At 38.4% G+C, this 126,076-nt stretch overlaps 4 protein-coding genes and 5 long non-coding RNA genes across 12 annotated transcripts; 6 read left to right on the top strand and 3 right to left on the bottom strand.

Moving 5' to 3' along the window:
- Positions 1-5,439: 5,439 nt before the first annotated feature.
- Positions 5,440-20,256, top strand: LOC5573448 (zinc finger protein 569). The gene is made up of 5 exons (XM_021847968.1): positions 5,440-5,533; positions 5,604-5,762; positions 5,832-7,089; positions 17,563-18,824; positions 19,703-20,256. Exons 2-5 carry the CDS (start codon positions 5,634-5,636, stop codon positions 20,171-20,173), a joined length of 3,120 nt encoding a protein of 1,039 aa, XP_021703660.1. The 5' UTR covers positions 5,440-5,533; positions 5,604-5,633; the 3' UTR covers positions 20,174-20,256.
- A 10,356-nt stretch (positions 20,257-30,612) lies between these two features.
- Positions 30,613-74,715, bottom strand: LOC5573452 (ubiquitin carboxyl-terminal hydrolase 14). The gene is made up of 8 exons (XM_021847965.1): positions 74,402-74,715; positions 74,086-74,261; positions 73,922-74,026; positions 70,018-70,409; positions 69,800-69,956; positions 69,675-69,740; positions 37,971-38,265; positions 30,613-31,142 (listed from the first exon to the last, which is right to left on the bottom strand). The coding sequence occupies exons 1-8, from the start codon at positions 74,415-74,417 to the stop codon at positions 30,811-30,813; spliced, it is 1,539 nt and encodes a 512-aa protein (XP_021703657.1). The 5' UTR covers positions 74,418-74,715; the 3' UTR covers positions 30,613-30,810.
- On the bottom strand, positions 43,622-57,690 carry LOC110677152 (transcription factor YY2-like). 2 transcript variants are annotated; one of them, XM_021847967.1, is made up of 2 exons: positions 57,146-57,690; positions 43,622-45,588 (listed from the first exon to the last, which is right to left on the bottom strand). In XM_021847967.1, the coding sequence occupies exon 2, from the start codon at positions 45,540-45,542 to the stop codon at positions 44,289-44,291; it is 1,254 nt and encodes a 417-aa protein (XP_021703659.1). In that variant the 5' UTR covers positions 45,543-45,588; positions 57,146-57,690; the 3' UTR covers positions 43,622-44,288. The 2 variants fall into 2 exon arrangements, with proteins under 2 accessions (XP_021703659.1, XP_021703658.1); XM_021847966.1 differs by having other exon boundaries at positions 43,622-45,573; positions 57,146-57,687.
- Positions 63,768-64,474, top strand: LOC110677153. Its single transcript, XR_002500991.1, has 2 exons — positions 63,768-64,071; positions 64,135-64,474. It is a non-coding gene; the product is annotated as an uncharacterized LOC110677153 (long non-coding RNA).
- A 7,588-nt stretch (positions 74,716-82,303) lies between the features above and the next one.
- On the top strand, positions 82,304-82,772 carry LOC110676072. Of its 2 annotated transcripts, XR_002500047.1 has the most exons (3): positions 82,304-82,430; positions 82,493-82,581; positions 82,642-82,772. It is a non-coding gene; the product is annotated as an uncharacterized LOC110676072 (long non-coding RNA). The 2 variants fall into 2 exon arrangements; XR_002500046.1 differs by having other exon boundaries at positions 82,304-82,581.
- Positions 82,773-86,941: 4,169 nt separating this feature from the next.
- LOC110677150 lies at positions 86,942-99,650 on the bottom strand. The gene is made up of 2 exons (XR_002500989.1): positions 99,200-99,650; positions 86,942-87,144 (listed from the first exon to the last, which is right to left on the bottom strand). It is a non-coding gene; the product is annotated as an uncharacterized LOC110677150 (long non-coding RNA).
- Positions 99,651-103,139: 3,489 nt separating this feature from the next.
- Positions 103,140-118,325, top strand: LOC5573443 (FK506-binding protein 59). Of its 2 annotated transcripts, none has more exons than XM_001654563.2 (5): positions 103,140-103,307; positions 103,434-104,288; positions 117,303-117,397; positions 117,458-117,706; positions 117,922-118,325. In XM_001654563.2, exons 2-5 carry the CDS (start codon positions 103,439-103,441, stop codon positions 118,078-118,080), a joined length of 1,353 nt encoding a protein of 450 aa, XP_001654613.1. In that variant the 5' UTR covers positions 103,140-103,307; positions 103,434-103,438; the 3' UTR covers positions 118,081-118,325. The 2 variants fall into 2 exon arrangements, with proteins under 2 accessions (XP_001654613.1, XP_001654614.1); XM_001654564.2 differs by having other exon boundaries at positions 117,829-118,325.
- On the top strand, positions 115,897-116,375 carry LOC110677151. Its single transcript, XR_002500990.1, has 2 exons — positions 115,897-116,125; positions 116,183-116,375. It is a non-coding gene; the product is annotated as an uncharacterized LOC110677151 (long non-coding RNA).
- A 3,498-nt stretch (positions 118,326-121,823) lies between the features above and the next one.
- On the top strand, positions 121,824-122,649 carry LOC5573447. Its single transcript, XR_002500988.1, has 3 exons — positions 121,824-122,005; positions 122,084-122,333; positions 122,394-122,649. It is a non-coding gene; the product is annotated as an uncharacterized LOC5573447 (long non-coding RNA).
- Positions 122,650-126,076: the final 3,427 nt, after the last annotated feature.

The raw sequence follows: 126,076 nt of genomic DNA, 5'->3' as shown, positions 1-126,076 counted from the left end.
GGAGAGCATTTTTTCCCATTTCTCAGTTCGGAGAAGAGCATATCCAGACAGCTCTTCGTTGTCTCTTTGTAGCTCTTTACCCAAAAGGGCAAAGAGGAAAGCGAAATCATGCTCTTGCCTTGACTGAGAAACCAACCTCAGTTCATCCCAAAAGCTATGATGATTGTGTTTGCAGAGCATCGCAGTAAGCTAGAGCTGTCAAATGGAAGATGTGCGTTTGGCTAGAGCCAACATTTCTCTCCACTTTCTCAGCTACGGATTGTTCAACCAACATCTAATGCTGACTCATAATTGTTGTGAGCGTATGAGGTCGCTGCATCTATAAGATCAAGATGAGCAAAATAAAGCCTGTATGCAACCGTTACAACACGTTACACACAGAAATTGAAGCCGTCACAATTTTTTCAAATGTAAACAAAAACTTATTTCAAATTTCTGGATTAATAGCGTGGAGTTTCTTCGCTTATCCATTGTCAATCGATTAATTAGACTATGGGCAAGTATATCATACAACCAGTATCATGGACTTTGTCCCCAATCGATAATAAATGCCGAAGGTCCAAAATATATATTTTGAGGGGCCAAAATGTATTGGTTTGTCCAAAATAATGAAAAACAGTGCTTCACAATTCTATTATTTTCGGCCTATTTTGGATCCTACATGACCGTTTGGGCATTTTTATCTCGTAAAGGAAGTTTTTCTCTACATTGTAGCATGTTTTTTGACTTGATTACGCTGTGCAATTAATTAATTGGCTTGTTTAGGGATATCCAGTTTTTTATTTATTTATTTCGTCAATCAAATTGTAGACTACATGTTTGCTTAATACTATGTTGTATTATATCTAAGGGAATTAAAATATTGCCTAAGCTTCGTTCGCGACATGGTCAAATCAATTTCTGTGTAATGCTGGTTATAAAGAGACATCATTTGATTTATTGGGCCGAACTTGGCATAATTAGTTCGATGATTGTTTGATGCGAACAAATTCCGATTCCTCAACTGTCTGGCGGGCGTGTAGAAATTCAAACTAGATAAGAGATTGGTGGAATCAATACGATGCGATACTATATCATTGACAAATGAAATCATGGCTAATTCGCGACGCTCCTTTAAAGTTTGGATGTCAATAAGCATGCATCGAGCCTCGTATGATGGCAGTGGAAACGTTGTCCAGCCTAATTTGCGTAAGGCATATAAAAGAAATTGCTTCTGTACTGATTCGATTCTATCCTCATGTGTTTTCATATGTGGGGACCACACAATACTACAATATTCTAAAACTGATCTTACATAAGCAATGTACAAGGTTTTAATCGTATATGGATCCCGAAAATTGAAGCTAAAACGCTTAATAAAGCTTAACATACCCGGATAAAAACGTATCATTCAGTGAATGGAATAAACCATTAATGTACAATATAACGTATTGGATACAATACAGCGTATTGTAATTGAATGTCGAAGCAATATTATTCATGTTTGGATATACAATTTAAAAACAATATAATATATTGTAACAGAACATTGTATTGTTTTTAATTGGTTTTATACCTTACAATTTTGGTAAAATTCCTATATTCGCGTAAAACAACTGTTGCTTTTTTCTATGTAACTTTGCTGAAAGAAATAAACAAAACAAGTTCAAAAAGCAAGAAATGTTGGGTGTAAAATATTCAAAAAGTAAAAATAAGTAGTTTTTTAGAAGTCACTTGACATTAGCTGTAATGACGAATGCAACCATGATACAGTTTGTTGAATTGTTTTTGTATTGTACAACAATACACGAATTGCTTATCAAGACAATTCATGAACAATATATCGTATTGTATTTTCAAAATGTTTGTATGAGAAAATATCTATATTTGTATTGTTACGATACTTAACCACCCATACATTATATTGCAAAAATCTCATATACCATACAGTGAACTGTTCAAAACAATATATTATACTGTATTTGTATTGTCATTTTACAATATACTGTATTGTGTTTCCAATATATTGAATGGTACTGTTTCAATACGTTATATTGTTTTTGTATTGTATTTTTTATCCGGGTATTGGTTGCTTTGTGGACAATAGTATTATAATGGTCAGTAAATGTAAGTTTAGAATCTAATATAACACCTAAATCTCTAATCTTATCGCACCTTTGAACGTCTTGATTTTCTAAAAATACAGTAATCTGTGGTGTATTACGTTTTCTGCTATATGTGATTAGATTACATTTTTTGACGTTTAATTTAAGTAAGCTTTTACTACACCATTTATCAAATATACTTATTTCATTCAGATAAATGTCGCTCTCTTTTTTGCTATTGATTTCCATAAAAAGTTTCATATCGTCAGCATAAATAAGAATTTTAACATGTTTTATCACATATGAAATATCATTAACAAACAATATGAATAACAATGGGCCTAAATGTGAACCTTGGGGAACTCCTGATGTAACATGAACAGGTTTGGATAGTTTTCCCTCAAATCTTACTATTTGTTGGCGATCTGTTAAATACGATTCAATCCAGTTGAGGAGTTTCATTGCAATTCCCATTTTATTTAGCTTGAAAATCAACATAGGAATATCTAATCTGTCAAATGCTTTACTAAAGTCGGTGTAAAGTGATTCGACGTGGTTACCTCTATCCATTGCATTTAAAGTGTAATTAACAAATTCCAAAAGGTTCGTTGTAGTAGAACGACCTTTAAAGAAACCATGTTGTACATTCGTTATCCTATGTTTTATTTGGCTAAATACTTTTTTATTAATGATTGATTCAAATAGTTTTGGAATGGATGAAATAATAGCAATTCCACGATAATTTCGAATATCAGATTTTTTACCAGACTTGTAAATGGGTATAAAAAATGACCTTTTCCATTCTTTTGGAAATCTGCCCTTCTCAAGTGACATGTTGAACAGCCAAAATAATGGTGCTGTAAATTCATTGGCTAAGTTTTTCAGTAAAGCAGGTGGGATTCCGTCAGGCCCTGATCCTTTGGTGGAATCTAAATTCTTCAGTCCTGTTAAAATATCTTGTACCTGTATTTGACTAACGCCGACATCGGTTGTAAAATCAGGAAAACTTGAAAAGTGTTCAAAATCACGGTCATTATCCGAGAAGTTTGTATAAGTCTCTTGGAAAAAATCAGCAAAGAGATTGCAAATGTCATTTTGATTATCTGCTACTTTATTATCCAATGTCATTTTAGATGGAAAGTTGTTAGACTTCATCTTAGTTTTAACATAATTGAAGAAATTCCTAGGGCAAGATTTTAAATCATTTTCAATTTTTGTGTTGTACTCTTCAAGTGCAGTGGATATGGCCTAATTAAGTTGGTTGACAATATACAAATAATTTTCTAAACTTTCTTGAGTTTTTTGATGTCTGTAAATTTTATGAGCCTATTGCTTACGATTTTTCAAATTTTTTATTTGCTTATTAATCCAAACAGGATTTTTTGACCCATTCCTACGACGTCTCCGCAAGAGTGGAACTTCCATCTGAATAATTTCCGACAAAATTGAATAAAAACCCGTAACTGCATACTCCAAATCTTCCTGATTTTTCAAAACGGATTGCCAATCTATTCTATTCAATTTCTGTTTGATGCCGTTATAATTGGCATTTTTATAATCAAAGAAATTCTCAAAGTCATAGTAGTCGGAATTATGATAATTATGAACAAAGATTGAGTACTCGATCGCTGTATGAAACGCTTCATTTTTCCATAGTGGAGAAAGAGATTCGTTCACACAGAAATCTTCCATTATGTTTGAGAATAAGAAGTCCAAATAACAGTTTTGTCGGTTTTTCACATGATTGATTTGATTTAAACCTAAAAATGCAGCTCTTTCAAAAATAAGTTGTAATGATTCGTTTTCACCAACAACCGGCAGCAGAACATTTTCGTTTTCGGAATCACGAATAAAATCAGCATTACGCTGATTAAAGTCGCCATAGATATGCACTTTGATTTCTGGAGAAAACTGCGACAAAATTTCTTCAGCGGTTTGAAAGAAAATTTCATATGATAATTTGCAAGCATGGTCTGGCGGAAAATACACAGAAGCAAATATATGTTTTTCACCGGCGATATGTGCTTTAACCCATACGTGTTCAAACTCTTTATATTTTGATGAAACAATTAATTCTGAATTGAATTTCGAAGATATTGCAATGAGAACTCCCCCACCAGACATTCTTTGGGTAAGAACCAGATCGCGATCATCTCTAAATACATTAAAATCGTTACCAAAAACTTCTTCACTCTTAATTTTTTCGTTCCAACTAGTTTCAGTACCCAAAACAACCGAGAAGGATGAAGTTACTATTCTTTTATAAATTTCGTTCATTTTTGATGCACTCATATTATTACATATTCTGAATCTACGTTAAAAATAGAACTAGAATCCAAAGTTTCACAATTTTCCTAGACCTGGAAGTATTTTAAACACGTGGGAAATTAGTATGGAAATCACTTTTGAATCACCCCTCAGCAAATTTTACTTCGGGGCGAGCTGTCATTATGTAAATTGAAACGTCATTGAGTCGACGGATTGAAATCTGTTTTAATCATTTGTGATATCAAAATTAAGATATTGAAGCGCAATAAAATCTTGTTATACTTAGAAAAATGTGCTCTTTCCATCAAGCTACTCAAAACTGTGAATTTTTCATCACTAAACAACCCAATTGTGACAAACAACCAAAATCACTTCCTTAGGGGGTCCAAAATACGACTGTTACCCTATCACACCTCAAATATTTAATTTAAAATTTAAAATTTTTTTCGATTAATGCTTTCATTTACACATTTCAAGCGTGTGCTAGAATAAGAGCGTAAGTCGCATGATCGATTTCTCTTCATCAATCCTCTCTTCTGTGAATGAGGTGGCAAGATGCGGGTTTGTCAGCATTTTTTCACCTCAGGACGCAAGATTGCATCGCAGCCTAGCGTCCTGAAGTGAAAAAAGGCCAACAAACCCGCTTCGTGTCACCTTTATTTGCAGAAGAAGGGATCGATCGATCGATGAAGAGAAATCGATCATGCGACTTACGCCCTTATTCTAGCACATGCTTGATTTACAGTTTGACAGTTCCATGCGAAATGTGTGAAAATAGTTGAGCGTGCATGATGATGGGATGGAACAGTGATGCCACATACACAGATTTATCTGTAATTACACAGATTTTTTCCCGTTCTTGCCTACAGATATCTGTGATCACAGATTTTTTAGATAAAAAAGATTTATAAGATTTTAGGATATTTCACGAGTTTAGGACACGGTTATGGAAGATATAAAACTGGCATGCCTTTACTATGTTTAGTTTTTCTCAAAAAATTAAGTATTTTAATATTTTAGAAACTATTATGTACCTTTTAATTACTTTTAGAAGAATAAGTTAAAATAAGATTTTTTCAGCCGAAAACACAGATGAGAGTCGGAAAAAATGTGGCAACACTGGGATGGAATGACAGAAAATATAAACAACAACATTCGCGGAAGCCTCAACGATTTTTTGGGTTCGTTTTTACCAAAATTTAAAATTATTCTTATAATTTACTGTTTTAATATACTACAATTCAATTGCAGTGACGCAGGTGATTTTCAACCATATACGCCATGAATTGGCAACGCCCAAAAGTGTGCCGAATATGTCGTGCCCCGGACAACGACGACCTGATTTCGGTTCGATTGATCCAGGACAACATTACCATCGCCCGGATGGTGGAGGAGCTGACCGGCATCCAGGTACGTACCGCCAATTACCTTCAAGTTTTATGAACATGAGATGGCATTAAAGTGGTCGGTTCCTTGCAGGTAATGCTGGACAAGAACCTACCGCAGAACATTTGCCTCCGGTGCCTGGAACGGCTCCGGAATGCCCACCAGCTTCGCCAGCAGTGCATCGAGTCGGATCAGCTGCTGAGAGGGGAGCTGTACCCGGAAGGGAGCGTAAGAGAATTTCCGTGCAAGAGCGGATCCAATGATATGGTAAAGTTGGAAATCGAGGCTTTGGAGGAGGAGCTTGAACCGGAAGAAGGTTTGGAAGCAATGGCTGAGCGAGTGGATTTGGACATCATAGTTGAAGAGGCTGAAGAAGGATCGCCGGCGGAAGCAGTGGTGGAGCAAGAGGAAAGTAAATTAACGGCTGCTCAAGAGCTGATAGACATTCTGGCTCCAGAGGAGAGCACCGGGAAGAAACACGAGATGGTGTATTTGAATGACCTCGATGAGAAGGATTATGAAGTACTGTTAGAAAGGGATCATTACGATCATATCAAGTTTACAGCGGCCAGCTGTTGTGGTTGTTCCGAGCGGTTTGAGAACAGGGAAGATATGAAGGGGCATGAGATGAAGGCGGCGCTTCACGAATGCCCAATATGTTACGAGCGGTCCTCCAATTCGGATGCCATTTCGTTCCATCGAAACCGGATCGGTTCAGATCGTTACCATTGTCGCGAATGCGGCTTATTGTTGGACAACCGAGAACTATTGTTTCACCATCTGGAGACTATCCACACCATTGAGATTAATGCAGAAGAATCAAGTCAAGGTTACAATGAGGAAGATCTCGACGAAAGTATGGCAAAGGATCATGCTCCTTCGACAACTTTGGCCAATTTTAGCGAGAACCAGTACCGCCTATTAGTAACGGATAAGGATTACGATTTGATTGAATTCCTCTGGCTTCGATGCTGTGGTTGCGAGGAGCTATTCGAACGCAGGGAGGATTTTGAAGCCCATTCAAAGGAACGGCACTTCCCAGATCGAATAGAACGGGACGAACAGAACCCTTACGAATGCAGCATTTGCTTCCAACGCTTTTCCAAGAAGGCATTGCTGACGTTCCATCGGAATAAGCCCAATAAACGGCGGATAGTTTGCCGGGTTTGTGAAGGAATATTCAAAGGGGGAAGTGCCTGGCAGAAGCATATGGGCAAGTGCCATAAGATGTTCGTGGAAAAGGCTGATTTCGAAGATGGCCAGCCAGTGTCGTCTGTAGTTGAACAAATGGAAGTCGATGAATGCGATGTGGCAGAGGAGGACTGCAAGAGCGATGCTTATAGTATTGAAGGTAGTATTTACTTATTTATTTGACCTTTAACTTTGGAAGACGGAAACGCCTTTAAGTGATTTCTTAATGAAGTCTTTCTCATACGTGCATAACACTTCATCTTTTTAATACGTTATAACAATGCAGAACCATAACATTGTTCCACCTGCCCTTGGTTGTTTTTTTTTTGCAATGAACTCAACACTAAAGGGTGAACTCTCATTTCTTGAACTATGAACAAACATAAGCTCATGGGGGGGGAACATCATTTGGCATAACATCATTTCTCGCATAACTTATGATCTCGCACTAAAATCCATTGGTAACCATGTGTGTAGCTTGTTGTTTCTGAGCATTTTGAATGGATTTACACTTATTTAACAACTCTATGGTGAAGAAAGGATCATTCTCTACCTGCCAGTGGTATTGGTTTGGATGTTCATACATTCATTTGATCAGAAACAACGAGCTACACACGTGGTTACCAATGGCTTTTAGGGCGTTATCCCAGATTATGCGAGATTTGGTCGTTTGGTATAATCATTGGTAACTGAGTTAGTGCGCATCGTACCATCGTGCTGTGCGTACACAAATTATCTTTGCTCTTGGAAGTTTTTCTTTGAAAACTACCTAAAGCAATAAAACAGTACCGTCAAACGGGGTGACTTGCAACGGCGGGGTGACTTGCAACACATTGTAATTTATAACTAAATTTCACTATAAAACACAATTTTCAATAGAAAATTCGTTTTAAATCGGTGCTTCAATACGTGTGACTCACAATTCAAGTAGGGGCCACGATTAAAACTATTATTATAAATATGTTCATATAATAAACATAATTCTTTTAAATGTCTAGAAAACTGATACTTGATGGAGGTTTGAAATCGTGACCTGAAAACATGAGATAGATTTAATGTACAAAAGTAATACTCTACATGTTGTTTCTATAACTAATAAGTGATAATATGACGAACTTTATTTTACGAAATTGTAGCAACAACTTTTTAATAAAAATAATTTTTATACACATGTACCTATGCGGGGTGACTTGCAACACTTTATTTCTAAGCAATTTAGAGTTTTATAAAAGTTAAAAACTTTTGTGTTAGGTCTACTTTATAATCAAAAGAGTAATAATTCATCAATCAACTACAAACACTCGTTAAAAATATTGTTCAGTTAAGATATTGGACCTTGATGATTTAACGTCTATTTTCCCCATACAAAAATAGTTCAATTATTTTCTTACAAAAATGTATTCTAAATGTTCTTGTACTGGTTCGAATGCTTTAAATACATGAATAACAATACTTAACAAGTGTGACTAATGAAAAATATCAACATTTTGTAGGAAAAAACTAAATTAGCAGTGAGTGTTGCAAGTCACCCCGCACAAGGACATTTAAAAAATTTCACCTTTTTGATGACTTTTGATATGACAAAATAATTCGATTCAATTTTCTATCATCTCATTCTGTAGGCGAGCCGGCCATTCAAAGTTCTACAAGGAATTTAGATTTTTAGATTACGTTTAGATCATGGTTTGGTTGATTGAAGTTGAAAAGTGTTGCAAGTCACCCCGTTTGACGGTACTTGTCAGTGCTAAAATTAAAAACAGTTCTTTTCAGTACTATTTTTTCTACTATTGATCCCTTTACGGTCCTTGTTTGGACCCGTGCCTTCGATTTTTCGTTGAACCCGTTGGCGAAAGCTAGCGGTGGTAATCCTTCTTGGACACCGTCTTGGGAAAAAAACCTCTCGAAAGTCACGACTTCTTTCGTTTATTCACTAGGGTAGCTCAATAGTGGAGGTACTAAGCACGATTGAACTTCATCTAACCGCCTTAATTAATTTCTTATGGGATCCTCCACTATAGGAACACTTTACCGCAACTATTGATACAAGCAAGAAAAGTTTTAGCAATATTAGTGATATTCCATCAGTTTTAAAGCAATTTGAACGCTCTCTTCAGCTATTTCGTGTATCAACAAGCAAATACGTCAATTGGCAGTGTCGGTTCTGTGTCTAATGCAATGAAATCAGTGGAAACGGTACTACCGCAACTATAGAAACACCCACAACTAAGGGTACACTTACCCTAAACATGCTTGCAACTACAAAAAAAAAGGAAGGGTGAATCTCTGAATTCACAACTTCCTTCCAAAAAAGTGGGATTTAAAACTGTCACTAATTGTGGCAAGAATGGAAGAAAGGACGTTTCTCCGGAATGCGAACCTTCTTCCAAGGGTGAAATGGATAATGTTGATAATTGAATCGAAATAAGCTAGGAGCCAGACCCAATTCTTGGCACTTTTGATTCACTTCGGCAGTGGGGTTTTTTGAAAGCTACAAAGCTCATATTTGGCCACAATATGCGTCGTAGTGAAATGCTCCTTATTGCAAGGTTTCAAACAATTCGGCTGCGAAAAACCCCCCACCTACCAGTTCGATGCTCTAGACAAATTTTCCGAACAGCAAATCGAAGCAGTCTCTAGCCTAGCACGGTGTGCTGAAACACACATATTATCGATCTTGCATGAACCTCCGATCTTTTTTCACTAAAAGTTTGCCTTGGTAGTCAAAAAAAGCTTGCGGCATATTAAAAAATCTTTCATCGGCAAAAATTTGAAAAAAGTCGATTTTTTATTCTTGCTTCTTCTCCATATAAGGGTTCATAGGAGAATATTAGAGTTACACTAATTTTTATGAATTTTAACGGTTAACGACCAATTTGACGTATATTGAACACGAATGAATTATCAGATGTTTTAAATTGAGCATAATTTCCTACGCACACTCATACAATATGACCAGCCGATGGTAGTATGCCGTTTTATAACGACTTCACTTATTGACATAACCTTTTATAAATTTAGAATAAACACATTACAACTCATCAATGTAATCTAGGCCGGCCTAACCTTTTTGGTTTATTTTAACATAAATGGTTGATCCGTTTGCAACAATAATCCGACCAGAGAAATTATTACCTTTCATGAAAATACTAGTGAAGACGAGCAACTACCTTTTAACTCTAATATGTTGCTTATCTTGACAGATAGGCTTATTTCGTCTGCGACTTACAGACTTCTTCAATGTCGAGTGCTCGTCTTTTGGGCAGGCCTGATTTAATCCTTGTTCCCAATTCTACTGCATAATTGGAATCATTGGAAAATATTATTAAATATGAAGCGTTCTTAAGATAGTTGCAAGCCAATAAAATTAAACAATTACATACAGCCATAAACATAAACAGATATACAAATACATAAGGCACTGCTCTGTTTCAATTTCATACGGCATTTTTACTCCTTCTTACATTGTTGTTCACAATTATTTTGAAAGAGTGAAAGATAGAGGAAGATTTTTACGCAGAGCTCTATACGGTATGTCTACCTTTAAAACTAGAACTTATACAAATATTGAAAAATATCTTTACATATACAGAATATGAAAGGGTTTTATGCAGAAAAATTAGAATTTCAAAACAAAAAATCTCTAAATACCTTACATTTTATGTAAGTGTAACAATATAATGCGATATTTATAAAGTTTTTATTCAGAATTGTATTGAAATCTTGTAGCCGCTCGTTGTAAAGGTTTATAGAACCTCCAACCATTAACGTATGCTTAGTTCCATTCACCTATCTAAAACAAAATACTAAAATTTATGTCTTCATGTTCCACTCAATTCTCCAACCTCGATATTAGGAAAGTCATCCATTAAGGGAGGTACCGAGTTACAGAACACAAAACCAGTACATATACAATCGAAAGGACCACCCCGATGGTCATAATGCCATAAAATCTAAATTTCACTTTGGTTCTCAAACTCGAGATACGAAATATAAAGTAAGGGAGAGTTGATTATAATAGTTAATGAAATTGTTGAGTCTGTTTTTCAAAATGTGCCGTCCATGAGTGTGAGGTCGTAAACCAAAGTGCGGGATTACGTTGGATCGATTTGCTATCAACGCCGCATTATTCTTCATTTTATGACAAACGATCACGCTCTACTCTGCGCAATGCGAAATATAAGAGCAGATTATTGAACGCGCAAAACTTCATGATGGACCATATTAAGACTGTATAAGCTATTCACTGTAAATCATGTTAAATTTAATTATCTTTCAACACTTTTGCGTGTATGGTAGAAGCGCCGATTTTGGCCATACGCCAGTTGTAGCCATCATGTATTATACACCGTTTTACACAGCCAATCAGCATGTAACCTTTTGTGTTCAGTAGATCACATTGACATGATAGAGAAACATTCATTTATTCGTCAGAATTGATTCAAAACATAAGAAACACAATTCATTTCCCTTATAATTTGAACTCCCATACACCTTATTTAGCCAGGGTACTCCTAATTTGGCCACTCTCATAAGAAATTAATGAGTTTGGCCAATTTAGAAACCAAAACTAAATCTCTGAACGAAACTGGTTCGGGTAGGCTATATTTACCAACGAGATTTTCAAAGCGAAAAAAGTGGTTTTAATTCATGTCGAATAATATACATACATTATATGAATTGGAAGCCTGCATTTGACATATTTGTAGTAGAAATAGGGCTTCCAATATAATTTGTATTGACATTTTCTCTTAGACTGGCCAAAACCGGTGCTTTTACCGTACATGAATATGTAGCCTATGTGTATCCATTTCAGGGATTTCCTATTCTGATTGGAAAACTCTGCCGCATACGTCAATTAACAAGTACTGGTTTGATTCAGCTATTATGATCAACTCCTTAGGTATGGAAACATTATAGACACCTGATGGAAAAAACTTGCATAAACTCACAGTCTATGTCCAAGTTGGAAAGTTTTTCCAAAATGAAGAATACAAAGTGTTCGTATGAATAGCTAGCTATCCAGAAAAGAATAGTGATTTTTTATTAGATAAAATGCGGCATACCACCATGGGCTGGTCATATTATATGAGTGTGCGTAGAAAATTATGCTCAATTTAAAACATCTGATAATTCATTCGTGTTCAGTATACATCAAATTGGTCATTAACCGTTAAAAAATCATAAAAATTAGTGTAACTCTAATATTCTCCTATGAACCCTTATATGGAGAAAGGGCAAGAATACAAAAATCGACTTTTTTCAAATTTTTGCCGATGAAAGATTTTTTAATATGCCGCAAACTTTTTTTGACTACCAAGGCTAACTTTTAGTGAAAAAAGATCGGAGGTTCATGCAAGTTCGATAATATGTGTGTTTCAGCACACCGTGCCTAGGCTCTTTGATTCATGTGAGGAAGCAAAGAGTGCCGCCTACCGTGGTCAGTTGTTCTGAATTTGGGGGATTTAGGCAGGAGATTTTGAACTCCATTAGGGGAATCAAGGTTTCCTTCCAAATCGCAAAGAAAGGAGACAACAACATCCTACATTATGAAAGCTTTTGAATAAGCATGTCCTCTGCGGTCTGTGAAGACTACAAGAGGGACCCCATGGTGGAATTCCGATCTGACTAGGCTCAGGAAACAGCGTAGAAGGGGTTGGAACAGACACCGTTCAGCTGGATCAGAGTCGTTCAAGTTGGCTCGCAAAGCTTACAAGAAGGCTCTTCGTTCTGCTGAACGATCCAGTTGGAAAAACCTTTGTACAAATGTTTCCAGTTTTAGTAAAGTTAGTCGGCTGAACAAAATCCTTGCAAAATTTCCAAGATTTCCAAGCGAACGAAATTCGCTTACCTAATGGTGACTTCACTTCTTCTGACGAAGAAGTTCTAGACTGTTTATTCAATACACACTTCCCCGGTTGTGTGGACTTAACATCTACGGATGAACCAAATATCTTTTCATGTAGTTATGAGTCTCTGGCTTTGGCTCGCAGTATCGTAACTACTGAATCGATTCAATGGGCACTTAATAGTTTTGCTCCTTTCAAATCTCCAGAAGCGGATGGGATTTATCCTGTTCTGCTCCAGAAGGGATTTGAGTTTATCAAACATGTTTTGAAAAAGCTACTTGTAAGCAGTTTTGTTACCGGGTATATTCCAAGATCCTGACGTGATATTACTGTAAAGTTTATCCCAAAAGGGGGACGTGCGTCGTATGAGGAAGCGAAGAGATTTAGACCAGTCCGTCTGACCTCTTTTCTTCTGAAATGTCTGGAACGCATTATCGATCATCACATCCGTGATGTTTATTTGGCAAACATGCCTCTTCATGTGAATCAACATGCTTACCAATCTGGAAAGTCCACTGTGACTCTTTTACACAAAGTTGTATACGATATCGAGAAAGCATTCGCTCAGAAGCAATCCTGCTTGGGTGTTTTCTTGGATATTGAGGGTGCCTTTGATAACGTGTCTTTCGATGCCATATTGGGAGCCGCACGAAGCCATGGGCTACCTACAATGATTACCAATTGGATTCATCAAATGCTCAAAAACCGACATCTCTTCTCGACATTGCGTCAAGCAGCGATTCGAAAGCGAGTGTTTGCGGATGCCCTCAAGGGGAGTCTTATCACCACTTTTGTGGAATCTCGTATCAGATACGCTATTGAGGGAACTCAATAATTGCGGTTTTCCAACTTATGGATTTGCCGACGACTATCTAGCTCTGATAGTTGGTATGTGCATTAGCACCCTATTCGACCTAATGCAAAGTGCTCTTCAGGTAGTCGAGAGTTGGTGTCGCCAATATGGTCTTTAGGTTAATCCGAATAAAACATCTATTGTTCTCTTTATGGAAAGACGAAACCGCGTTGGAATTCGACCTCTACGTCTTTTTGGCACTGAGATTAATGTGACTGATTAGGTAAAGTATGTCGGAGTCATTCTAGATTCCAAACTTTCTTGGACATCTCACATTGATTTCAGAGTCAAAAAAGCTTGCATGGCCTTCGGTCAATGCCGGCGAACCTTTGGTGAAACCTGAGGCCTCAAACCCAAATATATCAAATGGATTTACACAACAGCTGTTCGACCAATATTGGCATATGGATGTCTTGTGTGGTGTCAAAAGGGCGAAGTAAGAACAATCCAATCAAAATTGGGCCATCTCCAAAGGATGTGCTTGATGCAGTGATGCCACATACACAGATTTATCTGTAATTACACAGATATTTTCCTGTTCTAGCCTACAGATATTTTGAATAAAAAAGATTTTTAAGATTTTAGGATATTTCACGAGTTTGGGACACGGTTTTGGAAGATATAAATCAGACATGCCTTAAATCTGTTTAGTTTTTCTCAAAAACTTAAGTATTTTAATATTTCAGAAACTATGATGTATCTTCAACATACTTTTAGAAGAATAAGTTCAAATTTAAAATGGTTGACATGTCAAAAACAGTCATCATACGTTTGCAAAAATTCTTTTTGATCTATAAAGCTAAGTATGCTGTTCCGCTCAAGAAAAGTAAAAATTTCTGCTCAAGAAATGGTCAAGTAATTTCCTACAGTGAGCTCCATTTGAATTGACATTTCTTTTCAACAGCGTACTGCGATCAAAGAAAAATGCTTTTCTTGAGCATTTCTTGCAAGAAATTTCCCACGCATCGAGATAGGCGATTACTTTTCTGTTGAAGTGCATACTTCGCTTAAAAAATTAAAAAAGATTTTTTCAGCCGAAAACACAGATGAGAGTCCGAAAAAATGTGGCAACACTGGCTTGATGGCGCTGTCTGATGCGTTTTCAACGACTCCCACAGCAGCGCTCTAGGTACTTTTCAACGTTGCGCCACAAGACATACATCTTAAACAAGATTCTTGATCTTACCGTTCATGAGTGTTGGATCTACTGGAGAAAAATCCAGTGAATCGTAGATCTACACACTTCGTTGTTTCCACTTTTGGTGAATTGGGACAACATTGTCCTTGCTCCAAGTGCTCTCACGATTGCTTGTCACTTTCCTTACAGGACACGGGAAGAGTGGACATCTGCCTATCTGGAAAGAAGTATATCAAACAATATAGTATGTTACACTGATGGCTCCCTTCTTGAAGGTAGAGCTGGTGCAGGAGTATATTCTCGTGAGCTAAGGCTGAATCAGTTTTACTCACTTGGTAGAAACTGCACCGTTTTTCAGGCGGAAATATTTGCTCTTATGTGTGGAGTGCAATCAGCACTTCAACAGCGCGTAATGGGTAAAGTCATATACTTCTGTTCAGATAGTCAGGCTGCTATAAAAGCTCTCGCTTCGGCCAACTCAAGGTCGAAGCTTGTTATCGCATGTCGAACTCAAATTGAGGAACTGAATTCAGTCAACTCTGTAAACCTTGTATGGGTACCTGGCCATTCTTCCATCGCTGGAAATGAATTGGCTGATGAGCTAGCTCGCGATGGAGCATCGCATGACTTCATTGGCCCTGAGCCGGCTATTCCAATTTCGAAGTGCTGGGTGAAGCTTCAGATAAACTCTTGGGCGGCAACTCAGCACAAGCAATATTGGAATAGTTTGGAGTCGTGTCGTCAAACAAAATTGTATATTACTGAGCCATCTCCAAAGGTGGCGAAGTATTTAACAAATCTGTCAAAGCAGAATTGCAGTCTCTTGGTCAGAGCGTTGACAGGCCACTGCCGACTCAACTATCACATGGCAAATATTCAGCGTGCTGACTCATTTGTGTGTGATAGTTGTGACTCCGATTATGGAACTTCGTATCACCTGATATGTAACTGTCCAGTTTTTGCGCAAATGCGATTCCAATTACTTGGTAAACACTTATTAAGTGAAACTGAATACAGAAGCCTGAATCTTCAGGACATCCTGTTATTCTTAACCCGCTGTGGTAATGAGCTATAGGCTCTCTTTACGCTCACGCGTTTTGCAGTGCCCTTTTTAGGGCGCTGTTCGAACCCATTGTGGTATGGAGCTACATGCTCTCATTTCGCTTATGCGATCTTCCCTCTTCAAGGGACCCACTCCTATTTCCTCCCATCTTTCCCTTCCCTTTCCTCTCCCATCGGGTAGATGATGAAATAGGCTCAAATATGGCGATGGCACAAATCTCCCAACTGGTGGGGAACGTGCCTTTGGAGCCGGCCTTCTGATACCTGATACCTGATGTTATTTGAACTTTATTTGTTATTTCTACCAAATTAAGTAGTGATGGAAAACAATTCCATCCCATAAGGTGGTTTTCTGCCATGCATATAAATAATAACAAAACATATTTATAATTTCGTCAATTAATGATTGTTTATGTGCTACATTTTAATTAACAACTTATAAATGATATATTTTGAACATGTTTAATTCCTCTTTACGCTTTTATTGAGGAATTTTCAGTTAATATTAAATGTGAGGTGACAAACTATTGAATAAAGGGTTTCTTCCTAAACCGTTACGTATTTTATGGTTGATCCCTTTTGTACATCAAATATGTACTTAAAATTAAAAATCTATGACTTATCAATCCTATTATTGTAATGGTTGACTTACTGATGTGGATTGACGCATGAAACTGGATGTGTCCCACTTGCCCCGCTTAGCGAGGTAACTGCGTCCATTGGCTCATTCTAAAACTTTCTTCCAAGGTTTTCACAATTTCGAAATTATTCGATTAGTTTTATGCACACATCAGCAAATATGTTGCCAAAACGTGATTGTGTTGTTGGATTTGAAAAATGTTGACATTTGAAAATTTTATTGAACAATTTGTTTGAACTATCGTTTTTTTCGTTCCCACTTGCCCCGCGGTACCTTATTGGAATAGTTTGAAGTCGTGTCGTCAATCAAAATTGTACATTACTGAGCCATCTCCAAGGGTAGTGGCGAAGTATTAACCAAATCTGTCAAAGCAGAATTGCAGTCTCTTGGTCAGAGTGCTTGACAGGCCACTGCCGACTCTACTATCACATGGCGAATATTTAGCATGCTGGCTTATTTGTTTGTGATAGTTGTGACTCAGATTATGGGACTTCGTATCACCTGACATGTAACTGTCCAGTTTTTGAGCAAATGCGATTCCAATTACTTGGTAAACATTTATTAAGTGAAACTGAATTCAGAAAATTATGTAATTCGTAACACTCTGTGGTAAGGGGCTACAGGCTCTCTTTACGCTCATGCGTTTTGCAGAGCCCTTTTTAGGGCGCTATTCGAACCCATTGTGGTATGGAGCTACATGCTGTCATTTCGCTTATGCGATCGTCCCTCTTCAAGGGACCCCACTCCTATTTCCTATCTTGCCATTCCCTTTCCTCTCCCATCGAGTAGATGGCTCAAATATGGCGATGGCACAAATCTCCCAACTGGTGGGGAACGTGCACTTGGAACAGGCCTTCCGATACCTGATACTTGGTGAGTTCGAAGAAATTTGAATCGTTACTATAACATTTACAACCTTTTATTTTGTACTGATCGCTACATCAATAGTTTTCTTGTTCTTACCCCCCAACAAGACCGTGCCTCCTAGGCCCCCACATTTGTAAATTCAACCCTGCAGCCCCAGAATATCTTGGATATGACTCAAGATTCTGATGTCTAATTTTGGGTTCAATTCCGTTCGATTCTCATTGCAGGTATTGAATACATCGAAGAATCGTTGACCGATTGTCAGGACGATCCCAGTGACGACGACGAAGAGCCGAAATCCAACGACGGTGACGACGACGACGACGAAGAGGAAAGCACTCATCCCAAGGACAGTAGTAAATACATATCTACCCGTCAGCGGAAGCAAATGGCCTTGATCCCTGGGAATTTCGTACGCGTAGTCGCACAGTACGATGGATATAACATTGTCGAGATAATCAAGGAACGTTGTTGCTCTTGTTTGAAATTCTTCGATTCTATTCAGGAGCTGAACGAACACACCAAAGAGCATCGAACGAAATCCTTAGATGAGGAATATCCTCAGAAGAAAAATTCTATAATTTATGAATGCGAATACTGCTTAAAGAAGTTCGATATTGCCATGATCTTCGTCGTCCATAAACGTATTCGCGAGCAGAAGCAATTCTACCAGTGTCGATTGTGCGATTTCGTGATCGAGTCTGAATCGCGGCTGAAGAACCACATGCTCTTCAACGACCAGCACGCGAAGTTCTACAATCTCATACGGGAGGATGTGAGCGATCGGTACGATGCCGTTACGTTACCCGGGTTCCGCTGCTGTGGTTGTGGGTCATATTTTGAAGACGAATCGGCACTGGTCGAGCATTCTAAGCGTGATCATCCACGAGACCCATCGAAAGACAGTGTCAAGCGCAAGCATGCTTGTTCGATTTGCGATAGACGTTTCTCCAATGTAGGAGAAGTGACCGCCCATCAACAAAAGCAAAGCTCCATGGTACGATACTACTGTAAGCTGTGCGACTTTGAATCTCCCAGTAACGCGCGAATGCTCAAACACCTCTACAGCTCGATCCACAACGAATCCCTGCCGGCCATCGAGGTGCAGCAAGTGGAAGTACGGTCTCGTAAGCTGGGCTCCGTTCGGTACTGTTGTTTCGAGGAATGCGCACTTCCCTTCCACAACTTCTCCCAGCTTCAGGAACACGTCCAGCAACACCACCAGGTCGAGCGGGAAGCAAACGAAGCGATGGCCGAAGCCGAAAGCGACGATACTACTGGTGCCGTTGGCCGCCGGTGGCAATGCGATTGCTGCGGGCGGGTGTTTCGAACCGGAGCCGTTCTCAAACAGCACCAGTTCGCGCATCGAGTGCCGAAGAGTTTCGTCTGCGCGGTTTGCGGTGTGGCGAAATCGAACAAGGCGGCCCTTACGGTGCACGAGATGAAGCACACCGGAGAGCGGCCGCATGGTTGTGAGTTGTGCGATAAGGTTAGTTTCCTATTATATAAATTAAAAAAAAAACATACTGTTTTACACTTCAACCTCTTTTCACAATCGATATTTATATTCAAATTTACGATTATTTTTAACAATTTAGACCAGTGGTGCTCAATCTGCAGCATATCGCGGGCCTAATCGCAGTTTGTCATAAGAGCCACGGGTCGCATGGAAAAATTTAAATGGTTCTGCGAAATTATATATGCACATGAATTTAACATTTTGAGCTTTTCCACTCAGTGTTTTCCAGTAGTGTTTCCAGCTAGGGTAAGTGTACCATTAATGGTGCACCTAAGGGAAAACTGCAAAAACATGGTGATAAAATCATGAAATATATGATTTTAACGTATCATTCGATAGATCTCAAATCCTTCTATCATTCAAATGTATAAAAATCAAGATTTATTTGAAATTTCCTTGCAAAAAGCCTTGCACCAATAATAAGAACACTGTTCCTTTAGTGGAGGTATGTTTTAAGAATGGTTCCTTTAGTGGCGCAATCCATTGATTTCTTATGGGACCCTCCACTATGGGTACTGATGCACCACAATAGGTGCAAAGGAGCAAAAATTTTAAGCAAAATAATTGTTTTCAATAGTTTTACGGTTAAATTTTATAAATATTATTCGATTACTTGCATCATTTTTACATCGCGCATAATAGAAAAATATCACATAATCATTTATTAGCGCGAAACATGCCAAAACACACTACCTCCACTATTGGAGCTACCTCCACTAAGGGACCGTTTGCCCTACATGACCATTGTAAGACAGTCACTTCAATTTTGATTGAAAATCAATATCCTTATTTTCAAATTGATGGACTGTTCATGTTATACCCTATTATATTTTACCTTTTATTTGCAGCGCTTCACGTCCAAGACCATCCTGAACTCGCACATGAAGTGCCACTTCCCCAAGCAGCACCAGTGCCCGGACTGTGGCGAGAAGTTTGCCCGGGGTGAGAATCTCAAACGGCACATCCGCCATCGCCACTCGGAGGCCACGTTCTGCTGCAGTTACTGTCCGCGGAAGTTGAAAACGCGCGAAGCGCAGATCCTTCACGAGCGATCGCACACCGGCGAGAAGCCATTCGACTGCCGAACGGATGGCTGCACTAAACGGTATGCGAGTATCACCGACCGGAGGCGGCACGAGATGGCCAGCCACACGGGCGAACGGCCCCATAAGTGTTCTTTCTGCGCGGCATCGTTTGTGCGGAAACGGCAGTTAACGATTCACGAGCGGAAACACACTGGAGAACGGCCGTTTGCGTGTGAACAGTGCGGGAAGGGTTTCATCGATGCGCCGCTGCTGAAAAAACATATTTGTTCATAGTAGGTATCTATGAGCAAGAGCACGCTGTAATGCACTAAATGTAGGTTTGAATAGGTCGAATAAAAAATATATAGAATTACAAATAGAGTCCAGTTTTTACTCCTCAGAAAAAAACGGCAAAATCGCCTCGTTGTACAAATCAAATGGGGTCTCTCCCTAGGTCACATTACGAATTTCTTTTGTATAAATTGCTTATAAAAAAGGACTTTTTATTTTATTTTAGTTTATTTTATTGATGTACAAGGGGTCAGGGGCCAAGTCTCCAGCATAAGTTTAAAAACTCACACCGTCCATAATACACCGGGGGGTTTTGGAGTTTGGGAAGTAGGCAACGCAACATCTTTGACCAGAAGGTTCTTTAAGTTTTGCTTCTACTCTTGACTTCCAATACACGTATGAATGATGCAAGGTCAAAAGAAAATGAATCAGTCATACATATAGCGGTAGTGAAGTGTTTTGCCTAAGGATATGGGAAAGGAGGGATTTTGGGTGGTGTTTTGTAAATAGCTCTGAGGAACAAGTTTGTTATTAGTTAAAAATTTAGTTAATCTGATTCATCTTGCAATCAGTAATAAGAATATTTACTAAAACATGATACTTAACTTTTCTCGGCCAATACGCTGCCATGTCTTTCCTCTCCAATGGATTTTTCCTCGTTGTAATGGCGGGTTAGATATGAAAACAAGGATAAAGAGAGAAGAAATGTTAGTGATTGTTACATGCTTTATTGCTGTATTGGCCTACGATGAAATCATAGAAAATTCGCTCTTTGGGTTCCCATGATAACAATCCCCATGCAGCTTACGAGAAACTCCATGGCAATGATCACTGTACGCCATGTGCGGCATTCAGGACATCTCAACAATACTGAGGACAAACAACAAAAAATGAATCCAGAAGAGCGAAAACCTCAATGTTTCAATGTAGGACAATTCAGCTTTAATGCATGTGAGAAGTTCTTGGTGATATTCTCACAACGGCCATTCAGAATGGTTCGACGGATGTAGATAAAAGATCATTATGATAAAATTTACGCGACGACATGTTAGTGAACTCAGAACGATTATTGTATTTGCAACTGTTAATTTCGTTAGTTAAATAGTTGAACTTAGGGTCGGTTATTGTATATAACTTTTAAGATAAGCAGGAGTAAAGCACGAACGCGAAGTAAAGACCTTCCATCCCATCTTCAAGTGCTCCCCACAAGCACAACACTTCATTCTGGCACTTTAGAACGTCCATGTTGTAACTTGTTCACACAAGAAATCTGCCTCGACCGAGTTGGCAGAACGCGCCCATACCCCTTTCTGAACCAAAGGACAGGGTAAATTGCTTATAAAAAAGGACTTTCATTTTCATTTTCATTTTGCAGCGTTTGGTGGGGCAATGAGAGCGCAAGTCAGTCCAAAGCCGGGGGCAGGGATAGGTAATGGCCGTAATAGTCTATGCGGACCACTTGAACACCATCGGAAATGATAGGAAGGGTTGGGGTAGGGTATAGGAAATTGGAGAAGACTTGACACAGTAATGCGATTAATGCTGCAAAATGTAAATGTGCTGAGAGCAATTTAATTTAAGTTTTGAAGTTTGGTTTGCTTTATTAAAATTTCAAACAATTGTACAAGTAAGAAAGAATGAGCTGATCGCTTTATATAAATTTAATAAACAACAAAGTAATAACAATATAAGAGTGATGCTAAGAACTGCTGATGGCACGATGCAACGCTTTAGGAGCTTTTGATAATGATTGAACATTACTATAAAGAACGCAATTCAATCGATGGTGACAACTGTACAAACTTTATCTGTTTTTATCACGTACAGATATAAAATTATAATTCAGTTCACTGTTTGGCGGTGCTGATTTGTATAAAAATATTTGATATTATTAAAATGAAATGTGTTACTTACTCATGATGGTCATACTTCCCTGACCAGAATTATTCTATTTTGAGCATCCTGTTCGAAGCTATTCTATCCAGTTATCCATTGACTGCTTACAATTCTGAAATTATTCTTATTGTGCATGCTCATGCATTATATTAGTAATGATCATAATCATGCTGTTGTAACTGTTTTCTTTTAGAAGTCCCGTGGGTAAAACTCGAAGTTGGTTGGGACAGCTTTAGCTGTAATTAATTTATTTTATAATTGCTGTATGTTTTTGGATAACAAGTTTACTTACAATTTTAACAGTTCCTCCGTACTAATCCTTTAGTTTTACAAATTTAGCTAGTAGTATGTGTTTGATGTGTCGTAACTAGATTTACAAATTCATATTAGGTAAGTAATAGGTTTTTATATATGTTCAGTTTTACACTTACATTTAGGTTCAAATTCACTCAACTTCAAATTGAATACTAGCTTTAAGAAATTTTAGAAATCAAGAAATTTCTTTTTAAATCTACCACTAAGATTGAATCTCTCACAAATCTGCAACGTAATCGATCGTGATGTTTTGCCCTTTCTGACAGGTTTCTGTTCTTTGACATTTCCTCTCGATATTCGTATGCGCCCTGTGATAATTTAGGTACGTACGCGCCGAGGGATCTTCGTCGTCACATCCCCCCACCCGTAAACCATCTTGTTCAGTTTCCGGTTTACCTCCTTTAACGACGTCGAGTAACGCCAACTTCACAATTGGTCTCCGAAGTACACCATTCACTGTCCGTACCAGTGCTTGTCGCACTCGCCCATCTTTACCTTGCATGACTTTCTCCACTATTCCTCTTATCCATTGATTCCGCACCGCGCCGTCAACGACCAACACAAGATCGCCTTCCGCAAGATCCTTTACTTCATCGAACCATTTTGATCTTCTCGATATCACCGGCAAGTATTCTTTGATCCACCTTCTCCATATCCCATCCGACAAATGTTGCGCTAATTTCCATCCGTTCCTCAACGACGATTGGTAATCCGTTGGCAGCACCGGCACCTGTTTCACTCCGCTTGAACTTCCTAACAGGAAGTGATTAGGAGTTAGAGACTCCTGGTCAGCCGCCTCCAATGGTATGTATGTCAGCGGCCGTGAATTGATCATTGCCTCCGCCTCTATGACCACGGTCTCCAAAACTTCATCGTCCGGTCGTCTCTGCGCTTCTAAAATGCCCTCGATAGCGACCTTGACTGATCGGACCATTCTCTCCCACGCTCCTCCCATATGAGGTGCTCCCGGTGGGTTGAACGACCAACGGGTTGTGGTGTTGGTGAATGTTGACGCTAAATGGTGAGTTAACTCTTCGATCTCCCGCTTCAACTGATTGCTTGCACCAACAAAGTTGGTGCCGTTGTCGCTAAAGATTTCTGCTGGTGCTCCACGCCGCGACACGAATCTTCTCACGGCCATCACGCATGATTCCTTGGACAAGCTATGTACAACTTCAAGATGTACCGCACGAATTGTCAAGCAAGTGAAAAGAGCTATCCACCGCTTGACATTGCTGCGCCCTACTTTCACCAGCACTGGTCCAAAATAGTCTACACCTACGAAGGTAAACGGCCGCACGTAGGGGCTCACTCTGACCTTCGGTAGCGGCGCCATAAGAGGCGAACTAGGTGACGCACGACGAATTTTACAAGCCATGCAGTCATTCGTCACTTTGTACGTTAGTGACCTAAGTCTCGAAATCTCGTAGAGCTGTCGCATCTCGTTGACAACCGTTTCGCGGTTGCGGTGTCGAAGACGACGGTGAAAGTAGTCGACGAGAAGAAGAGTAATTCGATGTTGGTGGGGTAGGATTACTGGATATTTGGTGCAATACGGTATCCAATCAGCATTTTCAAGGCGGCTTCGTTTTCGCATAACGCCAGTCTCATCCATGAACGGGCATTGCTTGTATATTTTGCTGGATTTTGAAAGCGCGCCATGAACATCATAAGGCCTCCCCTTCGTCTTCTTTACCTGCTGTAGTTCCGATGCAAAGCACTCGGCTTGTGCTTGAATCCACAACGATCTCTCGGCAGCCACCAACTCTTCGTGCGTCAAGGCTCCCAGTATACGCTCCTCGTTTCGTTGTGATCGTCGGATGTTTTCGATGAATCGATGTACGTATGTCATGGTACGATGTAGTTTCTCCCATTTACTGAACCTTTCGACATCCACCAGTGACGGTCTTAATTCCTCATGAAGGTTACACATCACCAGCTCTTCCTCCGTAGTGTCGATCTGATCATCTCTTCCTGGCCATGAGGCTTCCGGCTTTTTAAGAAACGCTGGTCCTCGAAACCATCGACTCTCTGATTTAACATCCGGTCCGGTTCCCCATTTGGTTGCGTCATCCGCTACATTTTCTTTTGTGGGTACTTTCCGCCACTCGTTGACATCCGTCATTGAGAGTATTTCACCTATCCTGAATCCCACATATTGATGGTACCGCCTCTGATCTGATCGAATCCAAGCGAGAACGGTATTTGAATCGGACCACAAAACACGTTTCATCACCGGGAGATTGTGCATGGCTATTACATTGTTGAGCAGACGTGATCCTAGAACTGCAGCCTGGAGCTCGAGCCGAGGAATCGTCAGCAGTTTTAGCGGTGCTACTTTCGATTTTGCTGCAACAAGGCTAACTTCAGGGCCTTCGGGTGTTTCAACTCTGAAATATACTGCACATGCGTACGCAGCCTGGCTTGCATCCACAAACACATGGACCTGCAACTTGGAATAGCTACTCTCTGTTGCTTCACTGAGGTAACACCGAGGTATTTGAAGTGTATTCAATTTTGGGATAAGTCCAATCCACTCCTTCCACTGCATCCAGATTTGGTCGGTGATCGGATCATCCCATCCTATGCCGGAAGCCCATATGTCCTGCATGATAGTACGGCCATGTATCAAAAAGAACGCAATCAGTCCCATCGGATCGAAGAAGCTCATGACTGTACGCAAGACTTCCCGTTTTGTTGGAATATGGGACTCCTCCAGAACGTGCAGTAGATTGTCTCGCAAAGCAACGGTGAATGTGAATATGTCACTGTTAGGCATCCACTTCATGCCCAGTACGGATTCGACTCGTTCGTGTTTATCCTCACCGATGTTCTTCTCTGCCTCAAGCGATTCGTCGCCGACTCGTGCGGCTATCGTCGGATCATTGGACAAAAAGTTTCGGATCTCAAAACCTCCTTCAGCGTGGATATTCTTCACCTGCCGTCCGATCTTCACCGCATCTTCGACGGTTCCAAAACTGTCCAGATAGTCATCAACGTAATGACGATGGATGATGGCTTCTGCTGCTCGCGGATACGACATTTCAAACTCCTTGGCATTCAAGTTCTTAATATATTGGGCGCTGCTCGGGGAACAAGCTGCTCCGAAGATGGCTACATCCATAACGTAGGTCACCGGCTCTGTTTCTGGATGATCCCTGAACAAGAATCTCTGGAACTGACGATCTTGAGGGCGGATGAAGAATCGGTGAAACATCTCCTTGATGTCTCCGGTTAAGGCATACCGATACAACCGAAACTTTGCAATGACTGATGGGAGAGATGTCAAGAAGTCTGGCCCTTTTAACAGAGCAGTATTCAGGGAAACTCCATCGACCTTGGCCGCCGCGTCCCAAATCATCCTCAGCTTGTTCGGTTTCTTCGGATTCAGGACTATACCCAGTGGCAAGTACCAGCACTGGTCAGCGTTTGTTGTGGATAACTCGTGATGAGTCGCCTTGTGTGCATATTGCTTTTCCTCATAATCTCGTACTTGCTGTCTAACACGTTCATACAACGTTAAATCTTGATTCAACCGCCTTTCCAGAGAACACATGCGTTTGAATGCCATACCATAGCTGTTCGGAAACTGTACATCATCTGTTTTCCACAGTAATCCCGTCTCAAAAGATTTGCCGATTCTCCTAGTAGTTGTTTGCAGCAACATTCTTGCCCGCTTATCCTCTTCAGATTCCAAGTGGGTTGTTGGAGGCATAACACCTATATTATCGAGGGTGATGTAGTCACGAACTAATTGATTAAGTTCTTGCTCTTGATCGGTCCATCCTCCAAAATGAAGCCCACATACGACGGTCGAGGTTGGTGCCGTCGCGCATCCGTAGATGCTCCATCCGATGCGGCTCTTTGCGGCTATCGGTTCTACCCACTTTCCTTCTCTAACTTTCAGCGGCACAGTGAGCTTCAAGTTGTCAAGACCAATCAAGAGCTTTGGCGACACCTTTTCGTAACTGCGTATTGGTAAGCCACGAAGATGTGCGTACCGACTACACATCTCCTCGTAATTAACCGTCTGTGACGGAAGCAGCAGACCACCTACTGTACGAGCGTTGGAGAGTTGATACTGTTTCGGCGAATCCTGTGCAGCTATGTATGCACTGATTCTTCTTGATTTTGGCTCACTGCGCTTAATGTTTCCGGTCCACTGCAAATTTAGCGGTTCCGTTGGTCCTGCCAACCCAAGCTGATCTGCCACGGAGTCTTCCAGCAGCGTGATCTTCGATCCTTCATCCACGAAGGCATAGACGTTCATCTTACAATTCTTTCCGTACAAAGTGACAGGAATAATCCTGAACAGGGGTCCCTCACTCACTAACGGCTCGCTCAAATGACTTGTTGACACTACCGCCGGAGCCACTGATGACGGAGAATGTAATAGCGGATGATGCTTCAGCCGGCAATCATTGACTCCGCATTCTTTCGCCGTTTTACACGGCCATTTGCCATGGAAATTTAAACACGATCGGCATACACCGCTTTGCTGCACCACGTTTAATCTTCCACTAACGTCCATCGATTTGAATCGGCTGCATTCCGCCACCCGATGTCCTTCCACTTTGCAAAATGTGCATGGTTTCTTCGAGGTCCGGGCACCCAAACTGCTGTTATCTGATTCACTTTCAAGGGCCACCGCAGTTTCCGTATGTGTCTGCACAAATACACGCTCCTTTGACTTCTGCTTCTGAACCTTCTCGTTACTAGGAAAATCGTCCGCTACATCGTAGGCAAGTTCTACTAAAGTGGACATGAACTCTCCAAATGTACTTAAATCCACGTTATGGCGCATGCTTTTGTAGGCTGACCACTTGAGCTTGTAATCGACAGGCAGCTTACCAACCAGATCATGTAATAACGATGGATTGGTAAGATGTGCTTGCTGTCCGGCGTTCTTCAGATGTTGCACCAAATTATCGACTACTAAACCAAATTCGATAATCCCATCCAATTCATTTATCCTTAAAGACGGCAGTCGACGGACGCGTTCCGTCATAGAACGGATGAGAGTCTCCGGTCTACCGTAACGCATCTCCAAGGTACGGATAACGTGTGGAACGCTTGCCGGGCAGAGCAGTCTACAACGAACAGATTCGAGAGCTGACCCCTTCAAACAGCGTTGGAGTCGAATTAAGTTTTCATCGTCCGAAAACCCGCAAGTGGAAGTTGACCGACGAAAGTTGCTAATCCAAATCGGCCATTCCTCAGGATTGCCTGAAAACATGGGCAAATCCTTACCCATCACCTGTCTGGCAGCCAGTTGTCGATTTGTCGGGCCATCCAGGTAGTCCTCGCTGTAGCGCTCTTGATTGACAGGCGCAACACTTCTCGGGACCGGTTGCTCACTCCTCACACCGAATCCTGCTTCACGTTGATCTGTTGAAACTCGAATAGGGGCACGTATATTCTGTCCTATTCCAGAAGCGTTCGGATGCACTTCCACGCTATGATGTTCGCTGTCATCTCCAGTGGATAAGAATCTTCCGCCAGCGTTGGACAAACGACTTTCACTTTCCCGTCTTCCACGAACGCTTGGAAGATCACGAGACACGAAACGATCGATGCAGTCAACACCACTCACTAAAAGTTTCAGGTTTTTATTACCAGTTATGACTCTGGTTCCGGAGGTTTCTCCCATACCCAGCTTTTCAAACTCGTCAACGAAATGTCGCTCAGCGAAATCATTCGTGCGAGCTTGCTGTACTACAGTTTTCTGATCGACTACAGGTTTTGTGGGGAGAAAATGCGAGGGGGAGACAACTTTATTGGGCGTGGTTAGAGGGTGTTGGTCTAAGCTCCTATCGTCCCTAATATTGATTGTAGCTTGATGGTTAGTTTTTTGTTCGACAAATACCTGCTTCGGACCATTACTAGGGTCGACTGCTGACGTGAACTCTGTTGATTGTCCCGCTGTCTGCTGCGTCGATTTCTTTAGCCAATCCTCCACCTTATCCTTGGAACCGGTATCCGTACCGATCGAACTACCTCTGCCACTGCCATACTCGGATGCCTGCCGGATTAACTTTACCTTCTCCTCCTCTGACTGCCTTCTTATCGCCATCTGCTGTTTCCTGTATTCGCGTTCCACTTCCATCTTCTTCTTTAGAGCGGCCTTGGCATCAGTGATCCTTTTCGCTTCGATCGCCAACTCCTTTTCCCGCAATTCCTCCTCAAGCTTCCGTTCGAGGTCCTGAAGTTCTTTCTCCGCTGCCAGTTCTTCTTCTCTTATTCGCTGTTGTTCTTCAACGGCCTTTAGCTCCAATTCCAGTCGAATCCGGGCACTCGATGTAGTACTAGCCTCACCCTTCTTCGACTTGCGGCTGACTTTGCTGCCGGTTGAAGACTTCGCCACCAGCTTCTTCGGCGGAACAGCTAAACTCTCCGGTTGTACTGCCGGCACTTTCGGTTTCGCACCTTTCTTGTTTGGTTCCGTCACACCAATATGGTGTTGATTGGTGTTCGGATCATTAGGGAGTTCACAGGATGCACATTTCCAACTGCGATCTTGAACCGTTGCATCGACCCGCGCACATGAATAATGATGCCATTCATGGCATGCATCACACGCCACCATATCATCGTGTTCGTCGGGCTTGGAGCATGAAGCGCAATTTCGTGGCATCTGCGAGTCATTCCCTTTATCCGCCATTGCTTATGCGGTGTTAAAATTCTAAAGGATGTTGTAACTGTTTTCTTTTAGAAGTCCCGTGGGTAAAACTCGAAGTTGGTTGGGACAGCTTTAGCTGTAATTAATTTATTTTATAATTGCTGTATGTTTTTGGATAACAAGTTTACTTACAATTTTAACAGTTCCTCCGTACTAATCCTTTAGTTTTACAAATTTAGCTAGTAGTATGTGTTTGATGTGTCGTAACTAGATTTACAAATTCATATTAGGTAAGTAATAGGTTTTTATATATGTTCAGTTTTACACTTACATTTAGGTTCAAATTCACTCAACTTCAAATTGAATACTAGCTTTAAGAAATTTTAGAAATCAAGAAATTTCTTTTTAAATCTACCACTAAGATTGAATCTCTCACAAATCTGCAACGTAATCGATCGTGATGTTTTGCCCTTTCTGACAGGTTTCTGTTCTTTGACATTTCCTCTCGATATTCGTATGCGCCCTGTGATAATTTAGGTACGTACGCGCCGAGGGATCTTCGTCGTCACACATGCAACAGATAAGAAGGTGAGAAAGAGAGAATTAGGAACAGTGATTAGTAATGAATAATTATGTAGTTTTGTTAGAATAATAAACAATTAAACAGCACTAATGAATAGCTTAAAAAATGGCATTACAGCATAGCTGAGCCTTTCGGATCATAAGACCGATGTATAAAAATAATTTGTTTCGAAATTGTCCGCGTGGTCTTCTAGTGCCCCTATTAGATCAGAATCAGTCATAGACATACATACCGAATGCTCGCCATGACCCTATGACCAACATTTGTATATGTATAGCCTTAGCTGATGTGGCTTTTCTAATAGGTAGTTATTTCACTCATTGATTGTCTTCAAAACCTTGTCAAGTATAGAAAATTGATTTTATTTCATTTATTATTACATTGAAACTACATTGTACTTATTGAGTATTAGGTATTATTTTATGTTTAGCACTATTGATATTATCAAGGCCAGAATTCCCAGTGAGTGAAGAATTTTATAGTACTAGAACACCATAGAAGATCGCTAAACATTACCTAATCATGGAACGGCTTTTTGTTCTATTATTTTAAGTAGATGCTATTGATCTCCCTTTGCTCCTATCCGCAACCCGGTGCACGCGCCCTGTTGGTTTTCGAAAACCTCATAGAAGATTACAAACCGTCAATGGCATTCCCAATTACTACCCCACATTGCACATTCAAGGGACTGACTGTGCTCCTAACCCACCCTCAGTTTGTAATCTTCTCGCCAGATTGAAATTATATTTTCCCGAAGTGAAAGTAATTTTGATGAGTGATAGCCGTACTATGCAGTAGTTTAACCAGAATCTTTAGGTCAGAAGACAAAATCTAAATTTTGTAATAAAAAGGTTGCCATTGCTTTGAAATTCACCCAACATCTAATCAAGGCTACTAACAACAGCGATCAATCATCAAAACTCATCGCTCCCTGGAAAATATAATCCCAAGCTTGCGCTTGGGATTATATTTTGCTTATAAAAAAGGACTTGGGACAAAATATCAGGAACAACGAAAAACATCAAAAAGTATTATTGATGGTCCTTTTTTATTTCAAAACAGGACATGTGGTAATGTATTGTTCGGTTAATCTTGTGTTATGATGCACTGCACTGAAAACTATAGAATATGCTCAAAAGAAGAAAAAGAAAAAGTTCAGCGTAGCCAATGATGGGAAATCATGCTTTTCTTGTATAACAAATATAGTACTTGCGGAAACAAACTTATCTAATCAACAGCCATTTTCTCGCCCGAACTTGTTTCCGTCGTGGCGGAAGCATCTCCACCGGCAGCATCGGTTGCAGTCTTTTCCTCATCAACCGGGATCTCCAGAATTTTGGGACCGTACACCAAGACGTAGGCACAGTGCCAATCACCGCCGCCAGACAGCTTCAGGATCGCTTCCGTATCCACCGGGGACACGTAGTCGTCGTCGAACTTGATCCACTGGTCACCCTTCTGACGAACCCATCCCACGTAATGCCCGGAAGAACTGGACCTTCCCTGGTGGGTCAGCACCGCTTGCAAGGTGTAATAACCGCTGTTGTTGCTACCCAAGTCTGTAAAGTATGATAAGGTTGTTTAATTAAATTTTGTAATGTATAGGGGCCATGTGGCATAGACATTGAGGGTGAAAGGTCGTTTGGCATCAGGCCATTGCAAGCTTGCTGAGAGAAATGTAATTGATAACATCCAAACATTTTAGTTTTTAACATGAAATGCTTCATGAAACTATGAAAAAAAAAAACACCTTTTGCAAGATGTTCCATCATTAAAATTTTTAAATTTATTGGCTAATTACCGTAAAGGGCCCTAATTCAGCGCATTGCCTAATTCCGCGCATTTCATACAAAATTATTTATATACGGAAATAGAGATTAATATTGCAGCAACTTTTTATGCCATTTGATGCTTCTTTCATTTAGAATAATTTTGAATCGCAAATAAAAGCAAATAAGACACTTTTTTGTGGCGTAAAAAAATAATCAGTGGAGGCCCGTCTAAGTAGACGCCATTCTTCTAATTTTCTTAGCGTCCGTGCTAAGACTGTAGGACAAAAACAAAAGCGATTTCTATATTGAAAATGTTTTATTTTTTATGCAATATTCAATGGAACTACTTGCTACAGATATGTTTCATAGTGCTTCTATGAAATCTTATTAAATATTAGCATAATTATTGAGTACTATCCAAAAAAGTATTGCGCGGAATGAGGTCACGGCTTTTTTCCATAATGCCCTAATTCCGCGCACTGTTCTTCATTGAACAACAAACAAGATAACCATGCTATATTCGTCTTCACATCTGCTATTACTCTGAAAAGTATCTTCATGCATAAATAAGTACGTTTCACGTACAAAGCGGAACATCTGGAAAGCCCACTTACAGGGAAAATAGAAGCGGCCGTCCAGAAACCACGTGGTCATTTTAGTGGGAGAAAAAGATTGTCCAATGATCAAAGTGCATAAAAATTTAAAAATTGTTGTGTGAACAATTCTGAAAATCCGAAAAATACCACGTGTTTTAGCCCCAACGGATTATTTTATACATCTGTGCACACAAAATTTACTTAACATTGTGAACCACATATAACATTGCCAATGTTGTTTGATTGCATATTAAACAATCCTTATAATCTTATTGAGAAAACAACAAATAAGGGTCTTTCATAAATTACGACGCACTCACGCACTCTAATATTTTGTACAGATTGTTTCTAAATACTAATAACTTTCCTGTTTAGTGAACAAAATAATTAAATTTTTAGATTCTATGAGATAATTTCTCAACCTAGAATAGGGCGTTCATATCACCCCATCGATAGAAAATCGACACGAAAAATGACAAATTTTGAAAAATTAATCATTCGTTAAAGTTTACGATCTAGTGTACTGATCTAGCGGACTTTGGGCCAAGTGTGCCATAGGGGAAAGTGTACCACCCCTGCTTTTTATAAAAACTACAATATATATTTTCTCTTTGAGTTTAACAATATGTTCCCTTATGGTTCACAATACAATTGGCAAAATATGTTGAAAATTGCTCTATTTTTCACGTATTTACATCGACTTGTGTAAAGACAACCAAATTTGAGTGGATTTTTATAAGATTTCGTTGTTTCTAAATAGCATGGTGAAAGGTAAATTATTAGCAGATTTTTCTAACGTGCTGTACATCGTGAAACTATTCAAATGTGTAAGTTATTGTGGCATTTGAAGTTATTTGTGGCACTAGTAATAGTTTCTAAAGTATAATAGGGGAATAATTGACATTTTTGCCCCCCAAAGTGATTGTTTATCAAAATATTCAATAATAACATGTTTTTCGGCTTATTAAGTACCGTTCTACATATCTACATCAATATTTTACCGTTATTTAGTGCTGATCTAGTTTATTAGTACACATATTTGCCGTAACATAAGGGTAATACATATATTGTATTGAATGGAGACAAAAATAACCATTTTGATTAAGGTACCGCGGGGCAAGTGGGTAAATGGGGTAAGTGAAAACAATTGATATATTTTACTGAATATATGAATTAACGTTTTAAACTCATGCGTAAACCTTTGAGGCCTTTAAGAACATTACGATAGGTAAGAAATTTCTGAGATTTTTCAGCCATTATTGCATAATAGAGCGAAAAATTGTTAACCTGTCAACTGTTACTCCGTAACAAGTTGGCGGCGTACAATCTTATTTTAATATTTTCGGTGGAAAAAAGTTGCGGAAAATAATTTCCTGTACCACTTCTTAGTTGTCCTCAGTGACAGTTTCAAACTGCAATAAAAAATGTTTTAGAATTAATTCGACGTAGACCTAAAAATAACTAAATTTATACACCGTCAATTTTATTATCAGGTGGGGCAAGTGAAAAGTTTATCATTAGAAATTGAATTTGTGTTTTCTCTTTAAGTAGCCATAAGTAAACATGGTTCGTAGCCATAAGAAAAACATAACGTGCTGATAATTCAAGAAACACTATACTCAAGCGTTAAAAGCTATTAGAAATTATGGAACTTCTCTAAAAGATGTTGCCAAACATAACAATATTAATATGTCTACTTCGGGCAGCCAATTAAAAGGAAGACGTTGACTGAAAAGTTGCAATATTAGAGAACACACGGAAATCTCGTGGAATGTCTATGTAAAGCTAGTTCAAAACATAAAAATGGGGTATAGGTCTATCCACATAAAAAAGATTCTAAATACGTTATTGAAGGATTCCGTTTGATTTCTCCCGAAGAGTGTTCCGACTTTCTCAAAAACAAATAACGAGCGGTGGAAATTCTACAGAGCAGAAATGCAATTGCTGTCCTATAATGTAAGAACTAACATTGGAAATGTTGCAGTTATAATGTTGTCGAATCATTTCAACTAATATAACTGAACAGAAGAAAACTCAAGTGAAAAGAATAACATTTTCTTTGTTTACATGTTACTTATGTTATTGTTCATTGGGAAGCCTTAAAAAATGTTAAAGCTAATAGAAATTGTGAATATAACTGTTTGTTTTTGAATTTATTGTTCCAAACGGTAAACTTTTCACTTGCCCCACTTTTGGGGCAAGTGAAAAGTAAGAAGACATTTTTCAAAAACTTTTTCTGTATTTTTTTCTTCAATTTTTCATAAAAATCAATTTCAGCATGCTGTTTATATTTGGTGGGAGTCAGGCTAAAAAATATACACGACCTCATTTGTTTCAATTTAAAGTCTCTAGAATTTGAAGAATCTCAACTATGCGAATTCCATTACCCACTTGCCCCACGGTACCTTATTCGAATTGAGTAATAGGGAGTTACGCATGCGTTAAATCTTGTTATAAAGCATCCCCTTATAGCATAGCATAGCATATACTGACTGTACATGTCAATGGTTGCTACTCCGTGATTGATCGGAACTGGTAAGAATTGCACTACGATCCAAATGAATAAGGGATGGGAGTTTCCGCTTATTCTCGAATTGCAATTTTAGCAGATCTAATATTATTGATCAAAAACGGCGCCGGCCAAGTCCTTACAGTCAGTTGGGATGGGGAAGGAATCTTAGGGTGTAATGATTGTTGCTTCTAGAGACCGAGAATACCTCTGCATCTCCACAATCACCACGGGAAGGATGTTTATTAGTGAGGGAGGAAAAGATCTGAGAGTCACCTCTGGTCGATGATGCGATCCTTGGACAAGGGGGAAATATACGACTTATATTTAAAGCTATTTTTGTATTTTTGTCTCGAGAAGTTTTTGGTAGAAGCTTTAAAAAATACGTCAACATCTATAATGTCAAACAATTCAAAAGATGTTTTTATTAATGACGAAAACTGAAAATTACATGTATATATTTTAAATTATATGAAACAGGAATAATGCCGACACTTATAGTGACGAACTATACATCGTTTGTTTGAAAATTACATATGAGTATTACTGTGCATTTTGTCTCGATATGGTAGAAGTTTTAAAAAATACGTCAACATTCACAATGTCGAACAATTCAAAAGATAATTTTTAATAATGTCAAAAAGAGAAAAATATATGTATATTGAAATTGTATAAGAAAAAAGCATAATGCCGACACTTATAGTGACGAACCATACAAAGTTTGTTTTAATATTGCTTAAAAGTTACGCTTTCAAGAAAAAATGTGTTATCACAAGCATGAAACGAACTCACCAGTTGGTAATCCATCCTCGACTGAACACAAAACTGACACTGACAGCAAAACTTCTTGGCGTCACGAAAACAAACCGTCTTGCTTGTGCCTTCTCAAATACCTCCTTGTTATAAAGCATCCCCTTATTACGGTAAACTTATTTTTTTTTTTAATTATCAATTGGCGTCTGCATTGTAAGTAATATTAATTGGAAATAAAGAAAATTTCATTACAAGTAGAATTACATGCGATGTTCATTCGGTGGCCGTCTTGTCCCATATAGGTGGCACACTTGCCCCATAGTGTCGAAAAATAGGTTATTTTGGATGATATTTGGGAAGCTCCAAAACTAATACTTCTTGAAATTATTTTCTTTTCAAATGGCACAATGGTTATGAAAAGATTTGAAACTAACATCATGACGCTAAATTGGTGAATTTTAATAAGCTTTAGGCAAAGTTAGAGAACAATTTGCTTAAGGTGGCACACTTGCCCCAAATTCCGCTGAAAGTTGTTGAAAATCATAAAAAGAACCGAATATTACAATTTATTGTCTGCGCTTCTATCGACTTCACCTTAAGGTGGTCAAACTGCCCCACTTTCCCCTAAACGAAATTTACACGTACCAATGGTATTAAAAAGACCATAACAAATGTTTATCTTTATTTCATGTGATAGTCAAAAAGATATGAAAAAAAACTTAACGTGGACTGAAGCGTTACGGTTCATACAAAACTTTACCTTTTTTATACAAAAAGCGTTACAGAGTGGGTAGGGGCTTGAAAATGTTCAATTTCAGCGTTACGTAATAAATGGATACTGCCTTACATGAAAATTAATATTAATTTGATTGCTTCGCCAGTGCGCGGAATCAGGCATTCTTCTGCGCGGAATATGGAAAAGCGTTTCAAAAAAGCGCGGAATTAGGCAATTTCGACAAGTGAACTTTTTCAATAAAATTACATTTGTAAATTATGAATATACTCTAGTTTATATTTTTTCCCATAATCTACAACAGATTTGCTAGCGATCCACTCATAAAGCTTTTTTGTTGATGCAACACTCATTTTTAATTAACCATTTGAATCGTTTCATTCCTTAACTGCGCTGAATTACGGCACTTTATGGTATTTACTGGATTAAAGCACGTGCTGACATTTGTATAAAGAATATGTTTCCATATAACATCCCCAGACGTTGTTGACTAACTTGGGATTCAAATTCAGAAGCTATAGTAAAAATCCATTAGAAATATAGATTGTGCTGATTGAAACATTACTTGGTATGGAAAATTTTCCCGGTGCTAATTGAAATTCCCGTATATTTCCCGGTTTTCTCCCGGGGATTTGAAATTCCCGGCTTTTTCCCGGTTTTCCCGATTTCCCGGTGCGTTGGTCACCCTGAAGGAACAAGTGCACCGAAGACACCATCATCATTCGACGTAACCCTGAGTCCAACTTGGGGTGAAATCGACAATACCCATGTACCGGGTTTGGCATGGTACACTGGTATAGAGACGAAGCTCGTTCGCGGTTCAACACAAGTTGCAAGGTTTGAACCGAAGTTGAACATAGGAAGACTGTTTAATATATTTCGTCGAATTATCTCTGGAGGAATTTTTGTAGTAATTTGTTGGAGTAAATGTGGATGAATTCTTGAGTTAATCAGAATGAAAATGTCTGAAAGGATAACAGACGTAGGATTTTTGTAAATTTTCCTGGAAACAATCCTAAACGAATGTCTTCAAAAAAGCTGCAATAATTTTTTGTCGATTTTCTTCGAACTTTGGAATATAGGGGGGTCTGTAGCCTTGAGGTTACGCTTTCGCTTCATAAGCGGAAGGTCATGGGTTCGATTCCCAGCCCCTCCACAAAAAACCCGTCCAGCCACCAGAAGACGCCTCACGGAGGACCGTGCTTTGAGGAGCACATCCATCCTCCGTCAGTATCAGATGGTGACTGAGACAAACTGACCCTCTTCGCAGGCAACTAGCCTCACTAACAGCAGAGCTCTCTCCTACCTGCTCGGTGTGAGAGTAAAAGAGTAGGAGAGAGTGTAGATATAAATATAGATAAGTTAAAAATAGATAGAAAAAAAAAAATGGAATATTTCTTATAGCAACAACTTGAGAAATCAGTGGAGTAATAAGTTATGATTTACCAGTAGGAAAATCTGGGATAGTCTCTGGAAAAAAAAATTACAGTCATTCTTGAGGAAACTACAGGAAGTAGAAGCGTTAGAGTGTTCAAGGATTTTCTGGGGAAAATTCTGATGAAATTCTACTAAGAATCTTTTGAAACATCTTTGGTAGAATTTCTGGAAGACTTGATGGAGGAATCACTAGAGGAATTTCTGGCGCTTAGCCTCGAGGAAAAAAAACCGATAATAATCTGAAAGGTTCTATGGAACCTCTAGAACTTGGAAGCAAGTTTCGCTGTTGGCAGAATAAGGAAGAAACTGACTTTATAAACCATTTTGGTTAAAATAGAGACTTTAAAGTTCACCCGTAAAAAAATAGAGTGCTACTAAAAACTTGCATTGAAATAGAGACCAAGTAATGGACATTTGTCATAACAACGGTGACACAATGGCCATTTGACATAAGCAGAATTATATACCTTCTTTTAAAAAAAAATCCTGACTTTGATGAAACAATGTTATGCCAAATTACGATTATGTTAAAAGTCCTTTATGCCAAATAACCAAGACCCCCGTATAGTGCAACCTCCCAAACATACCATCGTCGAAGCAGTAGGGCTGGGGAATGGTTTTCGGCTTTTCGCTCTCCAGCTGGGCCTTGGTCTTGTTCTTGCCCTTGAGATTGCGCTCCAGTTCGGCGTCCTCGACTTCCTTGAACTTGGCGCGCATCGGCGACAGTTTCGCCTGCAGCTCCGGGGTGCACAGCTCGAACGCGTCGAAGTCGATCGGAAATTTGATGTCCTTCAGCACCTTGGCGTTGATGCCTTCCTTGCCCTTGTACTGGAACCGCACGAACTGCACGGTCAGATAGGCCGGCAGCCGACTGATGAGGGACTGTTGAAGGCAAAATGAAATGATTAAACTGTGGGTTTATATGAGGCAATTGTAAAGAGTTGTTGTCCCAAAATTTATCTTTATCTGGAAACCTTGGAGCGTCACCCTCAAATTGTAGCGAAGGATGTTATGAAAGAGAATAATCAAGTCATTCTTCCATCAATAATTTTGTAATTTTGTAAAGCTAAATCCTTGAAAACCATCAGACGGAATCTCTGAAGGAATTTATGTAGGAATGATGAGGGGCATTACTGGAATATTTGTTGTAGGTGTAGCACTGGCTGGTATGGAATTTTAAATGGACAATTCATAATCTCTGGTCGAATTTATTGAAAGATTTATTAAATGTCATTTTTTTTTCAACAATAATCCACGGAGGACTTCCTGGAAGAAGCCGATGTAGTCTTGAACATGTAAGTTCTTTGATGAATATGATGACCGGAAGTAGAACTGGAAAATCGGTGTTGAAATTCTTCATAAATCATTGAATAGTCTTTTCTTTCGGAATCTTTCGATGATCCCAACAACTTGAGAAATCGGGTAAGAAGTAAATTCTGGGGTAGTCCTTCAGGGTAATATCTGTGAAAATTACTTGTACATTGGAGTGCTCAAGGATTTTCTATAGCAAATTCCTTTATGCATTTCTTAAAAAATCACTGGAGCAATTTCTGGTCGATTCCATGGGCCGAATAAACATTGGAGGAAAATAGCCGAGTGAAAAGCCCTGAATATCAAATCATCTAAAGTGGATACATAACAAACTCAACGCAAAACTGATGAAAATATGGGATGAAAAAAATAAAGAAAATTATTTATTATTGAATTATTCATGGTGTCCTTCAATTTGGAATGTTGGGACACCCACATGACTCCGTAATGTTGGGAAAACGTTCATTTGGGATTTTAACATTATTGCGATGTGGTGTATTCTTTCTATAGAGAGTTTTTACAACGGTAAGTATTTTGAATCATTTTTTGTTTATTTTTTCATTTGTTTTGTTTCATTACTGTTGTTTGCTTGGTTTGTAACTACATTTTTTTTTCAAGGATAATATAGTTCTTATCGGATCTATTTGTTAAATTAGTTGCTTGTATGCTTAGTCAGTTTCTTTTCGTTCCTTTTGAAAATTAATAAAACTATTCCAGTAGCTTTCACATTCATGCAATTTGATCCATTTCAAACCTCTTTTCTATACCTTTTTTGTATATTAAAAATAGTTTGCCTTAATAAACTAGGATAAGATTTATCATTTACCAACTAATAATCACGTCGTTCGCGCTCTCACACGCACCATTTGTTTGTTTGTTTGTTGGTTGCTAGAAACACATTACTTTTCAAATGATTTACTCTTGGCAATTCGATCATCGTTCGCGGTTAGCATTCCGAGTCGGATTTTTTTGTACGGACAGAGGAAGAAGAATGGGAGAACCTAATCGTAAGACAGGCAAGTGTATGCATAATCCATCGTCAGTTGGAATATACATAATGATAAAAATAACATTACCGAATCGATGACGATGATGATGATGACCGATCAAATGATAATGATAGTTGTAGCATTAACGTGCTGCCCATTTTAAAGCTAGCATCCTTTGTCTTTGGGGTGGATTTGAGTGTGAGAAAGGTACATACGGTAAGATAGTACAAAAAATGCAGTGATTTTAGCTTATACAGGTTGTGGATTTTTCGTTCTCTTAAGTTTGAAGTCATACAAAAAGTGATATTGTTGATTGGACCTGTGATGTGTGATGTCGTGAGATAAAGTGTAAGATTACGAAAGAATAAATAGAAAGTCCTGACGATTCAGGTTACTGTAGTCAGTATTACTAAACAAGTGTTTTGAATCATAGCTGCGCAAAAACTGAACAATTGAAACAAGTTGCATTATCATATTCACAACTATCAAATAAGACACCACATTGTATGTTTGTCATGTGATAGTTGAATGTGAATCGGCAGTGGTCAAAGGTTCTGAAGGAAGTCGTCACTATAACCTTTTTAGATCATACGTGACTCTCTCGGGGATGGGATTCGATCCCAGGTCCTCGGCGTGAGAGGCATGAGCTCTAACCGATTGTATAACATTTTGCGGTAATCCACTTCGCGGTGTATCATTTCGCGGTTTGTCATGTCGCGGTACGACATTTCGCGGTTAGTACCATTTGGCGGCATGTCAATTCGCGGTCAGTACCATTTCGCGGTGTACCGTTTCGCGGTTTGGACCGAGATGTTTTATCTATCCTAACAGTGCAATTTGAAGGATTGCCTGTGTTCAAAAGAAGGGTAAATCACCGATGAAAATATTATTAGTGATAATGCCAACAGTTTTCAGTGCAACTCGTAGAAAAACCACACCGCGAAATGGTATAGATCGCAAAACGGCATACCGCGAAATGGTACTAACCGCAAGACGGTAAACCGCAAAATGATATCAACCGCGAAATGGTTGACCGCGGAATGGTTTACCGCGAAATGTCGGACAACCGCTCTAACCACTACACCAGGCCCGTCCCCATCGACCCATCGACATGGTGATCTAGCAAATGTGCGCTATCGAGTTGTTTATATTCGACTGGCGTTTTCCCACAATCTTTAACCTATTTATTTAGCAAATACACCAGCAGTTCTACCGATGATTTCATAATACGGAATTCCTCCTGGGATTGTACCAGGAATTCCTACAAGCAATCTATCAGGATTTTTATCAGCAATTCATCCAGGGGGGAATACTTTTAAAGTTTTTCCAGCGATACCATCAGGAGTTACTTCACTGATTCCATCTGGAATTCCAACAGGGTTTGCATCAGGAGTTCCTTCAGTGATTCCACCAGGAACTCCTCTAGGAATTTCATCAGGAGTTCTATGAACAATTTCTCCAGGAAGTCCATCAAGAGTTTCTTCAGAGATTCCACCTGAAATTCCTCAAGATATTCTATCAGGAATTGCTCTGGAGATTATTTAAGGGGTTTCTCGAGGAATGTCATCAGGATTTGTCCTAGGGATATTATGATGACTTTCTCTAAGAATATCAGGGGGAGTTCCATCCGGAATCTTATCAGGGATTCCATTAGAAGTTCTTTTAGGAATCCCATCAGGAGTTTTTCTACGGAAATCATCACGAATTCCTCAAATGATTTCATATCAAGAGTTACTTCAAGAATATTCTATCAAGAGTTCTATCAGGAATCTTATCAGGAATTTCTCAAGGGATTTCATCAGGAACTCTTCTAGGAAATTTATCAAAAGTTCCTCAAATGTTTCCATCAGGAGTTCCTATGGCGGCGTCCATTTATTACGTAACGCTAAAATTGGAAATTTTTGACCCCCTCCCCCCCTCCGTAACGCTTTTTGTATGATTTTTTTAAATTTTTGTATGAACCGTAACGCTTGAGCCTACTCCCCCCCTCCCCCTAGTGCGTTACGTAATTTGTGGATGCCGCCTATATGGATTATATCAAGAGTACCTTTAGGACTTCCATCAGAGTTCTTCTAGGGATTTCATTAGAGATTCCATCCATAGTTCCTTCATAGAAATTCCATTAGGATTTATTCTAGGGATATCATAAGGAGTTTAGATTTCAGTTATCAGAAATTCCTCCAAGGATTACAGCAGCAGCTCCTAAAAGGATTTCATCAGGAGTTTTTCGAGAGATACCATCAGAAGTTTCATCAGGGATACCACCTGAAATTCTTCTAGAGATTATATCAGGTTTTCCTAAAGGAAATGCATCAGGATTTCTTTTGGGGATTGCGTAAGAAGTTACTCCAGGGATTCCATTAAGAATTTCTTTAGAAATACTATCAGTAATTTCTTCAGAAATTTCAACAGGAGTTCCTACAGAGATTCATTCAGAAGTTTCTCTATATATTACATTAAAAGTTTCTTTAGATATTCCACCTGGAACTCCTCCAGAGATTAAATCACATTTTTTTCTAAGGATTACATCAGAAGCTATTCTGGGGATTACATTAGAAGTTCTTTGAGGGATTTTATCACGAGTTCCTTCAGAAGGAGTTTCTATAAGAATCCCGCCAGGAGTTCTTTCAGAGATTCCATTTTGTACGTATTGTTTCTTTGAAAAGTGTTGTAAGGTTTTTTGAAATGGAGTCGGAAGACCACAGGATGCGTAAAGAAATTTACACATAGTACATAGATTTCGCTATATCAAATCTTTGGCATCCTTCAATAACAGAAAGGCTGATAAATGTGAATTTTATTGTTTCCAGTGTCGTAACACGTCACATAGAACGTCTGACCATCGATTGAAAAAAGGAAGTGGACAAAGCCTTCCGCAGCAGGAGCGTTAAGGACGATAGGAGAGTAGTTTAAGCTTTCAGGCGCAAACCAAAAACTTCTGTCCAAAATAATGCAAAAAACTTTCCTTGACCAAGAGTTTCGTTCAAAAAGTCAAACAATGGACTGGACTACGCATGTTAGAAGTCCAGCAGGCATCAAATTGTAACGACCAGCAAAATACAGGTTCGATGTCCCAGAGTACCAACGGAAGCAAAAATATATACAAAAAATTCCAAGAAACCCATGGTTTGGTAAATCTTTTTCACGTTTGGAGTTTGAAGTGCTCCATTCGAACAACAATGAATGGCAATGTGCACGTAGTGTACGAACCTTATGAGGTGGTTCTGATGATATCTTTGAAAAAGTTCCTGAACAAATCTCTGGATGAATAAAGATGAAAGAATTTTTTAAGTTGTACCTCGAGGAATTTACTCCAACTTGGCATTACGTGCTCACTGGGAAAGAGCCTATTTTTCAGCTATGTGTTCTTATGAACAATTCCACAGTTATTAATTGACCGGGTCTAGAACTCAGAAACCTTCAGCATGGCTTTGCTTTGTAGCCGCATTCGTATATCTTGTGGCAGGTACGATTATACTCTATACCCAGGGAAGTAAAGGAAATTTTCATTACGAAAAGATCCTGGAACGTCCGGGAATTGAACCCAGACACCTTCAGCAAGGCCCTTATGAAACATTTAATGTTCATGAATAGTTTGGATGCCTACTTCCAACAGGAAAAGCAAGTTCCACATTTTCAAACTATCGAACAATTAATAAGTTCAATACTACAATAGTAGTATCTACAGTACCTTCTAATGCACTATTGAGTTCTGATAGTGTTTTTATGTACAGTAATTGTAATTGAAAAGACTTCATAAGCAAAAATTAATCCACAACCTGCTCGGCCTGATGAAAAAGTAACTGACGTATTCCGTTTCGTAGAGATAGAGAGATGGCCACCTGATCCTTTCTGGTTATTTTTTATCGCACACACGTACACAGGCATACACGCACACACAAACACATAATTACATTCAAACTATTCAGTTCACAAAATCTACTTTTTACACTACCAGAATTTATTTTTGTTTTGTTTGCACATTAATGTTTTAAAAAATATAATAGACAGTTATTTGCTGTATTCCTAGTTCTTCCCGGAAAACTTCCTGGGAATCTTGTTACTCTGCGCGGATGCGCTTCTTCCAATCTTCTCGCGAGCTCAGGAAAAAAAATCTAATCAACACGCGGCATCCGACAAAACCGAAATTGATTGATATTATGCACTATCGGTACCTACGATTAGTCTAACATAAATCCAGGTTAAATCGAAGAGACCATTAGGTGGAGGTACAGCTAAAAACCGCAAACCGAGTCCAAACTTCTTAATTGTTTGCGGGGGTGGAACGACTTTGCAAGCTATTTACAGTTCAGTGTCGAATAAAAATGAAACGAATCCGGGGTTTTCAATTCGTATTATGTGCTTCATAAACTTTTCCGCTTCATGCCGACAGTAATTCTAATGTGGATCTAAAAGAAATGGTGATAATCTATGAAGTTCCTACCTGTGTGAGGGGATTTTAAGCTAAAAATGTACAATGGAAAAAGGGGATTGATTCGGTTGGACACGCAGCCACACGCATTCTTCAACATCCTACTACAAACTCCTCCTGAGATGTGTTCCTCGGATAATTCCTCCATCCGCGGGGGCTTCCCTCTAGCGCACCTAGTCGGTGTAGACGATGTACTGCGGATCGTTGTAGATTTCCACCGTTTCCATCTTGACCATCGACTGCGACGGGACACTAACCATCGGATGTGACGCCATGGAGTTGCTGTTCCGACTTCCTCCGCCGCCACTGCCACCGCTGTTGTTCCGTTTGGCCTTGGCGTGGGTTAGAATGTGAGACTTGAGATTGGTGGATTGAGCGAACTTTTTGTTACAGCCATCGAACGGACAGACGTACGGCCGGTCTCCTGTGTGTATCCGCACATGGGTCCGGAGGTTAAAGTCCAACGAAAACCGCTTGCCACATCCTTCGAACGTACACTGGAATGGTTTCTCGCCGGTGTGCACCAGTTGATGCCTTTTCAACTTGGAACTTTCCACAAACGATTTGCCACATTCCGCACAGACGTGAACCCGGGGGCCGTGCGTGTGCAAGTGTTTCCGCATGGCTGAGTTATCCCGGAACATTTTGTTGCAACCTTTGTGGGGACACGCGATGTTTCGATCCGACGATTCCCCTCCGGACGTGGACATTTTAGATGACATTCCGGCTGTCGTGACTACGTTGACCATCTTGTTCAGTTTCGTCTTGTGACTTGGTCTGGCAAATTCGGCCAACTGCTTGGGATCCGATAGGTCAATTCCGGGGATATCTTGCGTAATCTTTTTGCCTGTCATGTACTCCGTGTAATCGGGATCTGGTTCCGGATTGGACCCATCATCGTCGTCCGTCCCGGATGCCCACATCGTTACGCTGAATTCCCCTTCCATGGTTTTGATTTGTACTTGTTTCTGTTCCCACCGCCTTGGTTTTTGATTCACGTCCATCGTTTCGACAGCGGTCAGATTGTGAACGTCGTTCGTCCGGATACGATTCACGATACGTGGTTGCTTCATACCGGATTTCCGCTTTCTCGAACTAGGACCGGGCGTGGATTCAATGTAAATTTCATTCTCCAGGTTGATATCCCCATACACGCACATTGGATCACCGGACGAATCCAGAACTTCTTCGTGAGCCTGAATATCCGCTTCCTGGTGAAGAATTTCTTCGTCATCGTCCATATGATGCATCATCAGTCCTTGGGAGTCCTCCGTTTCGCAGGTCACCTCTTCGTACTGGTCATCTCCCACACCGACCTCGTACTGCTCGTAACCAATTTCTGCCCCGAAGTGGCCATCGTCCACCACTTCGACGATGTTGGAATCGGAAATCTCCACCTCACACATTATATCCTGATGGGAGGACATTGCTCCAGCTTGATTCTCCGTCCAGCTCCGTCTAGGCGAAGAAAAACTAAATTCAATTCATGCGAAATTCTACAGTGACTCAATTTCATATTCGTACAGGGCACTGTTTTCACATCAAGTTGGTTAAAAAAATACAATTATCGAATGATTTCAAAATATTTTAGCAATAATAAAAATCAAATGTGTCACCTATTGTTCGGCAATAATGAACTGTTTGAAATAATGCAAAATTATCGAATTGGTGTCCAAAATTGAACCAAATCTATCGTACACCTAACATACAACATTTAAAACTAAATTTTAATGCGCTAGAAAAAAGCATGTATTATGGACAGGATAAGTCTGGGAACGGCGCCTGATTTACTGCATAAGATACTAATATGTATATAATTGCGTAATGTTACGTACATACTTATTGTCTTACTGCATCATAGCTATGACGCTGGGTAAGCTGCGCAAGGCGCAGGTACATGTATATTAGACCTGTTCATATTTAAAAAAATGTCTGGAAATCTACCGGTCAAGCAGTATTCGGAATTCTCATGCTAAGAACAATGTCTGGCCAAATTTTCAGCTCATTTGATAAAGATTTCAGTATGCTTCAAGTTGAAAATGTGTTTTTGGGCTTATTTCAAGGTTTGAAAAATCATAACTAGCATGTGGAAAATCAAAACCATATGCTATTACCACTATTTGAAAGCTAATTCTATTCTGTTAAAGTTTGTCGAACACACTAACAAGATTAAATTGAGTTTTAACATTGTTTGATTCAAATTTGTACTCCGCTGTACCCAGAAATTACAGTTTTCTCAATATACATAGTATATAAAACATGCATTGGTATTATTTTTTCAGGCTGTAGTGAACGGGAATCAAACATAATACATTTATGAATTCATTGACCATCAACAGATTACATGTTGCTAAAGGCAATAAATTACAATAAATGCCCAAAGATCGAGCACCGCATCGCAAACTGATGATAGTTAAATCATGCATGACACATGTACCGGAAACGAATGAATTGAACAAGTTAGCATTGCTTTTTCTTTCCGAGTGATGATTATTGTGATCGCATTTCACTGATCATTTAGAACGATTTGAAAACAATCATCATCATCGACTGAGAAAAGGCAGTGCTAACGTGTTCATTTTTTGTATTCATTGAAGCTCACGGTGGTGCTCTTGGCTCACCCACAGTGGATTTACAAATGTGCTTCATAATTACCTATTATTTACAATTTATTTTCGTAAGATAAATGGTTACTTTGAACGGGATTGACTTTTAGATATGCATTGTCATCATGTCTGGAAATTAAAAATCCGAAATGTTCATGCAGGCATGCTGTTCAGTGAAAACAATTCCCGAAAAAAGAGATTTTCAAGAACCTCGAGATACAAACCTCAACCAAACTATGTTAAAACTTGCTCCAATCATAAAATTGTGTTCGGCAAAAGTTCGTAGAATTGGATAAACTACTATGTAGAAGTAGTTTCGATAAATTTTGATGTTTCGTTCGGTAGTTATGATTTTTTAAAGCTTGAAAATAGCCCAAAAATACATAATTGATTTGAAGCACAACTAAATTTACTCTAAATTTAGTGAAATTTTGGCCAGAAGTTCATTTCGCAATGAAAAATCAAAGTATTGATTGACTGGGGAGTTTCCAGACATTTTTGAAAATATGAATAGGTCTAATGTATATATATGATTGTACGGAAGTGCTGATCTAAGCCTGATTTTCAACAACTGAAATGTTAATGGAAGTGAGCTTAAATCCAAATACAATCCAATTATGTTCATTAGGGTATCAACTAGTAAATTTGTCATTCTGGGCTCAATAGAACGCGATCGAATAGTAATCGGAAGGAAATAGTGACGTAAGGTCGGTCAATATCCTATACATTTGAAACGAATATTCCATACAATCTCCGAATTGAATGCGCCAGCGGGTGGATCAACCAATCGAGTTGAAATTTGGAGAGAACTATTTTCTCACCCTAAGCCACATATCTAGCGGATGCCCTGTTGAGTTAACCAACTTTTTCAATTAAGGGCCAGTCTATTCTATACTATATGTTAAGATTTAGGGTCAAGTAAAAATGAAACAAATGTCAAAAATTAAAAAAAAAAAACAGTTTTCCCCCTAATTCAAACTAAAATTTATAAATCTTTTTGGTGATCTCATCCACCAAGCATGCATAATAGAATTTAAACTTATATTTAGGATTTAGGGTGCAGGGTGTCGACTTAATTTTGAAAACAAAATTCCCTGACTTTCCCTGACCTTCCAGTCGTTTTCCAGAAAAATTCCAGATAACTGAATTGGTTAAATTGAAGTAGGCTTTGTACAAGAAGATACATATCCAAAGATGTATAGTTTATGTTATAGGTCAAACGTCCAAACTGAGGAAAAGTTCAACTTTACTGAAATATTTCTGTCAGATAACAACATTCTAGAGCGCTTATTCTAGTTGATATGATAAAACTGAGCTCCTTCCTGCCTAAACATTATTATATTTTTTTTATATAATACGCAACACTATTACGATCATCCACCATGCTTTTAAGTGGAAGGAAGTTATGCTGAAATTTGGCCATTTTTTCCCAGGTAAAAAGCTAGCCATTGCCAAAGAACTTTCTTGGATAATTGGAGTTCCACATCGATGTCTAACACATTCCTATCGAAATTCTTAACCCTTTCCCGCCCGTGGTGTCTGTAGAGTACCAAAACTTTCAACCTTTGTATCTTCAAAAATAACGAACAAAGTTTAATTGTTTTCACGCTACTTCAAAATTACACATCTCCTCTTTCACTTCAATGCCTTATTTTATAAATGCCAACACATTTAACATGGTTTTCTTCGAAAAATATGTATGAAGGAATGGGTTTTACCAACCCCAAGGTAGAAATAAAAATATTTTCCAATAGATTTACTCTTTATTTGATCTAACATATGTTCAGAAATGCACAATTTAGTTTCGCAATCATTGGATTTGATGGAATTTGTATGGTGCACATATGCACCACTGGGCGGACGGCACACAAAAAAGTGTAATGTCGAAACACAGATAAACAGACGTCACACTCTCATCATTGTCCATCGACCACCTTTTTAACGGTCGGTTTAAAAATATGATAGGTGGCCAATCCATCACCCGCAGCGCTCGCAGCGTTTTTGTTTGCGTTTGACGTTTACACACTACCGCCATCTGTTGGCCTGTCGGCCAAACACACTAATTTTAGCATTGGGCGCACATGTCCTCGTGACTATGATTTTGATCGAGATTTATTCTAAGTGTTACGTCTGCTTGTCTGTGGTCGAAATTTCATCGTTGTTTACATTCAACATGAAATTGTTGTTATCAGCTTAGTTTGAAAATTTTACTGAAAAATTGTAAAGAAATAAAACAAATCTTTAAGAAGGTTGCGCAGAAAGTGATTTTATAGGATTTTCCGATGAAAATTCTGAGGCGTTCAATGGATTTGACGAAGTTACTGATGAAGTGGCAAAAATATCTAGGCATGCTACGTAATCGGTTAGATCCAGAAGTAAGATCAATTCAGAATCGTATCTTAAGCCTGATTTGCTAGAAATCGTCAAAGAAATTTCTCGCCAATTCCTTGCAGAAATTTTCTACAGCGACTCCCATTTGAACTGACATTTCTTTTCAACTGCGTACTGCGATCAGAAAAAAAGCGCATTTTTGATCGATTCCTTGCAGAAATTTTCCATGCATCAAGATAGGCCGAGAAATTACTTGTCAGCAGCGAATCAGGCTTTAAGCGGAATATATATAGAGCTATAATACAGATTCTGATATCGTTCACTTTATCATTGTTCCGAAGGAGATGAAACGGAAGTGGAGAATTTGGATATGGGCGATGATGAACATAAAGTAATCCAGTTGATGATACTTCCACAGTCGGAAAACATCAAAATATTGGGTTATGCTCATGTAACGAGTTAGGTAAAGGGGAAAGATAAGAAATGACAATTAGAAAAGCGTTTAAGGAAAGCTCAGCTGAAAAAATACGATGAAGCCATAAAGTATTCTAAGTTCCTGGTGGTGCATCAGAGCACCACCTCATTTTTTATTTTAAGTTTCCTTGAACACTAATTCATAGTTTAAAAACAAGGTTTTGTTCTACGATTTTGCGCAGAAATGTATAATTCTATTTTTAATCATGAAAAAAAGGGGCGGGATAGGGTTAAACATATTTTTTCAGATATTTCTCCGTGAACTCTTTTAGGATTTCCTCTAGAAGCTCCTCATCTCCATGATTCTTTACAAATTGTTAGAGAATTTCTTTCAGTCTTGAGTTTCTCCAAGAATAGCATTTGGAATTCGTAGAATTCAGGATTTTTCAAGAATCGCATAGAATTTTTTCCAAAAATGTTTTCATTTTTTTTCTTAGGGTACTTTCAATAATTGTTAACGATGTTTCGTTACAGGTAATTTGTTTTAGTTATTTTTTTTTTTAAGGATTCCGATATGAATTACGTAGGTTTTCTCCCCGAGGGATTTATCTAAATATTCTTAACTGAATGCATTAAAGCATTAAATAATGCGCTAATAATAAGTTTTCTAATGTTCCTCTTGAATTTGTCGTGCCTTCAGAAATGGTCCGAGGTACTCCTCTAACAACTTTTGTATGAGTATCTCCAAGTAATCGCACCAAACACCAATAGATTATCGAGCAGATTCTTTCATAGAACATTCCTGAAATTTCTGCTTTCCAAAGATGTTTTGGATTCCCTGATAAAAATCAAGGATTTTCGAGAGGTATCCTCAGAATTTCTGGAGAATTTCCTGAGTATTGCGAAAAAAACTCGGCATATCTTTAAGAATGCTCCTGAAAAAATCAGGAAATATCCTGTCCATACCCTTATATCTGAAACATAGGCATTTTTGGACCAAATTTTTCATTTATTTTTTCATGCTTCAACCGAAAAATTGTACCATCATCAGGAGCAAAATCAAGAGAACCAAACAGCGTTCAGAGCTGAAAAAATTATTGAGCGAGTAACCAAAATCTTTTTTTTTTATAAATGATTCACCAGATTTGTGCTCTTGAAATTTTGAGATACGGCTTTTATTCATCTTCACTTAAATACTAGAATCCTTATTGGTTTCACCAGTTTCACTTGGATAGCTAACTTGTAAAGATTGACATGATTGGATGGAGTTAATTCCCTTTTTTTAAGATTTTGAGCCAAATGCGCGAAACTAGGCAATGAGTTGGTTTAGGAAACTTTAGAACAAAATATGTTTAAAACAATCCACGCCAATTTCGAAGTAGTTGTTCGTAGAGAACTGTTAAAAAGCAAACAATTTTGAGTATAATACCTTGGACAGATAACCTGATACATATACCATGGTACAAGTCGTCAAGAAAATTATTCCAAGGCTATCCTGAATGAAGACAATTATCAGCATGGAACTCATTTCAAGATAATTATACCATGATACGTATACTACAAATGTGTCATAAGTATGTATAAATATATGCAATAGAGTAAGGTGGGGCAAAAGTTCGACCTTAGTGGATAATCAAAGTTTCCAGGAAAACAATAGCAGTTAAAACAAAACAAATACCATACAGTGAACCTTCAACATATTGGCTATAATTTTGCTGAACAAACTTGTGTCAAAATATTTACCCATTTTTATTTATAACTGTTTCAAAATTGATTGTCTTATTCGAACTTTTGCCCCACCGGTGGGGCAAGAGTTCGAATCTCGTGTGGGGCAAAAGTTCGCTGGCTAAAACACAAAATATCGATCCTTTTATGACAGGTATTCTTTACACCAGCCGTAAACTTAAGTTTGACGAAAAATACACACTAAATTTTCATCAAAAAATTGCCCAAAACCGGGTTAATTGTAATATACTCAAAAATAGCAATTTTCCGCAAAACTAAGTGGAAATGTAAAATTTTGGTGACTGTTTTCACACGATCAGACAAATTTAACTAAATTTGAAGATAATATGTGGATTTTAGGCAATTTGCAATTTTTTCCGTGATTTTATACATGGGTCGAACTTTTGCCCCGCTGATTCGAACTTTTGCCCCACTATGGGCCAAAAATTGTTTTCAAGCATTTATGCAAAAACTAATACACCTCAAAGCAACCTTATGATAGGCCTAGAAACGCCCTTACATAAAATATTGAAAAAGATTTTATCTTCAATTGGTTCCATGCAACGAAAGTTTGACCAAAAATTACAATATTCACGTCGGAAAACGACAAATAGCCATAACTTTTCCAAATCTCAATCGATTTTCATGATATTTGGATTGAAAGTCCCTTACTTGAATAGCATTCGAACCACCATGACATTTATAAGATTTGTTTTGAATTGAGCTAGAAATCTTAAAAAGAAACTCTTACCCCACTCGAACTTTTACCCCACTTTACTCTAAAGTACAGTTTACTCTAATAAGCCTAATAGCATTTTCTCAATGATGAACTGCTATTTTAAGAGATTAATTGTACATTTTTTCGATATTTCGTATTGATAGTGAACATCATGAATATTATTTTATTGCTGACTTTTAATGTTGTAGTATTGATCTTTTTTCCCTGACCTCAAGTGGAATTCCCTGATTTCCCTGACTTTCCAGGTCAAAAATAGAATTCCCTGACTTTCCAGGTTTTCAAGTAGTCGACACCCTGAGGGTTACTAGTTGCATTTTAGACAGTTTTGTTCTCTTCGTCTTGAATGGTTTTGCAAAACATAGTGGGCTCAAAATTTCTACCAATACTTTTTGCTTAAAATCATATCTTACTGCCGGATTTCAGAAACTTGGTCGACAAAAAACCCATATCGAAGAGAACAAATGGGTCGAGAATATTTAAGTTACCCTTGTTTGGTTTAAATTGCATGATGAGATTTCCGAGACTGAACAAACAATTTCGCCAAAGATGTATTCAATTCAAATGAATTCACCTCAAAATGCGGCTGATTCTGAGCTGCCGAAAAGATTCGCCTGCAGCTCTTATGGGAAAGCTGCCGACAATAGTCACAATGACAAGACCTATTCGAAGCGTTGTAAACGCATAGCCAGAAAGCTTTTAACAATTAGGTCCATGTGAATCGATAGAGAATTAAGTAGCGCTTAAAGGAAAACAGACAACTACGTAATTTATCGGCTGATGTCCGAAAAAATTGCAAAAGCAGCGCGGCAAAAACTTAGACTACCGAGAGTACGCAAATTCCCCTATATAAAAAATGTAGGAATGGGACAATACGAGCAGGTCAAAGCTATCTTATGAATACATGTCATTTGTGCAGTTCCATTTCAATATACAGTCAACCCTCCATGAATCGATATTCCCTGGCCACGATCACAGGGTTTGACGGTGCCAAAGTAGAAGGTGCACCATAATAATACCCGTCTGTGAAACATATCACCTTCCCGATACTTTGGCACACCTCCAACGGTTCATGATTTATCATGAAACGGCTGCATTCAGGCGGAGGATCTGTTAATATGTTTCGGCATATTATCAGGTCCTCTTCGAACGGAGGGACCGCCAGGGCTCATTAGTTACTTATAAACCAGTGCTGGTTGTTTGATGTTTCAATTCGTTTACACGAGCTGTAGCATCCTTTGCACTAATCAGCAATGGTGGTTAAGTTTCGAAGCCAACGTGTGATCAATCGTTTTATAATGCAACATAAGAATGGGTGTTTGGTGGAACTGTGCGTTACACTCGTCGTTATTAAATTTAGTGATTGTGAAGGTGCTAATAGTGATTTTATAATAAAATCTATAGTGATGAAAATTTGAAAATTAAGGTGAAAGTGATTCTGATAGTTTTGTTAAAAATATAATAATAATGATGTGAACTCTACTAATTTAATAATGGCCATAATACATTGTGCAATCATTTTTCTGAATATAAACTTAATTGCCTAGTTCTTTAAACGTGCATGAAAAAAGTGTTAATACATAATGACAGCGAGTGCAGAAGAATGGATCGAAGTGATTTTATTTTTAATGTAACTTTCTTGATCATAGTGCTAAATCATAGTTTGAATAGTAATGACTCTACAGCAACAAAAATAATGATACATTTAAATTGAATATCTTTTAATTACTTAGTAATGCTAACAGATTTATATGAAAATGGTGTGATGTGAAAAGTGATATAATAGAAAGTATATCTGAAGTGTATTACGAAAGTTGATGAGTGATAATCGGTGATAAACGTGATAGTGTCGAAAATAAAAGTGACAATAGTGAGTGATGAAATGAAATGGGGAATAAGGACCTTTTAATAAAACTATTTCGTTCTTCACTTTAACCACTCTAGTAGCATTTCAGGTCTTATCATAGTTTGATAGTAGTCTAAACTACTAGACCGCAAAACTACAGTAAGGGCTGATTGCTGCTAGGGTACACAGTGACCATTTGAGCAACATTGCTTAGGAACGTCTGTGTGATGAACGCAATAGAGGCTTATAAAAGCAAATGCTGGGAAGGAGCTTAGGGCAGATTAAGAGTGCCAGTACTACCCCTATCGCTACCGACAAAAAAAAAAAAAAAAAAAAATATACAGTCAACCCTCCATGAATCGATATTGGGAATGGAACATCGACCCATAGAGGTTTTAATTGTATATCGTCACCGTGTATGATTCTGAGCGATACCAGAATTGTATAATCGATCAAAGTTATTTGAATGTCAATGTTCGACAAATGAAGCTCTGAGAGCCATAATTTATTTAACAGTCAGCAAAACTTGCAATTTCTTGTTTCAAATCGGACTTTAACCCAGTTTTCGCTCAAAATTCTCATATACATATTGCCTTCTTCTATATTATTGCAATGCATGCAATGAATCCTGCCACGTGTATGAGAGGATTGAATCCTAGGATTCAATCAAAGACGAAATAAAGACCTCCATGTCCCTTACAGTTGTTCAACATTTTATGACACATAAGGTAATAGAGCAAAATCTAGAATACCGTGAAAAGTGTACTACGATCTGTCAAACTTGGATACCTTTTGCAGTACCAAGGGACTAAATGCAGTACTAGAAGTGGTACCCAATCTGAACCCGAGTGTGACGCACCTGATTCAATCCTTGATCGATTGTTAGCTAGTAGAAATGAATCGAGTTAGCATTGATATTTCTAAATCGTTTATTGATTTTTTTTTGTCTGACGGATACTTGGGATGAGTCTAAAGGATGTCAACATGCACAGTTCGTTCCTGACTTGGAAGTCTTGTGACAATTTTTGATAGCTTCCTTTCAGTTCATTGACAATCCGAATAATGTTTGATTTAGCAAAAATAGTGCTGTGATGGTCAAATCTTTTACTCTATTCACTTCAGCACGAGTGGTAATGACAGACATAAGGACAACTTAGTCTATTTCAGATATTTCTTACGATGTACATAATGTTGTTACCTTCCATACTACTTCGCATCCCCTTCGGTAACCCCGTTTGTCCTAATCCTCTACAAAACTCATATTCTAGATGAGAAGCATTTTATATTAATTAATTTATATGCTCAAAGAAAGGGATTCAATCCTGGTATTGAATCCTTGATTCGTGCACGTTGAGATTGAAAAATAATTATTCAAAAAGATCTTGATCATTGAGATGATTTCAAAGCATGCTTGTTTAAATCTTGGTGCAGAAGGATGATCTTAGAAGACTTCGTGTAATCGATATGATTTTCAATATCGCCTATGGAACAATGCACGACTTCATTAAATTGAAGTTTCAGCAGTGCCGTATTCACTCGTTGCCAGGGTCACATAGTGGTTATCACGCCCAATGGTATGGGTGCCCTAGTGTAGATGTAGTTGTGAACCTTAGAGGAAAACAATATGCACTCAGTCTCGAAAAACACCCAGAAATCGGGTGTAAATTTTTCAAATTGGGTAATATTTCCATATGCATTTTGATGAGTCTGGAAAGCGTGTGCAAGTTTCTTTGAGGGAAACAAAAACAAACTGTGTATGACGAGCGTATGCTAGTCTACGTGTGTTCAAATGTCACCAAGCTCTATAGGCCAGGAGAAGTGGATGAACAAGTGGATGCTGTCAATTTTCATACAAAATCTACTTTTTCTCTGCTATAAATTCACTCTGGGTGAACCACTTTCCCTGGCCTATAACACGGCACCACTAAAACGTCAAAAATGAACTCGTGCATTGGTCCATTACTTTTGCGCCGTGTTTTCAATTTGATTTCAATTAAGCCCAACATGTTCGTCTTGTTTATTATTTGTTTGCAGTGTTGCCGTTTACTATCGCCGTATTTTGATTTCGTTTTCAGATTCGTCCATCACTTTCATAAACAAAAACACAGGCGTAATCAATGAAGAGTGTTGTTTAATATGAGGTAAAGTTTCGCCTTTTATAAATTCACGTTTTTTGAATAGTTAAATTATCAGTAGGGGAAAAGTTTAATAGCTTTCTTTGCCTAAGTTGCCATTTTCGCATCGTGTGGCAGGTACGATTATACTCTATGCCCAGACACCCTCACCATGGCTTTGCTTTGTAGCCGCGGACTCTAACCACTCGGCTAAGGAAGGCCCCAGGCTATTATTTAAGGTTGCCAAAAAATAACCGTTCCTAAATCAAATGGCACTGTAGAAATGTTATAGCCGTAATCGTGACATATACGTTATTTAAAATGATAAAAACAACAGGATATATTGTAGTGAAAAGTATGCTCTCGATTTATTCAAATAATATTGAATTTTGCTTATTAAAGTAATAAACATATCACAGTTCAAAGAAATTTGAATATCGAGTTATCATCAAAGCTGTGGATGTATGAACAGCATAGTGTAGGATACCTGTAGTTTGCTGAAAACAGACGAATACTGTTTCTGTTTAAATTCTTTCTACATACACGTTCAAAACTAACCTTTTCCTATTGTTCATAATAAAAATTTGGTTCAGATTGATTAAAAATGACATTCGAAACGAGTTTCGTAGTTAGGTAAGCCGAAACAATTTTCTGAGCTGTAAATGACAAAACTGCCTATGATTTCTGCCAACCGAAACTGTTTCAGTGCTCACGAATATCCATTTTACTGCTGGATTTTTTGGGTTTTATAGCAAAAATTAGTGACTTAATATGATTTTTCATAATTTTAATCTTGAGGGGCGAACTCGCCATGGGCGATAAGAAACTTAAATAAAGATAAATAGTATATAAACAATATAATTTACTTAAATTGCATATCCTTCCGCTTATAAATTTTTCAAATATACCCCACAAAACAAATGAAGGAATTCAGCAATCATAAAGCGTTAGATTTTAGTTTTCAATGTCATATGTTTGTATATTGATAGGTGTACGAATATGGAATTGAGTCAATTTTAAGTCCAATACTTATTCAATACATTATTCCAAAATAATTCGTGAAAGTGGTTGGGAACAGTTAATGATTGTCGAATAATAGATGACACCTAATATTGAATAAAGTATTTTAAATTCAATATAACACTACAACAATAATTTTAATAGTTTTTTACCAACTTGATGTGCCCTGTACGAGTATAAAATTAAGTCACTGTATGGGTTTGTGTGAACCTCCGGCGCTTTTTTGAGGTTCCCTTACCCAAATCCTAAACGGCAGCTGGTGCTGCGCCTCTTCTGCGCTTCCTTTCCTTTGTTGGATGATTCTCTTTCACTCCTCACAGGATTCGCTTTTGTTGATGTTTGTCTCCTGCACCTTTTTCTTGCTCTTTTTCACTCTCTGCAACGCAGATTACCTTCTCGAAGTGGCGAAAAATTTCCGTCTGCTGCTGTCCTGCTCGCACTTATTGTTCACCACACTATATCGCCCTCCTTCTCTCTCCCGTGTAGGCCAACCATATAGCGATCCGAAAATATTTCCGACCCGTTCAACACCGAACGATTTTCACTTTTTAACCCGCTTTTCACGGCCAAAATTCACTTTAAAAGTTCCTCCCGGCGAAAAACTTTCCTCTCAGCGCATTTTTCCACCACAAAATACACTCGCGATTGCGTAAAACGGGCGAAAAATGTCCACTTTGAGTGCGAAACTCGTCCGCAAGAAACAAAGATGTCTGCCGTCGTCGTTGCCTGTTCTCTTTTGGGCGATCGAATCGAGCTCGAGCAGGGGCCATGATGAAGCGAAGCTTCAAACGCAGACCGACGGGACGATGTTCGAAAAAGCTCGCTCTCTCGCGATTGCACATTCCTCGCATTTCGCCTTCCGCAAAACGGGAGAGAATGAAACATTTCATTGCGTACCGTGACATTGCGCAATTATGTACCGGGTAAACCCGTTGGTTTGACCGGATTTAACCCAAGGGCTCATTTATATAGGGAGACTTACGGCTTCGGCACCATGCGACTATTATCGGCAACCTAATTTCAAACGCCAAATACACAGTATTTTTCTATCAAAATACACCAATGAAAATATTCAGATGATTGTTTGTTCTGTCAACTTTCCGCTGACGAGATTTCCGAGACGAAACAAACAACTTCGCCAGAGATGTCATCAATTCAAATAAACACGCATCAAAATGCGACCGATTTGGAGCTGCCGAACAGATTCGCCTGCAGTTGTTACGGAAAAGTTGCCGAAGAGAATGAGGCTGCCGACAATAGTCACACTGACAAGAGATGTTCGCAGCGTTGTAAAAACGTTTCTAAAAATATTTTAGCAGATCTGTCGGTGTGAATCGATAAAGGATAGATCAGCGCATAAATGTAAACAGACAAACACGTAATTTATCTGCTGATGTCCGAGAAAATTACAAAAGAAGCGCGGCATCGGCTTAGACTGCCGAGAATATGTAAGTTCCCCTACCATAACGCTGTTAATGACCATTTTTGAGACCTACCCACCCCTTCGTGACGCTTTTAGTATGAATATTCTACAAATTTTGTACGAGCCGTTACATGATGGGGACACCCATCCACCCCTTTCAGCATTATGAAATTTGTGAATAAGGGCGCGGCCAGGGTAGACGAGAATTGCGAAGCGAAGCAAAGCAAAAATTGCACGGGAAGGAATAACAATTATTAATAATGAAATGCCAAACTCCAAAGGATTTTCGCGTGACGCGTCTACCCTGACCGACACCTAAGCCCCAAGCCATGTTCACTTGACTCGGATTTAACAGACCTTTTATACTGCTTCGCGTTAGAAAATGAGTTAACCAACGTGCGAAGTTTGATTTTTGACCAACTTTGCCGCGTCACAACTCGATTCTCAATAGTGCGCATAATGCACACGGCTGAGGACATAGATGCGCACATGGACCAATGCACGAGTTCACTAATTTGACGTTTTAGCGGTGTCGAATTCACTTATTTCCATAGTCACATAAATAACACGGCACCGCTCAAATGTCAAATAGTGAACTCGTGCATCGGTACATAGCGAAGTGACTCGCGACGTGGCGAAGTTGGTCAAAAATCGAACTTCGCACGTTGATTCATCCATTTTTAGTCGCGAAGCAGTATATTTTCACTCGACTGATGCTCCAAAACAAATAAGTTTAATCAAATGCGGGTTCCACTGAGATCGATTGGATGAATTAGACCTACTGCTATGTAGTACACGCAGCGAACTGGACTATCGAATTTCATACATTTTGCCTTATGAAAGGTGTAACGATTATTGCAATACGAACGCTTTATGTATCGTTTTAACATCACTCCACATCAAGGCGTCGATAGGCGCGTGGTGTACGCTTGGGCCTATCGATTTCAAGGTTCTTGGTTCGATTCCAGGTTGCCGCGGAATTGTATTTTATTTTCAAATGCTGGTTTCATAAGGCAAATTTATGAATTTCAATCCGATTTCTTGTGGCGAATTTTCATAAGGGGTTCCTATGTTTATCGATAGTTAATTTGCCTGAGTGTAGGGTTTTCAAACCGGAAGTTCAGCTCTGGACATGTTTTTCAACCGGAAATAAGTGTTCGCTAATCACATTTTTTACAACTTAAAGCTAACAGCATACTTCCGCTCAAGAAAAGTAAAAAATTTCCGCGGAAGAAATGCTCAAGAAATTTTCGACAGTGAGCTCCATTTGAATTGAAATTTCGTTTCAACTGCGTACTGCAATCAAAGAAAAATGCTTTTCTTGAGCATTTCTTGCAATAAATTTCCCATGCATCGAGATAGGCGATTACTTTTCTGTTGAAGTGTATACTTCCCATAAGCAAAGAAACTAATATTTAACTATTGGTTTTAGCAATTTTTCGACTTTAAGTAACGGAGCAATGCAATAATACATCATTTGGCTTGTTTTCTTGCATGGGGCGAAATCTATCAATGATAAATTATACGATTAATACATTTATTTCCAAGTAGAAGCTCCAATTATATTTGCGAACTGAACGGGACGGCAGAGTTGTAGGGTCACTTCCGGTGAACCAGAAGACAAACGTGGATGAAACTCAAAACTAGGCATGCGACTGCTCAAACTTATGTAGTTTTCGTTTTTAGGAACTGGGTCGGTAACAAGGGGTGGATCACTCTTGATGCATTGAGAAAATAAGATGCATCAGAAATGCATTTCAATGCAATCGTTCTCTAAACTCATGGTTTGCTGTAATTTTTGACTCTAGGTTTGATTGATTGTTGATGAAATGTCAAAATTGTCCTTACTTAATTTACTATTGTGGCTGCTATCTGCTGCATTAATCATCAAAAGCATTGGCCATTCAGAGGAATTAGCACTTCCAGAGTTCTCAATCCAATATTAATTTTTCCGGATCTTTTTGTGGATAGTAAGGCTAAAGTCATATCAGAGAAAAATGACCGTTTTGTTAGCTAATAATGAATTTGAATATTTATTATCGCCGTAGGTTCCATTGCCAAAAAATAGGATATTTCATCGCCCAGCTTGCAACAGAGGTGATAAATCTGTTTCGCATAACCACGATCCACCGTGATGGACAATAGCCAAAATGGGGAGAGTGGAAATAAAGGGCATGATTGGCGAACTCATTAAGGAAGATGTCCGAATCCATGAAGCCATTATTATATAGCAAATTGTAAACCAGAATGAGTAAATCAGAATCCTTGCCAGAATCAACACTGGTGGAGGGTGCTGTTATGGATGGAAACAGTTGTGAAAGAACCCTCAGGAGACTGTTCGGAAATCTCTCCAATGGACATGGATCTAAATTTATATTCATAACTTTGATTGTCAGTTCTGTATTTATGAAGTAAAGTTTATGCATAAACATGGGAGAGGGAGGTGGTCTCAAATTAGACTTTTTTTTATTACAAAAAGTTTGGTCCTTCAATGTAGACCAGTGGAAAATCTCTCAGGAGATGGTTTCATGCATTATGGTCCAAAAAAAACTCCATATGCTGTTGAAGTGCACAAGTTCTCATTCAATGTTATGCTATAGCTCCACAATCTTCTACGTAAAATATGAGTGATCCTGTAAACTGTAAAGAATATTTATCCTGTAAACTGTAAAGATTATTTATCCACACTAATGCAATTTCAGAAACGTGAGACTCCGAATAATTTGAAGATCTATCACCTCAAACGCGTTGTCAGCCGAACGTCCCAGTCAACTACTAGTGAGTCATTTTACAGCCTAATGCTTTCTGGGAAGAAGATACCGAATGTTTTTGTCCCAAATTTCCTGCAGGTCATCAAAAAAAATCATTCTACCAGACCGTCAACTTTCCCTACAATCCTTTCATAACAAACAAGACGCGTTGCTATGATAACAAAATGAAGTTTTCAACATCAGGGCTAAGTTGATGTGAATCACGAAAAAATGCATTTGATGCAAATCAATGCACAATTGATGTGCATCAAACAAGTGATCCACCCCTTGGTCGGTAATCAACACATAAACTAATCAACGTCAATCAAATTGTAGTTCGGTCGAACCCGAATCGGGTTGGGGTTGAAGCTGTGATTCAGAACGGGTTTCATCAGTTCTAACCTAGGTTAAAAAACGAATTCAACATCAGTAAAATAACCTCAGCGTTACTATAAGAACATGCGTCTTGCCTTCGGCAAGATAACAAGGCAATGACCGGATTCTGAGGAAACTTTGAGAAAACCAGGAGGCAAACATGAATTAAGTGTAAAAAGAGGTGCGCGCCTACTCAAACTTCATGAAATCATCTCAGCTCTGCTTCGCTGTTTACTTTGCAACTCGATTGTCAAATACAAGAGTTGTAAAAAAATTGACAGCATTTTCAGGACCCAACGAAAGAAAATAAGATAAGTAGTTTTTTTCATATTTGTTTCCAAATGGATCATTGAAGGTAGTTTTTGTCAGTGCTCACCGCATCAAAACAAAGGCGCCACTGTATATGAGATTTAACCACAGATAACAGATGTCTATGCTAGAGCAAAAAATCCTGAAAACCTGTGCAAATATTCAAATTGAAACTCCTTGCAATCACTAGCGCCGTCACACAGCGAATTGCGTCAATCAGTGGTGAACATCAGTATCTTGAAATATTTCATATTCACCACTGACATTGTCATGGGAACTAAGCGATGACAGCGCCACCACGATGTTGCCACTTGTGTTGCCATTCAAAATGACCATTAATTGTCTTACACACTTTTACAACCGAACTTCAACGTCTGTTATCTGTGGTTTAACATTGTGACAGCATTGCTGTGTCTTCGGTGGCGCTTTGGGCGGAGCTGTTTGCTGATGTGTACATCGTATGGTATGGCGACTCTCTTCATGGGTTCGGTGATAGGGGAATTTCGGAATCGATTTGGTATTTTCCAGCAGAGACAACCAACTTAGAACTTCGTTAGGCTCTACCAAGGATCCGGTAAACACACTAAACAAGGCTGGTGTTTACAAAATCAGCTGTTCCCACTGCAGCAAGGTCTACGTTGGTTTTATTATCAGTTGATCACAGACAAACAGACGTAACACTTAGAACAAATCTCGATCAAAATCATAGTCACGAGGACATGTTCGCCCAATGCTAAAATTATTGTATTTGGCCGACGGGCCAACAGATGGCGGTAGTGTGCAAACGTCAAACGCGAACAAAAACGATGCGAGCGCTGCGGGTGGCGGATTGGCCACCTACCATATTTTTGAATCGACCGTTAAAAAGGTGGTCGATGGACAATGATGAAAGTGTGACGTCTGTTTGTCTGTGAGTTGATCTTAGTTAAAATACTTTCATTGAAAACTTATATAAAGGATAAGAAAGTTACTAAAGCTTCGTCGCAGCTGGGATTTGCAAAAAAAAAAATAAAGCCTCAAAGCTCTTTACTGCTCCATTGTGAGATCTATTCTGGAGTATTCCTCCGCTGTCTGGTCAGGTCCGTCCCATTCGGGCTCAGATTAAGTACTACTTCTAGTACTGCATTTGGTCCCTCGGTACCCAAGGTACCCAAGTGTATCGCAGTACACTTTGCACGGCATTCTAGATTACCTTATGAGCCATAAAATATTGGGCAACTGCAAGGGACATGGGGGTCTTTAATGTGTCTTTGGTCTGGTCCCCTTCCTATCAGAACGAAATTCAACAGATCGAGTCTATCCAGCGCAAATTCATCTGCTTTATTGGAGACCTCCTGCAAGGCAACAACTTAGTCGGGTGAACATCAACATATCCAGCCGCAACCTACGCACGCACTCGTTTTTGACCATTTATCCAACCAGGACGAACTACGGATTGCATGAACCTATGCGTAGCATGTGTCGTGTTTTCAATCAATCTTATCGTGTCTTTGACTTCAATATGTCCCGCGTAACAAATAAGTGTAACTTCCGTAGAATTTTGTGTTAAATTTTATTTTTCCTGTTATTTTACTTTTGATATCATGCTAAATTAATCACTGGGGTAAGTATTTTACCTGTTGGCATAAATAAATAAATGTACTGACGAGCCTCCAACCAAATCGTCTCTCAGCTCATCGGAATCCTAGTGTGCTGCGCTAGACGGAGGCTCACGAAAATTCTAAAAGCGCTCGCTAGGTGATGTGCTCTCGGGGAGACTCGTTTCAGGCGCATCTTGGAGGGGAAGCAGCTTTTTCTCAAAAATACAATTTGACTCTGAACAGCTCCGAACATGTTCGCAAATCACTTTTAGCTTCGGTTACTCGGGAGCACGACGGATGCGAGTAAACCAGCGCTCTGACGCTCGGGAGCGTTTGGTTTTGTTTTTGTTGGCATCGGTCCATGGCACGAGTTCACTAATTTATTTTGACGTTTGAGCGGTGCCGAATTCACTCGTTGCCATGGTCACGTAAATAACATGGCACCGCCAAACGTCAACGGGTGAACTCGTGCACTGGTCCATAGGAAATCCCAAGGTACCTTTAGGTACAGGTACAGCAATCTAAGCAGTCAGTGGATGCGGGGAGTGGTAAACAGCGAGGGGAGGAAAATGACAGCTGGTGAGTCGGCGAGCTGGCGAGTTTGTTAATACAATTTTCCCCTCCATCGGTTGCTATCGTCTCCATAGTGCCTTAATGTTTATTATTACGTGTTGAAAATTCAAAAGGAACATTTTCTGCAGATACCAACGACAGTTTCAGAGTACAGGTAAAATATAAGTTTATTCCTTAGATTAGATCTAAGTATTAATTCTATTTTTCTGTTGTTCAGGATGCTGTGATTCCACCACGCGAGAAATTAATTGAAAATAAAACAAATTCTTAATGTGAGGATGACACAGACGATTGCGTAGCGCAGCTCATGATTCGTTCGGCTCGAAAAGGACAATTTCAATCACGGAGGGTATTACGTACCTACTACAGAAAACCAAATAAATTCATCAATTTCAGATGATTCTTCACAACGTGCGTTTTGAAGATGGGAATTGGAGCAAAACAAGCATTTGCTATTATGGAGAGTTGTGCTATTCCCGTGTAGTTCCAGTGATACAGTGACACAATTCATAATGTGTCGAAAGTGTATGAATAAAAACTTTATGCTAGAAATGAAACTTAAAGTTACCAGAATTGTTTGAATGGGTGTGCTCATTATATTTTTATTCAAAAATAAGAGGTTGAGGAAAAATCCTTATTCTCTTTATGTCGACGATAGACAGCTGAAAAAAATGACGAATGTGATTTTCATTTATGTTTCCTGTGACTTTTTCCAACCTAATTCTTATGTTGTCATCATAATGAATTATTTCTTTTGATTTTAATATTAATCAAAGTTTTACACATGGTTGTTGACGTTCACGAAACAAAATAAAAATTGAGAGGAAAAAGTTGCTAGGATCTCAAGGCTTGCTGACCTGATGGAGCAACATAAACTTGCCAGCTGTCAAATATTTTTCCAATATGACGGAATGCTCTAAATGACAGATTGCATTACCTCCCTTATAAATACCTTGGGAAATCCTTTGATCGCAACGCGTTCGCGCACGCACACGCGTTACTATGGGGCTCTGCACAAAGATGTACCTTTCTCTTTCACTCTTTCGTGAAATTTGTAAACAACAAGGCCACTAAAAGTCAAAATCCCATACAAAATCAAAACAGTGCAGAGGCCTATGGCCGCACCGAAAGGTGTCGGCCAGGAAAGACGCGTCACGTGAAGCGACGCGAAAAACCTTTGGAGTTTGACATTTCATTATTAATAATTGTTATTCCTTCCATTATTAATAATTGTTATTCCTTCCCGCTTCGCGTGACGCGTCTACCCTGGCCGACACCTAAGGCTACAGCACGTACACAGTAACTCTAGTTTCAACCCAGACGAATTGACAAATACCTAGGAATAAAAATTTGCAAAATAAAAGGGAGGCAGATAGAAAATAGTCATAAATTACAAAAGTTTAGTCATTCTGTGCCAACCCGTGTTTCTGAGTGCAAATGCGCTAAAATTTCTCGCAAAGCTTCATTGAGCTTACAAACTATCCAAAACGGCCAATTTGCCTCCAGTTCACGGTGCAGAGCCACTTGACTAGATGAAACGTTTCATGAGAGAGAAAGCTCAGGCCATCAATCGCGCTCTCTCGCTCCGCCTGGAGTTGTTTATTTTCGAATCCAATATGGCGCTCGCCTGTCCGAATTCAATATGGCCACATGTTTTGATTATGAGGGGCCCGACTCGATTGTAAATAGTGGCGCCGATTACGATGGAAAACAGTGCAAAATAATAGTTTCTTGAAGAAATTTTGATTCTGTACAAAAGAATGACGCTATTGAACTTCGCTGAGCTTATTTTCTTGATGAGATTTCCTGAATAATTGGAGGAAATTTCAATAAGCCGGATTTCGATTCCAGCTTGTAAGCTCAGATGAGGAGGAAGAAGAAAACGTGTTTATGGAAACACGAATGAAGAACAGCAGAGAGAGAAAACACTTTGCCTTTTCGCTTTCGTGCTTCAAATTTCGAATATGACGAGCTTCACTAGGGAAATATTTCGTCAACTAGGGATGCTCAATTAGCCAAGGAACACAATTTTAATATTTCGAGAAACAAAACTGGGTACAGTGATGATTCCTTAATCGAAAAAAAAATTCTTCGGAACTCCTGTTCTGATTTTACTTTTCTGATTAGATTTTTTTTTCCGAGCACACGAATTCGGTTGAGGATGATGATGAATAATTATTGACAACAATGCTGGATTGCACCGTCTAGAAATAGGCCTTTTCATGTGACAGGTCTGTCTATGCATTTGTTTACATCGGTGGAGTACCGGTGCATACACGAGGCTGTTATTTTCATAGAAGAACTGTCAAAGAGCTTCCCGATCAGCTGTTTTGAAACGTCATGTGAATAGGCCTATTACGTAGCGCTCGAAGGAAGACTCAAGCGTTAGTTACTGGTTGGTATTTATAACATTGAGCGTTATTGTTGCACTGTTTTGTGTTCTGTAACTAACTCGATGGTCCTTTACTATCGAGTTATGGTGACACATCTCGGAATCCAAACATGGCAGACACAATGGCCGGCTTGTGCTCCTACTCACGGTTTCAAAGGCACTAATCTTCTGAAATAATAAGAATACAAAGTCAATCTTCTTATTTTAAGCTTTCTGCTAGTGCACAAAGCTAAAAAAGAAATGGCAGTGTAGTTTGATGCTTCTTTCAAGAGATTTGTGCGTTTAAAGTTTTGGTACATTATTGAATTTTGATTCCAAGCTGTTTCACCTTATGAAGAGTTTACTGTAATTCAGATAGATAATAGATTTACATAAACTACTCAAGTAACAAGAGTGACAGTTTATTCAGCTAAAATATACTCTTTTTTGCTGTTTAAGCTGCTATACTCAGCTACTAATGTTCAGTTCTGTTAAATGTCATGAATATAACGTGACTTTGACATTTGAATATTGCTTCAATAGGCCTTCTCATGTGACCGATCCGTCTATGCATTTGTTTACATCGGTGGAGGACCGGTTTTAACACGGGCCTGTCATTTTCATAGAAGAACTATCAAAGTGCTTCCCGATCAGCTGATTTGAGACGTCATGTGAATAGGCCTATCACAGACAAACTTAAATCATCCTTCCCTGTGAAAAAAGTCATCGGAAAATGTTTTTCCTGGTGACCATTCTTGAATAACTATTGGTTGGTCATATTTGCAGATGCTGTATTCCGCATGGGAGACCGCTATACGCATTTCAATTTTTCCAAAATTTTGACATTTAACAGCACTGCTAATGTTATTTGGGTAACACTATTGACTGGTAAACGAGAAACTTGTGACGATTGACGCGCCAACGGAGAGTATTAGAACTAACTTGGAGGTGATGGTTTCGTACTTTGGAGGTTAAAATCACCTCCAAACGATTTTGCGGTGGGATGTTGACGTTTGATCACGAATGGTTCTGAAAATTGCTACACTGAAATAATTGGAACAGGCGTATTTATCGAAAATTGCATATAATCTCTACTTCCTGCGTTACACACATATTTCAATAACATTTCAATACTTATCAAAATTAAATCCGTTCAGATTTACAAGGCTTCAAATAAAAGTTGAAGTTCTGAGTCCATACAAAAATTATTTGTTCTTGGCCTATACTTGGTGAGTGCTTTGCATATAACATTCACAAGGCTTGTCAATTTTCGAGTCTCTCATGTGAACTGTTTGTCAGAATCGAAACCATAATGTATTATCAACCAGCATTTCTGGATCATCATCAGAATTTCATTGTGATTTGAAATGAAGTTTATTATTGCAATTTCTTTCTGTGGGTAAGTAATTAATTAAAAAATTGAATACAAGGAATATTTTTTTTTTTTTTTTTTTTTTTTTTTTTTTGTATGGTATTCAGTTGGAGCTGCCTGACAGCTTAACTTGTCAAGGCTGAACCCTCGGTCTGGCTTTTGCCAAGTTTCCCCTCTATCAGGACCAATACTCAGACGGACTAGGCAATGGCGCCCACATGAACACTGCTTTTTTATTAGTATTGTGACGTGGTAGTTTTTGAAAAGTACCCATATTCCCTTGCTTCTGAGAAAAGGAAGCATTGTGAAAATCAGCAGCTCCATCATAATTTGTTTGAAATAGTAGTGTTGTAGTGTCATTACTAATACTGTCTAGTCGAAATGGTTTTGAATAATTTGTCATTCAAGTTCTATCATTCAAGTGCTATTCTGATTACTCCTGTCTTCTACGTAAGATTAGAGTCTTAAATGTCAATTGTCGTCAAGTCTTAACAAAATTAGGCTGTTTAGTAAGAGTTCTAGTTAATTTCATTTTTAGTTGTTAAAACTATTAATTGGTCGTTACGTTCATATATCCTTAAAGAAAAAAGTCGCTTTCCTTATCTGTTCAACAATTTTTCGAAACTAGCAAGTGTACCCTAAAGATCGATCTCAGCGTCTTACTTTCCATAGTCATTTTTATAGTGAATATTGAAGAGTAAAGTTACCTTAGGCTTCTATTACAGTCTCCTACGAGATTCACTTTTCGGTGGCAAATGCAATGCTTCACAACGCCTACTTTCTACTTGTAAATTTTGCGAAAATGAAGCTGGAATTAGATTATTTATACCGCTGTTACAAAAGAGGTATTTCTTATTATGGCAATGTAAAAACCATATCAAAATAAGATTGTCGCCACTTATTTCTACTCAGTGAATCTACTAGTCATTTTCCTAAGAGCTCCTTAGTATTCCCTATGTCGTATATGATAACGATGTGTCTAGCTAGCTAATAGTAAGAGTGGCTACGGATCATTCTGGTTAGCAAAAGGCAAACTGAACGTCACCAATAGTATTAATGTCCACTTCGAATAGATTAATTATTTGAAATGGGCATCAATTCTATCAATGACGCAGAATGTCCGTTGGATCACATCCGAGATATTATTGCGTCTATGCCATATGAATTATGACGCGGCTTTAAGCAAAAAATGCCAAAATGTGATACCACCACTACAGGTTACGCCTTTGGTTTCCATCATATGGGCTAATGGATTATGCCCTCCCATCGCGGCAAGGTCGCATAACCAAGGGGAGGGAATTAAAAAATTGAATACAAGGAATATTAGAACGATTTCCTTCTAGATTCATGGTTTCCTGGTCAATAACGGGAAGATGCAAATATAATAAAATAGAGGCAGATCATTTGTGTTGAAGCCAAAGGTAATGATTGATTATTTAAAAAATGGGGTTTTAATTATGTAGTAATTTTTTTAGATCCAAAAACATGTTCAAAAATTTTTGACGGAGGCAAATGCAAAAGTAAAATTTAATCCAATAATTTGGCTATCAGGACCCAGTGGCAAAATTCGCTTTGAACAATTTCGTCATTCTTTATTCAATTATGTTATTATTCAAGTTTATGTTTCAGCAAAATAATAAATTTCTAATTTATGAACCAACAATAACCATTTTATTTATAAACATATTATTAACTGCATATGCCGTGTCAATCCAAATTATTTGTCGTGCTTTTGAAACAAATTATTATTTCACATTGGAAACAACTGACGTAAATGGTTATATGTATTGTTGAATCCTTGTTTTATTAAAGAATTTGGAATGGAGACAGGAAATCTTGTATGCATCGGGTTACCACAGTTTATATGAATTGGTCCTTTTACTCTAATCAAGTTGAACAAGTCAACTATATCTAGTCAATTTAAAAAGGGTTCATTGCAAAAACGACAAGGAGTCGTAATTTGTACCTCACATTTAAACACAGTTATTAAATCGAGATAAGTAAGTTCACTTACCGTTTTGGTGTAAACCGCGTCCCGGCCCAGAGAAGGCGACTGTTTCGTTAGCTGTTCTTTCAACCTCTGTAAAATAGATCCTCAATTATTCAATAGCTCATAGCTGAATTCTTATGCAAGCTTACCAATCTAATACCCGAATGCATGTACTTGACTTCAGTGGAGATGAAACAACTTAGTTGAAGGAAATTTTCCTTCGATTTACTAACTGGTTCATCTTCCGCTTCGGTGCACTTCATTTCCACATCGAAAGAACCTCCGAACCATTGGTCAATGAAGGAGCTGTAAAACAGAAGTAGTTTGAAAATATCTGGACAACGTTAACAAAATCCAACGACCGTACTTATGCTTCACCAGCTGATCTTTGTCTCCTTTAGTAGCGGGTAACTTCTGTTGTAACATCTTCAACAGCTCGGACCAGCATTCGTTGGCGTCCTGCTGACGGTACGTTCCGTTTTCACCGGTTTGTGCAAAATTGGGAAAGGCAATGTGCAACCGCTGAAGGAACAGCACCGGCGTGACAGTGTCGCTTTTCTCCATATCGTCGAACAGATTACGCATGGACTGTGTGATTGCTCCGGGGGAGGCCAGCCCAGCCAATCCGGACGATGCCGAAGAATCGTCCTTGAATTGCTTCAACGAATCGCGCAATTCCCGGACCGATTTCAAACACTGTAGAGTCGCGTTCATGTAGCAGGTGTTGCCCAGATTAGTCAAACCGGCGGGGAGTTCAAGCTGCGAAAGGATGGCAGGGATTACATTATCATATATTACATGAATCTTAGAATATTTAAGGGCTGGTAGTGACAGAGTGTACGAACAGAAACCAAAGAGAGACTATAAAATAATGGAGAATCAAGAAAACAGCCCGATACCTACCAGGAGACAGATGTTTGATTCCTCACAGTATTTAAACACACTTTTCTCGAAGAATATTCCTAAGATTTTTTTTTTAATTCTTTATGACATTTTGTTTTGATATGTTTTTTTTTTCATGATTTCCTTGTATTTTTTTCGTGGTTTCAAATTGTATTAGAAACCAACTGAATTGTTTGCCCAAAGTTTCCTTCAGATATTATTTCATAAGCTTATCCTATAGTGATTATTTTACTGACATTCTAAGAAATTAATTCTCCAATAATTCCGTTTTAGATGTACCTAAAAGTTCTATCTGATTTTGTTTTAAATTATACCCTAGGAATTTCTAATCCAAGTCATCAAAAGATTTTTCTCATAATTTCTCAAAGTCCCAAGTCGCTTCCAGACTCTCGGTTCAACGTCAGTGAACGTCTTCAAGAATTCAAATAGTTTTTTTTAGATATTGCTCCAGTATTTTTTCAAGATATTTTCAAAACTAACATTTCAAAATTTCTCCTATGATTCCTTCGGAAATTCTTTAAGGAATTTCGCAAAGAAGTCTACAAATATTTTTTTCCAGACATTTCTCGCGAAACATTACCAAAGGACCTATGTACAAATGAGAGATTCTCTTCTCTCTCGCTCTCTTTCGATTATAACAGTGGAATACTAAAGCTTTTGAAAAGTTTTTCACTACAGATCGAAAGGCAGATTCAATGACTAGCGTTTCATACAAAAAACGCAACAGAAGTGGTTAATGTGACTCAGTTATTGATCAAAGAGAAAGTAAACAAAGAGAGCCTCTCATTCGTACATAGGTCCTTTAGTAATGTTTCGCGAGATTTCTCTGGGGCTTTCTGCAAAGAAACATCAAGGATTTTTTTGTATAATGTGGAGTCCATGAAATGACCATATAGAAGTTGAACCCCTTTATCTATTTATGATACAAACACATGAAAATGAAGTGGTGTGCTATGAACACATATTTGTTATATACAAACTCTGATTAAATACCGCTCTCGACGTTCAGTCGAGTTAGTTGATTACTTGCATCCAAAGTGAAGGCTGTTTTACTTCAAACCGTAAGAAAACTCTAATAAGGTCTCTGACCTCAAATACAAAAAATAACAGTCAGCTTTCCCTTTCCTTGATTTCTTGTATCTCGGTATCAAGCTAGAGAAACATAGTAAAGTTGGCTTTCATGGCTACCCTTGGATCGCATTTGCACTGGTTTGTAAAGAGCAATCTAAAAGTAGATTAAGAATCGTACCTTTTAATTTCGCACTAATTGCATTATCTTTCGACAGATACGCGTGTCAGTGTCAGTTACTCAGTGGGTACTTAAATCTCTCGGTTTTTTCCCTCAATTTCAAAAATATTTCCGGTTTAATTATAAGCTAAAAGATAAACGTAAAGTAAACGTGGTGGGGCCTAGATAGCCGTAGCGATAAACGCGCAGCTATTCAGCAAGACCAAGCTGAGGGTCGTGGTTTCGAATCCCACAGGTAGAGGATCTTTTCGGGTTGGAAATTTTCTCGAATTCCCTGGGCATGAGTATCTTCGTACCTACCACACGATATACGCATGCAAAAACGGTCATTGGCATAGTAAGCTCTCAGTTAATAACTGTGGAAGTGCTCTTAAGAACATTAAGCTGAGAAGCAGGCTCTGTCCCAGTGGGGACGTAATGCCAGAAAGAAGAAGAAGATAAACGTAAATTACATGTTAACGATTTAAAACGACTTTAAATAAGAGTATTTTGGTCATACACCAAACCAGATTTTTTGCTATGCATTTAAATTGTTTTAATTATTTTAATTTTGTCTTTTCACAGACCTAGATGTTTTTCTCAAGACTAAGAAAGATGGCAGAAATAGCTAAGATAATTACTGAAAAAAAAAATAGTCGAATCTCTGATATTCAACTTAGTAGTGAGACAAAAAAAAATAGAACAGGAACCAAAAAACAACTAAAAGATATATCCATACTGGATTAGAAGATTTAGATTAGATTTTTTTTCAGAAATTTCATTACAAACGGGTTTAGGTATATGGCCAAAAATACATGTATTGAATCTTTAACGTCCTTCTTAAGGAATTTCCGCAAGACATTTGTCTAGAATTTGAAATGTTTTTTTTTAGGTTAGGATGAATCGAAGCCAAACCTCAAATTTTCAAAGCACAAATCTGGAAAACCGATCATCAGTTTAAGCTGAAAACTTTATCGATTGGTCACATGCTGGTGGTGGTTTAAGTTTTCAGCTTAAACGGATGTTTGGTTTTCCAGATCCGTGCTTTCGAAAATTTGAGGTTTGGCTTCGTTGCATCTTCACCTCAAGGATGTGCCTGGGAATCACTTCAAAGACTACCATGAATCTCTTTCACAAATTTCTCAATAAAATCTTGGAGCTCATCCAGTGATTCTTCCATCGATTTCGCTGGGGTTGTGTTCAAGATTTCCTTTGAAGATAATTTGAAGAGCAAAAACGAAAATTTCTCCAGAGATGCATCCACTGATTTCTTAGGATTTCATCCAGAATGTTTTTTGAGTTTTCAACCAAGAATCCAAGAATCACCGGTCGAATTTATTGAGATTCCTGGAAGAGTTCTTAGCAGATTTCCTGGGATAATCCCTAGAAGAGCTTTGATGCAATTCTTGAGAAAAATATAGAGGAATTACCGAAGGAAATTAATATGAAAATGGCTGGAGAAATAACTGAAAAAACCGTCGTAGGAACTCCTGAGGAATGCTTGTAGGGGTTCCTGGAAAAAAACAACAAATTTCTTCAAAAACTTGGAAAACCCCTATAGCAATCTTCAGGCTATCTGCTAGTAGAGTAACTACTGAAAAAAAAAAACAAAGAAAACTGGAATTTGTGGTAAATTTCGTAAATCTCTGGCATTAGCAATCCTCTAAATGAAATCCTGGCATTTTTGAGAAATTCTCAGAGTAACCCCTTTGGAAATTTCTAGTTAGGTATTTTGAATCAGAATTTACTGTAACAAGAAGAAAAATAGTGATTATACAGAATATGTTGGTTAAAAAATAGATCTTCCAAAATAGAGATCTTGTTTAAAATAGAGATCAAGTCTCCAAAAAGAGACCTGCTACCATTCGTGCTGAAGGAATCACTGAAAATATAGCAGAATAAATCACTAGAATTCCAGAAGTCTTTCCTCGAGGAATCTCAGAAGCAATTTCGTGGAATAGTCGCGAGAGTCTCTCTAAAGCTTTTCCTAGAGCATCTAGAAGTTTGCACCAGATTTTCCAACAGAATCATTTTGTTCAAAAAGAGACTGTTTAGACTTGCATTAGAATAATGACAGTTTCTAAAAATAGACCTACCACCAGCCCTTCATATGTTAAATACGTGAATCTCGAATACTTACAGCAGTGGCCAATTCACTTTCGTTCATGTCTTCGATGAATTTGGGTTTTTCGACGGGTTCCTGCGGAACTTCCTCCTTCGTGCCCAGTAAGAGTAGAGTGGTTCCCTACAAATAAGCAAAAATGTATCTTAATCTACTAATACTGAACAGTCCGTCCAACTTACATTCTTAATCGGTACGTTCCACTCGTCGTCCTTCAAGCTGATTCCCTTGCAGAGCACTTTTTGGCGCTCCGGTTGGACACCCGTCAGAGCGTACAGCTGGGCCTTGAACAGCATAGGTTCTTCATCGGTGTTCACGTCCACACTAGGGAAGTTCTCCTTGCCCCATTTAACTTTCACTGCCGAAGAAAAATACAAAGTTTGTTACGTTGGAAAAACAAACCCCGAATCGTTCCGGGTTCCGTCAACCCTTCTATAACCTCCAATATTCGAGGGGTGATTCTGACCGAAATGTCCCCAGCACCATCAAGAAACCTACCTGTAAACGAAGGCATTGTCCTACGGGGTTGATTTCCGGCTTTTTCAGGAGAAAACACTAGCAAATTGCGTTAAAGTTCACTTCCAAAACGATCGTACAAAAATACAAGATTGTTCCGAACTGCTGCTGCTCTGGCTGATGAGTTTGCGATTAAACGCGAGCAATGACATTTCAAAATTTCGATGTCGCGATAATGGAGCGCACACGGATTACGTTATGTTGTTTTTGCATTTTTCGGTGTACTGAAATAAATCTGGGACGATATTTTATCAGAAATTTCATATAAATCAAACTCCTCGTTTAGCTGATACATCTCAAATGCATTCCGATACTTGTTATACGATGTTATTCATATTCCAGTTCGAAATCAACAGCGCGCATATAAATATGAAAGGCGTAAGCTCACGTTTAAGTGATATACCCATAGTGGTTATCACGCCCAATGGTATGGGTGCCCTAGTGTAGATGTAGTTGTGAACCTAAGAGGAAAACAATATGCACTCACTCTCGAAAAACACCCAGAAACCGGGTTTAAATTTTTCAAATTGGGTAATATTTCCATATGCATTTTGATGAGCCTGGAAAGCGTGTGCAAGTTTCTTTGAGGAAAACAAAAACAAACTGTGTATGACGAGCGTATGCTAGTCTACGTGTGTTCAAATGTCACTAAGCTCTATAATATGAGCGATACTAGCTTCGCATATATATTTCACAAACCGGCTTGTTTGTGTCGTTTACATGCATGCGTGTCATACACGGGAAAAAATTCTGTGGTAAAAATTACTATTGTAGCTGACTACGCCCATTCTTGAAACTACCATGGAATTTCAGACTAAAATTACTATGTTTACGGTACATCCCACCACATTACTGGTACATTTGACAGAAATAATTTACAACAATCTGATTTCGACAACAGACATGGTAAAATCAAGCGCATTTCTGGTCTGCTGAAAATTGCCGGTGCGAGCGCTTAAGTTAACCCCCTAAAATGGTAGTTTTTACCGCACAATTTTTTTGCGTGTATTGAATAAATCTCGCGTAACTTTTCAAAACGTCCTAAGTAACAAATGTAAACAAATCGAGATTATCATTGCAAATCATTTGCGTTGCACCACTTAGCAGCACACTAGAACACTCGTTCTGATATATTAACAACAAATTAATCTATTAAAAGCTTAACAAAATGACCAATGTTCAAAACTGCATCGCTTTTAATCAATTGTTACATTGGACCTTTGATCAGAGAACCAACCACATGTCCTATGTAACATTTATGAATAAACACGATTCTAATGTTACATTGGACTTTCCTGAATAAAGCTTTGGAATGGAGTTTAAAAGGTAGAATGATTTGTAGAAGCGTGTCTGAGACACTACTTAGATGTATAGAATGCCATAATAACTGCTTCTCAATCATTTCAGTCGATATTTTCAGAGTCGCACTGCCTCGCAAAATTGAAAACGCTCAAGTGACAAAAAGAGAATGAGTTACACAAAACTGTATTTTGGTCTTTTTGCCAAACCATGTTTTACCGTTTCGCCGGATTGGATCAGCTGCAACATCTCTTTTCATATTATTAGCGCATTGCGTGCATATAGGGGAATGATATTGAGCACAAGATTGAGCATCATGATGTCATTGTATTAATCTGATTCAGATGCATGGTCGATCAAGCATATAAATATGCTTCCCGGCAGCAACACGAGCAACGTACATGCGCGACTTGCTCACACATATTTGCAGTGCGATCAATCACCGAAGAGAGGAGAAGCTGTATGTATTTGTTAGACGTGGGCTCCTTTCTCGAGTTCCTACAACAAGATGGACGGCGTCGTCATCGTCATCATTCCCCACCGCAATTTCTTGTTTCAACCGACGGCTGGTGCTGATTGCAACACAACCGTCACCACCACCACATCATGCAGTGGGAAACTCTCACATGATCATGTGGGCGAAACCGTCATAAAAACGGGGGGAAAATTGAGGGAGAATCAGTGAGAGAGCAAAATGTCCTACATACAGCTCAACGTTTCCCCTCCTTCTGTTGTTACATCAAAACAAAGCACAGCTGGTGTCTCCGATTAGCACACCGCAACAAAATGTCGATTATCAGCGTATTGAGTGCATGTAGGGAAATGATATTCAGCATCATGATCTTATTGTATCAATCCGATTCAGATCCATGGTCGATGAAGCATATACATATGCTTCACGGCAGCAACACGAGCAACGTGCATGCGCGACTTGCGCACATATATTTGCAGATCAATCATTCACCGAAGAGCGGAGAAGCTGTATGTATTTGTTTGGCATTGGTTTCCTACAACACAATCGACGGCGCCGTCATCGTCATCATTGTTAGAAGTTACAGCGGTGCACCCCTCGTCAATCTAAATACCTTGGTTGTGTACCTGAATTTGTAGTGACCTTGCACACCATCATTTCTTTTGTTTGATCATCAATAATAATAAAAACGTTTAACTTGCAACCGCGCGTGTTTTTCAATTGCGAGAAGTTTTACGTGTCCGTTCCGGGTTTATTCCTTCTAACCAACGCGAATCCACTGTCGAACCTGTCCACCTTGACCCACAGGTTATGGGCCCAGTGGAGGTTTTAAGGAAAAGTTATTTTTCGCTCTAAACGAGGAAAAAGTTTTTTGGCTGAAAGTTCGGCGTTCGGAACGGGAAGGGCGTCATCGCCATCGTCGTCGTCGGTCGCGGCATAGTGTGTGTGAGAGCCGGCGCCGTGTGTACACCGACAGTGCAAAAGTTGTTTTCATTTCGTTGATTAGTCGTCGGTTGTGTGTTGGACGAGTGACGGAAAATGGATTCAATCAGCAAGTTCGCGAAGCTGAATAATCAGAACTGGCTATCCTGGAAATTCAGGATGGAGATGCTCCTGACCAGGGAGGAGCTCTTCTACACGATCGATGCGCCCAAGCCGGAGCCTGTCACCGATCAATGGAGCAAGGATGACAAAAAGGCTCGAGCGACGATGGGGTTATGTATTGAAGATAACCAATACAGCCTCATAAAAACAGCTCAGTCCGCTCTCGAGTTCTGGAATAATTTACAGAAGTATCACGAAAAAGTCACCGTGACTTCTAGAGTGTCCCTTCTCAAAAAGTTATGCAGCTTGAACTTGCGAGAAGGTGGTGATTTGGAGGCGCATCTCTTCGAAGTGAACGATCTTTTCGATCGATTGGCTAACGCCGGCCAGGACTTGGAGAATCAGCTGAAAATTGCCATGATCCTGAGGAGTTTGCCCGACTCCTATAGCGGGCTGGTCACAGCGCTGGAAAGTAGACCAGATGAGGACTTGACAGTCGAGCTGGTCCGATCGAAACTCTTGGACGAGTACGAGCGTCGGAAGGAGCGATCCGGTCATGGTTCATCCGGCGAAGCGAAGGCGATGAAGAGCGGCATGAAGTCGCACAGTGTTGTGAAGGAGAAGTCCGAAATTGAGTGCTTCTTTTGTAAGAAGAAGGGCCACATGAAGCGAGACTGCTTGCGGTTTCAGGCCTTGAAGAGCAAAAGTGACAATCGAGAAGAAGAACAAAAGAAGAAAAGTGATCGCCCAAAGGCTAAACAAGTCAAGGAGAAAAGCTCTAGTGCGGTGTTGTTCATGGCCGGCGGGAAGAGGCAATGTTGCTGGGTTGTGGACAGCGGTGCTAGCAGCCACATGAGCAATGACCGAAGTGTGTTTACCTCGCTCAGTGAAGAGAGCGCCCCAGAAGTGGTTCTTGCGGACGGATCCATAGTTCAATCGGTCGAATGTGGTACATGTGTGCTGACTGGGGTTGACGGCTGTGGAAATGCAGTGGACATTACTCTCACGGAAGTACTTTTTGTGCCATCGTTGAACAGTAATTTGCTTTCGGTTGCAAAGCTGGCTGCTAAGGGCTTCGTTGTGTTTTTCGGACAAGACTGTTGTGACATTTGCGATCGATCCGGAAATGTTAAAGTGAAGGGTGCCAGATCGGATAGTCTATACCATCTGAAAACGGTGGAGACAGTGATGAAAGTTGACAGTAAGCAGCACAACGAATTTTGTCAACACCAGTGGCATCGCCGCTTCGGCCACCGCGATCCTTCGAGTATTGATAGAATGAATAAGGAGAAGTTAGTGGATGGCTTGAAACTGAAAGATTGTGGAATCCGGTTGACCTGCGAATCGTGTTTGGAGGGGAAGCTGTCGCGAACGTCGATCCCGAAGACGGCTGAAAGAGCGTCCACGCAAGTTTTGGATTTGGTGCACACAGACCTATGTGGGCCTATGCGCACTGCAACACCCAGCGGCAACCGATTCCTGATGACCATCATTGATGATTTCAGCAGGTATGCGGTCGTGTATCTTCTCGCCCGGAAGTCGGATGCAGCCGACAAGCTCATCGAGTATGTCAGGTACGTGCAAAATTTATTTGGTAGAAAGCCGCGAGTGGTTCGCTCTGACGGAGGCGGCGAGTATGATAACAAGAAGCTTCAAAGCTTCTTCGCCGAGGAGGGGATCAAGGTACAGTTTACCACCCCCTACACCCCACAACAAAATGGGGTGGCAGAGAGGCGGAATAGGTACCTGCAGGAGATGGCAACCACAATGCTGCTCGATGCGAAGCTTGATACAAAATATTGGGGCGAAGCGGTGCTAGCCGCTACTTATCTGCAGAACAGATTGCCCTCGCGCTCGGTGGATACGACTCCTTTTGAAAAGTGGTTCGAGAAGAAACCAGATGTTCGGCACTTGAGGGTATACGGGTCGCAAGCGTGGGTTCACATCCCAGATGTGAAGCGCGGCAAATTTGAAAGTAAAGCTCGCAAACTAACGTTCATAGGCTACTCAGAACAACATAAGGGGTATCGTTTTGTAGATTTGGCAACCGAGAACGTCATTATTAGCCGTGACGCCAAATTTTTGGAATTTGATGCTGTTCCTCGGGATGAAGAGGAAACGGATCCAATTACCGATGGTGTCGAATGGCTTGCCACGCAGGACGGTGAGCGGGATCGGTCGGTAGTCGAACCGGTGTTGGGGTCGACAGATGTAAGCGATGCTGAGGATGAGGATGGGGCATTCGACAGCCCCGATAGCCAACCAAGCGATGATGATGCTAGTGAGTGTGAGCAATTTTTCGATTTGAGCTCCAGTTCCGCTCTGAATGATCCTCTGAACATCAAACAGGATTCCGAGGAAAACCCCCAGAGTGACAAGAGTAGTCGAGCTTCCCGTAAAACCCGTAACAAGTTGCCTGATAAATACAGCGATTTCGTCGTAGGATTTGCCACTCATGCGTTGGCGGAACCAGAGTCGTATATCGAAGCAATGAAGTGTCCAGAGCGAAAATCTTGGAAAGAGGCTATGGATGAAGAAATGTCTTCGCACAAGGAAAACGGTACCTGGGAGTTGGTACCCCTACCACCCGGGAAAAAGGTCATCGGAAGTCGCTGGGTGTACAAAGCGAAGATGGACGAATCCGGACAAGTCGTGCGGCTTAAGGCTCGAGTCGTGGCACAAGGGCATACGCAGCGTTTTGGAGTGGACTTCAACGAAGTTTTTGCGCCGGTAATCCGCCACACTACGTTGAGGACCTTGCTTGCTCTAGCTGGCAGAGACGGGATGAACCTTATGCATTTGGATGTTCGAACGGCATATTTGTATGGCGATATTAGCGAAGAGGTGTACATGCGGCAGCCTGCTGGGTACGTCGTTCGCGGACAGGAGGAGATGGTGTGCCGTTTACGCCGGAGCATTTACGGCCTCCATCAGTCGGCTAGGTGTTGGCACAAGAAGTTATCCGAAGTTCTGAAGGGAATAGGTTTTGCTCCAAGTTCTGCCGACCCGTGCTTGTATATTGCTATGAGAAGCGAAAGTGTTGTCTACCTGATCGTCTACGTTGACGATATGTTAGTCGCTTGTGCTGATAAGAAGGAGTTAACACGAGTCCACGATCAACTGAAGAAGCATTTCGACGTTAACTGTCTCGGCAACGCGAAGCATTTTCTGGGCTTGGAGGTAACCAAGGACTCGCAAGGAGTGTACAACTTGAGCTTGCAATCGTACATCAAGAGATTGATCGTGGCATTTGGTATGAAGGAAGCTAAAGTGGCCCGGACACCGATGGACCAAGGGTACCTCAAAGACACGACCAATAGCGAAGCAATGAAGGATATCACTATGTACCGCAGTCTCGTTGGTGCCCTGATGTACGTCGCGGTCTGCGTAAGGCCCGACATCGCCGCCGGTGTTGGCATTTTGGGCCGCAAGTTCAGCCAACCATCTGAGAGAGATTGGACAGCAGCGAAGCGTGTACTCCGCTATTTGAAGGGTACAGTCGATTGGAAATTAAGGCTCGGTGGATCAAGCGAAGCTGAATTCGAAGCCTACTCGGATTCCGACTGGGCTGGGGATCCAAGTACCCGAAAGTCGACCACTGGTTTTGTTGTCTTCTTCGCAGGAGGAGCTGTCTCCTGGGCGAGCCGGCGGCAGGACTGCGTGAGCCTCTCGTCCATGGAGGCAGAATATGTGGCATTAGGAGAGACGTGCCAGGAGGTGCTATGGATGAGGCGTTTGCTTGAGGACTTAGGCGAAAAGCAGAAGAAGGCTACTGTTGTACACGAAGACAACCAAGGTTGTCTAGCCTTCGTACAATCTGACAAGACCAGCAAGAGATCCAAACACATCAATACGAAAGAATGCTTCATCCGTGACCTGTGCGAGCGAGGGGCAGTCAAGCTTGAGTACTGCCCGAGCGATGCGATGCGTGCAGACATTTTCACCAAACCCTTGGGGACTGTGAAGCACCATGGCTTCGCGAAACTGATTGGCCTTCAAGGCATCCGAGGGGAAACCGCTGAGGAGGAGTGTTAGAAGTTACAGCGGTGCACCCCTCGTCAATCTAAATACCTTGGTTGTGTACCTGAATTTGTAGTGACCTTGCACACCATCATTTCTTTTGTTTGATCATCAATAATAATAAAAACGTTTAACTTGCAACCGCGCGTGTTTTTCAATTGCGAGAAGTTTTACGTGTCCGTTCCGGGTTTATTCCTTCTAACCAACGCGAATCCACTGTCGAACCTGTCCACCTTGACCCACAATCATTTCCCACCGCTATTTCTTGTTTGCGCCGACGGCTGGTGCCGAATGCAACACAGTCGTCACCACCTGTCGTGCAGTGGGTAACTCACACACGAACAAGTGTGGGCGAAACCAGCATTGAAATGGGGGGAATATTGAGAGAGAAACAGTGAGAAAGCAAAAAGTCCCAAATACAGCTCAACGTTTCCCCTCCTTCTGTTGTTACATAGGACACATAGACGGGGGGGAAAAAGTGACGGCGTGGCATTGAATGAATCAAATTGTTGTTGTTCGTGAGAGACTTTAACCCGAAGGTCATTCGTCTCTTCTTCAAATGAATAAAAACAAAGCACAGCTGGTGCCTGCGATTATCACACCGCAACAAAATGAGCAGTTCAACTTGAATGTTGAAGCAGTTCAACGCACGTGGATACAAAATGAAATAAAACATGATTGTTGTGTGCTCAAATCAAAATATCCGATGTTACTATAACTGAAACAAAATGACAGAAATGAATGTCCAATGTAACAATTGTTGAAACAGAACGACCTATGTGATTTATCCTATGTACATATTTTTGGTCAAAACGTCCTATCTGATGTTTTTATAGATTTCAGTGTAATTTCCAAATAAATTGACAAAATTTCATTTCATACGTTGAACTCTATTACACTGCTTCCCTCTACAAGCAACACAGTGTGGAAAAATTGTTTCATTTTGATACAGTTTCAAAATATATTTTCACAACCTTCAAGCTCGATTTACTCGAAATGTGTGAATTGTTAGATAGGCCGTTTTGAAAAGTTACGCGAGAAATCATTTCGGCTGTTGTTGTTTAGTAGAGTGAGTGAGAAATGAGAGCAAAGTTGCGTTGCTGAGCCCGGAATTTCAAAATGTAGCTTTTAAAGCAATAATGTTCATTCTTCAGAGTTAACCTTATCCTTTAAGTGGTGAGTAATCATATATTGCCAAAACTAATATGGAATGATTATATTTTTAATATATGTTTCAGTGGCCTAGCACAGAATCAATATAAGTCTTGCTATATGGTTTGACTTCATTGGAAAACTATTGGAAGGACGATTAAACCACATTTTCAGCGTAAGTATGTGGTATCGTATCATAATTAAGTGCTTCAAGCTGTTTTTTCTGTTTCAGCAGAATCATCTTTTTTTAGCAGACCATCCCGAAAAATCCAACAACTTAAGATGATCACCTATTTCCGGTAGAGCAATCTGTTTTTCATAAATATTAAACCTAAATGAAAATAAAAAGTTTTAATGGAATGTTTATTTGTTTCCGCATTTTATTTTAATAATTATAATCACCATGGAAAATAATAATGAAATGCATCTAGATCGCATATAAAACAAGTTACTTATGTCCATTGATTTTTATTTTACAGGCATATGAAGAAGATACCCGGATAAAAACGTATCATTCAGTGAATGGAATAAACCATTAATGTACAATATAACGTATTGGGTACAATAAAGCGTATTGTAATTGAATGTCTAAGCAATATTATTCTTGTTTGGATATACAATTGGGTCCTAAAATGTTTGATAAAATCTTGTTTTTATTCAACAACACGAAAAAGCATGTTACTTCAACTACTTTAGCAATTTTCCCCGCTCAAATAACGGCTATATCATGTTTAAACATTAATTTTAGAATTGGGTTCATAAATGAACCTTGACACTTTCGATCATGTTTGACGTTTGCTTAGTCGACAAAAACACCACAGGGGTTCTAGTTTTAACACTGGGGTTGTTCCTATTTGACATTTCGAAAGGGACACGGAAAACAAAATTCACCCAAAATTTGAGTTTAAGCCAAGGGGTGTGACAAAATCTAAAACAACATAAAAATATTTTTTTTGGACTTAAACCAACGGAAAACATTGGAAAATTGAGTAAACATGTGTTTTTGGCCTAAACTTAAGCGTTTGGCACTAAAATCGGGACAGGGCTTTAGGACCCTATTCAAAAACAATATAATATATTGTAACAGAACATTGTATTGTTTTTAATTGGTTTTATACCTTACAATTTTGGTCAAATTCCTATTTTCGCGTAAAACAACTGTTGCTTTTTTCTATGAAGCTTTGCTGAAAGAAATAAACAAAACAAGTTCAGAAAGCAAGAAATGTTGGGTGAAAAATATTCAAAAAGTTAAAATAAGTAATTTTTTAGAAGTCACTTGACATAAGATGTAACGACGAATGCAACCATGATACAGTTCGTTGAATTGTTTTTGTATTGTACAACAATACACGAATTGCTAATCAAGACAATACATGAACATTATATCGTATTGTATTTTCAAAATGTTTGTATGAGAAAATATCTATATTTGTATTGTTACGATACTTAACCACCCATACATTATATTGCAAAAATCTCATATACCATACAGTAAACTGTTCAAAACAATATATTGAACTGTAATTGTATTGTCATTTTACATATACTGTATTGTATTTCCAATATATTGAATGGTACTGTTGCAATACGTTATATTGTTTTTGTATTGTATTTTTTATTCGGGTATGCGCACCCCACTTGTACACAGAACATGCATTTCAAATAATAATGCCATGTTTGACTGAAGTGCAAGTTACATATGCATTGCATATAACCCGCATAACTATGAACCATATCAGAACGGTTTCCCGTAGTGTCAACAACAATTTGCGACCACATCATTATAATATCGTATAAAGTGCAAAATAACAATAAATCACCCATACGGCCAACGGTTTTCACAGTTTGGTCAACGGTAAATGAGCAAATAACAATGTGGGGAATGGGCGGTTAAGTTATGTAACCATTTGAAAACAAAGATTTTCTCGAACAAAACTTTTCGTGAACGGTTTACCAAATTGTAGCTAAACCATCAATTTTTGGCCAATTCCAATGTAAGACAAACTGTTCATGAACAGTAAAACCATATTTATTTTCAAAACCCAGATAATGTATGTGTAATTATTGGTTTATTGTGCTATACAGTATTTTAACCACATACTGTACTCTTCTGTTACATTAATACCATAAAAGAAATTGTGATGAAAATTATTTGATTGGAAAAAAAAACATTTAGATACGTGTCAAAAATAACTGCATTTATTATTATAATTAATATTATTATTGATCACATAAGTGCATTACTCACAGATATTAATATTCTTTGCATAGTATCACCGAAATTCATCTTTTTACCCACGAACCGCTGAGTAGGGGATTCCAAGCCGACAGTTTTACGACGCCTTTTCAACTTCACCAGCAGCTGCAACCTCAACGGAACAAGTACAAAAAGTTCCGGTTTCCTTAACCGATGCTTTTGCAAGCAGGCATAGGGACGACGCATTCTATTGGCACGATTCAGCTCACTTTCCAGTTCCGGTACTCCCGATGATAGTCTGTTGAGGAAAAAACGGCAGCGTTTACGGTTGAGTTGATTATATCTATTAAGAGAAAAAATACTACTTGGCTGATTGATGAAATCAAACACGAATCAGATTACTTACCAATTATTATGGATCCAGCAACGGAGCTAAACCAGCCAAACACGTATTTCCAAATCAAAAATAAATAATTAAAACTGAAACAACAGACAATCTCGAACTCGCGACGTTTTTTTTTCTTTTTTTTTCTTTCAACAGCAGTAGAAAAACAAACACGCCGAAAAAATTCAACACAGTAAAAGTATTAATTTTATAACAGATATATTTTTAAGTTTTAATTTGTTCAACTTCAACAGTAGAGCATTATTTTAAATTTGATGTTTCATTATTTGTATTGAGTTGTGAGGGTGAAATGTGATTTTTGAACCATTATGTCAAACTTTTTCATAATATGCAGACACTTTGATGAAAGTGTTGATTTACTAGCGTGTACGATTGAACTGTTTGCCGTATTGTTGAAAAAAAAGTAACATATAGAACATAACAGATAATTACTTCATACTGTTTGAAACATAAGGCGAATTGTATTTTTGTATGCGGGATAGTTCAAGACTTTCATTTCCACCCTATGATAAGATTCATAGGATTTTCCAATAGTGCAAAAGTATATGTCTCTCATATAACTATGACAAGAATAGTTGGCTCAGTGTGCCTCCCTCCGAGCATAACATTTGAAAATGGCCCACCTCAAATACATCTTTTTTTTACGGGGCAGATCGGATTTCAAATAAACAGTAAGAGGTTGTTTCCGAGATACGACCGCCAAAGTGACGTTGGATAACATTAGCATCTTCTATTTCCAGGCTTGAGACCGTCACGAACTTATGAAAGATTTCTGGGAGAACAGCACCAATTTTCGACCCAACACTAATTTTCGACCGATTTTCGATACGGTTTTGGCCTACTCTGTATGAAAATCCGAAAATTGGCACAGAATTCTTGTAGGTCGAAAATAAGTGCTCTTCTAATTTTCACACTATTTGTTGCATGCCATTTTTGACCTTTATGGTTGCGTGCAAATGACTGACCAAAATCTGAATCAATCACATCCAATCATCAGTAATGTCGCTCTTCACGGTGGAAAATTCTCACAACTCTTTTAAAATGAAATTGTCGTCCTGAAAAGGACGGTTGGTGGTAGTCACCGTCGAGCAAACTGGGTTTTCATTCCATTGTTAGACAGAAACACACCAAAAGTCCACCGAAGACGATTAAATTAAAATGCGGTCGGTAATTTTGTGCTTTCTTGTCCATCCTTGTATTCGATGGTTTGCTCACTCCTCCGACGGTATTGTATTTTTGGTGAAATCCAGACTGCGATCGCAGTTCTGTTTAGAGCTGCGAACTTATTTACACAGTTAGAGAAAATTGCTCAGAACAAAGTATAAAAACTCTCTTGATTTCTTACACCACATGCATCAAAATAAATGAGACTTCACAAAGATTATCAATATTACTTGCCAAATTAGAGTAACACACATCATAATTGATAAAAATAAAACAGTTTTCAGTGAAATTTCGACGTCAGAAATATTAATTTCACCAGCTGTATAACATTAACACAGCAAAAAAAGTTGTTGAATATTACATCGAAACTGCTGCAACCAAGTCATTCCCTCGGTTGTGTAACATTACACAGCTCGACGTACTCGCGGGCTGTCGGTGTAATAAATGCGACCGATGTAATTTTTCCGATGTAATAGTTTCAACGTACACAAAACTATGTAATCGATGCGATGTAATATGAAAACTATGTAATCCTAGCGATTTAGGAGGAAAAAGCGATCACAGATTCTGCTCAATGGCTGATTAAATTGCTTTTTTATTCTTTTCGATCTGTAATCATATTTATGATTTAAAATCGAGTATTACCTATGATTGAGTTGAGTATTATAATTTTGTGATAGATAAAAGCAATTTAATCAACCATTGAGGAGAATTTGTTGATAAAAATATAAAACATGTTTCGAACAAAAATATGAATACAGAGTCATGTAAATCATCAATTACTTTTTTATTGCAGTAAACAATTATTTAAAATATGGAACATAATGGCTTGGACGCTTCTGGTGATGAATCTGAGGAACCGCAGTGGACACTTCCAGATGAAATACAAGTCTGCACTCAAGGATGTGTTAAGGTTCCCTTAGCAATCAGTAGAATAGTTCACAGAGCTCGGTCATGTTTTTCGTGCCAACCTAAAAAAAGAAATGTAAATATTGATTTTTTTTTATATGTATATATCTATGATCGATAGGTCTATAGTAATTAAAGTGAAAGTATTATTATGTTAAATGAAATTTCTTTTCTAATATGTTTGGGGTCATGCACAAATAATGTCACGCTCCAAGGGGATGGGTTGGTTGGAGGGGTCAGGACTTATGTGAGGAAACTTTTTTAGAGGTTCACGCAAAAAGTGTGACAAGGGAGGCGGGGAGGTTGTCGAAAAAGTCCCAATTTTACGTGACATAATTTACCATCCCTTACACGAATGTCTGTGTTTCAGGTCCTAAACGTTAATCTTGTTTTGAGTGAAATCTCAGATTCAAAGATTTTAATAAATTCGCTTAAGGTGATTATGAAACAAGACCAAATTTTGAATTTTCAAGTGTACAAGACTGGAGAATTTGACAACAGTTCGCGTTGAAATTCAATCAAATTGCTGGTGGTGAGCAATGGCATAAATTTTCAACGTGGAGCGCTGTTAGGTTCTCAAGTCTTGTGCTATTGAAAATTTGAGGTGTGGCTTCGTTCTATAATCACCTTAAGAATATCGTTCTGCACCTGGACGCTTCCTGAAGCAAATTTGTTCAGTTCACCTGGAATTTTAGAAATTATTCAATCAGTTTCATCGTCTTGAAAATCTTGCATCAGGTATTTCGCATGAAAAATTTCGCTTCTGGTCATCCTGTTGAAATTCGAACCAAGGATCCTCTAAAGCTTTCAAGTTTATTTTCACTGGAGAAGCGTTTTCATTTTATTTTATTTATTTTTTGACAATACATTTATGAAAGTATTTTTACCATGCAAAATAGTAAATATTAACACATTCGCCTAAGTGACACTATTTAAACTTCAAAAGTTTTAAATCTTGTCATCCTGAAGAAGGTCATCAACCTACATTTTACTATTTATTTATTTATTTTGAACTAAAAAAATGATAGAAGGAAAAACCCCTTTGAGTGATTTTCTTTTGAATTTTTACTATCAGCATAATGATAATGTTCAAATTTATGGAATTTATATCGGTTGGATGAGATTTGAAACTTATTAAGAAAATATCCAGGAATTCCTTCCAGGATTTTTTTCAGAAATTCTTCCGAATATATTTTCCAAGAATTCCTCTAGCAATTTCGTCCAGAAATTCTTCCGGTGTTTAACTCCAGGGAATTTCTCCAGGAATTTCACACAATGCCTCGGATATCCTCCAGGAATTTCTCGAAGCTCCTCCAGGAATTTCTTTGGAGATCCTTCCGAGTTTTATTCAGAATTCCACCGGGATTCTCTCCATGGTTTCATCAGGAATTTCTCCGGAGTTTCTCTAAAAAATATTCTTCCGGTAAATCCTTCAAAGTTCCTGCAGGATTTTTTTAAGATTCCCAAGAATTTCTTGAGTTCCTCTTGGAATTTCTTCGGAGTTTCTCCGTGATTTCCCTCAGATTTCCTCCGGGAATTCTTTGAGAGCTCCACCGGGTTTCTCTTCAGATTTATTACAGGGTTCCTCCAGATTTCCCCTACGAAATCTTCACGAGTTACTACGAAAAATTTTCTACATTTCCTCCGGGAAATCCTCCAGAGTTCCTCAGGAAATTTTCCAAGAGTTACTCCTGGAATTCCTCTACACTTACTCCTGGAATTCCTCCAGAGTTCTTCGTATAATTCCTCCGGAATTCCACTAGGATTTTTCTTAATTTTTTCCATAAATTCTTCCCGATTTCCTCCAGCAATTATTCTGGAATTCATCCAGCAATTCCTCGGAACTTCTTCTGGATTTCCACCAGGAATTCTTACAGAGTTCTTCCATAAAGTTCCTCAAACGGTTGCTCTGGATTCCATCCAGTAATTCCTGAAAAGTTCTTCCGGAGCTCCTTCGGGAATTCCTTCAAATATCCTCCATTTTTTCTCCAGGAATTTTTCCCGAATTTCTCAAGCAATAACCCCGGAGTTCTTCCAGAAACTTCTCTGGAGTATTCTTAGAAACGAATGCGGAGTTCCTCCAACAATTGCTCCAGAGCTCTTCCAAGTATTCCTTTGGAGTTTCTCTAGGAGAAAATACAGAGTTCCTTCAAAAGTCCTCCGGAAATTCCTTCAGAGATCCTCTAGGAATTCTTTCGGAGCTTCATCGGTTTTTCCTCCTGAGTTGCTCCAGAAACTCATCAGGAGTTATTTCAGCAATTATTCTTGTTTTAATCCAGCATTTCCGTCGAAGTTTCTCCAGAGCTTCAACAGGAATCGCTTTGGAATTTTTTGCATTTGGAATTTTCCCGTAGTTCTTTCAGGAATTCCACCAGGATTTTTTTTTACGGATTTCCCCCATGAATTTCTGCGCAATTTTTTCAGCAATTATTCCGGAGTTTTTTTTTACAAATATCTCCAGCAATTCATCCGGAGCTCCTCCAGAAATTTTTTAGGAGTTTCCCCAGGAATTCCTCCAGACTTTCTCTGGGAAATCCTCTACAGCTCTGCATGGAATTCTTCCAGAGTTCCTGCGAGAATTGTTTCAGAGTTATTCCCGGCATTCCTCCAAGAATTTCATCGGAATCCCTCCAAAATTTGCTTCGGAGTTTCTTCAGGAATTCTTAAGAGTTCCTCTAGAAATTGCTCACAGTTCCTCCAGGAATTCCTTTTGAAGATCCTCCAGAAATTTCTGCAGATTTTCTCCAGGATGTCCTCCATAGTTCCTTCAGGAATTTCTCCGGAGTTTGTCTGAAAATAATTCAGCAGTTCCTCCAGCAAATCCTTCGGAGTTTCCCAGGATTTTTTTGGAGGTCCTCAAAGAATTTCTTCAGAGTTCCACATGGATTTTCTTTGGAGTTCCTCCAGGAGTTCCTTCAGATTTCCTCTGGAAATTCCTTTGGAGCTCCACCGAGAATTTCTTCAAACTTTCTCCATAGTTCCTACAGGAATTTTATTGGAGTGCCACTAGAAATTCTGCAGAGTTCCACCAGTAATTCCACAGAAATACTCTTTAATCCACTAGCAACTCTTCTGGAGTTACTCCCAGAATTTTCCTAGATCCTCAGTAAAATCCTTCAGAGTTCCTCCTCGAATCCCTCTGGATTTCGTACATGGATTTCTTCCCGAAATTCTCCTGGATTTCATCCAGCAATTCCTCGCAAGTTCAACCGGGAATTGCTCCGAAATTGCTCCGCAGCAGCAGCTCATCCACCTATCAGTCAATGTTAGGTGGACAATTCTAGCTTCCGGCAATAAACTCATGAATTTTGCTGGTTTAATTGATTGTTTTTGTTGATCACATTCGAAATGGATAGACAAAATACAACAACCGATGTATGCGCGTGCAGTTTGGTCTATTTTTACTGGTGTACTTAGGCTGTGAACCGTTCCACCAGTTGGTTGAACTTTTAGTCAAAATTTGACAGCTCGATGGTTATTTCCCCTCCGGTTAGAAACAACCCTGCTCTGGAGCATGGTTAAACTTGACAATTCGAAAGTTATTTTCTGCTCCCGTGAATAACTAACCATCTTTCAAATTTGTTCTGAAAAAAACTACTCGACTGTCAAAGCTCAAACGGGTCGACGGCAATGTTCAGTATTACCATTTAAGGGGAAAATAACTATCGAAATGTCAAATTTAAACTAATAGTTTAACGAACTGGTGAAACGGTTCACAGCCTTAATATCCATTTTTGATAAAAAAAAATTGGACCAAAATTAGGCCACCGATGAAGTTGCCCTCTAGGGTAAAGATAGGTAAACTCGTATGCGAAACTGAAACTGATTGCATCAAGTTATAGAGGTATCGTCATACAGAGGGATCAAAGTATCCATCGAGTTAGGGGAAAAATCTAGTTACAGAAAATCGAGTAAGGGATAGTTGACTAGTAATCATTAAAATAGTGTAATATAGTTTTTCGTCTTCTCAAATAACGAAATTAGTGCTTCAACGATAGAACCATTGACTAATCAATCAAATCGATGTTTATAACTAAAAAATATAAAAAATAGTATTTAAAAAAATGTTTGAGCAATTTATCTAGAAAACCAGTTCAGCATAGAAAAAAAAAGCATTTTCCAATACTCTTTAAAAAATATTAGTCTAACTATGTTTCAATATTCTGAAATCGGAGTATAGATTTTTTTTTTCACTGGACCCATTCACAAATTTCATAACGTATTTCATTGTATTTCTTTATATGACACAGTGGTGTAACCAGAAATTATTTCTAGGAGCATTAGGGGTCTTGAGAATATACAAAAAACCCTATTTATTTTTTCTTATGAGCACTTCCACAGTTATTAACTGAGAGCTTTCTTTGCCGATTGACCATTTTTGCATGTGTATATCGTGTGGCAGGTACGAAGATACTCTATGCCCTGGGAATCGAGAAAATTTCCTTTACGAAAAGCTCCTCGACCAGCGGGATTCGAACCCACGACCCTCAGCATGGTCATGCTGAATAGCTGCGCGTTTACCGCTACGGCTATCTGGGCCCCATGACATTTGCTTTTATAAGCCTCTATTGCGTTCATCACACAGACGTTCCTATGCAATGTTGCTCAAATGATCACTGTGTACCCTAGCAGCAATCAGCCCTTACCGTAGTTTTGCAGCCTAGTAGTTCAGACTACTATCAAACTATGATAAGGCCTGGTACTAGAGTGATTAAAGTGAAGTATGAAATAGTTTTATTAAATGGTCCTGATTCCCCATTTCATTTCATCACTCACTATCGACACTTTTATTTTCGTCACTATTACGTATACCACCGATTATCACCGATTATCAACTTTCGTAAAACACTTCAGATATATTTTCCATTATATCACTTTTCGCTATCACAGCTACAAATTTTCTTCAAAATTACATCACACCATCTTCATATAAATTCATTGTTATTATCATTTACCATCTGTTACCATTACTAAGTAATTAAAAGATATTAAATTTAAATTTTTCATTATTTTGTTGCTGTTGAGTCATTACTATTCAAACTACGATTTAACACTACGATCAAGAAAATTACAGTAAAAAAAAGGAAAAATTACTTCGATCCATTCTTTTAGACTCGCTGTCATTATAAACACTTTTATCATGCATGTATGAAGAACTAGGCAACGTCCATCGTTTTCCGGGATTTCTAGACCCCCCCCCTTCTACCTCTGTCAGGCTTTTTCCAATACCTAATTGCATTGTCACACTTTCATAGACTGCCCCCCTCCCCCAAATGATGGACGTCATTTTTGGATGACCCCTTAGAGAAATAATTGCAAAATGTCCATTGTTAAACTAGTAGGGTTCATATAATTACCATTTGTATATTTAACAAAACTATCACAATCACTTCCAATGCCATTTTCAAATTTTCATCACCATACATTTTTTCAAACATCATTATTAGCACCCTCACAATCACTAATTTTATAACGACGATTGTAACGAAGAGTTTCACCAAACACACATTCTTATGTCGTATTATAAATTGAACACACGTTGGCTTTGAAACTTAACCTCCATAATCAGTAATGGATTGTAAGGATTGTACAGCTCGTGGAAATGAACTGAGCCATCAACAACCAGCACTGGTTTATAAGTACAATTAATTTTTACACTAGTGAGCGAAAATAGGGGCATGAGCGGATACTGGTACACTGATGGTAACTACTGAGCCCTGGCGGTCCCTCCGTTCGAAGAGGACCTGATAATATGCCGAAGCATATTAACAGATCCTTTATGAGATGAACCAGCCTAGGGCTGAAAATCTCAATAATAAAGCGAAAAAAAACAGATCCTCCGCCTGAATGCAAGCCGTTTCACGATAAATCATGAAGAGGTGTGCCAAAATATTGGGAAGGTAATATGTTTCACAGACGGGTATTATTATGGTGCACCTTCTACTTTGGCACCGTCAAACCCTATGTTCTTGGCCAGGGTAGAAGAATGTTAATAATATATTTTTATAACATATTTGGAAAATTTAAAACACGCAGAAGATAAAAAATATCTGAATATAGCAATAAAAACTTTGACAATAATTTGAAATTCATGTACAACCTTGGAGGCGAATGACTTTGTAGTTAAAACCTCCTTAATAAATAATAATAATAATAATGTACAACCTAATCAACACTACAAAATACAGCGATCTAATATCAAAAACCAAATACTTCAGAACTTAGCGATTATATATTTGAAATCATCGCTCTCTGAAAAACACAATAACAAGCCTTTTTAGTATTTCGTGATTCCCGATTGGTCTGTTCCTGAGTTCAAATTCAGTTCACCAATTCTCAATTTTTCCTGGATGTCTGGAAATTTGATGGAATCATGGTTTTACAACTTCATATATTCCAGGCATTTTAATAAAAGTTTCGTTATTTGTTCTGACTTAAAATTTCGTTTATACATAAATTGTCAAGTATTTGAAAGTATTAGCAATAACATTGCAGTTCCATAAATATTGAATTAAATAGACTAAAGCATCAGAGGATTATTCGAGTCTAATCTAACTCAAAAAATCTTTTGCAAATTCTCCAGCTTAGAACTTCAAAACAGTTTTGGAAAAACATAAATGTGTAAACAATTAATTGTTCTATTATAAAGACCAACTTAAAATCATTCCAGTAAAGTTTTATGAATTACCAGCATTAAAGTTTGTAGTTGTAAACCTGTAATCAGGTCTTCGATTTTTCAGAAATCTCAATTAAAATTTGTTGTCAAAAAAAAAGTTGAATTTATTTGTTTATTTATTTATTTGGCATGGTAAAAATAACTTTCTATCCAGTATTTATTTTCAATCGAAAGGGCGAAACTACGGGCAGTGAGCCCATAAGAAATTTTGAGAGATGTGGGTAAATGGGGTAAGTGAAAATAACATGTATATTTTAGTTCCAAGATCATGCATAAATCTTCGAGGCCATTCAGAACATTAAGACAGGCAAGAAATTTGAAAAAAAATGTTCAATCCAAAAAAAAAGGAAGATTGTTTACCTGCCAAATATGACTTCGTAACATGTTAATGGCGTGCAATCTTTTTTGATATTTTTGGATGAAAAATGTTGCGAGCAACAGTGAAATAAAAAAAGTTGAGAAATAATTTTGATGTTGATTTAAAAAAAAGCCAAATTGAAACACTATTAGTTTTCTAACCACGTGGTAAGTGAAAATTTTATTTTTAGATGTTGAATTTGTGTTTGCTCTTTAAATAGCCATATGTTAGCAAGGTTCGCAATTATCATAGAAAAACAGAGCGTACTGAATATTAAAAAACACTTTATTCAAAGCGTTGAAAGCTAATAGAAATCATGGAACTTTTCAAAAAGATAACGATATTACGGTGTCTACTTGAAATGTAAAATAAATTTTCATATTCATTTTTCATTTTGTAGCGTTTGTTGGGGCAATAAGAGCGCAAGTCAATCCAAAGCCGATGACAGGAGGGGTAATGGCTGAATAGTCTATGCTGACCACACAAACGCCATGGGAGAAGGAAAATAGGATTGGCTTGGGTGTTAGGTAAATAGGATAGACTTGACACAATAATGCTAATAATGCTGCAAAATGTAATGAATCTGTAGGTCAAACAATTCTATTGATTTTTTTAGAGCCTACGAGCAAAGTGGTTCGATATGAAAATAGTATTTTTCACATATAAAAATGTATATGTAAGGAAAAAAACAATATTTGAAAAAAATATTTAAAAACTGCTGATCAAATCTAATAAATTTGAAAAAATAACTTAGAATAGCAACATGAAAGATGTTAAATTAAAAACATCAACTTATGTAGCGAAACAAGTGGTAAAGCAATCAATCAATCATTGCGTAACTATTAATCGAAACTAAGTGTATTGAAGTTTTGTTGAATGCCGTTGTTGTACTCTGTCATGTCATTTGTATTATAATCTCAAATTAAAAATTTAGTTGTCAGATTATGGTATATCTTAATTGTTATTTGTCGTTACAGAAATTAGCATCCTCAATATCTTCCAAATGCCTAAAAATCAAGTAAACTACATGTATAACTATTGTTGAACCCCAGAAATGATTTGTGTCTTGCAAGGTCTTTGAAGTCAGTTTAAGGTGAAGATGAACCAACGTCAAATCTCAATCCTACAAGAGCACAAACCTAAAGAACCAGACAACCACACACGTCGAAACCCTGGTGGACTGCTCACCAACGAGTGACCAACCGACCAAGCCTACAGTCTGAGTGACTCTTTGACTCTCCAGATCTGTGCTACCACAGAACTGAAGCCAGGCCTCGGTTCATCTTGACTTTAATGTCCCCATTGTCAAGCGCGAACAATGAATGTAACGCAGAACCCAACCACACCCACGCAAGAGCGTAACGTTTGATACATCACGGTACTGATGAGTTTTGACGTTGGATAACGTCTTACGGCAACATATGGGGGTACAATTCAGAAAAACGAAAAATTGAGCATGTAACGAAAAATGGTCAGGTTTTGACCGCTAATAACTCAGTCATTTATCGATAGATTTTCAATATTTATCCATGAATCGATTGGAAATTTATCTACGCGTCGATCCAAATGGAGGAAACTATTGATTATTAGCAACAAACTATTGAAATATCGTAAAATGTTGACCCCTTTCTTATCTAACCAATCACGTTCAAGCACATTTTTCGGTTCCGCTTCCCACTATAAAAGCGCACCGCACCCTGCTTCTTCCCTCATTCTTCTTTTTGCCGTCTGACTGTGAACACGGTCGGCGAGCAAATTTCGCGAGTCATTCGCGTCCTCAGTTCAGTTTTCAATAGGACGCGAATACAACCGAAGAACCACGCATTTCGGAGCCGCAGCAACTGAAGCCGCTCATTTGAGTGCACCAGCCAGCATAATCGTTTTCGGCCAGAAATCGTCGCCACCAGCCAGTGCTCCGCTGTCATTGCCATGCGGGAGGCTAGCGCGGTCATTCTGGTTCATTAGATCGAGCGGCACAGCCGTCATCGTCCGTGTAATATTCCCTAATTTGTACGAGATGGCTGAAGAAACCAAAGCCGCTTATTGAAGCGCACATCGTCATCCGCACCGCAAATCTCATCGGGCGAGGCAGATTGGAACCAGTGCGCCGTCAAAATGTGTTCGTGTTACGCAAATTCAACAACTCAATCGGCCCTTTTGAGAGCCAACAAATGTGTTTTAAAGAGTTATTTGTATAATATTCCCTAATGTGTTTACCACATACTTGCTATAATCTCTTAATTCATCTCATAGCATCATACAATAATTGATTTATTACGAATAATTGACAATACGGAATATGGAATCGCAGATCGGTCTTAAGGTGACACGGGAGACCGTGTTATTTTCCCTATCTTTTGTCTCACTCTAACAATTATCATCATAACTTTGCAGAAGCAAATCTCTAGTTTAGGTGAACCGATTAAACTGAAAATTTAATGGGTTCTGCACTACATATATATAATGCTAGTGATACATTTTTCGCATCGATATATTGAGTGGTACTTGAGATTAACTTTTCAAATGGAGAGAGTGATTAAAACACCGTCCCGTGGCCTTAATCAAGAAGTCCTGATCGATTTCACCGCCAGCAACAACGATTGCTGTGGCGCACAAGATTCGAAAACTCTGCACCTGTTATGATGTGGAGCTTGGCTTGTCAGATGATTATGGTGATATTTGCGCTGCCGAGATCACTATAATGAATTGTCGGCCACTACTGGTTTGCCTCTACATTTCTCCGGATACCACAATGAAGCAGAAGAAGTTCTTTATGGCGCGGAACTTCTTGGAGTATCAAAAGGAGACCATGCCAATCATCGTGACAGGTAACTTCAACATCGATTTGAGCAAAGAGGAGAGCCTCAACCTCAAACTGGCTTCGGAATCCACTAAAGCAACCAATCTTAGTGGATCATGAATGGACCTAACGTTCAACCGGTATATTTGTTTGGAGAGCAAAAGTTACCGCTCATGCATCATCTTCCATCGACCGGTTCTCTCGGTGTTGAAGTGTTAACCGAACCAACCAAATAATAACACTCAATGTTCATAATAGATCAGAATTGACATGCAACAAATAATTTGAAAATTGATTAGATTTTTTGTCAGTACCTAGAAATCTTCCATAAGTTCGTGACGGTCCTAAATCAGGAAATAGAAGAAGCTAACGTTATCCAACGTCAACTTGGCGGTCGTATCTCGGAAACAACCTCTTACTTTTTTTTTCTAAGGAATGGTTTTACAGCATAGCTGAGCCTTTCGGTTAATAAGACCGATGTATAGAAATAATTTGTTTCGAAATTGTCCGCGTGGTCTTGTAATACCCCCATTAGATAAGAATCAACTATTACCATACATACCAAACGCTCGCCATGACCCTATGCCTAACATTGGAATGTATGGACTTAGCTGATGTGGCTTATTTGATAAGTACCTAGTTCTTTCACTCATTGATTTTCTTCAAAACCTTGTCAAATTTAGATAATTGATGGATCAAATTTATTACTGCAGTGAAAGTGCTTATTGTGTTTATTAAGCAGAATTAGTTCATTCTATTTATTCAATGAAAAATTAATATCAAGGCCAGAATTCCCAGAGAGTGAAATATTTTATAGTACTACAACACCATAGGAGATCACATAACATCACCTATTCAAAGAACGGCATTTTGTCTTATTATTTAAGTGGAAAGTGAATGCTACTGATCGCCTTTTGCTCCTATCCGCAACCCAGTACACGCACCGGTTTGGGTCTCGAAATCCTCGTAGAAGATTACAAACCATCAATGGCATTTCCGATATACTAACCCACATTGCACATTCAAGGGTCTGATTGTGCTCCTAACCCACCCTCAGTTTGTAATCTTCTCATCAGCTTGAAAGTTCCTGGAACATAAATGATTCCAATGAATGATAACTGTGCAGTAGTTTGAATACTTAGGATCACTTAATCAGAATAAAAAATCTGATTGTAATAAAAACTTTGCCATTATTTTGAAGTTCATGCAACCTCTAATCAACACTACAAAATACAGCGATCAAATATCTAAAATCATCGCTCCCTGGAAAATATAATTCCAAGCCCAGGGTACATGAAATGTAAAATAAATTTTAAGTATAAAAAATGAGATTTTGGTCTCGGAATGTCATCAAACACAAGTTCTAAATACTTTATTTAACAATTCCGTTTTGAGAAATCATTTCTCCCGAAGATTTATTTAGCCTCATATCCGACTTTCTTGAATACAAATTACAAGCGGAAGAAATTTTACAACACAGAAACGCAATTGCTGTCCCAGGACGTAAGAAATAACAATGAAAATGTTGTAATTATAATGTTTGATCACTTGCTTGCCATAAAATTTAACATAACAAATCCAAACAAGTATCTTCTCAAGTATCCATCAAAAATGTTGTAAAGAATATCGTCCAGAACTAAACAAAAATCTGCATAAGAATACATAAGGGTCATTGCCATTTATTCATTCGTCAAAGATCTCAAATAATGACTGGAAGAATTCTCTGTAAGTGTGTAGAAATTCATACAAAATCTTGACAGGGATCTTATAAGGGCTTTGTCATAGATCGCGGACTGATCGAGTTATTATTCTAAACAAAGCTTCTTCAGGCATCAGTATCTTCAGGAATCCTCCAAACAGGAGTTCTTAATGAATTTATCAAAAATGTCATTAGCAGTCCAGTTAGATGAAATTTTCCATTCCAAAGTCCCATGACATTTTCCATAAAATCTGTAACCTCTGCCTTATTTATGTCGACAGGAATTCGCATGTCCATGGAACTTTCAAGTAACATGAAACCAACGATTTTTAACAGTGCTTTTCCAGGTTTTGTCACACAATTTCAGGTATTCTCGTTACGGCCATTTAGAATCTTCCGGGGTTTTCTCGCTTCTCCTGAACGAGTAGACACTCTGTGTTCTTATGTTTTTCTCGAATAAGTGGTCTCTGAAGTGCCCAATTTTTAGACACTCAGGCGCTACCGGCTCTAATACAGTGTTCCGAGAAATGGTGCTGTCTGGGGAGTGGAATTCGGGGAATGTTATAGAATATTCACTTACTTACCCAAAACACCGAAGCTGCCGTGCCACGGTTCACCAGTTTGTTCCAAGGGATGTTTGTTCTTCTGCCTTGCCCGCAGCCTTGCGCCAATATGTCCTCATAGGCCAGCTCCGGAATGGTATATTCGGCTGGACTCCAGATTCTCCATGAAGTTGACATCTGTTTGGTCGTGTGTTCCGGCAATCCAGTTATCCGATCAGCATCTTGTAAAAAGTGTGCTTCTTTTTCGAACTTCCTTCGGAGGAATCGCCTTTGAGCAGTGCAGCGGCAGTCTCGGTTCCAGCTTTTGTTCTGCGCAGGCAAATCGCTCTACAGTACCTACTTTTCGCGCAAGAAAATTATATAACATGATATGAAAATTAATTTCCGCGACAGAAAGGCACCGAATAAACGAGAACATGGCGGACTCGGGCGGACTCAGCAACGAATGAAAACATATCATGGGAAGTGTTGCGAGACTTATTATCGCGTTTATTAGGAATGCAAAATAGCATATAAATCTGTGTAATATAACAACGTTCGTCGGAATGACTTGGTTGCAGCGGTATCTGTGTAATATTTATATATTTTAGATGTGAATATTACACAAGTACCATGTAATGAGAAATTGATTTATTATTTTCGTGTAATTTCAGGGCGATGTAATATAACATCAAATAGATGCTATTATGCATCTGATTTTTGCTGTTACATCGGATTTTCATTACATCGGCTGAATTACGTCGATGCAAATTACATTATTTTTTGCTGTGTTTCATTGAAGTTCGTCAATAATGACTTAGTGTGTAAGAGGTCAGTTTAGCCGCTTATTTACATCTGTCAAAGCCGCCTGGAGTCGAATACGGTTTAGTGCTGCGAAGTCAATAATTATCAAGGTTTCTGGACGCATTCTCCACGAATTCGATGGGCTAGCTGGATGCCAAGGGCCATGATGAGCGATTACACGGAACCCGCAGCTTTTAGCTTGGGAATAAACAGCAGCAGCAGCGACGAACTTCTCCGGTTGCTGGTCAACGATTGACTGATGCGCGCGTGAAGTCGAGTTTGGTTGGCTTCGACTGAACACGAGATAATAAAGAGAAGTAAGAAGAAGACCGAAAGGGGCGTTTCCCTTTGAATGACGAAAGTAGCTAGGATATCGCGCAGTGATGTCTGTGTCAGGAATACACAAGAAAAATGTGCTTTTCTATGAAAAATAAGACATGCTTCGATATTTCCTAATTTTTCAATAGTTTAGTCATGATAATCAATAGTTTTCATTGTTCAAGTAGATTGGTAGAAAGATTTCCAATCGATTGGTGCAGGAATCTTGAAAATCTATCCGGGCGTTAGTAAGTTATTAACAGTCAAAATCTAACCACTTTTCGTGACGCGAGCGATTTTTGTACCCCAGTATGTTGCCGTAAGACGTTATCCAACGTCAAAAATATACACTGAAATGAATTGTATTGTAGAAGCTACTGAATCCATGGTAAAATTAAGAACTGCACCAACGATTTTCAACCGACTACATTAATCTGTTAACTCTACCATAACATAGTCAAGAAGAAAATATATTCTGTTTATTATTACATCTGTGAAACCTACGAATGCAAGAGGATGTACGTTTCAAGAACATCCATTAAATGCAATAAGGGCCCATTCACAAATTTCATAACGCTAAAGGGGGTGGGTGGGTGTCCTCGTGATGTTATGGCTCATACAAAATTTGTAAAATATTCATACAAAAAGCATTACGATGGGGTGGGTAGGTGTCGGAAATGGCCATTTTTGGCGTTATGAAATTTGTGAATAAACCCTAATAGCGCTCAGAATGGGCATTGATAAAAAGTTTAAAAGTGGCAATATGATAAAATATGTCTAAATTTAAAGCTAAGTACGTGTGAAAACCTTAACATGAGTATATAAAGCATACATCAGGGGATGTCCAAAATATTATGGTTTCTTTTCAATTGATATAATTTGGCCTTCAGATGAAACACACTGGAATGTCGCCTGCATGCATACTTGAAGGCGTATTTCAGAAATCTGACGATATTTGCTTGCATTTAATAAAATTATTGGTTATCACTAATATACGCATCCAATGGATCATTAAAATAACCAAAACGGCCGCTATGGAAAGCATAGATAGCGCCACCGTAGCCTTGTGTGTTTGACAGAACAGCAATGCTGCCACAATGTTAAATCCCATATACAGTGGCGCTTTTGTTTTGATGCGGTGAGCACTTGCAAAAACTACCTTCAATGATCCATAAGCGAAAAAAAGCATAAGTAACATAAAAACTCTATAAATTTTACGATATGACCGTCTTTTTCAGAAACCATTGTATGGGTAAACTGAGAGCAGCGTTGCGGTTGAAAATACTATATCAGAGGGTTACATTAAATACACAACGCCACTTGATTTTTGCAGACTAAATTCGCATTTATTTAGAATATTTTGTGCATTCAATTTTAACATGACACCATTTATATAGTAAAAATTACTATATTATGGTTAAAAACTTGCAGCAGAATTAAAAGGGAACAAAACGCAAATAAAAAGTGTTCATGATAGCTCAATCGTGGTTGGAATAGTAAATTTAAAAACACGTTCATGGTTCTCATTACTGCAACGCTTGTTTCAGTGTATTCGCTCCCAATACGACAATTCGTCCGGTGGGGTGTGCTGCTGTCGTCATGATGATGGTTGACGAGAGCAATGTCAAACTCATTCATGGTTTCAAAACATTCGGAACAAAATATTTATTTTCACCGCTTACTTCACTTATGCATGAAATTGAATGAGATCCAATGGTAGAGAATTCATTTATCTACTCAATGGTATTTTTAGGGATGGCGGAGAATGTCCCGAAGCGTGTTTTATTCAAGCGCAAAAATCGCTCAGGCGAAAGTTCCAATGAAACTAACCTCACATATCCTGGTTTTCCAACCTCAAACTAGTGCTTCCTCCAGCCGGATCTCAATTTTTATGAAAGTAGTGCAATAATACAAAAAACAAACGTATGTAGAACATAGAGAATGGATATTCCTACCTTTTCCGCCTAACTGTTTCACTGTGAACCGTCTTATATCAGAAAAATAAAACATTTTTCCCCACAGCAGCATGTGATGGATGCGTGAAAAATCAAATCTCTCATCATCTGACTAGTTGCGCTACCAAAGTATAGATGGCTAACAGTATGTTGCGTTTTGCGATTGGAAGCGTATTGAGAAAACGCCCTTGTCCAAGTTTTATTTACATGAGGGTGTCCAAAATATATATGTGGTGTCCAAAATGTATAACAGACAGGCCGCCAAAAATGCGATTTTGCAAGCTACAGTTTGTAAGCCTTTTCCTTGGCAATATAGCAGATTTGGGAATTCCACGTGCGTTGTAACTGATTGCATGAATCAAAGCTTTCATAAACTGGTTTAAAATAATTATTACAATAGTCAATTTGTTAAATTAGCTTCATAATGTTATGTGCCCATTATCAAATAACAATTATAGATAAGCCCTTTTACCACCTCTTATTTTCAATGCTGTAAATGGGCGAATCAGCACCCTATGAATAAACTTCTCGAAATCCAATTAGGCCCATTTGTGTTTTATGATTTATTTGTAGTAAAATCAAAGAATATTGAAGTTTCGTGGCTGTTTTTGAAACTATGCGTCTACTGGGTATAGCTAAATTTGTTTATATTTGTTACTTTCCCCCTTTTGAAGAAAGCACACAGAGTTATTTTTGAACGTCTGAATAACTTCAACTGAAAATGAAAAATTAAATTTGTGAACAAACCCATAGTGAAAAATCGAGTTTGTTTAAATTTTTTAGTTAGGCCCTTTTCATACTCTGAATTTCAAATTGACCCGCTTCCTGGCAACCATGCCACTCATCCATATTTCGCTAACCTTTCCGTTAAGCTCCCTTGATCTGTCTGTCACGCAAAACACAAAACCGTAGCTGTGAACGCACCCCAAACGACGGCTTTTGCATAAAAAGTGAAGCAGCATTGTTTTATCTGGTGCTTGTGGTTTTGAGGTTTATTTTATCGATAAAATTCACATAAAACCATTTCCGACGCGAAGTATTCGCAGTGTGAAACCAGATTCCCGCTGTAAAGAGTAAGTTTTCCATATCAAAGAATCATTCACAACGGAACGATCCGCGGGGGAGTTGACCGGGAATTTTCGAGAACTAAATCACACTGTTTTTCTTGTTTTGATTCTTGTTTGGCTTTTCCTGTGCAGACAAAATGTCTTTCGTTGATCTCTCCGGCGATGGGGGCGTCCAGAAGCAGATCCTCCAGGAGGGCACGGGCGATGAGACTCCCTCGAATGGATGCACCGTTTCCCTGCACTACACCGGAACGCTCGATTCCGACGGGAAGCAGTTCGATTCCAGCCGGGACCGGAATGAGCCGTTCGAGTTCAAGCTTGGCCAGGGATCAGTAATCAAGGCGTTCGACATGGGCGTGGCCACTATGAAACTGGGGGAAAAGTGCATACTGAAGTGTGCTCCGGATTACGCGTATGGAGCTTCCGGCAGCCCACCGAACATCCCTCCGAATTCGACGTTGAACTTTGAGCTGGAAATGCTGGGCTGGAAGGGGGAAGATTTGAGCCCCAAGTCGGACCAGGCCATCGTAAGGTACATCCAGAAGGTTGGCGAGGGCAAGAAGACCCCCAATGACGGAGCCTTCGTAAAGATCCACCTAGTTGGTCAGCACGATGGAAAGGTTTTTGAGGAACGCGATCTCGAATTCACCCTCGGGGAAGGCGAAGAATCCGGCGTCGTTTCCGGAGTGGAAATCGCCCTGGAGAAGTTCAAAAAGATGGAAACATCCAAACTCATCCTGAAGCCACAGTTTGCCTTTGGAGCGGAGGGAAAGTCGGAACTGGGTGTCCCAGCCAATGCAGTCGTGGAGTATATCGTGACGCTGAAGGAGTTCGAGCGGGAACCGGACAGCTGGAAGCTGGACGATGTCGAACGGATGGAGCAGGCCAAACTGTTTAAGGAGAAAGGAACGGGCTACTTCAAGGAGAACAAATTCAAGCTGGCACTGAAAATGTACGAGAAATCGTTGAGCTTCCTGTCGAGCAGTGGTAAGTTGGCGTATGATGAATCAGCTATGTTATAAAATACAGGGCTGATAGCAAGTATCTTTTTTGAAGACATTATTATGGTCTGTAAAGTAACTTTTTACCACTTCTTGTAGTAGATCCTCTAAACCTGGTACAAAATTCTAGAGGTTCCAGAGATACCTTTAGAGACTTCTACATGATTATTCCACAGATTCGTCAGGAATTTCCACTTAGATTACCTGGGAGAAAAACTTCAGGAATGCTTCCAGTTATTTCCTAAGAGATAAGCCAGCTACGGGCTGCAAATTTATCAAAATAATCAAAATTATCTATCTTCTAGTGATTTCTTGTGAGAAAAATGCTATTAATGTCATGGTGGTTCGAAAGGTATTCAAGTAAAGAGATTCTCACTCCAAATGTTATAGGAATCAATTGAGATTTGGAAAAGTGAAGGCTATTTGCTGTTTCAAAAAGTGAAAATTGTAATTTTCGCTCGAACTTTCATTGCATTGAACAAATAAAAACGAATCTTATTCGATTTTTTACGTAAGGGCGTTTATAGGCCTATAGGCTTTGAAATGTATTAGTTATTTTAAGTAATTGTTTGGAAACCATTTTCGGCCTATAGTGGGCAAAAGTTCGAGACATTAATTATCTCGCAAATAAACTTGCAACTTGCCCAAAATCCACATAGGGGAGATGTACCAGTTTTCGACACTCTAAGGAAACATGTTGCTTATAGGGAAGGTGTATCGGTATTCGCCATGTACCAGTTATTCGCCACCCCAGATTATATAGCGTTTTACGACACAAATAATTGCCAATTGTTTAATGTTTGTTAAATTTCTTTAAAATAAATCTCAGAAACATCAAAATTTGCTCCGGAAATAATCGAAAAAATCCATTTTCCTTAATTTTTTTTGCTCCTTTGCACCTTGTTTCGCCATGGCGTTCCTGATTCGTCACCATCCATAAGAAATCAACGGAGGTGGCGAATTGAGGAACCGAACTAAGAACGTGGCGAATACTTGTGCAAGTGATCCAGATTCGCCACCCCAATTTTCAATACAAAAACAAAGTTTCAAAACCATTTCAAACAATCGTTTCCTAAGGAGTGGTCTTTGGTGGTTTGGTAGATTATTTTCACTTATTCTTACCGATTTCTTATGAAATTCTTATGCTTTGTAGATTTCTGGTGGCAAGATATTGAACAAATTTAAAGTAGTTCTTATACCACCTCAACAGGGGCCCAGATAGCCGTAGCGGTAAACGCGCAGCTATTCAGCATGACCATGCTGAGGGTCGTGAGTTAGAATCCCGCTGGTCAAGGATCTTTTCGTAAAGGAAATTTTCTCGATTCCCAGGGCATAGAAGTATCTTCGTACCTGCCACACGATATACACATGCAAAAATGGTCAATCAGCAAAGAAAGCTCTCAGTTAATAACTGTGGAAGTGTTCATAAAAACACTAATCTGAGAAGCAGGCTCTGTCCCAGTTGGGACGTAAAGCCAGAAAGAAGAGAGACCTCAACAGCCCAACATTATTTTTTTCTAAAAATTATAAAATATAAAATTATATCAATTTCCATTTGAAAAAATCCATTTTGATAGGCAATACATGTTGATGACTCATTGCAAAAAAGGTTCAGTTTCATTATGATAATTCAATGAGCGATGAACGGCGGCCTTACGGTACACGGATCTGCAGCTCTTGTAAACATTTGTCGATTAATTTCTCTATTCCATGAAAAGGCTATTTCAGGTTTCGAACCGTACGGTTGGTAGTAGGTCTGTTTTCAAAGACTTGGTCACTATGTTAAGGTGAAACAGTTTGGAATCAACTTCTAAGATTACACTGAAACTTCAAAGGCACAAATCTCGCGAAGAAAGCATCCATCAGCAGTGAACTTTTTATTTTGGCTTTGCGCACTAACAGAAAGCTTAAAATAAAAAGATCAGACATGTTTGCCAATTATTTTTCCAGTTTTGTGCCTTTGAAAACGTGAGTAGGGGCACAAGTCGGCCATTGTGACGGCCATCTTTGGATTCCGAGATGTTTCACCTTAATACAAGTCTCTAAGATTTCTCTATTTAAATAGTGTGTGAGGGATCGAAAAGAAATGAATCTAAATCCGTCCTCTTCATATAAAACGCCTACTATTTGTATGAAGTGTACGGATTTTGATTCTGTACGGATTTCGACCCCCACTGTGAATTAAGTGAATTTTTTAACAAAATGGTCTTCAAATATGTGTTTTAACCAAAATGGTCTCTAAAATCCTTTTACTCCTTGCAGTGAATCCAGAAATTTTGAGAGCCTTCAGCCTTCGCGACTATTCTACAAGTTCTTTCAGAATTTATTTTTAAATTCCTCGGGGAAAAACTTTTTTTCAGAAACATCTTTTTTTTGTAAAAATTGCTGGTTGAATTCTGAAAAATGTCCTGGAAAATCTTGGACGAAATCCTAGGAAAATGGATCAATTCCTGAAGGACTAAAGACTTTTATACGAAATTTCTGAGAGAGTATTTGGAGAAATTTATAAAATAAAATCTTGGTAGAAGCTCTGGGGGTTTACTTAGAAACATTACACTTTTTTATTAAATTTAGGGAGGAATTATTAGAGTATGTTTAATAGAAAAAAACTACTAAATAAAATTTAACACTTCACTTTTGCAAAAAAAAAAGTACTAAAATCTTTAGTAAGGCTCGCTTTCACGTAGCAATGACGTTTGGATTATTTTGAGTGTATAGGAATCCTATAGGATTCCGTCCGATGTTTTCAGAGATTTATTTAGAAAATCCTGGATAATCCATGGATTTATTTGATTATTTTTCCAATAGGCAAATTAATCTTGAGAATCCTGCAAGACTTTCTTAAGAGTCAAGGATTTCTTTTTCAAATTCCCTGCAGCCGTTCTTTATATATTTCAGCACTTCCCACATTCGTATAGTCAACGTAAGCGCCAATATAACCAAAACGCATTTTTGCATTGATATGCATTCTTTACCTAATTCCCTCCCCTTGGTTATGCGACCTTGCCGCGATGGGAGGGCATAATCCATTAGCCCATATGATGGAAACCAAAGGCGTAACCTGTAGTGGTGGTATCACATTTTGGCATTTTTTGCTTAAAGCCGCGTCATAATTCATATGGCATAGACGCAATAATATCTCGGATGTGATCCAACGGACATTCTGCGTCATTGATAGAATTGATGCCCATTTCAAATAATTAATCTATTCGAAGTGGACATTAATACTATTGGTGACGTTCAGTTTGCCTTTTGCTAACCAGAATGATCCGTAGCCACTCTTACTATTAGCTAGCTAGATACATCGTTATCATATACGACGTAGGGAATACTTAGGAACTCTTAGGAAAATGACTAGTAGATTCACTGAGTAGAAATAAGTGGCGACAATCTTATTTTAATATGGTTTTTACATTGCCATAATAAGAAATATCTCTTTTGTAACAGCGGTATAAATAATCTAATTCCAGCTTCATTTTCGCAAAATTTACAAGTAGAAAGTGTGTGAAGCATTGCATTTGCCACCGAAAAGTGAATCTTGTAGGAGACTGTAATAGAAGCCTAAGGTAACTTTACTCTTCAATATTCACTATAAAGATGGCTATGGAAAGTAAGACGCTGAGATCGATCATTAAGGCCCAAACGCAATGATAGCGGAACGGCAACGGAATGCGGAACCGGTTCGCCAGCATGAATCACACCATCTCGACTGAGCTGACAACGAATGAAAATGATCCAACACTGAGTCGATAAGCTTGTTGTAGTTCATGCTGGCGAACCGGTTCCGCTTTCCGTTGCCGTTCCGCTATCATTGCGTTTGGGCCTTTAGGGTACACTTGCTAGTTTCGAAAAATTGTTGAACGGACAAGGAAAGCGTCTTTTTTCTTTAAGGATATATGAACGTAATGACCAATAAATACTTTTAACAACAAAAAATGAAATTAACTAGAACTACTACTAAACAGCCTAATTTTGTTAAGACTTGACGACACTTGACATTTAAGACTCTAATCTTACGTAAAAGACAATAGTAATCAGAATAGCACTTGAATGATAAATTCTAGCGTAACATTTGAAAAGGGCCTAACTGCAAAATGTAAACAAACTTGATTATTCATTATTCGTATCATGTTTTACGTAAATTACTCCTACATACTCTTACGGGCATGCAAAATGCATTATTAATGGTAATTTTATTCAAATTTAAAAGGGCCTATCTGAAAATGATAAAACTAAGAGGGCCTAACTGGTCATAAAAGGGCCTAACTGAAAATTTCCATCAAAATCAGATTGGCCCTTCCGTGCATTTTTAATTTTCCTCCATATTTTTCAATATTTAGCCATTGTATAGTGTTTTTCTCACATAATGGAACCTAGTGAAATATTTGAAAAGGGGTCTATCAGCATAACGTAAAAATTGAGAAATTATCGATTGAAGATTCTGTAACATATTGATTGTTACTATTTTAAACTCATTGCTATCTAATAGTTTTAAACTTTTGTTCGACACTCATAGTCTATTACTGGGCCACGTGACGTTTTAAATCTAACATAACATAAAAACTAGTAAAAAATGTTGAATTCAAACATCATCGGCAGATAGGCCCTTTTACGAGTCTTCAAACCAGTTAGGCCCTTTCAATTAGGCCCTTTAATTGAACATGGTTTCAGTTAGGCCCCTCCAGTTAGGCCCTTTTATTTAACATAGTTCCAGTTAGGCCCTCTTGGAATTTGTTTTGATTATTGAATAGATTTTCAAAGTTTTAGAACAAAATCAATCGATTATGTGAGAAAATCAACATTGAATATTGAAAATTCTTTATTGAAGATTCAGTACTATATTGATTGTTCATATTTCAAACCCTTTCTCCTATTTACTAGTTTTATACTTGTGTTCGACACTCATAATAGTCTACTAGGTGGCCCATAACGTTTTAAATCTTAAATAACAAAACAACTCGTGAAAATGGTTGAATTCAAACATCATCGGCAGATAGGCCCTTTTACGAGACTGCAAACCAGTTAGGCCCTTTGCTTGAACATGGTTTCAGTTAGGCCCCTCCAGTTAGGCCCTTTTATTAAACTTAGTTCCAGTTAGGCCCTTTTGGAATTTGTTAATTTTATTGATTATTTAAGTGATTTTCAAAGTTTTAGGACAAAATCAATCGATTAGGTATGTGAGAAAATCAACATTGATTAACAAAAATTCTTTATTGAAGATTCAGTACTATATTGATTCCTATTTCAAGCCCATTCTCTTTTTTACTAGTTTTATCATAATCTTAATGCGAAGTTAGTTGAAAAACTGATTTTTATCCTGAAAAAAAAAATCAATTACATTAAAAAATTTGAATAATTTTTATTTGTTGCCTCTAGTTGTGGATCGAGTTCCAAAAGTCGCGATTTTCACAAAAACAAATTCGTTTGTTTTTGTAACAGCCCTGCAAGAATTCATCTTATACTTCTTCTTGGCATTACGTCCTCACTGGGACAGAGCCTGCTTCTAAGCTTCGTGTTCAATGAGTACTTCCACAGTTATAAACTGAGAGCTTTCTTTGACAAGTTGCCATTTTTGCATTCGTATATCGTGTGACAAGTACGAAGGTACTCTATATTCAGGAAAGTAAAGGAATTTTCCATTACGAAAAAACCTGGACCGAGCCATTCTGAAGGTATCTGCGTTCCATTCCCACTCAGATACCTTTAGAATGGCATTGTAGCCGCGGACTTAGACTGCTCGGCTAAGGAAGCCCCTCAAGTATAAAACAAGTAAAAAAGTGAATGGGTTTGAAATAGATATAATCAATAAGGTACTGAACCTTCAACCGAGAATATCCAACATTTAGCTATTACATTGTTTTACTCTCGCTTTATTTTATTTAAGAACTATGAAAATCACAATAAGCAATAAAATCAACAAATTCCAAAAGGGCCTAACTGGAACTATGTTTAATAAAAGGGCCTAACTGGAGGGGCCAAACTGAAACCATGTCCAATCGAAGGGCCTAACTGAAAGGGCCTAACTGGTTCTAAGATTCATTAAAGGGCCTATCTGCTGATGATATTTGAATGCAACCATTTTCACGAGTCGTTATGCTATTTGCGATTACTAACGTTCTGGGCCACGTAATAAACCATAATGAGTGTCTAACACAAGTATAAAACTAGTAAAAAAAAGTGAATGGGTTTGAAATATCAATAATCAATATGTTGCTGATTTTGTATAGAATAATAAATAGTTTCCAATACAGTGGGGTTCCGTTTTTGGCAACAAAGTTGAAATTTTCAGTTGCCAAAAACGGAACCGTGCCAAAATCGGAACCCATATTTCAAATTTTATTTTTCAACTAATGGTTTTGAAAGCATCATTACAATGTTAATACATCATTTTTATGGAATCATATGGCGTTGAGACCTCGAAAAGGTTCACTTCGAAGCATTTTCCCAAAGGGTTACACTATGCTATGAATCTATAGCTCCGTAATATTAAATATGGCAAACGATTTTATAGTCGCGTTTTTACGCCTCAACGTCTTCAGTTATTTTTTAGAAGCTATATGCATAATTTTTGTATAAGAGGGCCTTGTAAAACCAATAACCGCATAAGTGACTTTTATTGAAGAACTGGACATTTTCTAAAAACTATGAGAGAAAACGAAAACAAAAAAGTTTTTTTTTTAAAGACGTATTTGCGAATCAAAAGCGCTGGGTAAAAACGGCATGACCTTTTTTTTCTAATTAAATGAACATTTAAATAAACTGATTTTGGACTTTAGCATAAAATCTGAAAAATTCGGTAGGTTTAGAATTGCTCCTTCAATTTATGTTTCTGATAAAGTAAAGCATTTTATAATGAATAGTTGACCGTATCAAAAGGGCAAACATAAACATGAGAAGATGCATAAATGTCTTGTAATTGTGTAGAATTTAATTTTTACTTGAAATATTTTTTAATTCAGCTTGATATATGTTTTGCACTGCCTTATGAAATCAACTGAAATTTACAGGATCCTGTTATGAAACCTCAAGAACCTTATAGGAATCTTCAGGTTCTCATAAGAAATCTACAGAAAAAACGCTTGAACTCTGAAGCATCTTGCCAAGCATCCGTAGGATCTCGCATAGAGTTCTCGGGATCTTGCTATGAGTTAACATCTTCGAATTCCGCTGCGATGTTGCCGTAAATTCTCAAGTCTCCGATGAAAAAAAAATAAAAGTTCATTATTATTAGGTTACCACTAGCACACCTCAAATTCCTCTGGAAACCTTTTCAAAATCCTCAAGCTTTCGCCGAAAATATTAAAAATACTACTAGAAATTCACATTATCCCGCTTAAAATTTACAAGACGCCCTAGAGTTTATTAGGAATCACCAGATTTTGGACATAATCCTCCATAACCAGTTATACACTCTAACGACTCCTCAAGAAGCTCTCAGTGTCCACTTGGAATCTGCAGATATCCTCATAAATTCGTTAAAATTTCCATTTTGTATCACCTACTGGCAGACTCAAGTGGGCTGGTCACTCAATATGAATGCCTAGGAAAAAAAAAATGGTCTTAAGTTGAGATACTGGTGGAGATTATTGGTCTCATGAAACGTTGCCTATGTATGACTGAAGTAAATAAGCGCGTACGCGAGTCCTTAGTAGTTAGTGAGATTTGGGGAAACATCGACGAAAATGGAGATCTGGAATGTAATCGGTGTGGAGTTGACATGCTATTCAAGTGACTAAAGCAACAGACACGATAATATTTACAAAAATTTACAAATTTTAATGGTATTGAAAAATGTTGCCAAAAACGGATCCATTTTGTTGCCAAAATCGGGGGGTGCCAAAATCGGAGCATGCCAAAAACGGAGCATGCCAAAAACGGAATCTCACTGTATTTAGCTTGTATGATATTGTGTTGTTTTCTCACATAATCATTAAATGTTGTCGAAGAATTATGCAAATCATTTCAATAATCAATAAAATTAGCAAATTCAAAAAGGGCCTAACTGGTTTGAAAATTCGTTAAAGGGCCTATCTGCGGATGATGTTTGAATTGAACTATTTTTACAAGTTGTTGTGCTATTTGAAATTCGAACACAAGGGATTATCCTAAAAAAAAGTCCATCAATTGGGGCCTCCTCCAATGGGGGGATGTACGAAAATGTGACAGTGCATGGATTGGGTATTGGAAAAAGCGTGACAGAGGGGGTAGAAGGGTTCTAGAAATCCCGAAAAACGATGGACGTCATTTTTGGATCTTCCCCAAGTATGAAACTAGTAAAAAGCGAATGGGTTTGAAATAGGAATAATCAATATGGTACTGAATCTTCAACCGAAAATTTCCAATATTTAGCTATTATATAGTGTTTTTTCACATATTCGCTAAATTTTGTTCAAGATTTATGCAAACCAATTCAAAAATCAATAAAATTAGCAAATTATAAAAGGGTCTAACTGAAACCATGTTCAATCAAAGGGCCTAACTGAGAGGGCCTAACTGGTTTGAAGATTCATAAAAGGGCCTATCTGCCGATGATGTTTGAATTCAACAATTTTTACGAGTTGTTGTGTTATTTTAGATTAGAATCATAATGGGCCACGCAACAGACTTTAATGGGTGTCCACCACAGGTATGAAACTAGTAAAAATGCGAATGGGTTTAAAATAGGAATTATAAATATGGTACGGAATCTTCAATTGAGAATTTCTCAATGTTTACGTTCAGCAGATAGGCCCTTTTCAAATGTTACGCTAGAATTACTCAAAACCATTTCGACTAGACTAGTATTAGTAATGCACTACTATTTCAAACAAATTCTAATGGAGCTGCTGATTTTCATATTGCTTCCTTTTCTCAGAAGCAAGGGAGTATGGGTACTTCTCAAAAACTATCACGTCACAATACTAATAAAAAACAGTGTTCATGTGGGCGCCATTGCCTAGTCCGTCTGAGTATTGGTCCTGGTAGAGGGGAAACTTGGCAAAAGCCAGACCGAGGGTTCAGCCTTGACAAGTTAAGCTGTCAGGCAGCTCCAACTGAATACCATACAAAAAAAAAAAAAAAAGATATGCATTCTTTACCTAATTCAAGACCAACAATTGAAAAGGCCTCAAGTCCAAAATGTAAACAAATCGGTTTTCTACTGATTTTAGTGTATAAGTGCCTATTCTTACTAAAACATACAATAATCATTTAAAAATATGCATAAAAGTTGAAAAAATAACATTTTTCTAAAAGGCCCCATCTCATTTTCCGCTAACAGGGATATTCATCGCAAATGCGGCCTTTTCTCAAAAAGGCCTCATTTCTATATCTGACGGAAACCGAGTTGAGGCCTATTAAACAAACATCAAAATTGCAATGTAGATTGCGAAAAACGTTCCAAATTCACTAAGGAGATGTAGGTTATACTACGGAGCGACTGCTCCTTGTATAATTTTACACAGTGGTTGTCTAGACAGCGAACATTATCAATTTTTCTGTAGGGTTCCGGTAGACTGATGTATTTTGTATCATACTACCTAATAATACCTGTGTCAGCCTGTCTGTACTTCACAAATTATCAACAAAAACACGATTTGGTTTCAATTGCATGAAAAATAACGTTCAATTGCAATATTATTTCAATTGAATCAATATTTCTATACATTTTCTCGACGACAAACTCGCGTACCACATACATAATGTTCATGGATGACGAAGGGTTCAATCAATCACACATTTATAAGACCGCACTAATATTCTCTTGCTGTAGGGATCTCCATGTACTTTACTTCACCACTTAACACTCTTCTACACTTAAAATTTCTTATTCCATCATCAATTTTGAATGATTTTCAAAAGGCCACATCAGAAGATGATGAAAAAACAAGCCACAACTAGAAGGCCTCAACACATTTGAGAGTAAACAAAGGCGTCAACTCACAGGCCTCATCAGCGTCGACCGGCGTCTATGGGCACAAATGAAAAGGGCTGCACAGCTTTTGGTGAAATAAAAGCCTCATTTTCTTTGACTCGTTTTTTTAGCAGGATTTTTTGCTAAAATGATAGTAATGAATATTCATAGCTATAAATCAGTTTATCTATCGACTTTCTGGACGATAAAATAACATACAATGCTTGAATTCATAATTTAAATTTGATTTATTGTTTGACAAAACAAGATTGCATTTTTCTCATTGTTTACATTTTGGAGATGAGGCCTTTTGAATTGTTAGTCTTGAATTGGAAATGCGAACATTCTCCCCAGTTAACTTTTGAATGTCAATTTTTAGCAAATACAAATATGTTTGAACATATTTGTAAAAAAAAAAAAATATCAAGGATGCAGCTCGGAACACAAAAACGCATTTTCCCAGCAAAGATAGTGCTGGTGATTACGTCGATCATGCAAACATGAGCGGAACAGGTTCATAACAGATTTCAAGCATAATTCTTCATTCCGACGTAACTGCAAAAATAAACAAATCGAGATTTGCTTTGCATGGGCTTGACAAACGCATAATCTACATATTGAGTCCAAAAAAGTAATCCTAAAACATTTTTTTGATTTTTTGAAATAAATTTCAATTCTGCCCTATGTGCACTTTACTCAGTGTTTTTAATTTGGCTACATACACCCTACCATTGCAAAGCGACTCAACTGTCAACATTTTTCATGATAGCACATACACCGTACATATGCTCATAGCAAAGCGACCTATATGCAGAATCAAAACATAAAATTTTAATCAGCAGATACGTCATACTGTTTTTGAATTACTAAACATGTTGGAAATCGAGAGATTCGGATTTTCACAGCTGCAGTAAGCTGACGGGTCGGCAAACTGATGTGGAACATCATCAGTATTCGGTTTTAGACAAATTTCTCACCAAATTTTTCACAAGAACTGTTCTCCATTTACTTTTGTTACTCACGGCTCCGTCCGGTGATCCTGTTAGTCGAGTTGAAATTGGAAACATTCAATATTCGTTGTAGTTGAACGTAGAAACTGACGAATAGAACAAACTTTATTATGTTTTATGGGAATTTGCAAACCGGTGTATGTGCAACTTCAAAACAATACTGGTGTATATGACGTGACGCATGTGATAAATGAACTGTCAAACCGACGCATCAAGCAAGGTGTATGTATCAAGCAAGGTATGATATCGACGAATCATCATGGTGTATGTGAGCAGCACAAAGCAAAAGGGTTTATTCGATAATTTCACCAGTTTTTCAATCTAATTCAAAACAAATCGGAATTGTTTAATAGTGGTTAGAAACGGTGTTCTTTTTTTCAACTTATAGAAGACACAGCGATAGAAAAAATGCAAAACATTTTAAACAGGATTTAAAATGCTTTACAATATATTGCATCGCATTTTTCTCGAATCCTTCCAAATGTTAGATACGCCGATTTGAAAAATTAGGCTTGATTTATTCAGTACACTGAACGAAAGCTCCTGTCTCAAACTGAATGATATGTAATTCAGATGGCTGAAAATCTCTGTATTCTTCATTTTGAATGAATATGTTAACATATGATGCATCAACCTACTACTGAACGGAAATCATCCAGTTTAGTAATGAATATAAGTATATATCGGTATGACAATGAGTAGATAATTGAATAACTATAACACAAATGAATAATTTGCAACTAATGACAGATTTTATTTCCTACCATGCCCCGAATTGAAAATCATTCAATTATTGTATAAAACGTCATGTGGCGTATGAATGGTCCTTAATATCGAATCATTCTTGCATACATTGTAAATATGGCGGTTGCGGCGTGGTCAATTTGCGAATTGTAGAACGAGTTTGTGTAGATCTTCAAGGTAATTACGTGTAATAATGGAATATATTCAGGTTTTTAGCATCTATTGTATTCGTAGCATCTACGATTTATTTCGAGTGCCACCAAGAACCCCAGCAACAACAGAACCAAGGATTTTGTATTCAATCAGCGGGATGGAGTCACGGCATGTAGCTTACGAACAGGCATCTGATCCTGCAGTCTCAATATTTTATAATGTTTGAATATTACTTATATTGTGCAGCTAAATAAAAAGCAGCAGTTATTCATTATTCTTTTCTATTTTGAATTATTCGAAATTATGAACTATGGGTACGATCGGGATTGTTTACGTTTGCGTATGATAATCACTCAGTTTTCGATATCTTTAACAAAGAAGGGAATCAGTTCAAGACTGGATGATTTTCATTCGGTGTGATTTGTAAACAAGATGATTTTGACACAGATGAAAATCATCTTGAATGTGTCGGAAAATAGGTATGGGGCTCAGATGAAGCAAAAATCATTCAATACGGAGCGGGAGATTTCGTTCAGTGTACTAGTGGTCCCGGCAAACTTCGTCTTGCCATCAAGTAGGCTGTTGTAAACCGTCATGTCCATCCCCCATACAACATTACAGATTAGTTTTCTCCCGTTTTCCGGACTACCCCGAAGACATTCTTAAGTTGTTCCTTCACACGAACACGTCGGAACCCTTCATAAATTCAACTGTGAAAGATTCATGAAAATCCGTTGGCCCGTTATTGAGCCATTTCGTGACATACAAACACCATTTCATTTTTATTTATATAGACTAGTGGTCCCGGCAAACTTCGTCTTGCCATCAAGTAGGCTGTTAAAAACCGCTACGATTCGTCCCATACAAAATGACAGTTCCGTTCACTCTCGTTTTTCCGGCTTTCTCGGTAAATGTCCTGAAACTTTTATACACACAAACACGTCGGAACCCTTGACGAACAAAATGGAGAAAGAATCATCCAAATTCGCTGACCCGTTCGTAAGCCATTTCGTGACATACAAACACCATTCGATTTTTATTTATATAGATTTATTTCAATTAGGAATAGCCCCCAGATTTTTTGGGAATTTTTGAAAAAAAAATCCTTAAAAATTCTCTGGACATAATCCTAGAACAATTCTTTGAGAACTTACTTACCCTGAATCAGAATAGCAATTTCATATAAAGCCTGTTCTTACAGATTCCCAAGAGTCCAAGCAGTCTCAGCTGGCGGTCTACTTGAACAAAGCCCTGTGTTATCAGAAGTTGAACGATCACGATGAAGCTAAGGATGCGGTAGGTTTAGGACACGCTTTACAAAGCCTCAAAAATACTAATGCAACACTTCCCTTACAGTGCAATGAAGCTTTGAACATCGATAAGAAGAGCGTAAAGGCTTTGTACCGACGTGGCCAGTCCAGATTGTCGCTGGGAGACTTTGAAAAGGCATTGGAAGACTTCAACGCAGTTCGTGAAATTGAACCGGAGAATAAGGCTGCCCTTAACCAGGCCACAATCTGCAAGCAAAAGATCAAGGACTACAACGAACAACAGAAGAAGGTGTTCGCCAACATGTTCACCAAGTTTGCCAAGAGCGATAAACAGGTGAGTAAAAACCATTAGGACTATCGGACAATATTTTTTTCATTTACAATTGATGGAAAGTAACGAAATCATTTTATTATTTCGATTATGTCGAATCGACGTTCAAAATCCTGAAAATGAAGTAAATTTTTCCAACCAACTCCTTCGTATGACTCTTAAAACATTGCCTGTGGGAAATCGACCCGGATCGTTAATCGCAATAATTTAATGTCCAGCGCGAGGAGGAGTGGCAAAGCAAGCAACCGGATGTAATGAAGCAAAACTTTGGCGAATGGCGTGATGATGAGCGAGAACACGAACCGACTCGCTTCGAGCAGGAAAACCCCGACGTCATCATGCTGAACGAATCGTTGAAGGATTTTAGAAACATGTAAGTTCATCCGCCTCTCCGCGTAAAATCTGACCGGTTCCATTTCACGGAATCACAATACAAATAAAAAAACGATGCTATTTTTCGTTTGTTAAGTCTGCTTCGGTGCATCTCATTAGTAGCATTTCCTATAACTATCACCTAGTAATTAACGCGAATGAGTTTTACCCTATTTGAGAAATCACAATTAATTATGATGTACAATAGAAATGTAACGCATCTTGTCAAATAAAACAAAATACAGATTAAGCATTGATGAAAACGGTATTTGTTAGAGAAATTCCCAACACCGCGAGATGAACCAGCCAAAAATATATATTTCAATAAATAATAAAGAAAGAAAGAAGTGGCTCGACATGGTTTTTCGGCGAAACTAGTTACGTTGATACGTGCAACACTGGATGGTTTGATATCGTTACAATGTTTCGAGTACTTTGGAATTTACTGTTCAACATTGCATTCCAGGAATCTGGCGTGCAAAAAAACGGTCCCACTCCCTTACGCATTTTGGCTTCGCGGACGACATCAAAGACGGACTCGATCGCAAGATGATGGAGAAGACCTTCGTGCATCTAAAGAGGGAGTCTGACAGGTTAAGTTTGGCTATTTATTCTACCAAAATAAACTGCATGGTTGCAGGTAGAGATAGAGGGAAGTCCTGGTGGTCCTAGTGTTAATAAGGTAGAGCTTGATAGACATGTGACAGACGAATACCTTCAACCTATACAATGCGGAAGACTTCAGTGGGCTGGTCATTTAGTGTCGAATCGCAAAAAAACATTTACTTATAAGAAATACATACCACTTGTACAGCATGGTGTATTAAATTGAAGGACTGATGAGTTTCCTCGCATGAACATTATTTTCTGACTTTATTATATCTAGCATTTTGTTTCGTTCCGTATACACGTACAAAGAATGTCGAATCAATCCGTAGCAGCTGTCATATCAACTTTGTTATGGTAAATTAAGTCATATAAGGTCACAATAAAATCTATACACTCGCATTTTGCTCCATTTTTCATCATATAATATGCACATATAACGCCTCCACTTTTACATGGAATCATTACACATAAAGGGCGAACACGAAATTATTGCGACACCGAAAATGTCATGCCAATTTTTTTATAATCAAACCAAAATTTTAGGGTAGTTTTATGCATATATTTACTTTAAAAATCAAAAGAAAAGTTAATCGATGGTGCCTTGAGTATAAAATTGAAGGCATTTTCGCTTGATGCCCTCCATCAAAGTCTTTACAGTGTCATCCGGTACCAGTTTCTCATTTTTTTTTTCATTTTCTTAACATGTCCTTCTCGTCTTTGACTGTCTTCTTGCTCTTCCGAAGTTCCCGCTTCATTATTGCCCAGTACTGCTCCACCGGGCGCAGCTCCGGTCAGTTTGGCGGATTCATGTCCTTTGCAACAAAATTGCCTCACTCCAGGACACTTTTAGAATAGTGGCATGATGCCATATCTGGCTAAAATAGCGGAGCTTCGTCGTGCTGCTGCAAGAACGGCCAAAGACGCTTCTCGAGGCACTCAGATTTGTAGATCTCGCCATTTACTGCGCCTTTTGTCACGATTTGGCAAATGGCCTGCCAAATGAGATATTTGGAGGCGAACTTCGACATTTTCTTCTTTTTAAATTTGTCGTCCACATCGAACTTGCTCTTGCCGGTGAAAAAATCTAACCCCGGAATTTGCTTTAAATCGGCTATTATATAGGTACGTTTCGTCGTCCATCACACAGTAGCATCTTCTCGTAGAGCTTCCGTGCCCGAGTTTTAGCCGTCGATTGTTGCCGCTCATCGCGGATTGGGAAGTTTTGTACACAGGACTGAAACGACTGTCATCTACGAACAACGTGAGTGAAGCCAAAAATTTGGTGCTAGAGATGGTGCTGATTTGACAGCTAGCCGTAAAACGATGCGTTAAGCTCTAAACACACGCGTTTCGTAAGCGGCGTGAATGCATTATTTGCATTTCACTTGTTTTTCTGGTGTTTAATTCGTACTCGACTGCTCAGTTTGCAGCGATTATAAGTTACTACAATCTCCCAACTATTTTGGCACAAAATCTGCGTTAGTTGTACGTATGATATTTTGCTCGTACGACATATGTCGCTTACGCGCGGGGTTTCCTGTGCACAGAGCTTATATTTTGTTTACTCAGCACTAGCGCCACGCACAAAGTGGCTGGCTTCAAGAACTAGTGCTTTCTTCAGGGGGTTGGTTTTGTACCTTGTATGTATGTAGTCCAGCTCTCTTCTTTGCATTCTGGGCGTAGCTCTGCGAGATGCCGATCTTTTTAGCCAAATCACGGCTTGAGACGTTGGGATTTGCTTTAATCATCCGCTTCACCTTTCCCTCCAGCTCCTTTGCCGTGGTCCAACGTCAACCTGGAACCGCTTCAACACTCTGGAGACGGTTGAATAGTGAATGTTAAACATTTTTCCAAACTGCCGGTGCGACAGGTCAGAAAATTCCAGGTGTTTGGAATGAATTTGTTTTCTCGACTCGCGTTGGTTCACCTCCATTTTCGTTGAATCGGAAAACACGACTTCGAGCTTGACAGCATGTAAACAATACACAACAATAAGAAAGTGTGCAAAATTAGATTGATTTTTACCCAATGGTAGAAAAGTTATGCCCTGTTGAATGTGTCGCAATAATTTCGTGTTCGCCCTTTATAAGCATCGTATAACGCAAAAGGTGGTTTTGTTATTTTGGTTGTTTGGGAAGTATGGATTAAATCTTTGACTGTATTTTTGCAGGATTTTCTGTAACATCTGTAAGACAAGACAAATTCCCGAATAAAAAAGCAGAATTTTTGCAGAATCAGAAATGTCTACAGAGTATAGAACTTTGAACATGGTTTCTTCCATGAATGGGTTATATGCATGGCCTGATTCGCTACTCACCACATAGTAACGCACATGCGCTAGTGTCTATGCACGAAAAATCGAAAAGCGAAGGATATTTGTATGGCAAAATGAATATAACGATTTATTTCTCAAAATTGGGAACTATTTTAGAAAAATATATTTGGTACCGGTTGTACGTGATGACAATGACAATCAGGCCTACCAAATATTGTTTCGATTAATGCTTTCATTTACGAGAAATTTGAAATTAGATGCCTTTCCCCATACAAAACGAAACGAGAAAACTTCTGCTGATCAACTGTGGACAAGGGCAAAGCAGGTAATCCATTCCATTATTGTCGGCACGGTTAAAAGTTAGAAACACCAGAGTCTATGAATGGAGAGTTACGCGAAGAATGAAACCAAATCTACCTCTTGAACTGTCTAACCGTCTACCTATCGACCAGACCAGCAAAACAGATTCGCGTCTACGAAGGTAATTACCACAGTTGACCCTATGCGTGAAGCTCCGATTATTTTACATGGCAAAGCATAGGAAGTCAATTTTCAAATGCTTCTAAAAAATTCAAAACACTTTTTAATTAAATTCTGTTAAGTGTACGGGATTAGACTATTGATCAACTATAGAATCAGCAGCATATTGAGAAAAAAATATAAAACTCAAAATTATATGCCTATAATGTAGCCCATCAAAAGTATATCAACATATACTGAAAAGATTTTAAATAACTATTGTAGTTAATTTTATATAAGCATTTGAAATTTCGCTTCCTATACCTTGCCGGGTAAAATTTTCGACGCTTCACGCATCGAGCAAACTTTTCCCAGATGGCAGCACCGTACCTTCGTACACTCGAATAGGGGCTATTTTCGAAGATGAAGAAGAATTATCATTCAAAGAAGTCTCTTCACGCAATTCTTTATTCATAAGGTCATATGAATAAAACCGAGTACTTGCTCATACTCAACACGATTTAAGCAAAGTAAAGTCTCTGAGCATTTACTCAAAACCATATGAATAAAACGATACTTTACTCAGAGTAAGTTCGAATTTTGAATATATCATTTACTCCGTCTAATTTATTGTTTTGTTTTGGTTATCTGATTTTGCCACGAAGAAGAAAGCCAGCGGTGCACAAAGTGGTGTTTTTCTATGGAAGTGCCTTTGCGGATCTCATCCGCATTTTGCCGTACCAACTTGAAAAAGCCGTGTCGTCTTTTGCCGGCTGATGACGGAGCCACAAACCCCGGGGGAACTCAACCGCCAGCTTCACTCCCTCCTGGGATACGTAAAGGGAGAACACCGATTCGATGCGGCGCAAACGGAATTCAGCGCTACCGATGACCGTGATCGGTCTTTTCGTAAAGGTAAGTGTTTTGTACTAGTATTATTCTATAATATATTTATTTTTTATCCTTTCTAAATAGCAATCGGTGAGTGGTTAGCTACCGTGGCCTCCAGTGGAATCGGTACCGAAGTGCTAGTCAAAGCACCAGCAGAATGAATAACGGCAGCAAGATCTTCAGAATCAGCTAAACGAGGCAAATTCCGGTCGACACCAACGAAAACCGTTTCCATCATGAGGAGGATCTTTTTCGAGAGGGTTTAGAACATAAGAAAAAAATATAAACTAAAATGTAAAAGCAATCGTGAAAATTTCTAAAAAGGGTGTGTTTCTCAAAACTTTGAAAAAATCGATTGATATTTCGCCGAAAGTCTCTTTATCATTATGACTGTTATAAGTTGTACCGAAAACAGGGAGATTTCCAACGATTTTCCAAGATTTTCTCAGTAATCTTCACAAATTCTTACGGGAATTTATCCTCCTCTATCGAGATGTTTCAAAAAGATGGTACAAGTATTTGACATTGTCAGTAGTCTCATCAATTTAGAAATGATACAAGGAGTTTTTGGAAAAAATAATAAGAAAGAAAAAAAAATTCTTCCTTAGAGCTCATTTTTCAAATGTTACATAATTTATTTCAAATATTACTTTATAAACTACTTTAAGGGCTTCTCAAAAAGTACAACGATTTTTCCAAATATTTAAAAAGTTTACAAATCATATGCTTGTAAATTTCTACAAAATTGAGGGTTTCTTCGAGGTTTTATGAAGAACTTATTCAATGAAAATCTCCAGGATTCATTCAATAAAATTTTGCATTGATCCATCCAGATACAAAACCTCTAAAGATATCACCAGAATTTATTCAGATTTATAATTTATTCTTCCAATGATTTATTGGGGAACTTTATTATAGTGATAATCGCAATTTTCGCAGTAATTTATCTTGAAAACATTTAAAAAAACTTCGGTGGATTCTATTAGACAAGTTTCTACATTAATTTGAGAATAATTCCATCAATTTTTTTTAATATAGCGAGCATAACTTAATGATTTTTATATAAACTTTTGAATGATTTCATCCACTCTATCCATCCTCAAGAAATTTCCATAAATTATGGAGATTCTTTTAGAGATGAATCATAAAACCTTTGGATCATTTTTTTTCTGAAATCCTTCTAGAGTTTACTTAATAAAATATATAACAAAAGTATATAATCCAAAAACAAAAGCTTTAGCACGATTTGATTTCTTTTAGACACAGAATTACATTGCTAATAGAGGGGCTAATCACTGGTTGAATTTCTCATGTAATTCGAAGATATGTCGTTTGGATAGTTACAAGCTGAATTTTCGGAGACATCCAGAAAAATAAACTTGGATGAACTCGTACTAATATATCAAGTTGGAAAAAGAACTACTGTAGAAATCTCAGGAGCAAAGCTTGAACGAATTCTGGAATAAATCAACGAAACTATATGTAATGTTGCCTTAGAATTTGGTCAAGATAGAATACTGAACTACTTAAAGCAACTCAATGGGAAATCCTCAGGGAAATGCTTTAAAGTATCGTTAGAGAAAATTTCTGTAAAAATATTCGAACTCTTTTAAAATTTTGGTCAGTTCTTAGAATATTTTTTGGAAGAAAAAATATAAAAAGTAAGAGTCGTGAAATTTTAGTGGAATTTGGAATTTGGAAAATGATTACCGAACTTCTCGAAAAGTACTTTCTAACGATTTTTTTTTTAACAATTGGTATACGTGGTCAATTCGCTTCTAGAGAAAAAGGATCATAGTAAAACTAGTAATAATTGTTTATGCGCTTCTCTTGAATTCGTCGTGTTGGATCTTGTTTTAATGTAAGTTTTCTAAAACTCAAACTAAAGCACTTGCTCCGGTGTGATAACATCGACCAGTTGTTCTTGAAATTACACCAGGATGTTTGAAAAATTACTCAGATTTCAAGTATTCGCCCTGAAAGTCCTACAACCTCCTATTTTTACCCTATTAACAAATTTAAAAGTAACTTTCACGTTTGTTTGTTTTCAACTGAGCATGGTCAGTAGGTGACTCAGGAATTTCTGATCATTTACTCAGCTTTTACCGCTTTATTCATACGAATTTGGATGTTCGAAAAGTAAATGCTCAGTTTTATCATACCAACTTGAGTAAATGGTCAAGAAAATGATTTGACAGATGGATTTGAGTAAAGTAAAAGCTTTTGCTCAGTTTATTCATACGACCTATAGACTCTGAGAAACACTTCCTCGTCGAAGTTGAGTTTTTGTTGGAATCTATCCGAGATACCTAATTTCTAGGCTGACCATACGTACCGTATTTAACGGGACAGTACCGTTTTCATCCCCTCGACGGGCTGTCCCGTCGTTTTATGGAAAATGCTCGAATTGTCCCGTATTTTAGGAAATGGAGAATTGGCACATACTTTTCAACACCAGTAAAACAATAACATTAAAAACATAACAAACAGTTTTTAGAAGTATTTCAGAGTATATTGTCTTACTCATCTACTTTCCAAGCAATTATTAGTTTCTCAAACAGAGTTAAACTTGATCCGTACATGCTTCTGCTTAACTTTTTGCGTTTCTTTACTCATATTTATGCCAAATTTTGGAGGATTTCCAAAATACGGATCTTCATAAGATAATTATTCGATAATACCTAAAATTATAAAGAACAACTATGTGTTTACTTCTGATACGCAATTGATTGAATTAACTGTTTAAAAAGTGGATATTTCAAAAAAGTAATGAAATATTAGAAAAATTTTCGTTTGAATTGGAAAAATTGAAAAGTGTAACGATTTTTTTTTTTGGGAAATACTTAAAAAACGCTGCTTCTCGGAAATCAATGATTGCGCTTCAAGGTTCTTAAGTGATTTTTATTGAATCATACAGACATGTAGCTTGGGATTGCATAATCTGGTTCTGCTACTTTCCCTCGAATGGCGGTTTCCCGAATGTCGTTCTCCCGCCAGTTCTCAGAATGCTAGTTCCCCGAAAACCCCGTTTCCCCGAACAGCTCAGTTCTCCGAAAATTCATAACACTCATAATTGTCAGAACCTTTCGCATTTCAAGGTGGTGAACAATATGTATTTTTGGCAATATGTATTTAGTCGAGAATGATCAAATATCCCCTTCTTTGGTAGCTTATCGATCTTTCTAACTCAACACTATCTCACTACCCGAGCAGAAGCAAAGTTCTGACCATTAAATCGAGATATTGATTTGATAGACATAAGAGATAAAAGATCTGAAGGTAATATCAAAATTTTATTCCTAGAACTTCTGAGCCATAGCTAAATTTGATGTTGGAAAATGTAAGGAAAAGCTCGCTGATATTGCTGAGATCTTATAAAAGCTAAATATGATATGCTTATAGTATTCCAAGAGTAAATTTTAGATATTATTTTCGGATCTTTTATCTCTTATATCTTTCAAGTTAATATTACTTTTGTATGTCCATATCAAAATTTGCTATTACTTAGCTTTTTCGCCTGCTCGGGTAAAGAATATTATAGCACTTTTTTGAGCTGAATTGCTTTACAAGGGAACGGGCTATTCGGGGAAATGGCTTCAGAGAAACGGGCTATTCTGGGAAAAGTAGCACAATCGCATAATCTATGTCTATTAAAATTGTCCCGTTTTTGTTTATTATTTGTCCCGTTTTTATCTGGTTGGCTTATGGTCAGCCTACTAATTTCGGAAGTGGTGCATTCGATTCGCATACGACTTCACACTAATGCG

The sequence above is a fragment of the Aedes aegypti genome, chromosome 2 (genome assembly GCF_002204515.2).
Source record: "Aedes aegypti strain LVP_AGWG chromosome 2, AaegL5.0 Primary Assembly, whole genome shotgun sequence".
Lineage (NCBI taxonomy): Eukaryota > Metazoa > Arthropoda > Insecta > Diptera > Culicidae > Aedes > Aedes aegypti.
The sequence above is the reverse complement of the archived record's forward strand: the minus strand, read 5'-3'. Positions and strand labels throughout refer to the sequence as shown.

Coding starts and splice junctions, on each gene's coding strand:
- LOC5573443 (XM_001654563.2), top strand. CDS start 103,439: ATGTCTTTCGTTGATCTCTCCGGCGATGGGGGCGTCCAGAAGCAGATC. Junction 104,289..117,302: donor GAGCTTCCTGTCGAGCAGTG/GTAAGTTGGCGT, acceptor CTGTTCTTACAG/ATTCCCAAGAGTCCAAGCAG. Junction 117,398..117,457: donor ACGATGAAGCTAAGGATGCG/GTAGGTTTAGGA, acceptor CTTCCCTTACAG/TGCAATGAAGCTTTGAACAT.
- LOC5573452 (XM_021847965.1), bottom strand. Junction 70,410..73,921: donor AAAGTGAATTGGCCACTGCT/GTAAGTATTCGA, acceptor ATCCTTTCGCAG/CTTGAACTCCCCGCCGGTTT. Junction 31,143..37,970: donor GCCCTACTGCTTCGACGATG/GTATGTTTGGGA, acceptor CATACTTTACAG/ACTTGGGTAGCAACAACAGC.
- LOC110677152 (XM_021847967.1), bottom strand. CDS start 45,542: ATGTCCTCCCATCAGGATATAATGTGTGAGGTGGAGATTTCCGATTCC.
- LOC5573448 (XM_021847968.1), top strand. CDS start 5,634: ATGAATTGGCAACGCCCAAAAGTGTGCCGAATATGTCGTGCCCCGGAC. Junction 7,090..17,562: donor CGATGCTTATAGTATTGAAG/GTAGTATTTACT, acceptor TTCTCATTGCAG/GTATTGAATACATCGAAGAA. Junction 18,825..19,702: donor GTTGTGAGTTGTGCGATAAG/GTTAGTTTCCTA, acceptor TTTTATTTGCAG/CGCTTCACGTCCAAGACCAT.